This window comes from Liolophura sinensis, chromosome 10, assembly GCF_032854445.1.
Source record: "Liolophura sinensis isolate JHLJ2023 chromosome 10, CUHK_Ljap_v2, whole genome shotgun sequence".
NCBI classification, from domain to species: Eukaryota; Metazoa; Mollusca; class Polyplacophora; order Chitonida; family Chitonidae; genus Liolophura; species Liolophura sinensis.
In genome coordinates, this window is record NC_088304.1 from 8,506,357 (window position 1) to 8,650,535 (window position 144,179).

General features: G+C 40.4%; 2 protein-coding genes across 2 annotated transcripts; both read right to left on the minus strand.

Moving 5' to 3' along the window:
* Window positions 1-3,092: 3,092 nt before the first annotated feature.
* Window positions 3,093-30,522, minus strand: LOC135476692 (uncharacterized). Its single transcript, XM_064756804.1, has 13 exons — window positions 30,428-30,522; window positions 16,217-16,302; window positions 14,843-15,406; window positions 14,152-14,178; window positions 12,417-12,977; window positions 10,156-10,497; window positions 9,518-9,727; window positions 8,236-8,430; window positions 7,551-7,712; window positions 5,778-6,157; window positions 5,311-5,398; window positions 4,504-4,583; window positions 3,093-3,601 (listed from the first exon to the last, which is right to left on the minus strand). The coding sequence occupies exons 2-13, from the start codon at window positions 16,281-16,283 to the stop codon at window positions 3,575-3,577; spliced, it is 2,703 nt and encodes a 900-aa protein (XP_064612874.1). The 5' UTR covers window positions 16,284-16,302; window positions 30,428-30,522; the 3' UTR covers window positions 3,093-3,574.
* Window positions 30,523-32,444: 1,922 nt separating this feature from the next.
* On the minus strand, window positions 32,445-103,357 carry LOC135477221 (uncharacterized). The gene is made up of 10 exons (XM_064757384.1): window positions 102,960-103,357; window positions 92,440-92,580; window positions 91,328-91,389; window positions 79,777-84,036; window positions 47,031-47,931; window positions 44,768-44,901; window positions 43,122-43,199; window positions 38,469-41,461; window positions 38,116-38,268; window positions 32,445-37,537 (listed from the first exon to the last, which is right to left on the minus strand). Exons 4-10 carry the CDS (start codon window positions 83,939-83,941, stop codon window positions 37,481-37,483), a joined length of 8,481 nt encoding a protein of 2,826 aa, XP_064613454.1. The 5' UTR covers window positions 83,942-84,036; window positions 91,328-91,389; window positions 92,440-92,580; window positions 102,960-103,357; the 3' UTR covers window positions 32,445-37,480.
* Between the last annotated feature and the right edge of the window lie 40,822 nt (window positions 103,358-144,179).

Below are 144,179 nucleotides of genomic sequence, written 5' to 3' on the forward strand. Positions count from 1 at the left end.
TTATTTTTCGAGAATTATAAATATCACTATATTTACTGTTTTATTATCTCTGATTGTTCTTGGAAATACCACAACCATTTAATGAACTGAACCAGGTTGAAAATATGACCTGATATTCGTTGTTAATTTATTTATTTATTTGATTGATGTCTTACGCAGTACTCAAGAATATTTCAGTTATACGGCGGTGGCTAACATTACAGTGGGAGGAAACCCACGACCATCTGCAGGATGTTGCCAGACCTACCCACATAAGACCGGAGAGAATGCGAGCAATAGCGGGAGTTGAACTCACAGCACCTGCATTGATGAGAGGCTCAGTGGCCAATGCGCTGTGCTGGCGCGCTAATCACTTATTTGATTGGTGTTTTACGCCATAGTCAAGAATATTTAACTTATGCAACAGCAACCAACATTATGGTGAGAGGAAAGCGGGAGGAGTCTGGGGAAACCCTCGATCTGTAATAGGTTGCTGAAAGATCTTCCAATGTACTGCCGGAGAGGAAGCCAGCATGGGCTGGACTTGAACTCATTGCGGCCGCTGTGGTGAAAGGCTTTTGAGTCATTACGCCGTGATGGCGCGTTAACCACCTTCATTTCTTATGGTATCGGAGTAGTAATGCTATGCTATTTAAAGATACATGAAATTGTTGTTTTTATTTTTTAATATGCGGTTTAGGATCTGTAAATAACATATAACAATAAGAAAAAAATTCTTGAACTTCTTTTCGGAAGGAAAATGACCCACAAATGGGGCAAGTCAGGAAATAAAAGTAGCCTTTATGGTGATTAACGGGTTAATTCGGGTCTTGTGAGGTCTAAGATGATTCATGCATTTATTTATTTATTTATTTTTTTTATTTATTCATACATGTGTATATTCATGTGCTTATTTATCTGTTTTGATTGATCGATTAATTTTTCTGCTGTCTTTAGGAATTACAAGATTTAGGGTTATGTATACGGATGAACCTTTGTCTTGGTTGAATGCCTGGACGATCAAGGTCCGTAAACTTTCACGAGTTATCGAGGTAACCACACGCGAGCTGTGATTTTCTCTGTCCTGACAGCAGCCCACTGGTGTTTTGTTCACTTACTTAGCTCCGGGGGTCAGAGTATAACAGGGTTTTGTGAATTCCAATGAAGATCCGACTTGACTAAGGAGTATGACCTTTACGAAGTGTATGGAAACAATTTCCGCATGGACCAGACTTGCATCGTTTTACTCTGTACTGTTTGTGGAAGGACTAACGTCCATATTAACGGAGAGTTGGTACGTCACTGTACGCCAAACACCTCTCCGTCCGCAGGACGTTATTCATACCCGTTATTGCGAAGACAAACTAAGCCCGTGTGTGTTGTGTGAACGTCAACATGCGGACTTCACGCTGTTTTATGCATATGTTTATATGTGCGTGTTAAACTTAGCCACGACGTGACTGGTCGTTGTTTTGTTCTCACAATATACCAGCATATGCCGCGATCATAGAAAGCGTTCGCGAACTACACGTCTTTGATTTGCGAACCAAATGCTAAATCACTCGGTTTTACAAAGTGGCTGACAATGTCAAGACAACAGCAGGCTACGATCTGCATTCTAAATTCATTGAGTTAGTCTATGGTTCGGTCCTCACCACCTGAGTGAACTGTCTGGATCACCCAGCATAAAATAAAGTGAACGGTAAGTCAAGTCTTGCCGCGTGGCGCTCGTATCAGACAGCGTAGCTCAATAACATAACAGGATTGGGATGTAGCTCAGGTGCCCGACATAGCAACGGCGCACACTATAGGTGCCAGATCCATACCAGCCTTGCACTGGCAGGAGATTTGTACATCCACTCAAAAAATTAATCTATTAATTGTCACAGAAAGCCTGTTACATGCGAGTGATGCTGGAATGTATTCGGCTATTTGTAACAGATTATTCTGTTAAATATACCACATCGATTCTATTAATTCAACGTGAAATTTCGATTAGACTAACAATATTATGTTGAATATCACAGTAGTATGTTATAACAGAATACATTCCAGCATCACACAGACAAAAGCCTTTATGTTAAAATTAACATTTTTTGAGTGTGCCCCACTGTCTCTGTTAACAGATATGCTGTATATCTTTTAGTGAGAGTGTGCTTGGGGTTTAACGTGATACTTAACAATTTTTCAGTCATATGGCGACGGAGGAATCCTTAGGGATCGTGTAATGTGCCTCCTTGTTGCAGGACGGATTTCCACCACTCTTTTATCTAGTGCTGCTTCACTGAGGCGCCTAACACCGAAGGTAAGTAAGCTGCCCCACCCGAGCCATTACACTATCCCCCTCATGCTGAACGCCAAGCGAGGAAATTACAACTTCCTCTTTTAACGTCTCCACCCAGGATTGACTCCGGATCTGTCGTCTGCAGAAGCGGGCTGTATATGTTTTATATTGTAAAGTAAACCACACAGCGTTGACGAGGTGCATGATCTCCTACCGCCTGATTCCCCTTAGAGTGTACTGCTTCAAGCAATTTTTAACAAATGGATCTAATGAATTTAGGATAAACTGAGCTTTAACCACACAGTACATGTAGCTTGGTTTTCATTTCACACAGAAATACAATCGCATTTTGATGCGTCTGAGGCAGATTCCACCAAGCCATTTTAAGGTGAAGACAAAGTTTGTCAATTTATGGATCCTGAAGGAGATCAAATTGGTGGCTTGTATATACAGTAACTATTATAGCAGGAAAATTTATCACAAATGGTGCGTTTTTGGTCGTAGTATGACTGGAATGTTAACTCAAAAAATGATCTGTTAGATTTAGCAGAAAGTCTGTTGTCTGAGTGATGCTAGAATGCATTCTGTTATTGCAGCAGATTGTACTGTTATATTTAACACACATATTCTATTAATCGAACACAAATATTCTGCATGTATGAGACTTACAAGACATGCTGTTGAGTATGACACCGTATTATGATATAATAACCGAATAAATTTTAGCACCACTCAGATTTTCCTTTTAAAAATGACTGATCACTTTTTGGGTGAACGCGTCAAAGAAAACACATGTATAAATGAAGAACAGACGAGGAGAAGTGTTCAGCAAGCTCAACACGCCGAAATTTTATTGTATCAGAACCCGAGGTGAGAATTTCTCCACTCGGTATCCTTGAGACAGTTAGGCTGGCGAGTAGATATGGTGCATGACCCTATTACAGCATTAAATAAGTGTGGCAGATCTTAAGTACAAACTGTTTGTTATTGGCTTAAAGCGACTTTACCCGGTGTAACAGAACAAAAAAAAAAGTCCAACAAAAAAGCGTCGTACTGAATAAGCAAACAAAAACGAATGGCTTTGATATCGTCAGTGTCTTTCATTGAATATAAAATTAAAATGTTTTGTAGAGCAGTTTAAACAGCTGAACTTCGGTCAAACAGCTTGTATAGCCTCTGTTACGTCACTGGTTAGTCCAAGATGCTTATCTCCATGACAATGCCTTCATGTGTCTTGACGATTTCTGACGTCATCAATCCGCAGACATCACGTGGTCACCTGGACTACGTGTGCTCTCGACGCAGTAACGTTCATGGCTCGCAGAAATATACGTAGAACTGAAAATAAGCAAATTGTTCTGGTTAATTTTAACGTGTATCCAACTCACTCAAATATCCATTTGTAACATATGCCACTGAGCATGGTTAGTAACTGATTATCATTGTCATTTACTTTGCAGTTCGGGCAAAATGGTTTCTAACAGGATAAAATTGATCATTTATTAAAAATTATCTGTTTCTCGATAAACACGCTATTTCAAATTATAAATACTATGAGATGGTTAAAGAAACTACAACAGACGCCTTGGAAGAAACAATGCAATGTCATAAGGAAAGATTTGTTCCTTGCCTTGTTTGATGGGTTTGTAACGTGGCTTTCAATATTAGTTCGGTCTTTTCAAGACGATGTCTCCTTGTAGCTGACACTCAATGCCTCCATATAAGCATGCTTGAGCAGCACAATGGGAGCCCCTCGCCAATGTGGTCGCTGTGAGTTCAAGTCCAGATCTTTCTGGATTCCTCTGCGGTCTTCATCCAGCAACCTGCGGATGGTCATGGGCTCGGTTTTCTCCCACTATAAGTATGAGTGAAATATTCTTGTGTGTAGGTTGATGCACCAATCAACTAAATAAATAATAAATACATAAACAAATTGTAGCAGACATAAGTTTCTGGCACTGCCTTACTGGCATGATACTCACACTAGGGCGACCAATACTTGGCCAATTCCTTTAATGCTGAGCAAGCAAGCAGGGCAGTGCCAAATTTTTCGGGATCGAAACGTGTCTGATAGAAAGCCAGTGATGCCAACTGGAAAACTATGTCCGTCTGAGGTGAACTTCACACCTTCAGAAAACCAACCGGTTTAGTATAAACCCTACATCTGACAACAGTTTCAAACCACACAAAATTTTTATGTGCGTGTACACATATCATTTGGTGTTGCGTTTTTTTCTTACCTCGTCGATATAGCCAGTGAAATTCTGATAGCCTTGTCCGTGACCTATGATAAGAGGGCTATGCGTACGCCTGATTATACCTGAAAACAAAAAAGTATCATGCAATGTAAAACATAAAAAAGACCCCCGCGTTACCCACGTTTCCACCATTACTAAAAACTTTCTTTGGAATTAAGCCTATTTCTATATATCTTTAATTGGTTGTTTTACTCAGAAATCAAGAACATTTCACTTACACCCTGGTCAGTGCGAAAAACACGCCATGGCGTGGTAAATTTACAAGCACAGGCATTAATGTACTAGCTATCAATTGCCATGACGTGGTGCGTTTACAAGCACTGGCATTTGATAGAATGCTATCAGTTGCCATATAGTAGTGAGGTCACAAGCATTGGTATTAGATAAAACACTATCAGTTGCTATGACGTGGTGCGGTTACAAGCATTGGCATTAGATAGAATGCTATCAGTTGCCATGCCGTGGTGAGGTCACAAGCACTGGCATTAGATAAAACGCTATCATTGCCATGCCGTGGTGAGGTCACAAGCACTGGCATTAGATAAAACGCTATCATTGCCATGTCGTGGTGAGGTCACAAGCATTGGCATCAGGATAAAAAAATGTTGTCAAATGCTATGGCGTTCAGAGGCTACCAGCATCAGCATTATGGTACACACTTTCAAATACCATGACGTAGTGAGGTTACAAACATTGTTATTAGAGTAAGCACTGCCGACTGCATTGACTTTCTGAGCTTACAAGCATCGGCATTAAGGTATAAGCTGCCAGTTGCCATAGTGGACCTACCTGACAGATCCACGGACTGTGTCGACGTGGCGGAGGTGCCGCTCATTTCACGCCTGTCGTACACATACCTCACGTCCGTCCATCCGTCCTGAAAGGGAAACATTTGAATCACTGACTTGTTGATTGGTTAAATGAATGGTTTCTGAGCTGTGGATGTTTGCCATGGTTTACGAAAAGAGGGACATTCCGTGATTCATTTCAATAGGGGCATCACGTGGTTTACTACAAGAGGAACATCACGTGGTTCACTTAAAGAGGAACATCACGTAGTTCACTACAAGAGGAACATCACGTGGTTTACTCCAGGAGGGAGTTTCCTTTAGTGTGAAAGGTTCATTTTAAAAGAAGCATGGAGTGCTAGATAAACATAACGAGGAAAAGAGGAGCATTTCGTAGTTTACCCTAAGAAAGGCATTACGTCGTTGCCCCAAAGCGGAGCATGGCGTGGTCAAGAGGGACATACGTACCCTGTAACTGGTCTGTGTCGTCGCCTCACCCTTCTGCGTCTCCGTGTAATAACTGACGTCATTGGAACGGCGTTCCGAGGAGATTGCCAAGGACGGTTCATCACCGCAGTTGCCATTGGTTACCAGCGCCTCGGGTTGGCTGCCACTTGGCGATTGATCGGATTCTTTAAACCGGAAGCGGATTTCGACGTATGGCGGGAACTCGATGTTGTTGTAGCGGTAAATCCAGACAGCGTCTGAGCCATCGAATTCCCCGGCCCCTCCGCCGACAGCCCCAGAAACTTGAGCGATGACCGCCCCTGAGTTCCCAACTCCTCTGTCCCAACCTGAATGATCAGCGAAGTCTTCGTCCATCGGCAGGTAAACATCAGGTTCGCATCCTGTCGATTAAAACATATTAAAATAGAAATCTTCACGTAGTGTAGTTTAAACTTACGTTGAGTAATTAGCTACACTGTAGTTTGCTGTTTTGATACCTAGATGAATAAACCGGGAATGCGCGGGTGGACAAGCAGCATCCTCGAGGAATTGTCCCTTAACATTGCTTTAATCTTACTGTCCATTAAATACGACAACACAGCATTTTGATCAATTTTAGACCAGTACATGAGATCCAATAAACTGCAATTAACACATCTGCATTTTGGGGGTTTAATTCTTCTTAAGCCAACGTGCCAGAGGCTACCATTTAAGCCTTTGGATGAACAGTTCGAAAAAAAAAACCCCGAGAAATGGACAAGAGGGCCGTATTTCACCAGTTACGTTTGATCACTTGCCAAAAAAGTCATGGCTGCTTTTGTTTTGCTTGCAGTGTTGTAGCCTATAGTCTTGTATTGTCCAAGTTATCTCTTTAAAAAAAATTCGTCTCGTCCTTACATGTTAAATGTGATGACAACACAGCGTTTTGAGAATTCTATACCACTGACGTCCAATAAATTGCAGTTAACATTGTCCATTTTTTTTTACGTAATTCTGCTTAAACCATGGTGCCAGGGCTCGTGTAATTAGGACTATTTATGTATTTACATGAACAGTTAGAATAAAAGCCTGACTGCGGTAAATGGACAGGAGACCATATTTCACCTGTTATGTCTGACCATTTGCCAAATATCACCCAGTCGTGACTGCTCTTGTCTTACTCGCTATGCTGAAGCCTACTGTCTTGTATAATCCAGGTTATCTCCATATTCCCTCACAGTTATTTACTTTATTTTCTTGCTTGTTGTTTAACTCACGAATGTTTGACTTATACGATGGTGGTCACTTATGGGTAGAGGAAAACGACTTCATGTCCACCAAATTCTCGCTTCTCTATGTGAATTTTCTGGGAAATGATAGTTTCGCGTGATCACACCATGCAAATCTCGCTTTAAAATGTGATTTCGCCTTACACGAATTTCAACCTAAAAAGTTATGACGCGTATAACAGCAGACAATGATGGGGTTTTTGGCCGACTTTTTTAAGCGTGAACGTTCAGTATTATTCCGTTTTAAACCTATATTTAAGCAGCTCAAGAAACCGTGATTTCGGATTACACCAATATCACCCAGCAGAGAATGATGTTTTTTCTCTACCTTGAGAGACCGACTTCTTTAGGTGAGAAATGTTCCATATTATTCTGTGTGAAGCCATTGTGAAAGGGATACAGAATCGATGCTGATTGGCTGAACCCTGATCCCTTCAGATTTGGCTAAGCATAGCCTGGGCATTCAGCCAATCAGAATCGCATCCCTTCAAAGCAGCATAAGAATCGAATTTCGCCATGACCTTACCCGTAACAGGTCTCTGAGTGGGTAAACCTATCCTCTTGTGACAGCCACAGGTTGTCTGGACAAAGGCTAAGCCCGCCGCACACGGTTGTCTCGTCTTCACACCGTTTACATCGACCAAGAAAAACCTCTCGTCGGTGGAATCCGCCAAGAAGAGACAGTCTCCTAGAATCGATAACATATCGTTGGCTACCATTGGTTCAGTACAACTGTTCAGTGTTATTTTTGATTATTTCGATTCTACATCTATATAGTTCTTTTTTTAAATTGTTTACAGGATTATTGTTTAACGCCATACTCAAGAATGTTTCAATTATACGACGACCCGGTCAGTTTTAAGGGTTGAGTAAACCTGAGTGCCAGGGGTAAAGAACAAACCTTTGGCAAGTAAATGACGAACTAACGAGTCCAGGCGATTGAAAGCACTTTTTTCGGCCACGATCCACATTTAATACAGCGCTGTGTTTAGATGAGCAGCTGCATCTAAACAGACTTTCCAATATACCCGGATTGATCCGGGTTATATCGAAGAATATTCGGATTTGTTTTAAAGAGCCATATTAAATAATTTATAACTCAAAGAAATGATTCAACATTTTTCACGAACTGTTGGCCAACACCCAAAGACAAAAAAGAAACATCAGGATTTTCTATCCCACCGATCAATGCATGCAATTTTATCACTTACCTCCCGGATTACCGACACGGCAGAAAGCGCTAAGACAGTTGTTGTCTCTGACGCACTCTCCTCTGGCATCGTCAAAAGCAAAGTTTTCTGCACAGCACCTCTTGCCGAGCGTGTAACCGTTGCCACAAAGCCAGTAGACACCACAGTCGGTTGGGTCACCATAAGCCTTCAAACCAGTCTCCGTGCGGCATCGGTCTGTGCAAAACCAGATACAGAGAGGAATCCGGATGAAGTCATGTAAAATTCGCGCGACAATTTTTTTCCGTATCGATCCTGTCTATTTCACTGCTTTGTAGTTAGTTCTTTATCGCCCTACTTAAAGGCAAATAAAACAATAACGTGAAGTATATATCAATGAAATACCATTAAAGACTGTCCATAAAATATTTCGATTTATTTCGGTTTTTCAACCTAGAAAAATGCATTTGGAACTTTGGATTCTAAGGTGGCCTTTTTTTACCATATTTGGACCAGCAACGTCACAGTGTGTCTTTGCCACTTAAAACACATATACTGTTAGATTTCGCCATTCAAATTACATGTACATACAGATTTATGAATGCATTCACTGAATGCTCATTCAGACGAAACATTGGAAGTAAAATACTATGGATACGATACAATATATGATTTTCAATATTTTCTCGGCTGGAAAAAAATCTAAGACAGTAAATCGAACAGTGTTTATTGGCCGTTCATCAGGTTTTCTTTGACTTTAAATATTTTAAGTATTTACTTTATGGTCACACGCCAGAATTTTTCACCTGCACGATGGCGCTTAGTTTTATCGGTAAAAAGCGGGGGAAAACCACCGACCTTTAGCAAAGTTGTTACACACTTCCCCACGTGTGACGTCCAGAGATACACACGCTATACCGGTGGAAGAACCTTGGTACTCAACGAACGTAAGACTGCACAAACGGCATCGTTGACTGATTATTGCCACCATGCACACAATGAACCGTGAAAAGGTAAGTGTGAAAAATCAGTCGTGTTTTTTTTGGTTTTCCACAGCGCCTCGCAGGAGCCGGGCTAATTTCCAGATGTAAAGTCACAACCCCCTTTATTCAGACAGGACTCCACTAATGGCCAGTCTGAAGTACTGTAACACTAAGACCGGATGACATGTCTTAGTATATAATTTACGTATATGACTCATTCAGCCGACAGATGACTTACCTACGATCAGTAAGTTGGACAGGCTGAGTCACCACGAGATAAGCTCATTTGACTCATCTTGTGGACAGATGACCTATCTGAGTCACACTGACATTTTACTCACCTCCAGGACATTTAACCTGGTTAGGGTAACGACAGGTCAGGGTGTCTTCTTGGTCCCAGAACAAGCCTCGGGGACAGTCAAATACCACTGGCGCAAAGGCTCGGAACTTCCCGTTACCCAATGTCTGTATACTGCATCGAATGAACTTCTCACACGAGTCGGGGTGGCGAGCAAACCCGGCTCCGAACTTGATCCGACAGTCTTCGCAGCCTGAAACACATTCATGTTGTTTAAACCTTGAGCTCTTCAGTGTCTGGAGGTAATATGGGATAGCTTCCAACAGATTTCCGCAATCACCCAGCTGTCTGTGTCCACTCTCACATCTCACGAACAAGAGGCCTCTGTGTGGCTTTTCTGGAAACCCAATTCAGTGACGCAAAGGCTTTCCCCGGAATTCTGCTGCATCAATGGCTAATGGACAGCTCTAATTATCAGTTCATATTATGGTAACTCTAACAGAGATACAGCTTTGGTTTGTTTTTCTATCTGTCGAACCGGGTCTTTAAAAATCGCAAAAATTAAAATTTGCTGATCAAGAGTATGTAGGAAACAGACTTTACCGACTGAGAAACTTGTCTATCCTTTTAAGCGCAGAAAGAATCGTCACGATAAAAAGCTGACTGTAGAAACAGACTCACCTGGTGCAATAGGATCAACAGGTCCTATTCGCGTCGACGTAGTCGTTCTCGTTGACCACGTTGACGGGGTACGCGTTGTCGTTGTCCATGGTGTCGTGGTGCTCCTTGTCCGTGGAGTTGTTGTTGTCCACGTTATCGGAATACGCGTTCTCGTTGTCCACGGTATAGTAGTGATGTACCTTGGCGTTGTAGTGGTGCGCCTTGTGGTTGTCCATGTTATCGGAATACGCGTTGTCGTTGTCCGCGGTGTAGTGGTGCGCGTTGTCGTTGTCCACGTTATCGGAGTACGCGTTGTCGTTGTCCACCGTGTCGTGGTAGATGGTGTCCTTGGCGTGGTGGTTCCTTTTCATGAAATAAGAACCACGTTATTAGCTATAACATAAGGCTGCAATATAATCTCCAGATAATGTAAAGTACCCTTGTGTATCGGCCTTTCTATGTCAAACTAGAATCTGGATGTCTCAAATACCCACTTCCATTCCGCCAACATTTCCAAGAATAAATAAAAGTAAAAATAATAATCGGGCTGTCGTTATTATTAAGCATGTAGATGTTTAAATGATATAAAAGATCTGCACAAAGTTACAGGGAAATCGGTGAAATATATGTATTTTTGCAGGAGTTGTATGCAGAAAATCTGTGTACATGAAAATCACTTATGGCACTAAGTACCTGAACGGGAGAAATAATGAAAATAATTACCCGATCGTAATTCAACTTAAGAGTGCAAACATGTACACGACAGGGGATATATCATGGAAATAGGTGCAGTAATTTGGAAAGAGTTGCTTGGACAAAATTTGAATACATGGAAAAGCACTATTACGAAAAAACGTGTATAAAGACAGACGGACAGAAAGACAGAGGAACAGTGAAAAGTACCTTGTAGTACAGTGGATATACAGGCTACACTGTCCTTTCGGCTACTATACTCTGCGCTAAACAACAGTGCAGCTCGCATCATTGAAGCGAACAGGATCAAAACCGTATGGCTCGAATTTTTAAGTACATATCTGTTAATCTGTCAAATCTGTCAAGAGGGAATGCCCTCACTGCGAAAACGAGACCCTCTCTTCAAGAACAGAGTTTGTCAGAGCATAGTAATGCTTCTGAAACGAGGATTCTCAAGCATTTACGCTTTCCCTATTAGTTCACCATTTTGAATTTATTGTCTCTGCCTAGGGAAAATCTCAGCCAATCAAACGGCGGCAGTTCATCAATGGCTGGGTCTTATGAACAGGGGAGTCAAGGCAGGGGACTAGCTTGAGAAGGATCTCGTTCGCCTAATCGTAGACGAACAAAGATGCTTAGTCCAGGAGAACTTGGACTATATAAACACGGAAGTAGAATTCGAATGGACCAACATTGGGCGGACTTGGAATAGGCATTACATGCATTTCTGTCTTAGTTCGTGATAAGTCAATATAGATAGCACCAACTAGATTTGACCTCCGTGAGACAACAATGACAAACTGCCGTTTTCCACTGTTGATGAATTTGACCCTAGCTTAAGTTTTCATCGAGATCACGGCAGTTAGTCATATGGGTGGAGGAGACCACAGAGACCTTTGACACGCTACTAGCAAACTTTCCATCATGTCACGAACAGATATTTACATTGTGTTAATGGACGACAAGTGGTCATCAACAAACGTAAGAACCTGCTGATGTTCGTGGGTTTCCTCCGGGCTCTGCCCGATTTCCACCCACCATAATGCTGAAATATTCCATATAAAACACCTATCAAATAAATACATAAATAAATAAATAAATAAATAAATAACAAACGTTAGAGTACGCAAAACATCACATGAGCGAAACGTCAACCACAAATTGTTCCCAAGGCCCAACAAGCAATGGAATCGACAAATTACCTGTGCATGGCTGATTTTTAACCCGCATCTCGTATGTTACTGTATAAGAGTGAGAAAGTGAGTCCCTGGGGTTTGACGTCGTACGTAACAATTTTTCTTGTCATGTACCTCCTTGTTGCAGGACGGATTTCCATCGCTCTTTTATCTAGTGCTTGCTTCACTGAGACGCCTTACCGAAGGCAGGTGAGGTCTTAGGTGTGACTCCTAACTGACCCTGGATCTACCGCTCCCGAAGCGAGCGCTCCACCAACTGTGCTATAGGGGACGGTTATTGTATTAGAAAAGCAGACACTTTTAAACAGTAGACAACTGTTCGCTCACTTGTTTTCGTACTCCGCATACTGAATAATACACGTAAATCAACATAACTAGCAGGCCTATACTCACCGCAATCGAAAACTGCGCTGAGCTTCTCGGCATAGTTAATCATGGCAAAGTCGTCGAAAGTTTTCGGAGTGAAGACAAGATCTTCACTACTGGCTATCTTTTTCAGCTCGTCTGTGTCAATTTGTCCTTCACTTCCTATACCTATTGATACCAACTTGATGTTCTGATTACGGGCTTGTCTGGCAACGGCGACCGTCTCGTCATTGTCGATGGACACACCGTCAGTGATGAGCACAGCGATGCGGTTCTCATTAGGTCGACCGTACAAACGGAACATCTCCTCCATGACTTCGATGCCCCGAGCTATGTTCGAACCTTTGCTCGGCAATCGGAGGTTGTCGACGGAGTTCTTGAGACTGGCGGACGAAATGGTGTTACTCAAACGAATGTCAATGGTGGCATCGTTACTGAACATGACCAATCCCATGCCAGCCCGGCCGTCGCCCAGACTGAAGTGGTCGATCTGGTCTTTGACAAAGTCTTTCATGATCCTCTCCTCTGCTACGCTGATACTTTCGGACCCGTCGAAGATGAAGACAATGTTGCCGTTCAGTTGACAACCTGGAGGTATGTCAATACGGAAAGTTAAAAACAACAACAACAACAACAGAGGGTGTTTGGACTGTCGATGTTACGAGATCACATTCAGCGTGATCCACCATCGATGGTGCAAATCACTGCACTTTATATGCATACAATAATGGAAATTATCAACAAAAGATGTATTTTTTCGACTTACCTTGCTAATCGTCCAAATTTAATATTTCATAAAAATGTCCTCGTCATGTATAACATTTATTATTGTATATACCTGCATCATACACCTTACAGCGCATGCGTCGCTCTCTACCAGTAGCAGCCGTAGAGAGCGGCGCATGATCTGTACAGAGTATACTCCTACAGTTGAAGTGACAGCCCGGACGTAATCAGAAATGAATCACATTTCACAGCGTCAAGCCGCTCTAAAAAAGACATTTTTAAATGAAATTCCCACTAAGAAATGCAAGTTTTTCTTACGCAACCATACGTACCATAATGTCGTAAAAACAACACACTATTTAATGTGGACGTAAATTTATTACCCGCAAGAAATAACGGAAAAGAGCTTTCAATGAGATATACAGACGTGTTCCACCCACTGCTGTGTCATACCACAATGTGTTAGATATTTCATCACGCTCTCTACTTAATAATTGTAATTCCTTATTTAATATACGCCACCAAAACACATGGGAATGTTCTTGAAAATACAAAAGGACTGAAAATCTTATGTTCACTGTAAGCAGTTCGGCGTTAACCGAACCTATGTAACGGCCCAGAAAACACAAGCATGAAATATATGTCAGATAAAGGTCTATACAGTACCGTCCAGGAAAATAATTAAATTTGTTTTTTTAGAATATTTTTCGATCTAGTGAAATGCATTTTCAGCTTTGGATTCTGTTTTCGCCTTTTCTAATCATATTGGGACAAGTGACGTCACAGCAGGTTTTGGCACGTGACAGATTGTTAGATTTCATCACTCAAAGTGCATCTACAGTCACTAAACTGTGAATGCGTTCACCAAATGGACCCTGAAACAAACTATTTCAAGCCAAAAGTACAGCTGTGATGTCACTGATACACCCAGGGTCCCACCGTAGAATCCTATGTTTTAAACACCTGTTGCTTGGTAAGAAAAATTCGTCTCGGATTATAAAACTTTACATAATGGCTTGCAAAAGATGTTACTTACCCTGGTCGTTGCGTGGTGTTGTTGTGGCTGTAAGTGACAAACAAAAGAAAAGAATCGTGAAATTAACTTGGCATTTTGTGCGCAACTACTCCAGCTTATACTTTGTGTGGAAGAAAGGTTTCAGTTATACATTTACATGGATAAACACTGAGATTATGCTGCACAGACTAAGGTAATACTGCCCTGATTTTAGCCTATGTTGCATAGGTTTCATCTTACATTGTACAGGTTTCAGCTTATACTGTGTGTACAGTTTTCACCCAACCGTGCCCTGGTTTTTCAGTGAAGCTATTTAAGCCTTGATCGTCTTGATGACGTGTATTGTTAACTGGGACAAGCAGCTATATAAGTAACTCGGTTTGTCGGTCAGTCAGTTGGTCCAATTTTTGACATCCCATCTTATAGCATCGGCCATTGTCTTAACCTGGGAACTACATGCAAGATGACATCAACTTTTCGTGAAATGTTGCAGCTAATGTCTACTGGGAAATTGTCCTTTTCTATCTTCATCTATCAATGATTGTTGCCGGATTTAATCTAATTAGTTATTTTCATTGTTTCTGTTAAAACCGTCAATTGCAGGATTATGCTTTTTGTCGCATTGATTAATACGTCAGTATTAATTAGGATCACCAATACTGACGTGATCATCACATCGTTACCATGACAACCACCGTATTAAGGTACGTACTCATGATACAGATTTCGTGGTATGGAATCCTCAGCATGTCCAAAGCGGGGAAATTCTCCACTTTCTTCACAAATTCCGGCTTAGACGCAAGCGCTTTGAGTTCTGTATCGTCCGTTTCCGGTCCGACGCCGACGGCTACAATTGAAATGTTATTATCTTTCAAGGCCTTTGCCTCCAGGCGAGGCGGCGACTTGTTTCTGGTATCACCGTCAGTGATGAGAACAACGATCTTGGTGGCATCTGGACGTCCATGAGCTTTGTACAACTTCGCAGCCTCTCGCAATGCACTCGCTGTGTTAGTTCCAAGTCGGGGCTGTTTTAACTTCATAATGTCGTTTTCCAGCTGATCCACGTTAGTGTTGCTATTAAAGGGAATCACGTCAGAAACGTCGTCGCTGTAGACGATCACAGCCACGTTAGCGCCGTCATCAAAGACGTTCAATGCTTCCACTTCTCGCCTGACGTAATGTTGTGTTATGTTGAAGTCTGAGCGACGGATACTTTCCGAGCCGTCCAGGATGAAGATGACGTCAGCAAAGGGAGAGCATCCATGCTCACGAAGAACTGTCAACAAAATAGAAAGCAGATGACGTAAAATCACAATCATGATGCCACTTGAAACTAAATTTAAGGCACCGTATGCTCTCGAAAATAGGGGAAATTACCCGATTCCGGTAGTTTTAAGATTCGTCAAAGTTTAAACCTTAAACCCCACACAGTCATTTACGCCTAATATATTGCAATCAACATCTCTCCATTGTTTTTACGTAGTTCTACCTAAACCATGGTGCCAGGGGGCATATAATCTGCAACTATTTAAACATTTACATAACTGAGGTAAATTGACAAATGTGACCATTGCCAGCTATCACACTATCGTCGCTGCTCTGGTTCTACTCTCTATACTGTACGTCTATAATTACATAAATAATGAGGCCACAGTCCCTGAAAATGCCAGCACCTGTGTAGAAATATGAACGATTTCAGCTCATAGAGTAAAATCAGGACAGTGACGACTCTGACCCTGTGAAATGCAGCTTTCTTAGTTCTCTGGCGGTTTGTGCTAAGCGTCATTTTGAGAATTGGCCTTGCTATTTGACCTGGAATGTCCATTTTGGTTGATAGTTATTATATGAATATCTCTTTCGATCCGGATATTCCGAGTGTTCTTGTAGGTGATTAATACGTAGCAACTTGGAAACCCCTAACATCTTGGCGTAAGTTGAATTATGTCAAAAAAGGGCAGTTACTGGTTTAAAAATACTGAAAATGCCGTGCTGCCATCACATTTAGTAAAGAATCACAACAAAAGCAATGACAGTATATATGTATAAAAGGGGAAAAATAAATTTAAACTGGTGGAATGATACTCACGGTTTCGTGACAGAGAAACTGAGATAAATGTAAGGAAAACAAAGCCTTGTAACATGTTGGCAGCCATTGTCCCTGCGATAGGGGATCTGGAATGAAGATCAAAAATGAAGAATAATAGAAACAACTATATTGTTACACATAATCCGTCTAAAAAGCTACCTGTACATGTAAATATCAGAGAATAAAGTTTCATGTGATATAGTCTAGTTGTGATCTCGGAGTCTTGAGTAAAAATAGTATATTTAGACGACCAGAATGTCATGCAAGGTACTGAAAATACCCCACCCCCCATTCAATAAGCAGATAGCTGTTTCGAGTGGTGAGTCAGAACGCGTGTGCGTTACATGTCATAGGTGAGATAAATAATAGCATATGGTCATTGTTTATGACTATAGTACAACATTAAAGTCTTCGCCGACAGCCCAGAATTCAACTCTTCAAATGTATTTTTCTCATATTTCGACTTGAAACTGTGCTAGAACCCATGTAAAGTCTCAGATGTCACAACGAGTGGAATAAAACACACGGAGTTTGCTGAACTGTGTGTTACTGCCGAGGGTCATAATGCTTTAACACGGTCATGTGGATTTGTTTGTGACGCAGCGATGAAATCTCGATCATGCGCACTAGAAACAGTTATCCATCTTATTGTTGGGTGGGGGGTGGGGGGGGCTCCGTGGCTCAGTTGTTAGCGCGCTAGCGCAGCGTTATGACCCAGGAGTCTCTCACCAATGCGGTCGCTGTGAGTTCAAGTCCAGCTCATGCTGGCTTCCTCTCCAGCCGTACGTGAGAAGGTCTGGCACAACCTGCGGATGGTCGTGGGTTTCCCCCGGGCTGTGCCCGGTTTCCACCCACCATAATGCTGACCGCCGTGGTATAAGTGAAATATTCTTGAGTACGGCGTAAAACACCAATCAAATAAATAAATAAATAAATATTGTCATCTGACGCCATGGCCGATTTGAATTTTCTGGGATTTATTTATTTATTTGATTGATCAAGAATATTTCACTTATATGACGAAACAAGCATTATATGATGGGAGAAAACCAGGTAGAGCCCGGGGGAAACCCGTAATAATCCGTAGGTTGCTGACATACCTACCCACATACGACCGGAGAGGAAAACAGCATGAACTTTTTTGGGAGTATTTATGATTACGAATATGCTGATATGCTGTTGTAACTGTATTGTTTTGTAATTTGTCTTGCAGTAACAATGTATTTAGTGGGTTTTCATTCCTTTGCCCTGATATAGTGTGTGTGTGATCTCAGTTCGTTTCAAGGCACGTTTCCGTTTCATTACATGGTTACAGTAACATAGGAACATACCCCATTCCCAACCAAAAGAAGAATTATATGCAAAAATATTAACCATAAGAGCAAAAGAAAATTCCCTAAGTGGAATGGCTAATTGTAATGTTTGACGAAGCAATCCACTAAGATATTCTAGGCAAAATATGCTTCTCACAAAACAATTAAACACTGGCAATGTATTCTCAATATTTTATGAAACACACAAATATTGTGTTACACACCATGACAAAAGTGGACGCTACTTCATCGTTGTCACAGGTGCATCTAATTCCGCTTAAGGTTAGGAACATGTTAACATTCGTGCTCATTGCATTAACATAATACTTTTATGAACAGTTGCAATAAAAGCGCGATAAAGATATCTATATGTGTATTCCACCTGGAAATCATTCACACTGTACGAGTTCAAAATTTGAACTGGATATCATGCCTAGAATAATGTCTTTCATCCATCATTCAAAACTGTTGACCGTTTCTCTCTTGCACGTTACAAGCTGTACTTATAATGTATAGGTTATTTCTTACAAATTTTCCGGAAAATAGAGTTTTAGGTTGGTTTTGAAACGAGTCGTGTGATTACCAATTTGGAATGCTTTTATTGGTGTACGTGTGGTTTACGAATGCCGTTCCTCACGCTCAAATTCTGACTTTGCGTCTGTGAAAGTGATTTACGCTGATTCACCTTCCGGCAAACCTGTTTATTTACTACAAAGGCTATTTCCACAAACCTAAACTGCAAACACAATGGTGTCACACTTCGCACGACATCAGTACAAAATCACGTGTACGTAATCCTGCCTGTATCCCGCCTGGGTGGCCGAACGCCTCCATGCTTCGCGTCATTCGTCCAAGTTGACCTATCTGAAATCCATTGTGTTTGTTTTTTTTTTTTTTTTGTTTTTACCCCACTTTTTTGTCAAGGTTAAGAGTTTAATTAGATTGGCAAAAAGCTGTTAAATGCGTTATTTTGACGTAAGAAGCCGTCTGCGTTGTACCGCCACATGTCAGACGCGAGATCACGCGTCTCTCCACGAGAGTTGCTGTTATGGAGATTAGGCGCGTAATGAGTTGATGGTAAAGAGGGTTGATTGCTTCCATGCTATCGTTTGTTCAATTTAACGATAACACAGCATTTTGGGTAATTCCAGGCCGGCGAGGCCTACTGAATTGCTGTTAACATCACTGGATTTTTTCTACTTACGTCACGGTACTAGGGATGTATAAGTTGCTGCTGTTAAAACTTTGCAAGAATTTATATATTGTTTTACCGATTGATGGTATGAACTGTGACTTGGGTACTTGTCTTACTATAGTATAGGTGTACATTTCAGTTTGCTACTTAAACAAAGTTCTTCGCAATTCCTTTTTAATAACATTTATTATTCTCACAATTCAGAGAAAAATTCTCTTCGGGTGAAAATATTGATCATCTTGATGAAATATCATGCCGTATACCCACGCAACACGCTGGTGTAACTTATATTTATTTATTGATTTGGTTGGTGTTTTACGCCGTACTCAATACATACGACAAATATATAATATTTCACATATACCACGGCGAACAGAATTATGGTGTGAGGAAAACGGACACAGCCCTGGGAAAACCGACGATCATCCACAGGTTGCTGGCAGACCTTCACACGTACGGCCGGACAGGAAGCAAGCATGAGCTGGACTTCAACTCACAGCGACCGCATGGTGAGAGGCTTCTGGGTCATTACGCTGGTGTAACTTATAAATTGACGTGTATATTCTTGATTTCCAAACTTTAACAACAGTTGTTTACAGAAATATATTTTTTGTTAGGTTTCACTTTGCATAATTCCGTCCTAATTTCGTGCTTCACATACATCCTTAGCTCTTAAGTGGTTTGTGTTATCCGTCGTTTTGGGAATTGTCCTTGCGATTATTGACCTGGAACGTCCTTTCTGGTTGACGGCTAGCAAACGAACGTCTGTTTCGACGCACAGACTCACGAATACCATATTTGCACATATTTAGACCTTAATGTTAACGATTTCTTACCACGCCGGTTCACAAAAGCAATGATATCATTACTAGTTTTACTTAAATAACACGTTCCTGGATACATGTTGTGTGTGGACTTCACATATCTTGCTTTGTAACGTGTATTACATGTTGTTTATCGAGTCCTGATTTCAGTGTATTTCACAAATTATTAACTGAATATAAAATGTCTGTATACTCAATGTATCGCGTGTATTCATTTTAGCTGTAACTTCATTTATTTCTTTGATTGGTGTTTAACGCAGTACTCATGAATATTTCACTTGTTCGACGGCGGCCAGCATTGTTGTCGGAGGAAACCGAACAAAGCCTGAGGGAAACTTACGAATTTGCGCAGGTTGCTGTCAGATTAGCCATAACTTTACATCGTGTTAGTGCATGAATGACTCAGATTTGAACACTGCGAAGAAACATGAGAAGATGCGCTTTAAAATTCAGAAGAGAGCCTTTTGTGGTTGAATTACAAACTCTCATTTCAGCTGTAAGTGTTCATAATGTAGTATTGTGTATGTGTCATATGTGCTTTCATCTGTTCAGAAATTTGGTTTAAACAACAACATGAAACCATGCTGTACAGCACCTTGCTTATGTAACGACATAACTGGCTTTAAACTTACAATTAGAATAAGGTTGTCACAGTTATTCAAACTGACATTAACCAGTGGATAGCTCAGCCGTTAGTGCATCCGCTTCGGCAGCGGTAGATCCAAGATCAATCCTCGGTTGGGTCACACCTAAGACCTTAAAAGAGGCTTGGCGTTCAGCATTAAGTGAAGTGCAACGACTGGTTGACCCATATCAGTGTAATGGCTCGTGTGAGGCGGCTTACTTGCCCTCGGTAAGTCGTCTCAATGAAGCAGCACTAGATAAAAGTCTAGAGACCGCCCATGCATTCGTTAAACAATGTATTAACTTTGCATTAACACGACTATAATCCAGGCGTCGTAACAGTCATTCATATGTCAGTCGTCGATCATAATGAATGTTCCACGTATCTCCATATAAAACTCCATATTTCCCAAACAACTTTTAACAAAAAACACTAAAGAGGTAAGAAAGTAACGAAAAATATAGGAATGAAGATTCATATAAAGAGGTGCATGCAATCAACAGTTTGTATGCACTTACAAGTTATCAGGATCCAAAGCGTGCCCCAAGCTTGTTTTTAACTTATTGCTAATCAAAATTTGTTGTTCAGTTGAGCTTTGACAGGACCTGTTGGAATATCCAACATGGCGCTTTCATTTAATGTGATTTGTTCATATTTGAGCCCATATTATTCATATGTTATATAACACAAGCCTTACTAATATACTGTAGAGGATCTATTTGACTTACTATCGCTAAGACAGACTAGGCAGTGGTTCAAGGTATAAACTGCGATAAGGTGAAATGTGTCAACTGCGAAATGTGAAACTCTTCGTGTAATGATATAATACCAAACCTACAAATCTGTAGTATTTTGATGAAGTTTTTAATCAAATTAGCACACTGGTGATAATATTGGATACAATAAAATGAATGACTTCATAAATTCAATTTTTATGAAAATCAACGGAACATACAAAGGTGAGACATACTCAAAGCCATTTCAATAATATATACATATATTAAGCAAGTCCTGTATTTAGAGCTCTATGCTCACAATTGTATAGAAGACGCAGTATAGGCTTAGCTGTATAGCGACACGACTGTGGACGATGTATTGTTTATAATGGGCGAGTTAAGTTTACGCCGCCCCAACTTTTAAAGCTATATGGACATGAATACATGCATAAGAAACAAAACTCTTGTCCTGTATAAAATTACCGGTCTTATACAAAGCTGTAATCCTTCTGTCTACATAACTAAGTCTTGCGTACACATTTCTGGCTACAGTGTCAACCCTTTGTTTGCTCTCTCACCCATACCTTTATTTCAGCATGACAATTGTGGCAGCACTGTGAGACTCTGAGCTCACCGTTAGATTTGTCGCTCGTATGTAATATCAAATATAAAAAGTAGCGTTCAAATATTAGTCCTCAAACACGTTCTGAAAAACGGTGAAGCGGTATAAGGTTGATTATTGCGTTGAACTGTTTGTATTGGCATCAGGTGCTTATTTAATAGTCAAGTGAGTTAAGATGAGATGTAAAAGCCTTTCTTGCCTTTGTGATCCAAGGCTTCGTGTAGAGATACAATAAACACCTCTGACAGACGATAGAGATCGACATTAACTGTCCGCTGTACCTCAGTAGTAGGTTCAAGACCGGCGTCCGACTATTTGTACATTCATTGCGCTTTGCGACAGGATTCCGGAAGTACAAACATAAATGAAGATTTACAACATGTAGAGCAAACCATAACAGCGACGATATTGTGATTATTGGCAAATGGTTACACGTAACTGGTGAAATGCGGCCAATTGTCAGTTAAAACCTCAATTACGGTTTTATTCAATCTTATCACGTAAATGCTGAAACAGAAGGGAAGTAACAGTATCCCCTAGCACCATGGGTTATGCAGAATTAGGTGAAAGAAAATGCATTCTTCAAAACTGCAATTTATTTGAAGTCAGTGTACCGGAATTAAGCTAACTGTCCGTGACCGGTGTGATAGCAATCCACAAGTACATGTATAAGTGAATACGAGTCACACACACTCAAAAATGATTACTTGCTGCATGTACGTATTCCTCATGAGATTTCTTCTTGATCCCTGTTATTTTTCATGCAAAGCAATCTTGCATGATTGATTGCACGCGCTTGAACATTTTATGGCTTTTTGCTGCATGTATCTACCTGCATTATCTGTCTAATTACTGCATGTGAGTTGACATCCAGTTTTTTTTTAAACTACATGTATGTATTCGTCATGCGACCTCTTTTTATTTTGCATGTATTGTTTCACTCATGCCCTTATTGCACATCATTCAGTTGAATGGAGACGCCAATAACTTCAACCAACCAATATCTCTGTCATGATAATGCTGTTAGGCTTACATCTTTGCATTTAAGGCTTTGTTTTATAATTGATAGTAATTTCCACATTGGAACTCAGTTTTGCATATGCTGGCTATTATGAGTCACAATGGGACACTTTTCGTTGAAATTTATCCCAGAACATAATTTTCTTTACCCTAGAGAAAACGTCATCGTATCCACATATACATATCCAATGTTTAAAATGTGTTGAACCGATTCTGAATTTAACGTGTCCTTTTTCACGATATTGCTACAGTAGACAGCTTTAAAAACGCATTCAAAGTGATGGAAGCACACTGAGAACAGGCAAGTTTAAATATGAGAAAGATTTTCATAATCATCACTGGGACGGTAAAAGTATATACATCTAGCTGGTTTGACCCAGTGCAGTGAAGCTACGACGCTGAAGCGAACACTGGTTCAACTCCATCTCGTTCAAGCGAGAACTTCCTGATATGTGTACAGAAGTAAACATAAGTGAATGAAGTTCTTTTTCCTGAACGGTTACTTATTTTTTGCAAATGACACTGCAACCTCATAAGTAAACTACAGTTTCTACACCTATATACTGACCTTCAGTAAAAGTTTAGCAAATCATCCCATACCTGTTCAGCTACTGCATGCACGCACGCACTGAATTTTACTTTTTTTGCAGTTTGACTTTTGAAAAGAGGGGACAGTAGGCCAGTTTCTTGTTCAAGGAAGTGTACAGAAGGATGGAACGCTTTTGCAGTGGAACTTCATGACATTACAGCTGTCATTTGGAGGCCAGACTTCGAGGCTCGCGAACACCAACCACAAAGGCAACTGTAGTCTTTCATCATATGCCTGCTCTTTGCATAAAGCAGACATTCTCTCGGGTGGTTACCAAAAACAAAACACGACCTTTTAAAAGCAGGGCCAGTAAGTAACTTCCCATGGAGGACAAACATCTTATTGTACTGCCTTGCAAATGCAGCTCGGTCTGTTGTAGGGTACGATTTCGTGCAGCAGACCGTCTAGTTACAGAAAAAGGTTAATAAGCCCAATCGGCATTCCAGGGGTCTCACGAGTTCACGCAGATATTGGCGATGCAGGTGGGGGTTCTCGAAAACTACCGCAGCTAAAAGACATGATTTTACGTTCTGTGCCGTCGAGTCGACAGGTAGATGTGTATTCAATCTAGCAACTACCGTAAAATAACGACTTTTATCTGCGTTAGTTTGCGAGAGCCCCCCACCTGTCTCGCCGATATCTGCGTGAGCACGCGAGACCCCAGTTCTGGCACAAGGTCCATTTCTGGCAAAAAGATCATCACTAAATTGAAGAATATTTCTGACAAAAGAACCATTTCTAAAATGGACGATTTCTGACACAGGAACCATTTCTCACCAGGGAGAAATGTGGTTGTAACATATGGATTATACGTAAGCAGGGGCCATTTATGACATCGCCTTCAACTTCAGTTCAACTACATATCAGAAATCAAATCCAACCTGAAATCTTATATCATTGTCTAGATACAATAGAACATGGGTCAGTCGTTCTTCATAAAATTCCCATGTGATTAGCTGTTAGGACAATAATGACATGAAGTTCTCCTAGCCCCGGATTAATATCTTTAAATGTTACCATCAACCAACGTTTCAGCTCTTCCTTGCGAGAGATTTTCCATGAATTGAAACTTTTCTACTTGAAATAGTCGTTATAAAAGTGAAATTACATTTTAAATGTACAATAATATAAAAACAGTGGTAATTTCCCATAGCTAGTTTGGTTCATTAAAGGTTTGAACTTGCATGTTACTTTAGCATTGCGGTTTGTGCTGTATTCCACGAGCATTTAATAGGTCTTATATTAAAATTGCCTATCTTCCGAATATCACGTATTAGGGGCATCTGTGCGCCGCCAAGGTGGTTAGCGTGCCAGCGCGGTGCAATAGCACAGTCGCTATGAGTTCGTGCATCTCATGCTCTCTCCCTCTCCAGCCGTACGTGGGAAGGTCTGCCAGCAACCTGTGGATGGTCGTGGATTTCCACGGGGTCTGCCCGATTCCTCCCACCATAATAGTAGCCGGTGTCGTATAAGCGAAATATTTTCTAGTACGGCGTAAAAGACTAATCAAATAAATAAATAAATAAATAAATATCAAATATAATATTCCACCGCTCTCGCTGTTCGTCCAGAGAAGCGATTTTGTGACAATAAACATGTTATTGCTTTGTTTAGTTAAACACTTTATAGCCGCTGTGTTTCAGAGTACAAATCTGATAGAACAGCTTACCTCACACGGATAATGAACATTCACTACGAAGTGAGAAAAATTCCCCCTTTCTAAGTATTACCGGTAATGACTGCCTGTCACGTATTGTCGTATATATTGTGCCGAGGATCAAAGCCAAGTTTGTATTGGATAAGACGATCGTCCCAGGCCGAAATTGAAGTGATTTGAGGTAGTCACGAATTTTTGTGGTTAAAGATACTGGAAAACCGACTTAAGTTCTACTTTTCAACCAATGAAAATGTCACCTCCAAAGCCGGAATGTGTCACAGTTCTTGGAAGTGGTACGCAACCAAGAGCCTTAGTCAAAAATATGTCCGGTATTACGGATTGTTAAGCTAAACAAATGGTAATAAATACAGGAGATTCTGTGTCATGATTGACCTTGGTTAAGGGAGAAGGAATACTTAGTATTATCATGGTTATATAATCCACTAATTCTCAGATCAACTCTAATACTGTCCAAACAAAACCTTACTCCTAACGAACCCGCAAACAGCTGACCTGACTTAGGGAATGACATAATTTGCTGCATGAATTTACATATGTCTACCTGTTTGATAAAACAAAGCGTCACATCTGTTCATGGAAACACGCTCCAGGAATTAACCATTAGACTAGTGCAAATGCGTTAGTTATTTTTAAAACAATGTGTTTGTGTTGTGGTTTGGTGCCGGAATGGTACATTGCTACATGGCGTCACTAGTACAGCATGTCCGCATTCCACGAACCATCCAACAAACTCAGTCAAAAGAGTACAGACTGGCACAGAATGATCTACATTCACTCGTAGACAGCGCATACCATTTTGACCAACGAGACTTATTACTGAATGCGCGAACAACGCATGCTGTATAAGTTGACTTTTTTTGTTTAGTTTTGGGTGTACCACTTGACATTCGTGTTCCAATCGTTAAATGTATATATATTCGCATGAATATTTGCAAGCGTTATTAACAGTTAGAATAATACCCTGGCTGAGGTAAATTGACAAGAGGCGGTATTTCACTGGTTACGTTTGACCTTTTGCCAGCTATCACACTGTACTTGCAGCTCTGGTCTTACTATCTGTGCTGTACTATCTGTCATGTAATTATATTCTATTTGTACATAAAATCTAGACCACTAACGACTAATAACTTGCTTTTAACGTGACTCCAACTTTTTTTTACCTAATTCTGCTTAAGCCATGGTACTAGGGGGCGTGTAAATTGCTACCATTTTGGCATTTACATGAACAGTTAGAATAAAAGCCTGGCTGAGGTAAATTCACAAGAGGCCATATTTCACCATTTACAAGTGACCATTTGCCAGCTATCACACTGTTATGGCTGCTCTGGTCTTACTCTCTATGCTGAAGATCTTTAATTATATCATTCTGTTCGACTACACTATATTCCACCTCATTATCAATTTTAGTTATTTTAGTCAATTATCGCAAAATTTTGAAAATAACTACATGTAACTACATTCGCCTATAAACTATAGCAAAATCGATAATTACAAATATTCGTGAAATTGTTTAAATTGTTAAAATTAAACGAAAGGCTATCACATAGCTTCACTGAGCCACTGGAAAACATTCTGAGATCCAGGATCAATCCTGTGTCGAGTTGTGACTTCCTCGCTTGGCGTTCAGCATGAAGGGATAGTGGAACGAATGGTTGACCCGTATCAGTATAATTTCTCGGGCGGGGCCACTTACTTGCCTTCGGTAAGTCTTCTCTGTGAAGCAGCACTAGATAAAAGAGCGGTGGAAATCCGTCCTGCGACAAGGGGCACAATACATACACCATAAGGATTCCTTTGTCGTCATATGACTAAAAATTGTTGAGTACGACGTTAAACCCCAAGCACTCACTCGCTTACTCACTCAAATCCATAATACTAGTCTTTTTGAAAGACATGCTGCATACTTCGCATATACAAAGTCCATACTACATTGTCGACGAAAACTGTGATCAGTTAAATGACATTAACACTATTATATTGACTAAATATAGATTATATTCGTCTTTAATTACATAAGAAAACGTTTCTGTCAAATGCAGGCTGAGAATTCTGCATCCTGATGTTCCAGGAAGGTTTCTGGTCAGAGTTTCTTCAAAGGGTATTGCGACTTAATAACTTTAGTCCAGACTCATGTGTCATTCTCGTCCTTAGTAGGATAATACTTGCATTATTACTGAAGCCTGGCTTAGCGTTTAATACCCACGTCCAAAGCATAGAGAGTAAACTTTGAGCAGCGATGACAGTGTGATGCTTGGTAAATCATCAAGCGTAACCGGTCGAATACGGCCTACTGTCAATCTACCTCAGTTACGGTTTTATTCTAACTGTTCCTGCGAATACATAAAAAGTGCACATTTGAACAAATTAATAATATAAAAGGTTTCGTGACGAAGTTTTTGGAGTTTTTGCAACAAATGATGTTTTCATTAACAACTGAACACTATCTTGAGGAAGACCACGGCTGCGCGTTCATGTTCTGTTCGCCCTGTTTGTGGCCAATACTGACAGCAATCCTTTAATACCAATATTTGAGATACATGCAAACGATAAAAAATATTACTTGACATTTCCACAAGACATGTAGGTAATTTGTATAAACATGCGGGAAAAGGGAGGAGGAATGTGTGTTTGTTTGAGAGAACGCTTCCACGAAAATATAGGGTAAAATTTCTTGTATGTTTTGTCCGCTAGGCGTTGTTAGTTCTCGATTGAATGGATAAATAAATGCCTGGGAGTTAACGCCTCCAAATACACTTTCGTCTCGGCAAAACCACTATAAATTGAAAGCAAAACATGAACTTAGCGTGAATGGGAAGGCCACTCTGAGTACATCTAAAACGATCTTTACCTTTTTTATTTTTTAGATGTCATTGCTTTCCACCTTCCTCAAAAAGTCTTTAGGAAAATAAGGAAAAGTATTTCTGTCTACAGCTATAACTAGTCTTGTTCGTGATGCTTACCTTACGTTCATGTGTCTAACGGTTAATTAGGCAGAGCAAGTGTCCAGGCATACGTCCACATTCTTAACTGATCAAGGCCAACGACCCACTCAAAGTGGAAACCCCGAAAACCAATGAGTTTGACTTCAAGCCCCGTTTCAGTTTATGCTAAAAGATCTACTATGCTTGCGCATGCCATTCCATGAATTTGTGACTGACTGCATTGATGAGGGACAATATGGTCGACATTTTGTTCCACCCACTGTCAGTTGATAATGAGGGTGTAAAATGAGTGAATTCATCATGGCGGACATGAATAAAGGCAGGCATTTCTTTATCTATACAGGCAATGGTTTTATTAGAAGGGTAAGGGCGATAAAATGCCAACTTCGCCCAGCTTGCAATTAAACGACGATTTGAGGCTATTAGCATTTTATATTAAAAGTATTACCTATGGGCTATGTTAATTACTTTCCATTACTATTCACCTGTGTCAGCATGAATGTAATCTTGCTTAAAAGCTTGTTTACCAAGGATGGTCATTTTAATGGTAAACCATTATGCTTTCTGTTATCATTGACGTATGTGAACAGAGTAATGAGCAAACTCGGCTGCGAACTCATCTCCATTAATAAACATGACGGCGGATTATCCATCGAGTTGGTATGCGCACCAGTTTGACGATAAGGCGTGTCATTGTGAAGTTAGAGGTCAATTAGTAGTTTTTACAAGCAAAAGAAAAAGGTAAATTTTTTAAAGCCTAATTTTACTCAATTACTCACCCATTCACACATTACTTACAATTGATCATATATTTGTTGAATTCCTCCGGTAATTTTATGTTAATAGGTTATGTTTTTTCAAAAGTTGGGTTGACTGTAACTCTCATGATAAAGTACCTCTCAGTTGGCTGATAGGTTAATGGCCACAATATTGATTTCAACTTCCTTCAAGACGAATTTCCGGTACTTTCATAACTAATCCTCCTATAAGGCTGATCCAGGTTACCCATTCTAAGCTACACGAGTCATTTATGCATTTTTTTTGATGTTATGGTACTCAGTGCTAACGAATATTTGTGTTAGATGAGGTCGACCTGATTTTTGGGTGGCGAAAGCCGGACTAAGCCCAGATGAACCACCGCGCCTTTTCAGAAATCTCCTGACTGAGCCACAACATAAACGTGATTCGACCCCCGCGCCACAGTTCCATTGCTGACGACAATGGCCTGAACTGACGTCCAGATTCCTCGCCAATATGTTCTGATATAGAAAGAAAATGGAATTCGTTTTGTTTGTACTCTGTATAGACTTTACATTTCTTTCCTTTTTTCACTTTTGTCTTTTTTTTTCTTCTTTCCCTTCCTTTATAAAAAATTTCTTTCCACCTCTTACCATTATTTGTGTATGCTTGGTGGCTCTCAACTTCTTTACAGAACAACTTTCGGCTTCACTTCAGTACAACAATATATGCTCAGTGAAGCCTTAACGTAAGAACTGTCGGCTTCATTTCAGTGCAGTTATATACGTTCATTGCAGCCTTTACCGAACAACTTTCGGCTTCACTTCACTACATATGTACATATGTATAGCCAATTGCAGCCGAAACTTCCAGTTTATTTGTATAGTAAGACAGATGAGTGTGAACGCTGACCGCATCATTGGTGAAGGCCACTTATTAAAACCTATCAGAGGTGTCAAATTTTAAATTCGCATTTTTTATTTTTCTTAATATTTTTTCGCTTTGAAAACAAGACATAAATCCCAATTTAGCACCAAAAAAATCACAAACGACAAAGTGTTGGCGAAATTTCACGAAGTCACGTTGTTTAGGTTCAAATTATCATGCTCTGAAGTTTCGAATGACGACAGAGTAAGTTCTTGTGTGGCAGTACCATTCCACGGCTATACCGTCATGTATATAGAGTCAGAATACCTTTCTAGGTTAAATTCACCGGAGGCTGTGTGTTCAGGTTTCAATTTGTCAAAATGTCATACAGAGAAAACCAATGCTTTGCTCTGAGGGTTGAATATTTCAGGGCTTAGTGTTGTTTTTATGTTCAGTTTAAGATGCTGGCTTTGGGAATGCCCTGGCTTAACCTAGCATACTTGTGGCTACCTAGAAATACACATCAACATCACACGTACGGCTTTGTTTTTACAGGCTTACCGTCAACAATGGGGAGAAGAGGTTATGACTTCTTACACATCGTTTTTCGTTTAACTCTTGACATAAAAAGGCGTATGTAAGACATAATAGCGTCTGTTGGTGATACGGAGAAGTTCCGGGTAAATTTATGACCGAAAAGCAGATATTCTTTAACAAGTGTTACACGTATGTTCAAGAGTAAAGACAGAGATATGCATTTTTAAAATATAACTACAAAAATATGTACCACATATTCTTTACACTGAATACAAGCCAGTAAATCTTCCACAAATTTGAAGTGATTCTTGTCAATGCGCGTTTGTTAACGTATGTGGATCAATATCGGAAGGTTAACCATAAACTGAGCACCTAGCTAAAAACGGTGACTGTTGCGGAAAATGGTTTATTACCGAAACATATACGGAGAGTGAGTCGAAATTTCCAGATTCCCTGTTTAAATCCGCAATTAATCGTTACATATAGTCACATTCATCTATCTGTTTATCCACTAGAAAAATGAATACATTGTACAAGACACGTACCTCTTTCAACCGACAAGAGAGACTGAAATCTTCCTGTCTAGTCCAACCAGGTGTAATAACGGTCCGAGTCCAAATGTAAGACTGACACTTTTCCCCGAACACGGACTTTTGAGAAGCAGAAGTTCGCTCCAATTCGTAGTGCTGGGTGCTATAGCTGTCCACGTGCTACTTACGTATTCCGCTACACACACCTGTTTTTTTTTACATCACTTAACTCGATCGTGTTGAAGTCGTGGGGTAACGTCCATAGCAATACGGATAATCCAAACGGCAATTAAAAATTGCAAATAGTCCTTTTTTCATTAAACGAACTCACAATGAAGCCTGGAATGCGCTCGGCACAAAATAGGGTGCAGCATAAAGGGTTTATTAGGCGACGCTAGCTCCTGAATTAATTACAGGTAAGGTAAACAGAGAGCTCTTCCTCAAAACTGATTTACTATGTGTACCCACGAAGCCAACTGGTGACAGTCAGAGAGTATTTCACAAAGTATAGCCCAGGAAAAGCCGCTGACATTTTCTCCGACCAAACTTTACCCAGCCATTGGTGGAATAGTTTTGTATGAGCGAGGGCGGACTAGCCAACAAAACAATGGCTAAGGTCACGTGACTTCATTTGCTCTCACAGATTCTCACATCAGGTAGATGAGATTTAGTCGGTATTACTGGCTCCAAATTTGTCTATTTATAGTATCTAAACAAATACCCATCACCAGGCTTTATAAGCCTTTACTTATCTGGCTTAAATTTTAATTTTCGTTTTTACTTCTTATATTTATATATACTCTCCCATACAGAAATAAGCAGATGGCCCACGGTGGTGACGTCAGATGCCGAGATGAACGTCCACCTGTGTGAACAGATGTCATCCCTTAATGAGCATGTGTTGCTTACTTTGTTCTCAGCACTAAGAAGTTAGAGCAAAGACACAGGACTGGTTGGCCCGGTGTCTGTATAATGTGACTGGGTGGGTGTCATGTGTGGTGTCTTCGGCATGACATTTCAGTGACGCCAGCACTTTGGCGGCATGGACTCGCCCTGCCACAAGAAAACACAGTATATATGTAGCCTACACACGCCTAATGACTTCTCGTCGTCATGAATGAAAAATTGTTAAGTACGACGTAAATCCAAGAAGTAAAGACGAGCACCTTATACATTCAGCAACTGCGGTGGCTAACTCATTTATTTATTCGATTGGTGTTTTACGCCGTACTCAAGAATATTTCACTTATACAACGGCGAACAGCACTATGGTGGGAGGAAACCGGGCTTAGCCCAGGGGAAACCCACAACCATTCGAAAGTTGCAAACAGACCTTCCCACGTAGGCCGGAGAGGAAGCTAGCATGAGCTGTACTTGAACTCACAGCGACCGCATTGGTGTGAGGCTCCTGGGTCATTGCGCCGCGCTGTCGGCAACGGAGGCTCTCTGATGGCTCATAGCGTTTTCTTTTGGAGTTAACCTTCGGTTTAACCTTAAGTATTCTTAAGTACGGCGTGAAAGTCTTAAAAGAAGCCGTCATAGATTTCTCTTTTCACTTTCTTTTTAAAAGAAGATAGACCTGATCGAAGTTATAGATTGGAATGATAATAGGTACACTTCGTTCCATTACAAACAATAACGATGAATGTTTGATAACAGTGCTAACCATATTTTCACACGCTCGAAGTAAATGGATAAAAGAGTTTTCCTTATTTTGACTCGAAGAAGAAAAACAACTCTTCTGTTAACATTGACTACACAACATTCGGACATGTGAAAGAATCATTTCCTGATGGCATTGTCTCACCACTTTGGTGTTGTACACAAGGTTTTGATCTGAAAGGAATAGTTTTTGTAGTTATTGTCAGCAAGTTAATTCTCGCAAAATTATCACCTGGAATTCTCCTTGTGTCCGATGGCCGCTGTCGTTGTTGTAAGCGAAGTATTCTTAAGTACGGCGTGAAATCCCAATGGAATAAATAAATAAATGAATAAATAAATAAGATACGACCACAGACCCCGCATTTGTTACGTAACGTTTTAGTCTTTAATAAATCGACATTTAGTACAAAATATAGAAATACCAAAAATACTGATGGAATGTATTGTTATGCATAAACTTAGATAATAGTTTTCAGTCACGTGCGTCAACGAAATCTAATATACATATCAATACTACATCAGAAATGAACACGAAATAAACCAACAAATCATACACAGTTTCATGGCAACGATAAATAGTCAAATATGCGTGTCAAAAAGTTACCAAATTTACAGAAAATATATGTTTTTAAGAGATATACGTGTATATATGTATATATACACCATTATCAACCGATAAGTAAATGCATGATGTAGTGCATGATTTTGAGCATTGATTGATGTAATGTACATCTATAATGATGAGGTCGTGCCATCTTTTGCCTCTTTACAGAACCAAGACTGAAACCCTGTGTTGAACAATGAATGGTGTTGACGATTTTGATAGATTTGAATAAAAAACATCACAGAATAACTCCTAGTCCAGGCTGTACACTTATTGATACAAGTTATCCATCGATATCGTTCTTGTTTTTCACGTATAACGTTCCAAGCTGACAATGTGAAGCACTTGGAACACAGAAACGTTTCCAACCAATATTTCTTGCGCTGCATTTGAAGTTCACATGTAATTTAAGAGACTTCAATCTTGGACAAAAAGCAAAGGGAGATAACCATACAGAAAGTGGATCCAATTGTACGTGAAGCACAACCCTTCGGCTGTGAAGTTCTACATAACAACTTTTACAAGAGAGTCAAACGGAAAAATAAGAGCTGACAGCTAACATTTTGCCAAAAATTTCAGCCATTGTTGACACCATTAAATACAAAGTCAATGCAAGATGATACATTCCATAAAAATACAACATACAACATTATAGTGGATTTCTATTCGAAGAAGCCTTTAAAATGCTTTTCATTGGTATATGAACTTACGTTCACTGTTTTTCCCCCTGTAAAATGTCATGCACGAATCCTACTGAGTGAAAGCCACAAGAACGACTACTTGCAGACCTACTAAATAACAAAACTATGCAGCAGAGAAAAATGCTTACAACGTTGTGCTAGGTGCAAATATTACTCCAGATGTACCCAGTTTCCAAACTGATATCTTTTGTCTTACAACACAGAACAGACTCAAGCTTGTGAATGGAAAAATACAAGTAGACTAATATTAATGCACACAAAAATTAACGCACTGGATATTTCCATTCAATCTCGACGCTTTTCTGCACCAGAATACTTCAACGTGCACAATTACAGTTTTATATTAAAACTAACCAACACTTACACAAATGCATAGCTTAAAGCATATATATCCCAATCGTTTGAGAGTCTAACGCCGTCCTCAACGAGTATCTCTCTTACTGTCCACTGTACCTGGAGATGATTATGTTGTCAGAGCGGTAGAGGAAACCGGAGTACTGGAATAAACCACCAACCTCGGAGTCTTTCTTGTCATAGTATGAACCAGTTACACAGTACCAGGCTGTGTGAAATGTTGTGTCTTAGATACAACAGTGGATTAGTAATAATATGTGCATAGAGAATAGGAGATTATAGGAGGTGTCCGTCATGCATGACGAGGTGTCTCACAAATTTCTTGACGCCATGTATGATACTATGTAAGGCACCATGTATCATACATTATTTGACATCGAAGATAGCACTATATATGACACACAAGATGACAACAGGTAAGACACCATGTATCACACATTGTCTGAATTCCAGGATAACGCCATGCATGACACCTAAAATGACGCCCAAGATGACAACAGGAAAGACACCATGTATCACACAATGTCTGACTTCCTGGATAACATCCTGCATGACGCCCAAGATGACAACAGGTAAGACACCATGTATCACACATTGTCTGACATCCAGGATAACGCCCTGCATGACACCCAAGATGACAACAGGTAAGACACCACGTATCACACAAAGTCTGACATCCTGGATAACGCCATGCATGACACCCAAAATGACAGCACGTAAGACACCATATATTACACAGTGACATCTAGGACGACACCATATTTGACACCATGTATGACATCGTGTAAAACACCATATATGACGCCGTGTACGACAATCCAGGATGACACTATGTACAACAAGAATGACATCATGTCTTGGCACGTATGAAACCCCGGATGACACCATAAATGACACTTAGTATGACAGCCAGGGTGACACATGTATGACAACACATTTGATACCATGTATGACACCAATACACACGTTCACAAAACGCAGGAATTAGTAGTTTTCCTAGCTGCATGGCTGCACAGTGTACTGAAAATGAACAGGTCATCTAAACTGAGCAGTATAGTACATATGCATTTACTATAGTGGGTGAAGTAATGTGAGAGAAGCAAATATATGAGACTCACACTGTGACGCTGCATCTCTTCTCACCTTTTTATCGATAACAAATCGAAAATAACGATAGGACATGTAAAAGCACCACAGGACAAACATCACACAGTTCCATTTCAAGGTTCTGCGAAACGTTTCACTGGCCAGGAAGTATGTTAAAAAATTTAAAAAAATTAATCTCAGTTATGGCAGCCACTGATCCACCCCGAGACTTCGGCGAGGTTTTTCGTGATTTCGCGAGACAGAGCGACTTGTCTCCGGTTCAATGTTCTGGAATGTCTTAAACATTTCGCGTTTTCTAGAATAATCCAAACGCATGATTAAGACTTAGATTTAATATCAGCTCAAATCACAAAGTACTTAAGTAATGAATTTGGTAATTTACGTTAAGTAATATACACTCAGAGCAACAACGGTGGGACATATCCCTCGTATCACTGTACTGTATAGATACGGTATGAAAAACTCCAAAACATTCAGTGCTCTTTGACATACCATGCTAACATTGAAATCATGATGAAATATGTTCAAGCACAGTTAGATACACAGGCGCAGTTCCCGAATTCACAACAACTTTGACAAGAAATTTCCGGTTTTAACATTAGCATATAATTCGGTGGTGCGTCACACCATTTCCTGGGTAGCTGGATTGTTCAATACAGCTACATATCTCCACAGCTTCTGTGGACATGTAACGGTTAAAACGTCAGAAATCTAACGAAATCTATCTTGACAAATGAGATCGCGAGAAAGGAAGAAAAACCGCGAGAAAGGAAGAAAAACCGCTTGAAATTACCGGAATTCTCGAGGAAGACGTCTTGGCTGCCATAACTTTCTCTCCACTTTACATAAAAATACACTACTGCCACAACAAATCTCAGTATTAAGAAACACCAAGCAAATGCAAACTAATACGTAATAATACCGTCATACCTTCATCAAATTCTCGTTGACATCAAATTGTAACTACTGACAGATACTGCGATAAACACTCAATATATAGCTATTCATTTGAAACAAGAAAAACCACAAACTAAATGAAGACATGCGGCAAAGACAAAAGCAAAAGTTAAAAGAGAAAAAAAAAAACGAAAATGCCATGTGGCGTAATTAAAAGCAAACAACCAATAGATAATGAATTTCAAGGGAGCCGGAAATTATATTATTAGTAATATATTCAAGATTAAAGCTAAAAATCAAATGATATCATATCTTGAGAGTATAATATCATTAATAAACTAATAATATTAAAAACAGATCATGATTTTAAAGCAGCGAAGCCAGGGGCCTATATACACATCTCACAAATCTATGCATACCATTTTCTTTATCCTTCTATCAGTTTGTAACCAAACCTGCCAGATTGATTTTAACTGGCTTTCTTTTTTACCTATCTATCCTTCAGCCTTGGTGTTGGGGCACATGTAATTTGCTTCTGTTTATTATTTATATTAACAGTTACAATGGAACATTAACTGATGTAAATTGAGAAGAGGGCGTATTTCACGGGTTACATTTCCCAACCATCACACTGTAATCGCTGCTCTGGTTTTACTTTCTTTGCGGTAAGCCTATTATTATATCATATTCTAACTCATATTTGCATAAATAACCTTGACTCCATTGGAATACAGTCCTGGTCTCAGCTGTTCCAAAGTATTGGCTAATACTGGGATGTAGGCAAATTTCATAATTACGATTTTAGCAGCCACTACAGCTGATGAAAGTATAAAAGTATAACAGTAACAGACTTAGGCCTATATACCGTTATGCAATTATATTTGGGCCATGTACAAAATTAAAGACTTGGTTTAAAGTTAAATCTGGTATTAATTCTTCAAACAATTTTGAACAACCTCAAACTTGTTTTTATTTTAATTATTCGCCACCATCTTTATCCACTGAGCTGCATGTAGGAATAACGCGACTTGGGATCTATATGTGTAAATGGTCGCCTCTTTTCTATTAGGTTCCACACATTCATCAGAATTCTGCAACTCTAAGTTCTTCATTCTTCAACCAAATCCAGAAGAAACGCAGTATTTTGAGTATACATGGGAATATTGCAGAAAAAAAAATTACTAAAATACTCAACATAAATAAAGAAAACTCAACAAAACAAACAAAACAGGTTTAAATTGTAACAACAAGAATTGAAGCTCTTCTTTCACGCAGCACTTTCCGCCCGGAAACTACCTAGAGGAGAAACAAAGTCACATACAATTTAGCACAGCTTTGATCTCACACATTGTTTATGTTAGCCACTGGCTCGATTGCTCTGTAAAGGACATCGTATACCTTGTTCAACGTTCCAGTATCAGCGACATTTTCATCCACTTGTGCTTACGGTGGCTGCTACAAATATTTTGGGAATATGCTCACGTAGCAGTTATGGATAATGCGGAACACCAACAAATCTGTACGGTGATTATTCCGAAGGGCTTTCATATTCGTGTTATCAAATTAACACTAACCCCTTTAGCACTAAATTGTGTTCGATTCGCTGTTAGCCTCCGGAGACAAAATTACCTCCCTTGGATTGTTCGACTGCCCGGCACTTCTTGGGGATAGTTTTCAGTATGTGGGTTACGGTAAAGGAATGAATTCCTCTCTGTTATCAATAGACAGATGGGAGGTAACTCGCTATCGGGTGCTGGTGCGTGGTTTACAGTGTTGTCCGTGCTCAAGCCACCCTTTGATCTGTAACAAACGATAAAAAAGAATGTTTGCTCAGACAAACGGGAAAGTGATGTTTTTGTTGTGGATATAAATTGCACGTTGTAACCTTAAGGTGACTTTTATAGCCTTCATGCCTTTCCTTACACATAGGCTGTTAATATGATCTTTAATAGGATTCTGTCAGTGGATTATGTACCCGTGATACCGGGTCCCTTTGTATTGTTTTATGTTATTGTCTGTTAAATGCGATGACAACATAGTATTTTGAATAATTCTAAACCGTTGGCATCTAATAAATGTAATTGATATCACTGTCTCTGTTTACATAATTCTGCTTAAGCTATGGTTCTAGGGGTCGTGTGATTAGCGACTATTAAAATATTTGTATTCCCTGAGTTAAAATAGCAAAAGGCCGAATCCCACTATTGTCGCTGCTCTCGTTTTACCCTCATACTGTAGTCATGCATATTTTACCCAATTCTGCGTTTTGATAGTTTCAGCTAGAGATACAGTATACAATGATAGAAATAAACAATGAAATATTGAGGTATATATAAATGAGTAGAATACATATTACCATTATCATATCAGAAGTTTACCTGACATTCCCTCGAACAGTAGCGAATAGATTCACATCTTGAACAGATCATGTTCGCCTTCCTGTTGCATTCCGCACAGTTGAAATCAGTCGACCTTGACCCTTGCCTCTTTTGGCCACTCTCGCCACCCTTTGGTTGTGACGGCACACGCCCCTGCATGGATAGCAAAAAAAGATATCAGATAGGATAGCGCACGATACACACGTGTGACCACATATTGTTATGTAACACTGCAAATGAAGCACCTTCTTTACTGGAAAAGTCCAAGTAGGTAGAACTCTAGGCGAAGTGAAAAGAAGATAAATCCATGAATAACAAATCTTTTCGACTTGGTTCAATCTAAAACGACTTACGTGTGTCCTGTTGGTGAACTGTTGATTAGTTGGCTGTCGATCAGCAAATGGATGGGCAGCAATCTGATGGGCAGAGCTCTGTGGAACGTGACTTTGGTGCACAGAAGTGTGGTGTCCCACAGAGAGATGTGTCATGGCTTGATGCATCGGATTCTCTTGAAGATGACCGTGGTTCACGGGACTCTGTCGAACGCTTCCCTGTTTTGAGGGGCTGTGACTGACAAGTCGTGGATGTTGTTGTTGCGGGCTCTGATTTGTAGGTCGGCCGCTGGCCTGTGGCTGAGGACCTCCAGACGCTGTGTGGATCCCTGATAGGTCCTTAATGTGGTGACTTGGCAAATAACCAGGGGGTCTGTCATCTAGATTATTCCTGCGGGGTAGCTCCACAAACTTCCCTACGACTTCAACGTTGTTCGAGGAAGGCATCCTCATATAACCAGCAGATGAATTAGGAACGGCAAACTGCTGGATGGGAACATTATGGTTCGGGTATCTCTGTGGATGATAGGAACCTTCAGGGCGATACGCATTCGGAGGCCTCATTGAGGGATTGTGAGCATCTTGCACTTTGAAAAATGTCTGGCCCTGCCCGATACCTCTTGGGTCAGGCATTTTCTGCCGAGGTGGCATGAAATGAGACATCCGAGGCCGCATTGGTGGACTGACGAGGGCTTGGACCAGCTGAGGAGGGTGGTGCCCAGCTGATGATACGGGTACTCCTCCTCGACCAGCCATAACAACCTCGGCAGAGGGCGGATGCGCATAATGTACGGGAGTCCCACGAGGATGTGTCAAGAACTGGCTATGCCCTGGAGTGAGCTCTTTTTGCCCCGGCGCCACAAATTGTGGTTTGTCCGAGAAGGGGTTTGTAGTATTCACAGAGGTTTGGTTGCCAGGGGGCATTGGTTTAGCGGGTCTGACTTGGGCTGAGTACGGCGGCATCGTGTAGATCATATTGCCAGAGGGCTGAGGCTTCCCTTGTGATGTTGCAGGGTGCGGCTTGCTCATGTGAGGCGCCATTAACCCGCTAGTGGTGCTTTGTGGATAGCATGAAGCCCCATCAGGGCGTCTGATTAAATTACCTGGATGAGACGTAGGTTGCCAAGGAACCATATGAGGCTGCAGTGAGTCGTGGTCGTGAAGTTTAGATCGTCTCTGCTTCTCAATTGTTGCAGCAAGTTCTCGTTGAACATTTTGCTCCTTCTCAGATGCCATTGTTGTCCTGTGCTGTAGTATCTGGGAGTTTTGCTGGACAGAGGTTGGCAAACCATGAGACCTAATTGGGGCTGTTTGAGAAAACTTCTCGCTGGGATAAGTCCCGAAATGTAAGCCTGGTGGAAGTGGTACCCTTCTAACTATGTTCTCCGGAGATTTGCGCAAGTCTACATACTCAAGCATGGTTCTTGTTTTTTCCGAATATCCCGAAGCCGCCGGGTTAAGCTGTTCCGAGCAACTGTGCTTTGTCGGAGAGGCTACGGGAAGTTTCATGTGGACTGCGTCCGTCAGTCCTTGCGGCGGTGGTCCACTGCAATAAAACTGAGGAGGTCGATCTTGCAACGTCCCAGCAGGTCGACTTGAATTCGGCTCGTTTATCTGAGAACCATGGGGTGAACCATGTGTTTGCTGAATGGTGCCAGACTTGATGGGTACACTGCTTAGGCCCTTCTCCTGGCCGGATATGTGTGTTACGTGAGGTCTTTGTGAACGTGCCATTCGGTCGTCAGGTTGAGCTGTGATAATTACCCCTGCTATTTCAAAGGGCTTTTGCGAATGAGCTGGGTGAGCTTTCAAACTTTGATCCGATGCTTTCAAATACTCTGGCACTTCGTGCGTCGAGGATTGTACATAGGGACAAGTGGAAATAGCAGACTTTGATGCCTGAATGGATGGAATATCCATCATTGTCCACACGGAATCAACGGAGGGTTTGGAGTGAGCTTGTGGTGGGTTGACCTGACCCGAAACAAGCCTGCGCTTGGCGGATAAATCTATTCCTGTGCTTGTCCTATGCCTTTTGCCTGATGGTCTTAACATACTGCTTTCAGATCTGGTGTTTTTAACACTATCCGAAGACACAGACGAAAAGGGATCACCCGAACTGTGGCGTAGTCTGTTAGACTCTGGAGTCTGAGGCGAGCAAGGTATGTTATAGGTATTATTGTTGTTCCTGTTGGCAGAGCAGAATGGGATTTCCGAGTATTCTGCAGGTGATGACATGAGTTCTCTGACCTGGAACACTTCCGTCCAGTCGGGATCATGATCCTGCTCTTCTGGCTGAAGTGACACGTTTCTACATTGGGAATCCGTGTTCCGCGAAACCCCTAGACGTTGTCTCATGTAATAAACCAACTCTTCTTTCTTTTGTTTCCGGAGAGACAGAATCTTTTTCAGTTCTTTCTCTGTCTCTTCAGCTTTCTTTTCCAGCCCTTTGAACTCCTTGATAAGCACTTGCAGCTCTGTTGAGGGCGGTGAGGAAGGACTATGTTCCTGAAATGAGGGTTCCGCAATACAATCTATCTCACCACCGTTCAAACTGCTTCTCTTTAGATGTCCAAAGTCAGTATGCGTGCTACCGGGTCCACTCAAAGCTGCAACTGAGTCTGCGCTCGACGACCTCAAAATCCCGGAATCTCTCGAATTTTCAACACGTCTCTCAGCCCACTTCTCCCGCGTAACCACGCCAGGCTCCTTCTGGGATTCGTTTGACGCACACTGTTCCAAGGGCGGCCACTTAGACGAGGCAACAGACAGAGGAACTAGAGCTGGAACAGGTGGCACTGGTCCCCTCCCTTGGCTCGGGTGCCCCTCGTTCAATGCACCTTGTGAACTGGGAGCTTGTGGAGTCGACAACGTTTGAATCAGCTCAGCACTGCAACGCATAGCATGTTTCACAGAAGAGACGAACTCCTCCGGGCTTGAATTAACCCCTTGTTTTACAAGAGGGAGGACTTTTAGTACAGGTGGACCGTTTTTCATTGTCTCGGCAAGTGGCACTGCAAGATAATGAAATGCAGCCAGTTACGTTATGCTAAATAATGAATCAGACCAGCAGAAAAAAAGCGGAAAGTAATGATTCAGATCATCTGCTTGTAGCATTCCCTTATTTTAAAATTAAGGTAATGCATTGTCGTAAGATTTGATTTGATGGGTGTTTTACGCCGTACGCAAGAATATTTCACTTATACGACGGCGGCCAGCATGGTGGGAGGAAACCGGGCAGAGCCCGGGGGAAACCAACCATCTGCAGGTTGCTGGCAGACCTTCCCGCATAGGGCCGAAGAGAAAGCCAGCATGAGCTGGACTTGAACTCACAGCGACCGTATGGGTGAGAGACTCCTGGGTCATTACGCTGCGCTAGCGCGCTAACCAACAGAGTCACGGAGGTCCCGACTGTCATAAGAAGAAACAGAATTAGTGAACTGACAATGGCATGCCAGTTCTTAGTCTATATTTTTTGTTCATATATATACGCATTTTTAGGCTTTACATTGAAGGGAAACGTACTACGAACAACATTTCAGCTGAGAATTCAGTGAGTGTGTAGCCATAGCAGATTACTCACAAAACGCCTCACTTACAGCAGGGGCTGAATTCGAACTTGCGATCGCACTGGACTTTGTGGGCAGACAACAGCGGAATGAACCATGAAGTGAGAGTATGAGTGACAGCTCCCACGGGGGCTTTGTTTGCTTTCTTTGATTCTTGTTTAACACCATGCGAAAGTATTTTCCACTAGGAAGGTGGCGACCATTTTCATGGGTGAAGGAAACCAGAGAGCTCGGGGTAAACCATCACCCTTTGGCAAGCTGCGGGCAAACTTTTTCACAGAGATGCTTACGCCATATTAATTGAAGACAAGTTGCAATTAACGTACGTTAGACTTTCTTTTACACTCATAAACCGTGACGGGGCGTCTACGATATCACGCGAATCTAGTTATATGATACCGTTAAAGACGTACAGCATAGAGAGTAAGACCAGAGCAGCGACGACAATCTGATAGCTAGAAAATGGTCACAAGCTACCGGTGAAATACTGCCTCTTGTCATTTTACCCCTGTCAGGGTTTTATTCCAACTGTTCATGTGAGTGCATAAATGGTAGCAATTTACATGCCCCCTGGCATAATGGCTCAAGCAGAATTAGGTAAAAAAAAATGCAGTGATAGTAACTGCAATTCATTAGACGTCACTGGTTTAGGAATTACTCTGACTTATGTGTTGTCATCACATTTACATACAATCACAATGGCTTGAGTTAAATCTAATCTTAACCTGTGACATTATCCCTGAACTTACAAAGATTTGAACTTAAGACAGTTTGTCAGATACCAGGTGAGATGCACTGGTGTCTCCTGAGTTATGTCCCATTCCTTCCTCATCCTTCTCAAAACAACTCAAGAAGGAAACTAAGATATTTATTTATTTGAAAGGTGTTTAACAAGATGCCCATCTTTACATTTGTCACGCCAGTCAAATGTAGAGCCAACAGTAAGGCTGGAGTACACCACTGACATTTGACAAGTATCTAACAAACCTGCTGACTTAAAGCCGCAGTAGATACTTCGGGAGCTGGAATCGAACTCGGGACCCCACAAGTCAAGGACCTGACAAGAGGACTTCGTCAGTAAATACGTTTCAACAAATCATAATACCTGATGCTTCCGTATTCTGTGATTGTATCTCACTGGGTATGTTAACAGGAAAGTTCTTCTCTGGTTGCCAAGTGCGATCTGCACAGGAGCATGCAGAAATGAGAAAACGGGGATATATTAGTCTACGATAAGAGTATTATCGTTACATGAAATAGACCTTGTAATAATAAACCATTGTTCCTTTTTCAGTCATAAGTTAATGATGTAATACACTGATGAACAAAAAAAAAAACTACACATGTTTAAGTCCATTATTTAAGTATCATCATTAAGTGCCTTAGCGCATGCGAATGCTGACTGGAATTCTCACATTAAAATATAATAAGCAAATAAATGGAATTAATATTGCACAGGAAAAGGCCTGTGTGATAAGGAAACGTTATCATTTCATTTAGCACGAAACCTCAGTGAGAACATGACTTAAATTTCCAGTGTGGTAAGGTGATCCTCTGTTGAGAACAAATACCACATACTGTAAGTACCACATACTTACCAAAAGGTCTCACAGAAGGCGTTAATGTTCGAATATATACAATGTTCAACGCCGTTAGTAAAAACCTAATCTTGCGGCATCTTTCATAATAACATAGACGGAGAGTCAGCGCCATCTTGCGGACAAGAGTGTGCTCTACTTCAAGGTTTATCAGGCGTATCACCGCCAGATGGCCACGTGTTCGTGAACAAAACACTACAGTGTTTTACAGCTGCTTTCTCATTCTTTATTATCACACTTTACTCGCTGACTAATGGCCTTTACAACACCTTCCCGCCTTCTTTTCTCAGAAGGAATGCGGAATATCGATTGTTGAGATTCACTATCTCTTATACTAAACTGATGAGATAGGTGAGAACTTCTTTAGTATGACATTAAACCAAACGCCTTACAGCGCATTTGCCGCTCTCTGCGCTCGGATAACCAACACAAATTTGACCTTTAGAGCCTGTACTACTCACGTTTAGTCTTGTTTAGACTTAGCCCTCTCATTGATGTCCCCGCGCGGGGCTATTTAATCAGCATGCAGCAATAAAATTGTTTCAGGTACTGAATAGAATCATGTTGGGCATACTTTAGAAAAAGAGAATGGGTGTGTACACGGTATTGTTAGAAAGATAGGTTAAGACAGAGCTTTTCTTAGTTCAAGATTTGTGTACAAATTTTGCCAGTGGTGGCAGTGTGTAAAACGACGTACAGAGCGCTGTGAAGTGAAATGTATTAAACAATATCCAACGCAATCAACCAATCCAGCATTCAGTCAGTCAAACCGATTGACGAATCTTCTACAATAGCCCTTTCACAGATTTTCAAACTTTGCTTTTGATTTAATCAAACATAAACTTTTTCACAATGTTCTTATAGATTTGATTTATTTATTTACTTGATTGGTGTTTTACACAGTACTCAAGAATATTTCAAATATATAACGAATGTGAGCATTATGGTCGAAGGAAACCGGACAGAGCCCGGTAGAAACCCACGACCATCCGCAGGTTGTTGGCAGACCTTCCCACGTACGGCCGGAGAGGAAGCCAGCATGAGCTGGACTTGAACTTACAGAGAGCTAGAGGCTCCTGGGTCATTATGCTGCACTAGCGTGCTAACCAACTGAGCCACAGAGGCCCCCTTTTTATATAGACAAAATAATCACCTAGAGGCTTTACACATAGATTCAAAGGCACTTGTGGATCGTCGGTATTGGGTATCTGCGCGCTTAGGCTTCTAGACTCTCCCTCCCTGCATAGCGGTGTTGATGTGTCACTGATGGTTAAGGCGCAATCCGATCTGAAACAAAAGTGGAGATTTCTGAAAATCTATTGATGTCAACAATAACATCAAGGCCAATGACTGACAGGTGCTTAATGCAATACTCAAGAACTATTCACTTATGTAAGTTCTATGAGTGGAAGGAAATCGGAGTGCCCTCAAGTGACTCATGCACGCCATATTGGTGGTATGCAAATGGTCTTCAACTAACGTAAGACTTGTTGATCGCTGATTATTGCCAGTGCCACTTGCGAACAATGAGAGAGAAAAAAAACCCAGACTTTTACAGCTGTACGGAGGTGGCGATGACAAATGCCCAAGTTTGTTTGTTTATTTATTTATTTGATTGGTGTTTTACGCTGTACAAATATTTCGCTTATAGGCCTACGACTGCAGCCCGCATTATGGTGGGAGGAAACCGGGCAGAGGTACTTGGAAACACGCAGCCACACGCTGACAGACCTTTTCACGTACGACCTGTCTGAAACTAGTAAGAGCCGGAACTCAGAGTGACCACATAACCTCAGAGTTATTTCGCCGCGCTGGCACGCTAATAACTCGGCCATGGAGACCCCTGGAAAATATAGTTTGGTTTACTAAGTGCACTCGCCAGTAAGGACTGAACTGTAAGGGAAGTAACAAATGATTAGGTGCGGCTTAACACATCAAATAAATCAATAATAATAAAGAAATAAAATAAATAAAGATTTGACCATCTAACTTGGCCTGGGAGCAGGCTCAAATACAAGAGCTTCACTTATTCCATTGCCCTGAGGTGCTTGCATTAACAGGGGCAAATGATATTCACCACACATGCATAGTTTTATCCCTAATTTAGAGTGAGTGAGTGAGTGAGTGCATGGGTTTAACGTCGTACTTAACAATTTTTCAATCATATGACGACTAAGGAGTCCTTAGAGTGCATGTAATGTGCCTCATTGCTACAGGACAGATTTTCACCGCTATTTTATCTAGCACTGCTTCACTGAGATGCCTCATCAAAGGCAAGTAAGCTGCCTCGCTAGAGACTAAATTAAACTATGTGTCCGATTAATGACCATTAAATAATGTTCATCATTTAGAATAAGTAGCAAGACTACCAAAGAGCTTGTCTGTATGAGAAACACGAATGCAAAACTTCAGCACAACGCATAAAGATCTGAAATCGTGAATTTGGTAATTTACGTTAATTAATATGTTCACAGAGCATTAGCGATGAAACATCTCCCTTGTGCCATTCTGCTTTATATGGATGTAGTACTTGTTTAAGATGCCAACCTTAACATTTTGTTTTACAGTGATTCTAACACACAATACACCAAGTCAGGAATTCAGTAATTTACTGTATTTAATATGCACACACCGAATCTACGAATATGCTCTACATATGTGTAAAACGCTGAGCTCAATACATGCTTAAGATACCACCCCTAACATTTTATTTAACACTGCTTTCTGTATATCATTGAACGCTGACGTCGACGCTCTGGGTACGACATAAGCCACAAAGCAGTAAATGCATTGGAAACTTTGGATTCTATATGGTGGCCTCTCCTGGCCATATTGGGACCGATGACATCACATCGGGTTTATGCTATTTAACACAGATATAGGCTGCAGATACAGATATTTTCCTAAGTGGACCTTGAAACGAATTATTTCAAGCAAAAATTATGGATCTGATTTATTTATTTGATTGCTGTTTTACGCCGTACTCAAGAATATTTCACTTACACGACGGCGGCCAGCATTATGGTAGGAGGAAACCGGGCACAGCTCGGGGGAAACCCACGACCATCCGCAGGGTGCTGCAAGATCTTCCCAATTGCAAAGAAATATGGATGTGATGTAACTAATAACCTCTTGGTCAGTAGAGACCACCGTAGAATCTGGTGTTTTAAAATCATTTTTGTCAGCTGTAAAAACTCTACACAAATAAAGGGAAATATTTTCATGAACAATGTCTAACTATATACTTCATTTCTGTGTTTCCTTTGCCTTAAAACAAAACGGTCATTTGATGTCGCGCCAAATCTAGTATAACGCTAATCTAAAAATTGAACCACAAGCACACTAATCTTCTACCTTTGGAAATGATAATAATGAAAAAAAAAGAAACTTCAAAAAAAGAAGAAAGAGTTACTTACAGTAATATGCCCTTGTCGGTTTGCAATGATTCCATTTCAGAATGTGTTTCCAAATGCGGGTTGGAGTTGGAGAGCATATCAACATTATCACTTCCGTCCGTCTTTTGTAGAGGTGCGGACACAGTAGGGTCATTGGTTGCGTCAGAATTTTCGGTCCCTGACTGATGTTCCGGCGCCTCATCATCCACCCTCTCTGTCACGGAAACCGAGCCAACATCTATTAAAGCAGCTGGTGTTCCACGTTGGGAGCCGGCAGAGATTTCTCCGTTCTGTCCCGTCAAGCGACCATCGGCGTCACTATTGGCTGTTTCACGGCACATGTCTCCCGGTGGGTCGTTTTGTTTATCCAGCTTTGCGTGGTGGATAATGCTTTCTATTGTGGCCGTAAACGGCACTTTTTCGCGTGATTCGGATACAAATTCCTCGCCGTTGACCTCATCATCCCGACTCCTGCCATTTTGCTCAACTGACCTTGACCTTTGGTCATCAGTAAGATTTCGGTTAACCTCAGCAGTGGTCTCCGGTTGCTGGCTTCCGTCGGTGTCTGGCATATCCAGGGCATTGCAGTTGGTCTGACTAGCTGAGCCGATAGGCGTAAGTGGTGGTGGACAGTCGTCAGTTTGTCTTAGCGTCGACTTGGCGTCGGTCAGGGAACTCGGTGACGGGGGCTTTGAAGTCGTAGGCACAGGTGAAGGCGAGGAATTTGTGTCCGATGACGTCTTTTGTCCCGCGGTGATGTTCTTAATTTTATTTTCTAGCCAATTGTGCCGTGGAAATTCCCGGGCCAATCGCGAAATATTGCCGTCCAAGGGGTCTTCCATGGCCTTCTTTGGAGGCTGTGGTGTTTTGGTCTGGGTACGGCGGCGTTTCGGGGGTAAAATCGTCGGCAGATCATCCGTATCTGAGGAAGACAAAAAGAAAGATCGATTAATTTTATACCACAACAGACAAAGTGACTGACAAAATAGCCGACTCCAATGTCATCTAGCTAGAACACCAACGGGACAAGTCATAGACTTCTACAGACGACCAGTGGACTAAAGGGCATGGAAAACCGACAGATTCATTGATTGGCAAATTATTTAACTGACACACTGGATCATTGGTGAATCGACCCACAAGGTCACATTGTGATTAGGGACTGATTCATTGTATGACCCATTGCTTAACCCATGTGCTGATTAACGTGACCTATTGGAAGGACGCGTAAGGTTACAGTAATCAATTTTAGATCGGATTCCATGTCTTCGGCATGATACTTCATTGACGGCTGCACTTTGGCGGCATAGACTCGCCCTCTCACAAGAATACACAATATATGTACACATACTTGTAGTTATTGACTCCTCGTCGTCATATAACAGAAAAATTGTTAAGTTCGTCATTAAACCCCAATCATACATACATACACACGTAGGAAAGATCGTCAGAATCTTGCCAAATTTCTGTGGATTACTACGCGCACTCCGGTTTCCTCTTTCCATCGTATTAGTGAAAAACTGTTGCATAGGGTGTTAAACAACAACGGAAGGAATGAATAAATCAATAAATCAATCAATCAATCAATCAATCAATAAACCATGTGTAAAAATATGCAAAATCGTCTGTGGGGAACACATAATGCTCATGAAATAATTTCGAAAAATAAAAAAACACCTGAAATATAAGACAAACAACAAAAAAGAAATACATATCAACAAAAAAAATAATAAAACCATAAACAGTGGTGTTCTTTACAATCACGTTGATCTCAAATATAATAGACGCTTTGAAAACTGATACGAGGGTACACTACACAATACTGTGAAAATCAAGCCGACCTATACAAAAGAAATATAACAGTTTAGAGCCAGCTAGAACAACGTTTCCACATCAGCGTTGTGGTGGAGGAGAAAAGGATGTGACAAATGATACCTGACTGCCTGGGATGCGAAATACAAGTATGCGATGTCATTATTCGTCACAGTTTGACTCAAATGAAACCTGGAGTGGACGATACCACGACGAATTCCCGATAAAAACGTTCAACACTAATCCTCAACAGATAAAACACTACATGAGTTTAGTTAAGTTCTTTGCAAATGCAGGGAGGTTACTCCACTTCCGTGTTTGTCGCGGAAAGACACAATGCTGCCGCACAGCTGAAGATAAATCCCTTGGCCTGTTTTCTCTTCGAAAGGTCGGAGAACAATGTGCAGGCATGACAAAAGAAAGTGGTAATTTCCACTGCAAACCGAATAATCAGAGGCGCTGAAAAAAGAAAATAGTAACGTCGTCTCTAAGGATACTCGTGTGTAAGATGTTATCACCTAGCATTTTACAGCATATACACGTTTTGTGATTACGGTGTTTTCATCGCGCGCTAATCGGTCCTAACGTATGGATAGTGGTTTTTGTCCACGATTGAGTTCTTTGTTGCAGAGTGTGGCACAGGTGCAAAGTGTTGTTATCTGGGGGCTCCAGAAGGCACACAAGCAGAATGTTGCTATCTGAGGACACCAGAAGGCACATAGGTAACACAATATACGAGAGGTGCAGAGACAAATGATGGTATGAGAAGAATGCCTTTGAAATAGGAGACACAACAAAGAAACATGTTTTAAGAGCGCTGTATGGAGAATCAAAGTGTGACACAAGAACGTTATGCGAGGACAAACTGTGGTACCAGAACTTTACGCGAGAATAAAACTGTGACATGAGAACGTTGGCATCTGGAATGTTTTGTGTGGCACAAGAGCGGTATGCAAGCTGACACTGGCAAGAGAGCCTTATTCAAGGACAAACTGTGGCACGAGAACCTTATGCAAGAACAAACTGTGGCACGAGACCGTTGTGCAAGGACAAACTTTGGCACGAGTACGTTATGCAAGGACAAACTGTGGCACGATACATTATGCAAGGACAAACTGGTACGAGAACGTTATGCAAGGAGACAATGTGGCATGAGAACCTTATGCAAGGACAAACTGTGGCACAAGAACCTTATGTAAGAACAAACTGTAGCATGAGACCGTTGTGCAAGGACACACTGTGGCACGAGAACGTTATGCAAGGAAAATTGTGGCATGAGAACATTATACGAAGACAAACTTTGACGTTTTGGAATTTTTTTTATGATGAGAAACTGTATCAGAGCGATATGTGAAGACGCCATGTGACATATGAAATGTAATATAACCTTATGAGTTACCAGTTGCAAATTCCACCTGTACATAGCTTTAAAAAGCCAAGTTACCTTCTGTAAGCAATAAACGGTCTGCTTTCTTTAACACACTTTCCAATCGATACTGAACAGATAAATGGGTATGCAATTAAGCCGCAAACTTTCAAGTGAAAGGCAGAGATTGGCTAGTTTACCTTTACGTCTAGTCATTCTTGGCGTGTAGCATCAAATCAATGAAACTGTCTATAACTGAAAGTATCAACTGCTCTCTGAAAGCCCAGTAGACGAATATCACAGCTGCAGATTATAATAGCGTCTCGATAATGATAACCCCTGATGCAGACGACAGCATAAAGAGATTGTATGATAGTAGAGAGGAAGTGGGCAGGGGAGGGGAGGGCTGAACATGTTGACAGTGAGAGAAATGATGGATATAACCTTGCAACATAACAGATAGGAGCCATGAAATGGCCGATTCAGGATTCAAGGACAATGCTAAATGGCCTAAGCTGTTGCTTAGAGTAAAAAAGAGTAATTTTAAATGTAAACTATTGCTTTGGGTGCGGAAACTTTCATTTTTCTAGTGTTATAGTATCTTGAAAACACTCCTAAAAACACATTTCTAAAATCAATGGAAGTTTACTAAGGATTTAACAAAAATGAGTCATGGACTTAGACATGGACTAGACTTTATGTCATTTACTATATTTCCAACCAAATAATCACAATAATGGGAAGTTTTCACTTAATTTATTTATTTATTTGATTGGTGTTTTGCGACGTACTCAAGAATAGTTCACTTATACGGAGGCGGCAGGCATTATGGTGGGAGGAAACCGAGCGGAGCGCGGAAGAAACCCACGACTGTGCTAGAATTATATGTATGGGATACAACAGGTCTCTCACCAGACTTTACTCCCGCCATACGATTGTCATATCTAAAGATTACATCAAATCTTTATAAATATGGTGAATAAAGGTAATATAAATACAGAGTTTCCCGCGGCCGGAGAGTAAGCCAGCATGAGCTCAAGAATATTTCACTTATACGACGGCGGCCAGCATTATGGTGGGAATAAGCCGGGCAGATCAGGGGGAAACCCACAACCATTCTCAGGTTTGCTTGAAGACCTTCCCACGTAAGGCCGAAGAGGAAGCCATCATGAGCTGGGCTTTAACTCACAGCGACCGCACTGGTGAGAGGCTCCAGAGCTACTGCACCGCGTTGGCAAGCTAACTACCTCGGCCACGGAGGTCCCCAGTTTTCACTTCAGAATGTCCTTCCACATTCCACTTGTCATGTTCTTCACTGAGAACGTTAATATTTTGGTCTATGGAATGGATGCACATGTGTCATCTGTTCACATCTGTTAGCTTTTACTCCTGACATCGCCGGGGGGAGTTTTCCAATTGTGTCAGACACCTAGCGAAAAGATCCACACGGCGCTTGCTTTATACATCAAGGCTGAGGTTTATAAATGATACTCTGTCCCAAGGCATAATGTTTCGGTACAAAAGGTAAGCAATTTTAAACTCTCGTCCACAACAATACCAGACAACATATTCCCCATCAACTAGCTTTTAAGCCCCTGTATATATAAGTTCCAAAGGCTGCTAAAGCAATGGAATATATAGTTCTTGAACTGAAATACGCTGGTGACATCTGGAAGGGAAAACAATGATATCAGCATGCCGCTGATCTTTAAAGTGAGTTCCGCTTTTAAAAACTGACAATTATCGGCACAATGGAATGACTTTTTATAGAAAGTTTCGATTTCCCAGCGTATTTAGATTTCATGTGTGGTATTGTGGTATGGATGTAGTTATGTGTTTTTTGTCAGTCATATGACGACGAACAGTCATTAGGTGTGTGTACATAGACTGTGTCGCTTTGTGGCGGGGCGAGTCCACGCCGCCAAAGTGCTGCCACCAAAGTGCTGCTGCCACTGAGGTATCATGCCGAAGACACCAGGCATGACACTCCATCCAGTCACATTATACTGACATCGGGAAGACCAGTCCTGTTTCCTTGCTCTAACCTCTCGGTGGTGAGCGTCATGCGTGGCAGCAATAAATACCATTTTTAAAGATTTTGGCAAGACCATAGGCCAGTTTCATAAAGATGTCCTATATGTACGATAATCGCAAAATAATAAAATATCGCACGACAAATGTACGATAAAAAAATGTGTCGTACGCCGCTTTGTGTAACTGTGCCCAGGCATCTGCAGGCGAAGTGACACAGCTCTGTATACGAAGCTATTTTCGGGGGCCTCCATGGCTTAGTTGGTTAACGCGCTAGCGCAGCGTAATGACCCAGGAGCCTCTCACCAATGCGGTCGCTGTGAGTTAAAGCCCAGCTCATGATGGCTTCCTCTTCGACCTTACGTGGGAAGGTCTTCCCGCAAACCTGCGAATGGTTGTGGGTTTCCCCCGGGATCTGCCCGGCTTAATCCCACCATAATGCTGGCCGCCGTCGTATAAGTGAAATATTCTTGAGTACGGCGTAAAAAACCAATCAAATAAATAAAATAAATAAATCGAAGCTATTTTCCCTCTTCGAGAGAGTCATTAATATCGGTATATGTGATTCACCAAATGATCACTAGTAAATGGTTCATATGTATTACTGGTGAAGCTGGGTCGACATAAATCCATCGGAAAATGCCGATAGTATTCAATAATAACTTCAAATTGGCCATCGGCGAAACTCACTCAATAGATGGTCATACCTAAATACTGGCTTCAAAGATACCATCGGCGTGATTGTCCTGAAAATGTCAATATGCCCCCCCCCCCCCAAAAAAAAAATAAAAAACAAAACACAACAATACATTAAATCGGAAGAGTATGACGGAAATGTACCGGAAATTGCGGTAAGTCGAGAATAAAGACAGGCTTTGTTCCACGCAGCTTGATGCGTGATATTCCGCCAGAACTCAGCTGATGGATGCATAATGCCATTCACGCGTTCGAACAGAAAAAAAAGCATTCATAGCCTGGGTTTTTACTCAACAGAACCCATGCTTCGCGCAAAAATAAAAATGGTTAATCAATGGACATTAGAAAAGTAACTTGGATAGCGGTTATTTAAAATAACTATACCCTGAAGAGCTGTGTGGGGAACTGACTGTCAAATAGCACGACATAATTAACGAAAACCACGGCTGAATGAACCACTACTAACACCATCAGTTTAAACTAAATTCATTATGAATTAAACTATTGTATATTCCGACATTACTACATGTTGCTGATATGAACTACACACAGTCTAATGCATTTGACATTCTCAAAATAATGAGACTAGTAAATTATTAACATAGTGAGTTTGAAAGTGTCTGGGTGCGAAAGCGTCCTGGTCTCAGCCACTAACCTTTCTCCCTTTGAGCACTTAGTTGGACTAACAGCCAAATTCTCTCCCCAGGCACACCAAATCTGCCATTCCTATATCCTGGACATCATGTTTATCAATAAAGGACAAAAGGGTACAACTCTTTCCAGCGAATGGCAAAATGGCGGCCATGGACACTAGAGGCTGATCTGTCAGCAACCTTGACCCGAGGGGTTAAAAAGTTGAGTACATGTACGTCTGAATAAACGAAAAGATTGACTTACCCCAGCCGCAAAACTCTATTATATGGCATGGCCCATTGTGATGTAATATACTGTCACCTTAATAACTATTACATCTGATTAAATCAGAATTTATACTTGCAGGCATACAATGTATCATTTGCGATACTGCAATATTCTCATATATTAAGTTTCTGCAGATAAAATGAATAAATAAAAAGATAAATAGATAAATACATTAAACTAGATGGAGTTTACAAGGATATACACCTACCTCCATTGTGTTGCTGTGGGTAATATTAAGAAACACAACAACGCATACTGGGTAGAGCAGACCCGTTCACAAAGGAGCATAACACTCAAACTCAAGAAAAATTGAAACTAATCTCTGAATCGTAGGACAAATTGAAATAAAAAAAAATAGCAAATATTATCAAAGTCTGATCACGTTATCAACACCATGATAAAAAGGGCTGCAATTTGATAGGTTTGTGAAAAACATTTCTCACAATGTAAAGTATTAAAAACATAAAAATTTGATCCTGTCTAAAGTCTGAAAAATCCGGAATAATGGGAAAAATGAAGAAATTATGTTCAAAATTTAATCAAGTCATAGCCATGGAGCCGAAAACGTGTATCCACCAACATGACGCCGGATAAATTCATGGTGAAGAAAACCACCGCCCTCCGGAAGGATACTCACCAAAATTTCTGACTTAGAAGGAACAGTGGAAAGATTTTTCCGAACGCATTGGTCAAAGATTGATTTCTTCTAGCGAACACAACATTCTACTCAAAATACGACGGACAAATAAAGGCGCAAAGTCGCAATATCTGAATGATCCCACAAAAAGTCGAGGTCGTATGGCACGCAGGCTTCCCCTAAAGCGAATGATCCATTTTAAAATATAGGATGACAGACATGAAACTGACGTGTTCACCAATCGACCGACAAATAGACAAAACAACAGACTGACTTAATTAAAGAGATACAGAATCGACGATTGACAGTGGGAATCGGATTTCCTGGGTTAAACCATACTCCTTGCGGCGCATGCATCGCTCTCTACCTTTCGCTTTACATCACTGCCATCCTTGGACAAGCTTTAGAGTCTATGAGAGGCAGGTAGGCTTGTTTAGCCTTAGCCCTATCCCCATACCCCAGATAAAGAGACTGCATATGGGCAAAGTATTATTAGAGACAACGTTTGGGCTGGATTGTTAGTGTTCTCTGACATCACTATAGCCCCAGTGACCTCGGCGTTGGTCAAGATTTCTGTACAAAATTGGGTAGTGGTGGCAGTGACGTAAAGAGAAAGGTAGAGAGCGCCGCATGCGCTGTAAGGAATATGGCTTAAACCCTCCAGCTTTGGGAACGCTTGAAGAAATCTGTCATAGTCAAAATTCAGTTTAGTCTGGGCAACGTCTGGGCTTGCCTATCTCTCACATCAGCTAATCAGAATCGATTCGGCGTCCCTTTAAAGAACTGCCTATCAGAGCTTAAGTTCCAAGAGAATCAAATTTCACTTGACACTGATTACTCATTTGTAACGCTTTGGTTACAATACATGCGTGGAGAAACAATTAATCTGTTACTTTTAACAGTAAGTCTTTTGCCTGAGTGATGCTAGTATGTATTTTGTTATTATAACATAACATTGTGTCATATTCAACATAATATCCTGTTAGTCTAATAGAATCTATATGTTGATTTAATAGAATATGAGAGCTATATTTAATAGAATAGCCTGTTGCAATAACAGAATACGTTCTAGCATTACTCAGACAGCAGACTTTCTGTTAAAATTTACAGATTAACTTTTTGAGCGCAGTTTATGTGGAGAACTTGAAAAGAGTTCAAGCCTTATTGATATCCTAAATAGCAATCTGAAATTATGGTAATTTCGTTGACCCCTAATTCTAGACAGAGTAAGAACAACGGAAGCACGGAAATCATGAAAAATTATCTATAACATGTAAAACCTAAGCAGCGAAGACATTGCGATACATTGCATATGGTTACACGTTAACGGTGAAATACGGCCTCTTGTCAATTTAGCTCAGTCAGGGTTTTATCCCGACTGTCCATGTATATGCTTAAAACAGTAGCAACGTACACACCCCCAACCAGCGTAAGCAAACTTGGGGATGTATGTATGTTTGGAGTTTTACGTCGTGGTTGACAGTTACTCAATCATATGACGACGAGGGGTCATTAGATGTGTGTACATATACTGAGGCCAAAGTGCTGCCGCCACTGATGCATCATGCCAAAGACACCAGACATGACATCCCACCCAGTCACATTATACTGACACTGGATCTAAAATCCAGACGAAACAGACGAAGGGAACGTACTGACTGCACGTTTTACACCCACATCTCAATGGAGGCCAGCAAGCAGATCGGGAAGAGCGAATAGATGAAGATAATGAAAATGTCTTTACAGCTCAGAGAAAAGAATCTGATATCATGTTCCTATAAATAACCCTGACAGACCTAACCTGTGTGCCTCGAGCAGAAACGTTTATGAGACGCATATGTAGGCTTCGATCCTTGCCTGTCAACCACGGCTAACAAGGTGGCACACCTGTATATATATATATGTGTGTGTGTTGTCAATACAGCAGGTACCGTCGTATCATCTGGCCTCCTGGGTGTTCAACCAAACCATGCTCCTCTTGTTTTTTTCTGTTCATAATATCAAATGGCATGTCAGCTTCTCAATCAGCAAGGCCACGCGCTCTCAGTCAGTTTTATCAGGAATTATAAGATCACCTACCTTTGCTCGGACTGGCAGCAGATCTGCGCCATGACAGGGGTAGAGCTATATAACTTATCCCTGGTGAGAACTTCGCATGGGCAATGTACATATCTGCGTACTTATACAGTCGACGAAACCATCCGCGTCGGACAGGCTTCGTCTGCTGTCGGTTTTCAGCCTCGCTTGTTGCCGTTACACAAATGCATTTGTATACATAAAATATGCATGCTCAGAGAACGATGCACTGCACTGCATGCTCTATTGAGGACAGAAAACTAATTTACTTTGGAGAGTACACACACAAAAAAGATTGAATTTGAATCTCATTCAGGCTGTGGCGGATTTGGATTCTTTACAATTTATTTCTATTTGTAGATTTGTTTATAATCACGAGTTGTGACGGGAAAGTTAGAAAAAAAACACGCTGTTAGTCATGGGAACCATGCTCTGTAATGGAATTTACCGGTGATGGCCGACATGATACGATTGTCCCTGAAATTGCAAAAAAATACTGCATGACTAGAACACTAGAAGTCTCTCATTAATACGGTCGATGTCAGTCCGGCTGATGTTAGGTTCCTCTCCGGCCGTATGTGGAAGGTCTGTCAACAACCTACAGATAGTCGTGAATTCCTCCGCGCTCTGCCCTGTTTCCTCCCACCATAATACTGGCTGCCGTCGTATAGTTCTTGAATACGGCGTAAAACATCAATCAAAAAATTAAATAAATACTTCATCTCTATGCGTAAGGCGTGTGTCGATTGTCATATCTACGTTTGTTTTGACCAGTAATATTGCCCTAATTACACATCTTCCGTGTGATCACTCGAGTCCGCTGTTTCCTGTTTCAAATGTTCGGGTCGCACCCACTAAATTTTCCAAGAGCATTAACTTATAAAGACCCGACCCATTGATGATAACCTATTTAAATAATGGCTGTTCCAATAACTTTTCTAGACCTGACGTTTACATTGCTAGTGACAAACGCACTTGTTTGAGGATTTAAAACTTATTTTACACACGAATATTATCGACATTTAGAGGGCCTAAAACTAGAGGGTGGTATGTATTTAATTGTTGTTTAATGCCATGTAACGGTCAGTTTCATGAGTGGAGGATAGCAGAGAGCACAGGGGAAGTTTGGTGGAGGGTGGGGGGGGGAGGGGTAAAAAACCTAGCTTTAGCAACTTACTGACAAACTTTCGCACCATATAATAATTAAATGCTTTATAGCCTGCGAACTTTTCTCTTAGACAAAGGAATCTTCTTTGCTCCGCAATAGCGACAAAAAATATTCTAAAACTACGATCAGATATCTCATAAGAGACGTAAAGAACCTAATGTTGTGATTAGCGCACTGAATTTGTGCTTCAATGATCTTGGCTTTGTTCAAAATTTGAATACATGATTTGCCTGTAGACTTGTCTTAATATCTATTTATTTATTCGATTGGTGTTGTACATCGTACTCAAGAATATTTCACTTACGGAGGCAAGCATTATGGTAGGGGAACCGGGCAGAGCCCGAGGCAAACCCACCACCGTCCACAGGTTGAGTAGCAGTTATATAAAGCGAGTGCAGAGAGCGGCACATCCGCAGTAAGGAGTATGATGTAAAAATTTAAATCGCCAAAAGGTGGATCCCCGATAATTTTAACATTATGTTTATGATAGGTCCTTGGTTCCTTCAGTGTAATTAATAGTTGGTAAATTTATGTTTATCAATTTCCTTCCACAAAAGAACAGAAATTAATTCGTTTCAGTTACACATAAGGGACGATCCGAGACAACGCGGAAACGGGCGGAGTGGTCGGAAATGGTAGCTCTTCAGCAGTTCGAGATCGGAGCAACCATGGCGGCGTTTTGTCAAAGTGACGAGTGTTCAGCGGACAGGCAGCCCTGCAATGCACCTACTTGCTTCCGCCTGATATCCAACAACACTAGAAGGACTTAAGTGGAACGTAAAACCGTTTATGCTATTCAACAAGAGAAAATAACACCACGCACTGCAATGCAAACACTTCCCGGCTCTGTCCGTTTTATATAGCTCTCTGCAATGAAATTGTTGTAGTGTTCAAATTTAGCTGTTCACAACCCAACATCCACCACGAAGCAGTTCTGTTTCATATCCTTCGTTGTCTGTTCCCTATAAGGACTAAGAGCATACATCCATACATACATAAATTAGGTCACATGGCGACTCCTTTCCATGGAATGATTTGTGCCAAGGTAATACGATGAGTTTCAGGGATGGACTAAAAACTTAAGCGCAGGTATTATTTAAAACCGACGTGATAATTCGCCATTTTTTCATCTTCAAACGTTGAAAACAATTCTTTTCTAGTGATTTCAGCAGCACAATGGTCAAATCTACAATTATCGTTTCCTAAACAATTTTGTTTAGTGCGACTGAAGGTTATGCAGAATATCTTATAGACACTAGAAAAATATGAAATCTTGGCAAGAGCCTGAGCATGTGTTTTGACACCTGGAAAGCAATTCTTCACAACAGTTACCATCTGGCGCCATATGTTAGAAATTTTAAATTGAGACGCAGCATTTGTCCGGTAATGTGTTTTGATCTATTATTATAATGCAGAAAGTTTTCCGTAACAGTACGGATTATACAACATTTGCTTTCAAACACAACTTTAGCCAAAAACACCCCATTATCACAGAACACCAAATGGCGTCCTGCAAACATCATATTGTTATACATCATAATATCATCCAAATACTTTCATTTCCATTGATAAGCTCTATCAAGTAGAGTACTGTGGTAATTCCAACAAAAGATACAAGGTGACGCATGATTCAATATTTCAGTTTCATTTAAAGCATTTTCAATGGTTTAGTTTCACAGCCTAGTCGATATCCAGCTGTCTTTTATTTATTTATTTATTTGATTGGTGTTTTACGCCAAGAATATTTCACTTATACGACGGCGGCCAGCATTATGGTGGGTGGAAACCGGGCAGAGCCCGGAGGAAACTCACGACCATCCGCAGTTTGCTGACAGACCTTCCCATGTACTACCGGAGAAGCTGTCTTTTATACTTTACTGTGACCTGCTGAATGTGTAATTTATCACTCGTTTGTTTTATCTATTTATATTACATCTTTATGTCTATGTTGTGGCCCCACTGTATGTACTTAGTACAGTACAGTCTTAGTATAATATACCTGTTCATTCAACGTGTTGTTTCTGCTCTGTCCACTATAGCATATTTCATTTTACCCTCAAAACATTGTCTCCTATGTATATATGCCATCTTGCACAATTTCATTTATTCTTGAAAACGGTTTCAATAAAACCGACATATTGAATCATGCATCGCCTTGTATCTTTTGTTACAGTGACCACAATACTCTTGTATTTTTTGTTACAGTTACCACAATACTCTGTTACAGTTACCACAATACTCTTGTATCTTTTGTTACAGTTACCACAATACTCTTGTATCTTTTGTTACAGTTACCACAATACTCCGCATAATACGATCCACTTTCTAGACATCGGTCAGGCTCATTTAAACACAAAGGGCGGGGATCGTCGGTACTTCGATTTTTTTTTTGCCTCAACCCTACATCTGATTGATGTTACACTTGTGGCTATACATTGCTGGGGGGCCGAAAGTGTACTGTGGATTACTACTAACAATTTTTGTGGCTTAACAATCTGCCAGATCATATACTACTTGTTTCCTATGAATAAAGTTTGGCTGCACACAAATGACGCTTTTGTTATGATTAGTCTTTAACCCTTATTCACAACAAATCGTGAACAGTTTAACCTACCTTTCGCAAGACGTCGATATTCCTGAAGTTCTGTCAGATACTTAGGAATGTACCAGTCGCATTGCCCGAGAAAGTAGTCCGGCTGTGCCGACATGTTTTATGAGCCACGTGGCTGAAGTATCAATGCGAAGACTTATTCCACATTTTCTTCGTCCACGTTACCCAGAAAAGCCGGGTCCGGAGCTGCTTAAAGAAAAGTTCTATTAAGCTTGCAATGTACTCTGACCAAGGTTTTTGCGCGTCAAACCAAATAGAGCTGCTCATTCCGGATAATTCTTAAGGCGGCAAATTTTTACAGGGTGTCAAACACTGCATTTCCGCTTTCGCTTGTCTCCAGCTATCCAGGGAGAGAGCTGAAGTGGTCACTTCCTCAACAGAAGATCGGCTGTAATTTAGTGTTTACTTCACGATGGGAAACCGTTCAAAGCAATTAACAGAGCTCGTCATACCGGTTGACAAAAGCCATAAATACATATGTATGTGTCCAGAGCAAAGGTCGCTCACATTTTAGCGTCATCAGATTACAGCAGGAATAACTGTCCCACTGATTCACACGGACGGATGGTAATGATAATAGGAAGCTGGTAATGACAATACGTACTGCGTAATGAGACAAAGGGGACCTGGCAATGACAATGTCGATCTGATAATGATAACTGACCCCACTCCACATGTACAGAAGTCGAAGAATGAAAATTTTGCATAACCTATTTATGTTCAGAGCTTACACGCCGCACAGATGTTCATTATATCTATTCATTTGTTCGCACCTTTTTCACAAGTTTTTTACGTTGTTATTTCCTTTATTTATCTGTTAATTTGAATCAGCGTATAATGTTTACGTATCTTACAAATGGCATTATTAGTTGTTTTAAATCTATTTTTGACCAATTTAGATCATTGCCTAGAGCAATTCACTTAAATGATGGCGATTACGTCGCTATGGGATGAGAACGTTATCTCCCTAGGTCAAACTCCACAGACCTATACGGAAGGTGTGGGTTCAAACCCGGTCTTGGACATGGAATTTGTAGATTTTCACCTCTCATAGCTTGTGGAGCCTTGATGACGGTATGCAAGCGACGAAGCTAGTGTGGCCGTTTGCATAGTCTCACGTTTGTTGGCGACCACTTGTCTTCGCCAATAGGGTGTGCATATCTTTACGTCACATATGAAAATGTTCTTCAGTAACTTGCCAGTTGTCACTGGTTTATACAGACCACTCCGGTTTCTTCCACCCAAGAATCGCCCGCCATCGTATTAAGTGAAAAATGTATTCAAGAGTATGACATTAACATCTATCAAATTAATAAAGAAATCAATAAATAAAACAATATAGGAACTCCACGCAAGGATTATTTGTTTGTTTTCACAGCAGTTAAACGTGAATTTGGACACCCTACAATTTTCGTTACGATAACGTTTCACTGATGAGTAAACTGTCATTAAAAGCTTGTTGTGATGTCACCCTATTCAGAAGCTGTAATTCAGGAAAGCACCACTTGCATCTGAACAGCCCAGCCAGGCATATCTTGGTCATGTCGCCATATATGAAGAATCAGAACTAAAACATAGTCCCCGTGCTATATGCGCACTTCGTATCCACACTACTTCCCACTCTTGAACACAGAAATCGTTTATTATGTAACACTAATGCAACAGTTTAAGTGGGGAAAAGACTTCGTAACTGTACATCCGCCCATCGTACTTTCTTATCCAGGAATGTACAGTTACTCGGTCTCTCTCAACACCGGAAATATAGAGGTGGTACTAAATGAAATCCAAATGCCCAAATACTCCCACAAATGCTTGATTAATGGAACTAGCGCTACTGGCCCGCTCATAGTACAAATAAATACAATGCAATCGTGAACTAGTAAACCTTAAAGTTGAAGAAATAAGCAGTTTTCAGCGATGTAAGAATGTTATCAACAGTGTCAAGTTAGATGTGTAAACCATGACAACGTATATTTAACCATATTCATAATTTAATATACTCTGGTATTAAACAAGTAAGTATTCTATTACATATAAAAGACCACAGCATAGAGAGTAAAACTAGTTAAGCGACGATAGTGTGACAGTTGGCAAATCATCACACGTATCATGTGATATCCGGCCTCTTGTCAAACAGCCCCACTCCAAATATACTGTAGTTAAAGAATAGCATGCAAAGCATTTTGCTCATATACATGGACAAAAATTGTTTACGCTTAGAACTATCCTCTAGTATTCTATTAATTTGAGTGATTTTTTACTGGCAATTTTATAAAAACATTACAAATTTAATACGTTTAACTGCTGTGAGGTGGTGGTAGTGGTGGTGCAAACCTCAGGCTAAAAATTGAGAGAAACTCACAACCTGTATAGATGAATATTTTGTGTTGAAAATAAAATTTCAAGAAAAAACACTAAAATCACCCAGTTACATCCCCCATCGCCACCCTCCACCTCTCTCCCCCATGATCCGTGGACCTTGAATCTAAATGGAAAACATCTAAACATTCAAGTTGTTGTCTACAGGTAGAAAGGTTTTCCGGTAAATACATAAGTACAGTATTTACTTATTTATTTGATTGGTGTTTTGCGCTGTACTCAAGAATATTCGCTTATACAACGGCGGCTAGCATTATGGTGAAAGGAAACCGGGCAGAGCCCGGAAGAAACCCACGATCAATCGCAGGTCGCTGGCAGACCTTCCATCGTACATGTACAATCGAAGAGAAAGCCAGAATGAGCTGGTAGCTTTATTGAGAGGCTACTGGGTCATTGTGCTGCTCTAGTATGCTATTCGAACAGTAAAGCCAGGCGATCCCCAAGTCGGGGTCGCCGCATGACCCATGGGGAACAACTGTGGGGATGTCTGTCTAGGGTATAAACATATAAAGATTTGTCTCCCTTCATATAATCGTCGTCTACAGGAAAAGGAAACAATTCTTAATACTGTTCGGATGATGCAATAGTTCAGCTATCTCATTCGCTCTCTCGTACTTAACTTTTGGGGTTTGGAAGGAAACTGTAGTTGATGAAAATTGTCCCCGATTTTCTGAAGTAGTTTCCAGTTTCAGACTGTACAGCCGCAGTGTGTTTTTGCATCTCTATAAGGTTTTCTTCTATTTGGGTATAAAACCCGACTAGAGAATCGTTATTGTGAAGCACAGCACTGTTCGCACTCTTTAGCTGCATGATACAGAATGGTCGTATTTCCAGTGATTCGGCCAGGCCATGATTATCAAAAATGTGTGTTGCGGGTAAGGTGACCGAGTCGTTAATTTCGGGCCGACTCAGTTTTTTCCCTGAAATGTGAGAATTTCTTGATTTGGGAGACAAACACAGACGTATGCACTACTCAGATTTACCTAAATTTTGGGTGAATTTGGGCATTGCAATTTCATTTCTCCCAATTTATATGCTGTCCTAACAGTTTTCTTTGTGAATCATCACCAGTCGAACTTGTCAAAAACTTTGTATATTGAACATATTCAGAATTAGTTAAAAGTATCTCTATGTCCTGATTAAATATCATCAGATATATCTCGGCTAAGCGGCAAAGCGACGTTTTTAAGATCCTACATGAATACTGTACTATTAAATTCACTCAAATTATTTTTGCTGGGGTTGAAAATATTTTTAGGGTTTTGGTTTTGAAGGTCATAACAGCTTATTGTGCAAAATAGGGCGAAAACCTTATATCACGCGACCTACCCTATACAGTGCAGCGGGTACATCCGGCGTATTTGTTATTCCAGCACCTCGTGGTCTATAGTCGTGCTGTTTTAGCTGCCATCTTGGCGAAATTAACAAGTTTTGAGAGTTTTGGTGGTAGGACAAACATTTACAAGCAAATTTCATTTGATCACGGGGGTATGCGTGGCCGAGGCGGTTAGCACGCCAGCGCGGCGCGATGACCCAGGAGACCAATGCGGTCGCTATGAGTTCAAGTCCAGCTCATGCTGGCCTTCCCTCCGGCCGTACGTAGGAAGGTCTGTTAGCAGCCTGAGGATAGTCGTGGGTTTCCCCCTGGTTCTGCCCCTGCTTCCTCCCACCATAATGCTGGCCGCTGCCGTACATGTATAAGTGAAATATTAAGTATGGCGTAAAGTACCAATCGAATAAATAAATAAATAAATTCATTTGATTTCCGGGCCAAAAATAATAAAAGCTTTGTTTTAGCATGCTGCAGAAATATTAATCTGTTTGTCTGAATGGGGTTGAACACCGCTTTTAACATTAATGGGGTGATAACAAAGAAACAATTGCACTGGAATTAAGCAGTCATTGTAGACGTGGTCTGATCGATCTTATGCAGGATCGCCTGAATCAAATTTTAAATAACTGATCATATGACGTGACTGTTCCCGAGAACCCTGACGTGGAAAAACAAAATATTCGGTTGGGGGTGGGGGGGGGGGGGGGCTCCGAGGCCGAGGTGGTTACCATGCCAGCACGGCGCAAATGACGTGTCGATGTGAGTTCAAGTTCAGCTCACGCTGGCTTCCTCTCTGGCCCTACGTGGAAGTCTCTGCAAGCAATTGCGATTTCCTCCCACCATTGGCCGGCGTCGTATAAGTGAAATATTCTTGAGTATTCCAATTAAGTAAATAAATGAATAAATAAATTGAGTTATATGTTATATTTTCCCTTAGACAACATCCGAATTGCCCTACAGTCTATTATGGTCATGGGCCATAACTTAGTATTGTTCCCCATACGTATACATGATAACCGCATTATCACAGTTGGTTCATCACGTGAGTTTGTAACCCAGGGACAATTTTGTATTTGCATGAAGCAGACATAACACAGCAAACGCCGCTGACGATAAAAATGGATCACGGAAGACTTGTAGATCAGGTTTTGACAGCTTTTATTCGCGATAAAGAAGTGGTTGCTACGGGGGACGGAATTTCACCTTTCATAAACGCGGTTATGCGTCGGCGTTTTCTGGGTGTCTCAAACCGTCGTATGAATTGATCTTTTGTAAACTTGCGCAGTTTGAAAAGCTGTGCACCCTACCGAGGCTATACGTACAGGTTTGTAAATCACAGAAGCGTAGATAAATAACACACCTGTCACTGTAGTGTATGGAAATATTTCACAGGGATTCATTCTGTGATAATGGGAGCTTAAACCTCTAATGTTACAGCTTTTGACGGTCCCCAGTCCACGGGTCAGGGTGCAGGCGGTGTCATATTCCGGCTAACCTAATCTGTGTCGTTCTAAACACTTTATTCTGCGGCCTAGAATCAAGATTACGCAAGATTTAAGAGTAAAGTCAATACCAGACGAAATACATACATATGCATCTATAACGTATTCCGCATCAAGTCTAAAAAGCGCACCTTTTTATTTTTATGATGTTGCATAACCGAAATACCGAAGTAATCTAAATCACGCACACTGAGAAATGGAAATTGTCGCCATATTATCGATTAAAGCAATAAAACGTGGTCTATTTCTATACACCGAGAAGGCAGTTGTTTCTGGTGACGTCACTCCCTAAACCCTGATTTGCCTTTTGGCGTGAGTTACGAGTGACGAGACATGGGGTTTGCAGTTCCTCTAACACGGCGCATCCCATGGCCACGTAAGAATTCCAGATTAAAAGTTATCAAGAACATCGGAACAAAATGGTTGTTTCCGTTTAGGCATGCTTCTATCCCTCTTCAGAAATAATAATGGTTAAGTTGGTTTTTGTCTTTTTCTTAACAACTCAATACAAATATAGGGACCGTCTTACAACTAACAGAGTAAAGTGTGAAGACTTGTGTCAGTAAGTAAAGTGTCTACTGGAAGTGATTTCCTGTCTGTTCAAACATGTTGTGTAAACTTACACTCAGCAAATGCTCGAGCCTCAATCGTGAGAACATACGAGGAATACGGGTTCAATCCCCGCCTTAGGCAGACATGGGGAGTATATAAGCAGTCGACAGTACCGTTTGTGCAGTGGAGCGTTCGTTGTTGTATACACCCCACTCTCCGGTCTCCTCCAATCACACAACTGACCGCCATGGCATAAACGCTCAAAAGAATAATCTGTTAATTTTAAAAGAAAGTCTGTTGTGTGAGTGATGCTGGAATGTATTCTGTTCCGAATGTATTCCGTAAATTATAACACAATATTCTGTCATATTCAACAGAATATCTCTATACACAGATTAATTTTTTAAGTGTAAGTCATATTCAACAGAATACCCTGTTACCCTAATAGAATCTTTATGCTGAAATAATAGAAATGTGTTACATTTAACAGAACAATCTGCTGCAATAACAGAATACATTCTAGCATCATTCAGACAACACACTTTCTGTTAAAATTAACAGATTAACTTTTTAAGTGTAAATGAGAAAGTCTGGACTATGGCTTTAAACTGCTATTAATTAAAAGAATAAATACACCCTACAAAACTAAACACCCTGGGGTTCTTTTCACACAGGCACGAAAGATCCACATTTGCTTTAATCTTGAGCATAGCCAGCCAAATCGGACTACTAAAACCGGAGAAACAGTATTTCAGTAGTCCAAACACTAGTAAAGTTATCTAAGTTGGAAACACACCACACAGCTTCATAGATTTGAGATGCGATTTAATATCTATGTATGATTGGGCTTCTACGTCGTACTTATCAATTTTTCAGTCATATGACCACAGGACACCCCCGCATTATACTGACACAGGACCAACACGTTCTGTTTCTTTGCTCTGACAGGCATTACAGCAACAAGTTCATCTAGTTGGTATGGTATGACCTTGGTATGACCCTACCCGGCTTTTATTTCGGGTCTCCCAACTTCGAGGCGGACGCTCTAGCCACTAGGTCTAGGCGGTTGCTTGAGTTAAGCTGGGAACATAACAAAAGGCTTTCACAGTGACAGTGAGCGTGTGAGTGATTGGGGTTTAACGTCGTACTTAACAATTTTTTAGTCATATGACAACGAAGGAGTCATTAGGGTGCATGTACGTGTAACGCGCCTCTTTGTTGCTTTTAGCTAGTGGTGCTTCACTGAGACGTCTTACCGAAGGCAAGTAAGCCGCCCCGCCATTATACTGATACGGAGTCAACCAGTCGTTATACTATCCTCTTCATGCTGAAAGCTACCCGAAGTGGACGCTCTACCAACTGTGCTATCCGGGTCGGTACTTGACAGATTGAAGATGGCACCATATCGCAAGGTTTGGCAATGCTAGACAGTTTGGGCAGGGAGTATATATATTTATTTATTTGAATGATATTTTACGACATAGTCAAGAAAATTTCACTTATAGGACGGTAGTCGGCATTATGGTGGTGGACGCCAGGCAGAGCCCGGAGGAAACCCACGACCATCCGCAGGTTTGCTGGTAGACCCTCTCACGCGCAGTAAGGCTGGACTTGAACTCACAGGGACCGTGTTGGTGAGAGGTTCATTATGCTGCGTTAGCACGCCAATAGCTCGACCAATGAGGCCTAAGACGGGGATATACATATACATGCCCGTCAAAAATAAAAATAAATGAAGAGAATCACAACTTCAGACATGGCTTTCAGGACTCTGGCTTGCGTTTGCAGACATACGGATATCCTCAGAAAATCACACCTCACGAAAAAAAAATGGCGTCTATTTAGAACACAGCCTCTGTCGCTGGATAAATCAAGTCTAAGATGAAGGTTGGGAAACTAGAATAACATAGATGTTCGTCGTCATTCAAGCGGCATAGTAATCTTAACCACGCAGTCATTTGTTTAACGCTACACTGTCGTGTGGATTTCATACGCTATTCTTCCAGTGAGGATTGAGTTACATTCAAACCTGTCTTGCAGACTGAAGCGCAGATTAGGAGTGTAGCAGGCCAGAACTATTGAAGCCCTCTAAGGATATGTTGACAAGGTTTCGTTTATGCTGAAACAATGCTATTACTGATGAAAATTAACACTGGCTTTGAGAGTTTTTCTTTCTGCAAAAATGGATACAATGTGTCATTTCCCGTCCAGTATCCTCTCCCATGCCTAAGAAAACAACGATGGGAATTAGAACCATGTAGAGTGAGTTGAAAACAGGGAGGTTTCGAAAATCAGTCTCATTTTTAGAGAGTGTAACTATTATAACAAGTGTATTAATTGATTTAATTATTTGTTGAATAGGCGTTTAATTAATTTCTTTATTTGCATGTTACTTCGTTCAATGGCATTTAGAAGTTGAGATGGATAAAATAACACATATATGGTTCACAACCTGTATTTATTCAGTGAGCGACTTTTGGGTATATTTATCAAGGATAATGATTTTCACTAGCATATTAGCATAGGTCGCTCACTGAATAAAAAGTTGTGATAGAAATTGTGATCCATATATTTATTAAATTATTTGCTTGTTGATTAAAGCTGTGATAAAAACAAATTCACTAACTCCATGGCGATCAGTTTTATGGGCGGCAGGCGGGATAAACCACTGACCTTTGGCAAGTTATTGACACACTGTATTGGCGGAAGATAAGTGGTCATCAGCAAACGTATATCTGTGCAGACGGCCACACGATCCTCGTTGAACAATTATTGTGACGATACCCACAAAAGTAGTCACTTCTAATTTCAGTCCCAGCGACTGAAAGCCTCTAAACACAAAACCGCGGCTCGCTCCCTAACTGGTGTTTCAAGTGGTATTATAAAATATTTTGCATTTTGTGTTTGTGGTCGAATTTATGGTGCACGAAATCTAGGTGCCCGCATTATCACCAAGTGCATGTCGACCTACCTGTCAGAGGTCTAATACAGCAAATTATTTATTACTTATACACAAAAACAAGAACGCGAGATATTGTCCTTTTATTGGTTCTAGTTCGTAAGTTGCTCAAATTTTTGTAGTTCACACAAGTTCTGATATATACGAGGTTCCTTCGCCGCTTCCGTACAGTTCTCGCTCAGCAGCCAATGACGGCCTTCGCTGTATGCCACATAATATATAACGAGACATTCGAGAATCTTCGAACTGGCGACCCACATGGTAATTAAATCTACAGTATACGGAGACTTGCTCGAGTTCATGTTACATATCTGACTGGGAAGACGTACATATACAAACAAGGCCTAGCCAGATAACACAGATCCTCTGTTGTTCACTTCACTTGAGTAAACATGAATTTTATCGTCCAGAGTTACGACCTTCCAGATGGTGAAGTGTTTCTGCCTGGTCGTTACCTTATTATCCTTAACAAAAAATATCGTACCGCTGGCAGGTACGGACTATACAGTCGTAACCTTTCTATCTGTAACAAACAATATCGAAAGACTGACAGGTCCGGGCTATACACTCGTTACCGTCATATCCCTAACAAAAAATATCGTACCACTGGCAGGTACGGACTATACAGTCGTAACCTTCCTATCCGCAACAAACAATATCGTATGACTGACAGGTCCGCGCTATACAGCCGTTACCTTCATATCCCTGACAAACAATATCGTACGACTGACAGGTCCGGGCTATACAGTCATTACCTTCATATGCCTGACAAACAATATCGTACGACTGACAGGGTCTGGGCTATACAGTCGTTACCTTCATATCCCTGACAAACAATATCGAAAGACTGACAGGTCCGGGCTATACAGTCGTTACCTTCATATCCCTGACAAACAATATCGTACGTCTGACAGGTCCGGGCTATACAGTCGTTACCTTCATATCCCTGACAAACAATATCGTACGACTGACAGGTCCGGGCTATATTGCCGTTATCTTCATATCCCTGACAAACAATATCGTACGACTGACAGGTCAGCACAATACCATCTTTACCTTCATATCCCTGACAAAATATATCGCACGACTGACAGGTCCGGGCTATACAGTCGTTACCTTCATATCCCTGACAAACAATAACGTACGACTGACAGGTCAGGGCTATACTGCCGTTATCTTCATATCCCTGACAAACAATATCACACGACTGACAGGTCAGCACAATACCATCTTTACCTTCATATCCCTGACAAACAATATCGTACGACTGAAAGGTCCGGGCTATACTGCTGTTGTCTTCATATCCCGACAAACAATATCGTACGACTGACAGGTCAGGACTATACAGTCCTTACCTTCCTTGTTTGTTAGGGTTAGAAAGGTAACAACTGTATAGTGCGGACCTGTCAGTTGTACGATATTGTTTGTCATGTCACCAGGCGAACTTGGTCGATGTCTGGTCTTCGGAAGTCCAATATTGAGACAGCTAAACACATTATATCAGTCGTTCCTGTTTCATCTGCTGAGAACTTGCGAGTTATTGATTTAATATAACGGTCTTGATCGATTTCGAAAGATGATATGGCTAAAATATTTAATTTTCTCGTTGAAAAGTTAGTCCGGTTCCAAGGTGTACACAGACCTCGAGTTTAACCAACGCAAAATAAAAACACCTACCAAATATCAGGAGATAAACATCAAACTAAAGCTGGACTTGAACTCGCAACGCACTTTTCATAAAAGAGTGACCGCAAAGCGAAGAACTTAATCGCAAGAATTCGACTTTTTACGCCCACAACGGGCTTCGGTAAGAATTTTCAGTAGGCCTAATTCTAGACCAGTGAGGTCTAGTGAATTTATTCATTTATTTATTTGATTGTTCTTTTACGCCGTAGTGAAGAATCACTGCATTTTGGCTAGTTTTGATTAAGCGATGGATGTAAAGGTGTGTAGGTTTCGCCCGGTTTCCTCCTACAATAATGCCGTCGCATAAGTGAAATATTCTTGAGCACGGCGTATAACACCAATCAAATAAATAAGTAAAACGCTAGCTGAGATTTATTGACGGGAGTGCGGGTTTTATAGATACGTGTGACCATTTGCCAACTAACAAACTGTCACGGCTGCTTTTATTCCCCATGTTGTAGTGTTTTTGTATCAATGATGGATATTTCAATGCGGGTTATTTTAAAGAAGAAGGAAATTTAAATATCAAACAAATACCATTAAAAAGAGTATGCATTTCGTCGCAGGTGCATGCCATTAAAATCGTCGCAGGTGCATGCCATAAAAAATTTTAATATGTACCTCAAGTTGATAAATTATAAACAAAGTCAACGCCACAATCCGCTGTGGGCGACTCCATTTTGCCTAAGAACTAGTCCTGAAGTCTTCTGTGTGTGGGAGAATTGCCGTCGGAAACCGCCGAAGTGGAATTCGTACATTCCGGTAGAACTCCTATTCCCAGAAGGTAGCGAACACTGCAGTTCGTTTTCCGGTTGACGATCAGGAAACCGGGAAGTTGGACGTTGTTTCCGAGTTAACACGAACAAGCTGGCAGTTTTAACGACTCTCATTGGCTGAGACGCTACACACCTCCAGCATAAATTACAGGGTGTTAAAGATGGAGGACGCAATGGACTCAGCGATTTATGCCAGCTTTGCTGTGTTCAAGCTTTACGTGTATGGCGAGGAAAAATCGCAAAATTATCCAGCAGGCACCACCAGATAGAAAAAAGGTACTCTTTTCAGCCTATAGTGTCATTTTAAAAAGTTTTCTTCTCCTTTAACCGATAATCAATTACGTGATTTATTGAATTATCAACATCAAAGCAGTCCAAAAAATCTGATCTCAGACAACTACCCTAACACTTTATAACGTGGCAATAATAAATAGCTATTCAGGGAGAAACACATATCTTACCCATGTGCCATATTCTAACTAAACATACATAATATACATATACACGTAATGTCCAGGGAAATTACGTGTGCAGATAATATCAATGAAGATTACCTGTGCACGTAATATCCACATAGATGACCGTGCACGTAATATCCACATAGATGACCTGTAAACGTAGTTTACAATGTATAACATTACCTGTACTGGTAGCTTAAGCGTATATATCTACGCAGACAACCTGTATAGGTATAGCTAACAAGTTCCTGTACATGTAATGCCAAATTAACTCACCTGTGCAAGCAATGTCAACGCAGATAACCTGTTCAGGTAATGTCAACGTAGCTTACTTACACCTGTCCAGGTAATATCAACGTAGCTTACTAACACATGTACAGGTAGCATCAACGTAGCTTACTTACACGTGTACAGGTAACTTCAACGCAGCTTACTTACACGTGTACAAGTAACTTCAAAGTAGCCTACCTACACGTGTACAGGTAATATCAACGTAGCTTACCTGCATACCAATAGGACCTAGCCTATCCTCCAAGCACCCTGTGCAAAAACAAACACAGGGCCGATCACGGGTCAATGTAGGCCATGTGATTGTATAGCACTCTACAACATGTGTTATTGTATGTCGTCTCACCTGGTGGGTAATTATAGCCCAGACATTACTGGGTCAGTTCAGAGTTCGCTTTGGTACGAGATTATTGCCAATTCCTCTATCATTCGTGATACGCGTAACATGCCGCATCAGAAAAAGACTATGTTGTAATGGACACCACTGTTACACACTAATGGACACCATTAGCGAAGCGGACGCGGTACCAACTGTGCTATCGGGACCGGTGACCTTAATTTCCGGAGAGGAAGCCAACATGAGCTGGACTTGAACTCATTTCGTCCACACCACAGGTATATGGCGGCTATATTGCAGAAGTGGTATTGATATAACTATCCATTCATTACCACATGTAATTTACCACCCACATTTTTGGATCGGTCAGTGTGAAGTAGTTCACGCTAACTTAAATTCCTTATTTGTTGAACCATGACAGGTTGTAGAAGTTTTTTTTCTTTTTGCACAAAGCCACTGTTTCTTTTATCTGTGACGTCACAGTTTACCTAAATAGGTCATCACAGGTTATGCCTTAGCTATTCCCCCAGGCGTCTCGTTGAAACACGAGATTAGATTTGATTTAAGCCCATCGCCGACGATTCTGTATCAGTAAGCAGAAACTGACCTATTCCTCCTGTCATATTAATGCATATGTGGGTTGAATGAGAATTGCTAGTCGTACTTGCACGTGTGGTGGGAATGCGTTTTGCGCTTCCGCTCCACATGGGGACTCTTTTTTTTCTTTGCTGATGGCTTTGGTGTTTTGGTTCCAATAATTTTTCCTTGAACATCATCGAACAGAAATTGGCACAGACCGCTTATTTTATAATAATCGACCACTTTCGTCAGTATCAACTTTTAGTACCGGTACATACAGTTTCACGAATAAAAAAAAAACATTGAATTAGGCTATGGGTTGTACAGCAGGGAGGTCGCCAGTTTAAATCTTGCGTAATATCAGATGTAATTTCACTCCACTGATCACGGGCCCGTTAAATCACTTTCTTTCCAACTTGGCGGGTATTCAGTGCTCTGCAAATATTGCCAGACCTGTGAGTTTAATGACATGCAAACACAGCCCTCGCCAAATGTAAAATTCATCGCAAACACAGCTTTCATCAGTCGAGATGTATTTTACATTCGTTTTACTTTACAGTAACTCTAGTAATGTGAAAATTATTACCCATTCAATCCAGACGTACATGTAGATATATATAAAAATCATGTTCTCTGCAATGACCAAGGCGAACTTCGCACATAATGCGTGGTAAACAGTCCACATAACTTAAAATATATTTTGCAGCCAATGGTCTTCAACCTAGCCATGTCGCATGGGTTAATGTAATAATTAGTAAACATCTATTTTGACTTCCACTTATCAACCGTCAACTCGGTAATGATAGATATTCTAAATCGATTTCGAAACGATAGCCTTGAATATCATATAATATTTCGTATAAAATGAGATTGATAGTATCTGACAAGAATTATTCATACTAAGAAGGAATGTTTGATTGGGTGATTGAGTGGCTGATAGTAGTTAAACGTCAAATTAAAAAATGTTTTACTTATACGATAACGGTCAGTTCCTCGGGTGATGAAACCGAGTGCATTTCCAGGGCAAAATACCGATCTTTGTCAAGTTACTGGCTACTACGGGCCTATCGCTTTTCTCCAGCCATAAACTCGACAGACGTCGCATGTGAAGCATTCGGAATTTAAATTTGAATTTTGAATTTTTAGAAATAAAGAAATTTAATCCAAACTTCTAACGTTTCCAGGCGATTATCTGCAGGACCAGTTCAAGGAGTGTGAACTGAAGCCTCGTTAAAAATCTCTTATGTGAAGCAAAAAAAGAAGGGATGATTAGCTTAGTCTATCTTGGTAACCGGGGATATTCTTCAATATGCTATGTGACGATAGGGAACTTATAGGAGTGGTGCACCAAGAGAACATTATCTGATGAAAATTAAATCCATTAGAAATAAGATATATATTGTATTCGAAATGGTTTTTTTCCGACCTTCACCACTCACTCATACGACCACATGGAGTCCTTAGGAGTCTTCTTGTGGCAGGGCGAATCCATCCCGCCAAAGTGCTGCCACTACAGAAAAAGTATCATGCCGAAGATACCAGACACGACCCTAACACAGTGACATTATACTGACACTGGGCCAACCAGTCTTATTTTCTTGTTCTAACATCTGCGCAGAGCACCACGCGAGGCAACAACAACCCTTCCGTATGACCCGACCTAGCTTTGATCCGGACCTCGAGACGGACGCTCTAACGATTAGGTCATCGAAGCGATCAGGTTTACACATCTCATGACGTCACAAGTTATTCGGTCAGGTTACGGGCAAATGACCTATGATGTAAGAGTGTTCAATTTGTCATCCTATTTACATCAAAACGCAAACGTGATGTGGTTCAAGTCAGTGGTACTTTAAAGACGGACAACAAGGCCATCTTTAAAACAAAGACTGATGAAAACACATCTGTTCGGCAAATTACCACAGTGGAATTTGAAAACACTCCAAACTAATTGAATACAAAAACCCATGTAGCTAATAGAATCTACACAATAGACGTGTTTGCTACGTACATTCTCGCCTTTGTCTGAATCGCTTTGATTAGGCGAATATAGTTAATAATACAACACCGGATATAATTATCCCGCCCAGATTTGTCTGGGCTTACTTTTCATCCCTTTTATTATTGCATTCTTTTCTTCTATTTTCTTCCTTGTCCATCCCGCTAATAATACAATGAATCAACGCTTTAGCCTAGACGGAACCGGGTACTGAGAGCGTTGGGAAGAATTTCACAGCTTGTACCGGTGCCGTGTGTTTTTCAACTTACAGCCACAATGGATGCAATGATGAATGGATTCAGCTGTCCATAGTGTATCACCCATATATTGACAGCCTGTATACTTAGGTGATCACTGTACATTAGCTCAGTATTATGTCCCAGATTCAAGATTAATTTTCTACACATTTTATTTCCGATATTCAAGTGGTATTTGGAACACGGTAGTGAATAGATACCCAGGGCCCAATTTCACGAAGATGTACGTAAACGATAATCGCACATATAAAACAATGGCACGGTAATCGTGACGAATAATATATCGTACGACAAATGTACGATACAAAATGTCGTAGGGTGCTTTGTGAAACTGTGTCCTAATCTACAAACTAACCATGTTGGCTTAATATGTTGAAGAATACAAGAAATCCACGGGTAAACTTAGTTCAGCAATGCGTCTAAATTTATCTCATACACGTGTTTGTCCGTGACATAATACAGGAATCAACAGATTTGATGACGTCATTATTTGACAAACGTCAGGGTTAGGCAGAGTACTCGATTCATTCATTTGGATAGCATATACATTCTAGGACGTTGCATATACTCCAGTACTGTGATATATCTTAACTTTATGTAATGTGACTTACAGAATACATTAATTGTCATTACTACGTGAGGCCAACATTGACTGACCAGAAAAAGGGGAGCCTACAGATAATTGGTGTCATACTCCTTATAGCACATGCGCCACTCTTGACTCTCGTTCCACATCACTGCCACCACCAGACGAGTTTGACTTTTCGACCACCTGTGACATGAGTAGGCGTACATAGGTTTAGCCGCACCAACAATGTCTTTGTGCGAACCTCATCAACACACTTTCTCTAGGTGGAATCACGTTTGCATACATTAGATAAAGAGATGATTATGTATCAACTTTAACTAGAGAAAGTATTGAAACAGAGTTTGATCGATGCCTTGATCAAAAAGTATTGAAACAGAGTTTGATCGATGCCTTGATCATATTTAAACGTTTTCGATTCACACTGACTGGCTAATTAAAAATTGGTCAGTGTGAACAGAGTTTAATTCTGTTTAATTTGAACAGCGATAGATCCCATCAAAACAATACTCGTAAATGAAATTGAAAAAGTACATGAATTGCTATTATGAAGAGGCTAGCATTAATGTGTAATACATTCAAGGACATTCATATACCAAGCGTTAACCAAAGTGGACGTTCTTATCGATAATCACAAGGGTAATTCCGAAACAAACGTTCAGCACAAATCACCAGAAAACTAAGAACGTGTATTAAGTGAGAAATGAAGACGGATGCATGCAAAGAAGCAGTCAACAGTTTTCAGTGACGGAAGGAATGTTCTAGGCAAATGGATTATTTATTTGAGAGGTGTTTTATGCCGTACTCAAGAATTTCTATTTCACCAGCATTGTGATGGGAAGAAACCGGGCAGATATATATTTCATTTGCGGGTTGATTTCAACTGTTCATATATCTAAGGTATCGATCTAATGCAACACGATGAATATACAGCCTCTAACCCCGGGTTAAGTGCAATTAGACAATGTACAAGATTTGTCTGTACAACAGTGACATTAATTTTGGCAGATTCTCACATCTTCATTTAATTGAGCAAGTAATGTTCAGCAGAGTTCAGAGTTACTGAGCCACATTAACTCTTCAAAGCCCTGAATTTCCGTCATGAATGGCTATTAATGAGAGGCATAAAAGAAGCGTTAACGACAAAAACAACTACATGTAATTGGCATGTTAAAGGTCGTGGTTGATAGCACAGTGACTTTCTACCGCCTGTTCGTGTCGATACAAGCAGATCAGCATCGTTCACATCGCTGTTTATTGTTGTTTTCTAACGTGCTCTCAAGGAAGGAAACAGATCCGAATCGACATGTATTTGTTTCAAAACACACACTTATAAGGGACGACCAATGATTGCCTGAAAATCCCCTGGCGGAAGTACGCGGTCACAACACTTTCATATGTACGAAGCCTATACCGACGGTATCAATCTTACTGTCAGGAAGATAGATTCTATCTAATTTAATCAACTCGTACAGCCACACAGGTGTTGACCAAGATTTAAGGGCTATATAGCAAATGTAGGAAGGCTTCCTTGCCCTTTTAATGCAATTCATCATACTATGCATGCGCATATCCATATAAAAGCCGTCTAGACAGAATCAATAACGTTCTACAATTTTACATTAAAAATTACACCACCGCCTGCACAACTAACACATACTGCACCACAGAGGAAAGCAAGACACGTGTTGTCTTATACATTATTTCAACATGAAAGTTCATTCAAAAGAGGAATTAGACTATTTGGATTCTTCGTGCAAAATACTTCCGTCTTGCAGCACGGTCTCGTCAAAAAAAAAAGGCGTCGTGCAGTTTTTCGACCATTTCAATAGTATTGTTGTTTTCATACAGTTATGTTATTATTTTTTGTCTTTCTTTGTTTATTTTTAGCAGTACGAGAGCATCGTAATAATATTAAAAGAGCAATCTGCAGGTTGACTAGACAAGGTTTCAAGTCTGTATTGTATATTTGTTTTGACATACATGTTTTTTCTCTGTGGCTTGTGTACATCTGTATTTGCACCTAAACAAATTCTTCTACTGTGTGTATCGTTTATAGCCTGAGAATAGCACACCCTCTATATTCCAGACTTATCGCCAACGAACACGCCTGCTAATGAGAGTGCGCGAAATAGATAGAAGACATCAGTTAATTTAACTGGCTTTTAATATTCACAGGTGTGAGACAATAATAATGCGATGTTGTTCTTAGAACAAAAAGCAGGTAGGCCTATCAGCGTCATTATCCACAATTCTCAGGTTGTCCATAGTGTCAACGTCTAAACCCGTAATGATCGATAGTGTTTAGTACAATTCGGCTTTTGTTATATTGTTGTTAATAGTTTATTCATGGATATTGATGATGGATAGGCTGAGCCAACAGACTACCACAATCTAAACGTCAATATTAAAAGATTACAATATAGACATTACATTAAGAGCAGCAAGAACAAGGTGATACATGACAAATGGTCATACACGTCCTATACTGGTGCGAAATCGGCTGTCTGTCAGTTTATCTTATTTATAGTTTTATTCTAACTGTTTATATAAATGCTTAAAATTAGTACCTTACATGCCTCCCAGAACCAAAGTTTGTGGAGAATTAGGTGAAAACAAGTTTTGCGGTGAGTTCGACATTAAGACTCATACACCCATTAAGACTCATGGCATGGCATTCCAAGTCGATAACCATAAGGTTCCTTCCCCAAACGGCTTAAAATATCAGTTCTCACAAAAATAAAAAGTAAATAATGCATAAATAGCAAATAAAGCTGATAACATGTGAGGTCATTAGTTATCAAAGATGCAGGAGTCAAAAACAGTCAACATTCTAGGTATGACATCCGATTTAAAACTCGTAGTCCATGGACCAAAAAAAATGGTATCTCAGACGAGCTTTGATTATACTTTCTTTACAATGAGTTTATCTGTTTATATGATTGGGTGGGTTTAACCATAACCCGAAAATATCAATGTAGCGACAGGTATTCAGACTGTGTGAGATTGTTTGATGGCGGCGTAACTCATGAACCGCTGTAATATGTAGTGGACTAAAAAACATTCTCCTCGTACAATTTGAGACCAACGTGAAGGAGTCCGTTACCATTACAATTATCCTTCGAAACACCATTTTCACACAAAACTACGAACTACCAAGCTGTTATACATCTTTGAGAAATTAATTATGTGCATATAAATGAACTGAGGCAAACGAATGAATCCCACCTGGCTTTACAGAATAATGTGTTTAGATGTCCCGATACTCTTGTAAATGCGCGCGTTTGAGTCTCTCTGGTGATAATGTTTCCGCTGGCCTGGATCCTTTCAGTGGTCTAGGTATTTATTTATTCATTTGATCAGTGTTTTAGGCCGTACTCAAGAATATTTCACTTATACGACGGCGGCCAAAATTATGGTCGGAGGAAACCGGTCATGGCCCGGGGGAAACCCACGACCATCTGCAGTTTGATGTCATACCTCCCCACGTACAGCCAGAGTGGAAGTCAGCATGAGCTGGACATGAACCCACAGCAACCGGACTGGCGGGAGACTCCTGGGCCATTGTGCCGCGGAGGACCCCAATTCAGTGGTATAAATCAAAAGATTAAACAAATGTAATGCAAATGGATGATGCCTTTTTATCATTCTGAACTGGGTTTCTGACTCTTCAATCTACAATAGGAAGTAACTACATAACAAAATAAAGCCAACGCATATTTTGATAGTTGGTAAAGGGCAAGCATGTATCTACCTACCTTCACAGCCCAGTTTTTTCTTGTATTCCTCTAAACTACTGATAAGATGGTTCCGTCTCCCTTTCTTCTTGCGGCGACCATCAATTTTGCGCTGTCTGGATTGAATCGGTTTCTGTTTCAGGGTCATGTCTATGGCGACGGATGGATCCTCTTGCTGTGGAAGCTGGTTTGTTAATTCCAAGGTTTCGAGATTACTGTCAATAACCAACCTCCCCTCTTCCACGAATGTATCAGGAGTGTCAGTGTTATACAGATCCACTTTTGCAGTGGCCAGTAACGCATCTTTCAATTCTAGTGTTTCAGGAATGTGAGCAGCTAAACAATCTGTTTCATTTTCTCTCACGCCTCTTTTGTTACAGGCTTGCCTCCGATTTTGTTTTCGGCCTGTTAATTGTGCTCGACTAAGTTTACCTTCGGTCTTTGCGCGTAGACGCGTATAAAAATCTTTCACGACCACATTTGCTTTTGGTGTCCGCCGTCTGAACACTTGTGATTTTGTTGTGGTTGCATTATTCTTTGTTCTCCCCTGAACATTTCTGCGGCCTGTTTTTCTCTTGGCACCATTCCTTCGCCGTTTGTTTTTCCTGGCGCTGTTCACAGCTGATCTTGTGGATCTCTTGGCATTTCTTGCCTTCTTTGGCGGATCTTCTGTAACTGATTCTTCCTCTTCGGCAGGATCCCCTTCACCTGACGGATTACCGACATCTGGACCTTTTACCCGAAGATTCATTGGGTGAAGCGGCATTTTCTTTCCAAGAGTTTCACGCAGATTTGATATCAATAATTTTAACCTGTGTTTAGAGATTTCCCCTTCTTGTTGAAGCGAGTCAGGTCTGATCTCGCTCAATACTGGTGAAAACCTGTCTGTTTTTGAAGAGTTCTTCTCAATTAATGAATTTGGTGATGTTGATTGGGGTGCACCGTCTTGTATGGAACTCTGATTTTGCATAGCTAAGCCACTAAAGCCTGTACAGGCGTCTACGTTGGGCTCAGACGTTGTAGTTTGGCCAAAATCCGATTTCCCGTCATTGAGATCGGATGTCATCATAGAGCCGTCCGGCGGGCTTTCGTTGGTTTTCATCGACAAATCTAACAGTTCGGATTCAGTCTCTAGTATCTTTGTATCTCGTTTATTCATGTCGACTGTAGTGTTATCCGAAGACAATACTGTGTCCGTTTCAGTTCTTTGTTCCAAATCACTTCCATTTGTCTTTGGTAACAGAGGCCGCAGGACGTTTTCCCGCTTCATTTTTTTCCGAGGTTTTACCTTATGTGGAATTTTTTTACGAAGTTGTAGCGCACCTAAGACAAGAAATGCGGGTTGTGGTATTGCCGTGTGTGGGGTTGGGGCATTGCCGTGTCCATCAGGGGGCGTTATTGGCTGCGTTAGAGGCAGTGCAGATGGCTGTGTAACAACTAATGAGCTGGAAGAAAGTGATGCCTGGAGACTGTTGGGAGTGACTTGAGTTTTGTTTATACCGGGAGTAGTAAGGTTGCTAATGTTTCCATCACTTTGTTGAACACTCACTGCATTATTCACCGCATTAGTTATCAATGGCACACCTGAAAATTCCTGGTTTCGTTGTACTGGGATACCACTAACATCATCGTCTGACGCGGAGTTGAAAAGGTTTTGTTGGACGTCTTTACTTGCGGATTTTTCTTCCGCTCCGAATATTTTAACACCACTCTTCGCCAGACACAACAAACCTTCAGCAGCGTCTACAGCGCTCTGTTCACCCTCTGGATCCCTAATGCTGTCGGATGAATCCACGTGTAACTCCACAGCCTCTGCATTTGGCTTCATTTCGCCTGTTTTACCTTCAGAAACCAAGGTATTCACTTGGTCACAGGCTGTTTGGTCAATGATTACTGACTCGACAGAGTTATTGGGATCAGAAATGCTTTCCACAGAAGTACTGTTAGCAGGAAGGCTTGGATCTTCAGCGGCCGCTGGATTTTCAGACTTTTCGTCGATTGTGTCTACACTTTCAGTACCCGGAATAGATACATAAGAATTATTACAGCCACGTTCTTCCGGGTTTTCGTCATTAGTAGGATCACGGTTAGACGAATTCGAAGACATAGTATCATGATCAGCAGTATGGGTATCCTCGCCAGCTTTCAGGTGAAAGGTCGAAGCCGAGTTTGAAGATGGAATGGCGTCGGGCCCCGTGTTTGAATTTACACTATAATTACTTTGGTTTTCACGGATGGTGTCTTCAGCAGTGCAATCAGTGACGTTATCTTTACTTGACACACTAACTACACTAACGCCTGGTCCGTTCAAAACAACGACTTTTGGAACATAATCCACTAGAGCTTCGCACGCTTTGCATGCGTCCTCAAGGCTTACTGTAATGCTCTCGGGACGCCTTGGCGAACTCAGCTCATAATTTATCTTTTTTTCACTCGCTTGCTCCAAACTAGTATCAGGAGTAGTGAATTCTGCTTGGTTCTGTGAGTCTGAAGGCTGAATTGATGCCCGCTGTGTTTCCGAAGTAAGATCCGGAATGGGTAGGATGACATCTTTAACACTTTCGCATTCGGGTTCCAGCGAAGGGGGAGGTTCATCAGAAAAAAGTTTCAGCTTACATCCCGATTTATCACCGTCTGCATTTCCAGACTCACAGGGCAAATCTGCTGGAGAAAGTTTGGTCTCATTCTTAGCTTTATGGAGAGAAAACTTCTTCATAATATGACTGTTCCTCGAGGCCATAGCCTCTCTTAACCTTTCCTTTAATTTATTAATATCCACATGACCAACGTGTGTCTTCTTAACAGGGCCTTTTTCCGAGACACTTGTTCGAGGTTTAGTTGGTGTGAACACTTTGTCTTCTGCCCGCTCAGCCCCTGGGGTTGTGTGTAGCACCAGGGACATAGGCATGACCTTGGGGTCCACGGTAAGAGAATTGGACCCGGAGTCCTGTTCAGTAACACCACAGTTATTAGTTCCAGACCCATCCAGGTCGCGTGGCACTTCGTTTCTATGGGGAGAAAACGTGTGTTTAGTGAACATTTCTGAGTGAGCTTCCGTTCCTTCCTTAAAAACTGTATCTTTCTTTGGGACTCTTGATTTTGGGACTGATTGAGTAGTTGAAATCCCCATACTATTACTGCAGGGATTTAAAACGGAATATTTGAGCAACTGGTGGGCCGATAGTCTAGTCAACTTGACAACTGGGTGCTTAGAAAGCACAGACTGAATATTCTCAGGTACAGATTCTCCTAGCGAATTTGAAATTTTTTGAGCCGCCACAATTTCAGTTGTCACGGAAGAGTTCTGGTTATTTTCCATACCAATGTCATAACTGTTTTCCTTTCCGGTGTTTGCGGAAAGCGTTGGACTCTCTCTGGCTAATTCAACTTTGTCCCCGCCAGCATCAACCCTATTTTGCTTCCCGGGAAAGTCTTTAACGCAGTTCAAATCTGCCTCAGCTCTTGAGTCTTGAATTCTTGCAAGGTCCAACGAATCGGTTGTATCTTTCGTATTTGAGCAATTATTTGATTGTTTACAGTTTGAATCAACATTTCCCGAATTAGTCTGATAATGTTTTTCGGTATCATTTCCATTCGAATGGCGGGATGTGGGTAAACTGTCCAGAGAGGTTGGAGTACTGGAGGTACTTGACCCTATACAAGCATCCCGCGTTGATCCCGCTGTGATAGCGCCACCTACTCTGAGACTTTCCCAAGCTGTGTCATCTGCAGAGAAATCAATCACAGACAGGCGCTGCATATTTTGTGATTGGTATGGCATCGCGTGGCTTCTCTGAGGACCATACATCTGATGCCACTGATTCCCTCGCGAGCGTTCGCGCCCAGGCGACTTAGCCACACCCGCGGGGAGCGGCCTATGTTCACCATGCTTTCGTCGGTAGTAATCGTAATTATGTGAGTGTCGACCTGAGTAATTTCGACTGCTGGCGTGTTTATCCCGTCTCCAGTCTCCATCAGACAGATGATCGTACACATCTCTTGGATGATAAAGATGACCTCGCCGACGAATCGGTGGCCTTCTTGGGAATCGACTGGGCGGGTGCCCTCTGTACCAGTGTGGGAACGGACCGCCTCGGCCGATATGGCTCCCGCGAGACACGTAACGGGTGGAGTCCGGCACCATGGGGCGGTGTTCCCCTCCGACAGGTTGATAACGATTGGTCATTATCCTATGATGGACAGTGACAGGCCTCCGGTTGTACTTGAATCCACATTAGAGACACTTTCTCCAGGTGACGCAGCCATCTCGTTCGCCGTCACCTTCAAGCAAAAATGAATGCACTTTATCATATTTACTTTGACAAATGTGTGCAAACTTAACCGAATCAATGGAATATGTAACAGATCTTTGTTTCACAGACGACAGAGAGAATAATAAACATATCTCAGCTAATGCCACCGTAGGTACATTGCAAATTTATGTAATAAAATGTCTTCCATGAAACAACATGTAGCTTACGATACAGAGTACAAAAATTAGACTGAGTGAGTGCTTGGGGTTTAACGTCGTTCTTAACAATTTAATGACGACGAAAGAATCCTTAGAACGCATTAATGTACCTCCTTGTCGCAGGACGGATTTCCACCGGTATTTTATCTAGTGCTGCTTCAGTGAGACGACTTACAGAAGGCAAGTAAGCTGCCCCGCCCAAGCTATTATACTGATACGGGTCAACCAGTCGTTGCACTATCCCCTTCATGCCGAACGCCAAGCGAGGGAGTTACAACTTCCTCTTTTAAGACCTTAGGTGTGACTCGATCTAGGCTTTACCCTGAATCTACCGCTCCCGTAGTGGACGCTCTACCAACTGTGCTATCGGGGCCGGTCAAAAATTAGAAATATAAAACCATTCCATCAACCAGAGTATGTGTCAGTATATAATACATATTATCATGTTGGTGTATTGGCTCATGTGGTTGTCACACAGTTTCTGGTGAGACATGCAATCTAACCTTGACGCATTTGGTCACAACAACGCACTTGCCGTTTTGAAAAACTATAGGGGAAACCTATAATGAAATTTACGGGAGAGACTACATGTTCACCTTGACCTTTGTTATGATTCCATATATATGTATTGTCCAGGTTGTCTTTTCTATGCTGTGTAGCGTGTTGGTATGTCCACGTCTGGTTATGCTCTGAAACGCTCCGTGGTTTAACAATGTTATGCTATTTTACGGTGCTACATCTTGTGGGATTCTGTCATGTAGTTTCTAATACGAGTGGTTTTGTCACGTGGTTTCGAAACGAGTGGATATGCCACTATACGAGGAGCTTTTTATGTTATCATGATATGAATGATTTTGTCATATAGCTACGATACTAGTTTTGTCATGTAGTCACCATTTGGCATGTCGTTACGATACGTGTGGTTTTGTCACATGGCTACGGTACGTGGGATTTTGTCACATGGTTACGGTACGAGGGGTTTTGTCACATGGCTTCGATATGTGTGGTTTTGTCACGTGGCTACGGTACGTGGGGTTTTGTCACATAGCTACGGTACGTGGGGTTTTGCAACAAATCTTGCTGATCAAAGATAAGAGATGCTTATGACATAATTGAAATGCTCATCTGTCAACCGCTCTTACTGTACACAGATAAACCGAGAAAAACCGAGACAAAAACGTTAACCTAGAACAACGACGAAAATGTACATTATGTGTATACGGACACCCTTATCTGGCTACCTATATCCGCACACCCATTTCTGGTTACCCATATCCGCACACCCCTATCTGACTACCTATATCCAGACGACCTTATCTGACTATATATATATATATCCGGATACCCATATCTGGTTACTTATATCCACACATCCTTATCTGGCTTCCTATATCCGCACACCGCTATCTGGTTACCTATATCAGGACGCTCAAATCTGGCCACCTATATCCGTACACCCATATGTGCCTACCTCTATCTGAAATATACCTGAACAACTACTTCTGGACACCCCTATCTGGGCACGCTTACCCCGACAAGTATATATGGGCACGAATGTCTGAATGCTTGGACACTCGTATCTCATATGTTCATAAAGTTATTTATTTATTCATTTGATTGGTGTTTTACGCCGTACTCAAGAATATTTCACTTATACAACAGCGGCCAGCATTATGGTGGGAAGAAAACCGGGCAGAGCCCGTGGGAAACCCACGACCATCAGCAGATTGCTGGCAGACCTTCCCATGTGCGGCCGGAGAGGAAGCCAGCTGTTCATAAAATCAGATGCCAGTTCGCGGTTATCTGGTCACCCATGTCTAGCCTGTGATTTACAAACTGTCTGAAATTTGTCACGATAAAAACAGTTCACTCTGTTGAGCTAATTCGAGTGCTAGTCATCACAAGCCTCCACAGTAACAAACAGCCGCATGGAGAATACAGCAATAAAGAGACAAAACTGTCCAGTGAGATTAAAATTATAGAGTATTTAGCGACCAAACTTAATGTGTCCATATTTAATATAGTTCTGAATGAATGTCAATTTTCATAAACGGCTTTCGTTTCGCATTGGGTGCCTAAGCATTCGTGTTTCATGGCCGTTCCCCTTGGGTTGGGAGCCTGGATAGCGTGCAGTGTCGCGCACAGTGCCGTGAAGCCCGAGGGGCTTATGCTTGGGGCTTTACACAAGTGGCTGTATGTATACAATTGAGAACGATGCGAATCCGGGTCAGCCATTGTTCACTAAAGCTATAACCACGCTGAAGAATGCGTGACTTTGAACTCGCTGTTTTGATGGGAGTGGACCGATTCTCACCGTCTTACTAGGACACCTTATATTCGCGTCTCGGTGAATATACACTGAAATCAGATTTGGTCCTTTAGAAAACCTGTTTGGGGCATGCGACGTGGGGTGGGGGTTGGGGCGTCTGTCCTGGTTATCCTGCAAAAAGTGTTATTTTTTTTGTCTACTCAGGATATCCATGTGTGTGTGTGTGTGCAGCCTTTGTATATCGAGTGAAACTACAAGGTTAAATTGATCCAAACCCTGGACATTAAGCAGGATATTTCATCACCACGTTCCCTTTATTCAATATTCTTGTATAAACTTTAAAGTTCTTTTTACGGCCTGGGTATTATCTTACATGACCTGTGTTTGCACAGTCTCACACTCAACTGTCTCTCAGTCTGAGATTAGTACACGGCGTGGCAAAGCAAACGGACTTTGCTCACCTGCACAGTTTAGCGTTATCACACCTATCCTGTGAACAAAATGTTTTGTTTGAGGTGTAATCAGATTTTTAAAATTAAAATTGTCATACCGTTACATCTGCTATTCCCCGTCCATACAATCGGATTATACAAGTGCCGTCCACGGAAGCGTTTACATTTTTACTTACATGTGTCATACTCTATAATAATAAAACACATGTAGACCTATCCGCCAATTCGTCGAAAGTATATTTTCTTTACATAGCCGATGAAGTACTATTATTTTCGCAGTATAAGCGAATACATTCACATTCGCGGCGCGTCGTATTGCGTCGCGTCGCGGTGTGGTTCTGACCTCCTCAAGCATTAAGCCAAGTTGACACGCCGCATTGGAACTTGCCGCAGTGTGAACGTCTGAGATTGATGTAACACTTGGAGAGTCCGGCAAGGCGCACCTGGGCTTAAAATGATAAAATCTTATACACCTACTTTGTCACGTTAAATGACCTTACACACGTACTCGTCATATTACCACATGTCTGAATTATCCGCATATTCTGGGTCGAATTTACCGAAGCTGTTAAATGGTGATGAATCCAAAATCTATTAAAAATAATTCTCACACACTGAATCAGGAATTTCAATTTACAGACAGCAATAAGAGGTTTTCCTGTTATTTACACGCGAAAGTGCTATGTCCTTGATACAACACTTCATCACCTCTCTGTCCTGCCTTGTCTTTTCTATCTCGTTCTACTATTTTGTTTATATTGCATGTAGCATTTCAATGTTGATTCTTTCTTTATTTCTCTTTTTTCTATATCTTTTGTGTTAATCTACTGCCATTCTTTTCTCACATCTGTAGTAAAACGGTTAAACTGCATTTATTTAGGGAAAGGGACGAGTTAGTTTTCTAGAGCTTGTTCCCAATCTCATTGTGTATAACGCAATATAATATGTTCAATTTAATTCATTTGAATTTACTGAACACTGTCATTTTTGTACATATAAACTTGTGCATTGTTCATTGCGCCGAGCATGTGATCTCGTTGGTGGAGGGATAAGCGGCTGCTGTGAGGCATTAGAATACACGGACATACCAGGCTACCATACCAGTGTAACAAGGTGCAATATGTCGATACAACGTGTAAATACCGGCGCCCTGTGGTTCAAAGTGGTTTAAGATTTAATACCAGATTTAACTTTAAGCCAAGTCTCCATTTTTTGCGCTTAGCCTAAAAAATTGTGTAACATTACAATAAATATGAACTAAAACTGTCGCTGTTATACTTTGACTTTGGAGAACTGCATTGGCTGTAAAGTTTGGCTAAAAATTTAAATATAAAATATGACATAATACCATTATTAGCTAATACAGTTTCGAACAACTGTACCCTGTGGACTACCTTAAAATGCATCGATACTGTATACACAATACAATACCTTGCCACAACACTTTCAAACTTGCATACCAGGATACAAAGCTGGAATATCGTGCTACAACTGTTCAATACCCCGACGCTAGCCTGGCTACAAATGCTCAACACCCGGATACTAGCCTGGCTACAACTGTTCCATGCCCGGATACTACCTTGGCTACAACTGTTCAATACCTGGATACAAGCCAGGCTACAACTATTCAATACCCGGATACCAGCCTGGATACAACTGTTCAATACCTGGATACAAGCCAGCCTACAACTGTTCAATACCCGGATACCAGCCTGGCTACAACTGTTCAATACCTGGATACCAGCCTGGCTACAACTGTTCAATACCTGGATACAAGCCTGGCTACAACTATTCAACACCCAGATACCAGCCAGGCTACAACTGTTCAATACCTGGATACAAGCCTGGCTACAACTATTCAATACCCGGATATTAGCCTGGCTTCAACTGTTCAATACCTGGATACCAGCCTGGCTACAACTGTTCAATACCTGGATACCAGCCTGGCTACAACTGTTCAATACCCGGATACCAGCCTGGCTACAACTGTTCAATACCTGGATACCAGCCTGGCTACAACTATTCAATACCCGGATACCAGCCTGGCTACAACTGTTCAATACCTGGATACAAGCCTGGCTACAACTGTTCAATACCTGGATACAAGCCTGGCTACAACTGTTCAATACCTGGATACTAGCTTGGCTACAACTGTTCAATACCCGGATATTAGCCTGGCTACAACTGTTCAATACCTGGATACCGGCTTGGCTACAACTGTTCAATACCCGGATACCAGCCTGGCTACAACTGTTCAATACCCGGACACCAGCCTGGCTACAACTGTTCAATACCTGGATACAAGCCTGGCTACAACTGTTCAAAACCTGGATACTAGCTTAGCTACAACTGTTCAATACCTGGATACTGGCTTGGCTACAACTGTTCAATACCCGGATATTAGCCTGGCTGCAACTGTTCAATACCCGGATACCAGCTTGGCTACAACTGTTCAATACCAGGATACCAGCCTGGCTACAACTGTTCAATACCCGGATATTAGCCTGGCTACAACTGTTCAATACCTGGATACAAGCCAGGCTACAACTATTCAATACCTGGATATTAGCAAGGCTACAACTATTCAGTACCCGGACACTAGCCTGGCTACAAATGTTCAATACCCAGATATCAGGCTATACAATACCTTGCTACAACATTTTCGTGGATGAGGTTTATTTTTAGAGTAACAGCAGAGATTGGATCCTATTATCATGCAGCCGCCGTGGGATCAAATCCAGCTCATGCCGGCTCCTTCTCTGGTCGTACATGTACGTGGGAAGGTCTTGCAGCAACCTGCGGATAGTCTTCTTCGGGCCTCTGCCCGATTTCGTCTTCCTTCAATGCTGACCGCCGTCAACTAAGTTTCTTGAATACGGCGTCAATCAATCAATCAATCAATGCCCGAAAACTAGTCTATACAACGTAATACCTTGCTACAACACATTCATACCTGGATGGTAAACTAGAATACCTGAATACTAGCCTGCAATACTCTGCCGAGAACTTTTTCAACAGCCACTTACTAAGCTATACCATATGTTGCTACAGCACATTCATACTTGAGTGAACTTGCGTATCGTCGTGGGTTTCCCCCGTGCACTGCAAGGTTTCCTCCAACTATAAGACTGGCGCCGTCGTACTAGTGAAATATTCGGCGTAAAACACCAATAAAATAGATAAATACTTGAGTGGTAAGTTAGAATACTAGTTCCAAGATACTATAAGCTACAAACAGTCTTATCGTTAATACGGATTACACTTTCTGAATATAGCACATATCCTAGTGCTGAAATTTGGCTGAGACCACTGCGGGTTTCGAACCAGCGACCTCAGAGTCAGGCACCGAATCGCCAGCAATACATGTCAACCGTCTAGACCACTCGACCAACAGGCCTTTCACAAAAATGGCAGGTAGTTGACTGGTAGGCTTTACAGTGAACATTACCCCTCTGATAATCACATAGGTACAGATGTCATATATTCAGAAAATGTAATCCCTATTAACGATAATACTGTTACTTAATCCACTTCCTAAATGACATCTGTATCTATCTGATATAAGCTACAAAGCCTAGAAACATTTCACTATCCAGATACTGAGCTATGCGATGCCTTGCACAACACTTTAAGGCTGCAATATCTGTTGTCAATGGGACAAATCAAATCAGGAAATTAAACGGATTTTATGGATAAGGTGATCTTAGAGTAACAACAGAGATTCTCAATATCTTAGACTTTTTGTAGATATGATTTTAAATGCAACGTAACTTGAGGGATTAAGACATTTTGTGAAAAAGGTTTTCAATGTAATTTATTCTGAGGCTTTGTGGTAATTTTTCCTGTGCTTGTCTGCATGATAACATTAATATAGAATATATAGAATTATGAGGAAAGGAAACACGTATCGTATCAGCCCGTTACGTTATCGCATAGTCTGAATAAAAACCATATCTCAGAAAAAAAAACATTTACTCGCTTGTGAGCAAAAAATGAATGCATTCCAATATTTAATCTTTACAGAGGACTTTTCACGATGTAAATATTTATAGTATGACGATTTTTGTAGACTACAATACAGTATCAAAGTACGAATAAGGGTAAAAAGCATATTACACAGTGGGATATAGTTATCTATTGGCAAATGTGACAATAGCATTAGCCTAATACGCGCAGACAGTTTGGTCGATAAAACCCATCTTACGTTTCAATCTGCTGAATTCATTTAACTATTAGCTGGAAATAATGTAAAATGCAGGTTGGCACCTTATCCAATATGCTTATTTCAGAAATCTCTCCTTGATTTGTTTTCTCGTGAAAATAACATACAGATGAAGCAATGTAAACCATTTCCAGGCTCATTTATCTCTTTTATCTTACCTTTGTAATTTTCAATCTTGTTTGAAAGGCAGAGCTTTACAATTTCTACCTTAGCGTCCGCTCTGAAAAATACACAGACGTAATGAAGTAGTAATACATGGCAGAGGCACAGCGCACATGAAACCACGCAATGCAGTAAAGCATTTAAATCTTACATAAAGAAGGCAAACAATATACATCTAAAAATAAATCGTGCAATTTTGCATTTCAATTTCACCTCAATTACCAACACAATCAAGCTAGATAGTTTTCAGTAGTCAACAATATCAAGCAACACTTTCAAAAGACTTGATTGTGTAAACTTTTCAAAATTGTAAAGCCTTCTGGCACTTCTACGTTTTTGTATGAACTTACAAATATTAAGGTGTTCATCATGAGTTTAAAAAAAAGAAAGGTAAAAAAATTGCATTTAGCAACCGGTTTAATTATGCTCTCTCGTATTTGTACAATTCGCGATTTTTTTTCAATAATGTGTGGAATAAGAGACTCAATATTGTTCTCATGCCTAAGTCTGTGGAAGACTAAAGGCGTACGTGGGAACTTTGTTTATTATCAATCGCATCCCACCCATACCTGGTACCCCAGTTCTCTTAATAAATCATAATAATATACTCCTCGAAACAGACAATTGTGTAACGGCCATCGGGGGTCTCCATGACCTGGGAGTCGGTCTCCAATGCGGTCGTTGTGAGTTCAAGTCCAGATTAAGCTACCTTCCTCTCGGGTAGTGGGAAGGTCTGCCAGCAGCCAGCGGACGCTCGTGGGTTTCCCGGGGTTGTGCCCGATTTCTTCCCAACACAATACTGGCCGCAATCGTATAAATGAAAAATTCTTGAGTACGGCGTAAAACACTAATCAAATTAATAAATATAACAGCAATCAACAACAATGAATCTCCCAGGTCAGCAGAGGGCAAGGCCAATTTCTATAACACATTCACACGTTCAACGCAAACCACCAAAGAATAAATAAGTCTAAAAAGTCAGAATTTAGGACGGCATCATGTAGAGCAAAGCATTTACGTATGAATGGACTTGCGTCGCGTTTGAATCCAGAAGCAAACAATATTCCCTTTGTGATGTTTTAAGCGGAGGCTCTATGTATATACTAACGTGCAGCGAGACATAATAGCACCATCGATACGCAATTCTTTGTCTGGTCTGGAATCGCCGTAGTTGTATGTCTGTAGAACTATGCTTGTGGCGTACAGCTGTGTAAATCACTTGCAGGCTTTCCTTACAGCTGATTTAGCTCTGTGGAGAGAAAAATAAAATTAGAAAGTTAGATAATTTATTTATTTATTTATTTGTGGTTCAACGCAATACTCAAGAAGTTTCATTTATGCCACGGCGATGAGTCGGGTGGAAGAAACCAGAGTGACCGGAACTTTGCCAAGTACAGACCAACTTCTCTAGATATGCGCACCTTATTGGTTGAAGACAAGCGGCCTTAACGAATGTTTGACTGAGCGTCGTCGACCACTTATGTCACCAAGACTCCATACGCATTATGGGGGGATGAAATCTACAAATTCTATTGGTTTAATCCCCTACTTAGAAGGTAAGGTGATATGCTTATTTCAGAAAAATCTACTTGATGTGTTTTTTTCGTGAAAATGACACATAGAAGAAAACAATGCAACCATTTCCAGACAAACCCTGTTTTTATTTGTTTTGTTTTTTTATTTTTTTTTTATTTGACTTCGTGTTTTTATGGCTACATGTGGCTATACCTGTTCCCTATAGAGACTAAAAGGCCTAAGCCTCATCCAATCGATCACGGCCTGCTCCCGTAGACAATGAGACGTCTCTTTTTCACAAATGTAAATGTGAGAAGATCACATGTTTAAACTGGCACTTTATGTACAACCTGCGACAATTTGAGCGCCAAAATCTACAAATTGTCTGGTATAAAGCACAAACGCTTTCAAACAAAAGAACTTTTGAAGAAATTAACAAGAACCATGTTTCTACACAGCACAGAAACTCTCATTATCAATAATTTGCGGTAATTTCTTCCAGAATTTTGCCTGCACAGCGTGAAATATCTCCGCAAGCGCCATGAACCAAAAGCATGCAATATCTCCGCAAACGACTTGCGACAGAGCGTACAATAGCATGCCCCACAGCTTGTAATCTCTCCGCACGCATCCAGCGACACGGCTTGTAATCTCTCCGTACACGTAATGCGACACAGCTTGTAATCTCTCCGTACACGTAATGCGACACAGCTTGTAATCTCTCCGCACGTGTACTGCCTAAGTCTAATAGTTCCGGGAGCTCCTCAACGTTTTCAGACGTTTGTGCATGCTAATTCATATCCTTGTAGAGAAACAGAAAATTGGCATTCGAAGCTCATACCTTTTTGATATCAAATACAGAATTTCATTAAAAAATCCTTTGAAGCTGAATCTTAGCCTGCATGATATCTACATTCTAAACCCCCATCTGAAGGATCGCATTTTATCAGACAATAAAATATGCAGCAAATTCTGTTTTTTTTTCATCTGTCATTCATCGACAGATCCTTATGATTGTTTGTGTTTCAGCAAGTCTTTACCATTTTATTTGATATGGACTGTACAGCTGTTAAAAAGATTTGCGCTTTTAGAGGGTTTCAACCTCATTGCTGTCTTGTCACTACTCTGGACCGTCACTGTCCATGCACGTCCAATAGTGGAATATCAGAAAATGAGTAAAAGTGGAATATGTGTCACATATTCAGCAATGTTTGCTCTGTTGGAACGGCTCTGTCTGTGCACGAGTGACAGTGGAATATGTACAACATAGGCGGAAATGTTTGCTCTATTAGAACGACACAGTCTACGCACATAATAGTGGGATATTTATCACATAGGCGGCATGAAATGATTGCTCTATTAGAGTGGCACTGTTCATGCACGTGCAATAATGCAATATCAGAAAATGTTTGCTCTATTAGAACGCCACTGTCTATGCACGTAAAATAGTGGAATATCAGAAAGTGTTTGCTCTGTTAGAAAGGCATGAGTAACAGTGGAATATGTGTAACATAAGCGGCAATGTTTGCTCTATCAGAGAGGCAATATCTGTCGACGAGGAATAGTGGAGTATCAGAAAATGTTTGCTCTATTAGAACGCCACTGTCTATGCACGCAAAATAGTGGAATATCAGAAAGCGTTTGCTCTATTAGAACGACACTGTCTATGCACGAGGAATAGTGGAATATCAGAAAATGTTTACTCTATTAGAGCGGCACTGTCTATACACGAGAAATAGTGGACTATGTGTCACATAAGCGGCAATGTTTCTCTATTAGAACGACACTGTCTATGCACGAGGAATAGTGGACTATGTGTCACATAAGCGGCAATGTTTGCTCTATTAGAACGACACTGTCTATGTACGTAATAGTAGGATATCTGTCACATAGGCGGCAATGTTTGTTCTATTAGAACGGCATTGTCTATGCACGAGTAATAGTGGATATGTGTTACATATTCAGCAATGTTTGCTCGATTAGAGTGGCATTGTCTGTGTGTTTGTGGTAACCGGATACAAATGTATGGGCCATAGAATAGGAAATGTTTGCATAACTAGGATGACACAGTCCACGCATATTTAGCAGCGGAATATTAAGATATAATTCAAAAGGGCGCCTTAAGCATTCTGTTGAGCAATTCTGACAACAAAACGGCACAGTACTTTTGGTGATTTCAGAATGCGTCTTACTGAATAGGTAATATATCTACTTCTAGAGGGACGCAGTCCATGTACATGTATAGCAACACAATCTGCGTGCATATAAAAACACTCTATGCGCTTGTAGCGACGAAGTCTATGCGGTAACGTAAGTACTGCTAGAGAGTCACAGTCTATACACATATAGTGGTCTATGCACATTTAGCGACATAGTCTATGCATATGCAGCCGTAGAATCTATGTACATATTCACTGGTAGCGACAACATCTATGCAATAATGTACATGTAGCGGCACAGTCTATGCACATGTAGCGATACTGTCTATGAACATGTAATAGCAAAACCCATGCAACAGAGGATCTACATATGCACTGTCTATTCAATCTAGGCAATTGGGGGTAGCTATGTAGGAGCTGCTGCAACGCCCACTTTCTTTTACCGGCGGCGTATACATGTAATATATGACTTATACGTGTTACCATTTGTCAACCATCCCACTGTCATTACCTTTCTATTACTCTCCAGACTGATGAAACTCATCTCTCCATTTAATTGTAGCCTATCCACAGATCGTCACTGTTTGTTATGACGCCCTCGGTCATTCGAAGTGATTACAGCTGTGGTTGATAGTTTTAGATATCGTGTTTTAAAGTCGTGTACACTAGTGATTAAAAAAATGAGGGCTGTGACTTTGTATTGACAATTTCTGAACGTAATGCCTACAGGCTTACACAAGACATCCGTTGCACGCGCAATGCCTCTATCAGTATAATCGATACGGACAGGCGTTGATAGGGGCAAACAGTAGTAGCCCTCAGACAATTTTTGTATCAGGGTGGCAACACCTTTTGTTGAAAGACCTAGCAGTGTTTAACACGCCTCGTTCCCACTAAGCACATCCGCTTCTCTACTGATCTGTACTGACATTTGTATTTGAGAGCGTAATGACGTTTTTCTAGAGGCAGATTCCGTCTCATTTAAAGACGTTTAATGAAAATCTTATCAATACAAACAGCAGTAGAGTGTACAGAATCATGGAGGCCACGCAATAAGTTGATAGACAGCGCTCTGAAAAAGAACATAGGTACAACAGTATTGGACTAAGAAAACTGCAAGCCCACCCTTGCCATTTAGGCTTGAATTGTTTATAGAAAGGGAGAACAGGAAACCGCTTCATCCTGGTGAAATAGGTTACTCAATGTGAAATAGCTTTGTGTATGAGCAGTTGACCTTATTTTACTTGACTTCATTGCAGAGCTATCCCACTGAATGGCACGATGAAAATTTATGAGGCACCGTAGGACATAGCGCATGTGTGTTTATCGTGTCGCTGGAGTTTTGTTACAAGCGTTTGTATGGATGATATAGTGGCGCTGGAGTTTTGTGACAAGCGTTTGTATGGATGATATAGTGTCGCTGGAGTTTGGTTACAAACGTTTGTATGGATGATATAGTGTCGCTGGAGTTTTATTACCAACGTTTGTATGGATGATATAGTGTCGCTGGAGTTTTGTGACCAGCGTTTGTATGGATGATATAGTGTCGCTGGAGTTTTGATACAAACGTTTGTATGGGTGATATAGTGTCGCTGAAGTTTTGTTACAAACGTTTGTATGGATGATATAGTGTCGCTGGAGTTTTGTTACAAACGTTTGTATGGATGATATAGTGTCGCTGGAGTTTTGTTACCAACGTTTGTATGGGTGATATAGTGTCGCTGGAGTTTTGTTACAAGCGTTTGTATGGAAGATATAGTGTCGCTGGAGTTTTGTTACAAACGTTTGTATGGGTGATATAGTGTCGCTGGAGTTTTGTTACCAACGTTTGTATGGGTGATACAGTGTCGCTGGAGTTTTGTTACAAACGTTTGTATGGGTGATACAGTCTTGCTGGAGATTTGTTACAAGCGTTTGTATGGGTGATATAGTGTCGCTGAAGTTTTGTTACAAACGTTTGTATGGGTGATATAGTGTCGCTGGAGTTTTGTTACCAACGTTTGTATGGATGATATAGTGTCGCTGGAGTTTTGTGACAAGCGTTTTTATGGATGGTATAGTGTCGCTGGAGTTTTTATACAAACGTTTGTATGGGTGATATAGTGTCGCTGGAGTTTTGTTACAAATGTTTGTATGGGTGATACAGTGTCGCTGGAGTTTTGTTACAAGCGTTTGTATGGGTGATATAGTGTCGCTGGAGTTTTGTTACAAGCGTTTGTATGGGTGATACAGTGGCGCTGGAGTTTTGTTACAAACGTTTATATGGGTGATATAGTCTTGCTGGAGTTTTGTTACAAGCGTTTGTATGGGTGAAATAGTCTTGCTGGAGATTTGTTACAAGCGTTTGTATGGGTGATATAGTGTCGCTGGAGTTTTGTTACAAGCGTTTGTTTGGGTGATACAGTAACGCTGGAGTTTTGTTACCAACGTTTGTACAGATGATATAGTGTTGCTCTAGTTTTGTGACAAGCGTTTGTATGGGTGATATAGTGTCGCTGGAGTTTTGATACAAACGTTTCTATGGTTGATATAGTGTTCCTGGAGTTTTGTTACCAAGCGTTTGTATGGGTGATATAGTGTTGCTTAAGTTTTGTTACAAGCGTTTGTAAGGGTGATATAGTGTTGCTGGAGATTTGTTACAAGCGTTTGTATTGGTGATATAGTGTCGCTGGAGTTTTGATACAAACGCTTGTATGGTTGATATAATGTTCCTGGAGATTTGTTACAAGCGTTTGTATGGGTGATATAGTGTCGCTGGAGTTTTGTTACAAACGTTTGTATGTCTTATAAAGTGTTGCTGGAGTTTTGTTACAAGCGTTTGTAGGGATGATATAGTGGCGCTGTGGTTTTGTTACCAAGCGTTTGTATGGGTGATATAGTCTCGCTGGAGTTTTGTGACAAGCGTTTGTATTGGTGATATAGTGTCGCTGGAGTTTTGTTACAAGCGTTTGTAACGGTTATATGATCTCGCTGGAGTTTTGTGACCAGCATTTGTATTGGTGATATAGTGTCGCTGGAGTTTTGTTACAAACGTTTGTATGTCTTATAAAGTGTTGCTGGAGTTTTGTTACAAACGTTTGCATGTCTTATAAAGTGTTGCTGGAGTTTTGTTACAAGCGTTTGTAGGGATGATATAGTGGCGCTGTGGTTTTGTTACCAAGCGTTTGTATGGGTGATATAGTGTTGGTGGAGCTTTGTTACAAATGTTTGTATGGGTGATATAGTGTCGCTGGAGTTTTGTGACAAGTGTTTGTATGGGTGATATAGTCTTGCTGGAGTTTTGTTACAAGTGTTTGTATTGGTGATATAGTGTCGCTGTAGTTTTGTTACAAACGTTTATATGGGTGATATAGTGGCGCTGTAGTTTTGTTACAAGCGTTTGTACAGATGATATAGTGTTGCTCTATTTTGTAGCAATCGTTCGTTTGTATGGATAATGTAGTGTTGGTGTAGTATTGTTACAAACCTTTGTAAAGATGATATAGTGTTACTCTAGTTTTAATACAAGCGTTTGTATGGATGATATAGTGGCGGTGTAGTTTTGTTACAAGCGTTTGTATGGATGATATAGTGTTGCTCTAGTTTTGTTACAAGCGTTTGTATGGGTGATATAGTGTCGCTGGAGTTTTTATTTTAGTTACATAGTTAAGCCTGATTACAGCGATACAGTGACAGTGCGCTTTTGTTTGTTATATAGTGACGCTGCCGTTTGTGCTTGTTATATAGTGACGGTGCGGTTTTGTTTGTTATGTAGTGACACTGGCGTTTTCACTTGTTATATAGTGACGCTGGTGTGTTTGTTATACTGGTATAGTGACGCTGGTGTGCTTGTTACAGTGGTATAGTTACGCTCATGTGTTTGTTATAGTGGTATAGTTACGCTGGTGTGTTTGTTATAGTGGTATAGTTACGCTGGTGGGTTTGTTATACTGGTATAGTGACGCTGGTGTGTTTGTTATACTGGTATAGTGACGCTGGTGGGTTTGTTATAGTGGTATAGTTACGCTTGAGATTGTACTACAGCGGTATAATGACGCAGTTGTTTTGTTTCAATGAGATCTTTTATTTGTTTGTTAATTAACGCAATGTTGGAGAAGTTTCAACAATGTAACAACGCTGAAGTTTTTGATACCGTGATATAGTGGCGCTAATGTTTTGTTACAACCATATAATGACCTGGTGTTATCTGTTACAGCAAATTATTGACGCTGCTGTTTTTGTTGCAGTGACAGTCACGCGTAAGCTATTGAATCCACCAAGATAATGACACTTGTGTTTCGGTTGAGGATATATTCACGCTGGTATGTTTGTTAAAATTATAGATTAATACTGGAGTTTTGATCATGTCAATATTATGGCCCTGATGTTTTTATGTACCAGTACGACATAGTGACGTTTGTATTTTTGTTGCTTATATATATATGTAGTTTTGTTGGTGTGTTTGTTAGTGATGCATTGAGGATGGTGTTTTTTACAGTCGCATATGGTGATGCTGTAATCTATGGTACACTGACATAGTGACGTTTCCCTCGTACAGCCCACACAACGAATGAGAAGTTTTGTTATAGTGATATCGTGACTCTGGAGTTTTTGTTACAACGACATAGTGATGCTAGATTTTGTTTTCTTTATAATGAGTCTAATGTTTTTGTGACAGCAATATAATGTTCTAGATTTTTCTTTCTTACAGTGATAGGTTGAAGCTTGTGTCTTTGTTACAGAAATATAATGACAATGACCTTTTTGTTACAGTGATATAGTGACGCTAGTTCGTGTTGCAGTGAATGTATCATGGTGCTATGTTACAGATTATTTTGGTTGTATAATATCCGAGGTCAGTGAATGTATCATGGTGCTATGTTACATATTATTTTGGTTGTATAATATCCGAGGTCAGTGAATGTTTTATGGTGCTATAGTACAGGTTACTTTGGTTGTATAACACTAGAAATCACTGGCTGTATTATGGTGTTACAATACTGCTTATGCTGTACAAAATCAGGCACAGTTGTTGTACAAATCTGTTGTGGTACAGATTTTGTTTTTTTGTATAATATATATTTTGTACATATATCAGACGTCAGGTGTGATGATTTTGATCGATGTATAACCCAGAATGTTGTGTGAAGCTTTGACAGTTCCCACAGTTCGTACGAGAACGATATGGTTACAACTGAGTCGCCAGTTCTATGACTTTGATAAGGTTACAACTGAGTCACCAGTTCTATGACTCTGATATGGTTACAACTGAGTCGACAGTTCAATGACTTTGATATGGTTACAACTGAGTCGACAGTTCAATGACTTTGATATGGTTACAACTGAGTCGACAGTTCTATGACTTTGATATGGTTACAACTGATTGACAGTTCTATGACTTTGATGACTGACGTTTGACGATGACAAAAATCGTATGATTTTGATGATGATGACACTCTCATGTTGTCATGAAAGTCAATGGGTTTGCGATTTTGATGATAGAAGGATTTTATACATTCGATGTCAACGATAATCGTACGATTTTTATGACGATTTTGTTTGTTAATGTCAGCTGCGGTCGTGATTGGGCAGATGTGTGCGTGGGTTAAGATTATATCACGTTGATGCGCTCGTTTAGGGAGTGCTGAAGATTGTGTGAGTGCGCTGACTGAAATCACATGAACTTGCCACGGTTGTTTAGGGAGTGTTGAAGGTTGTATGAGTGCGCTGATTGAAATGACATGAACTTGCCACGGTTGTTTAGGGAGTGTTGAAGGTTGTATGAGTGCGCTGATTGAGATGACATGAACTTGCCACGGTTGTTTAGGGAGTGCTGAAGATAGTATGAGTGCGCTGATTGAGATGACATGAACTTGCCACGGTTGTTTAGGGAGTGCTGAAGATAGTATGAGTGCGCTGATTGAGATGACATGAACTTGCCACAGTTGTTTAGGGAGTGCTGAAGATAGTATGAGTGCGCTGATTGAGATGACATGAACTTGCCACGGTTGTTTAGGGAGTGCTGAAGATTGTATGAGTGCGCTGATTGAAATGACATGAACTTGCCACGGTTGTTTAGGGAGTGCTGAAGATAGTATGAGTGCGCTGATTGAAATGACATGAACTTGCCGCGGTTGTTTAGGGAAGGTTGAAGGTTGTATGAGTGCGCTGATTGAGATGACATGAACTTGCCGCGGTTGTTTAGGGAAGGTTGAAGGTTGTATGAGTGCGCTGATTGAAATGACATGAACTTGCCACGGTTGTTTGGGGAGTGCTAAAGGTTGTATGAGTGCGCATATTGAAATGACATGAACTTGCTATGGTTGTTTAGGGAGTGCTAGAGGTTGTATGAGTGCGAAGACTGAGATGACATTTAGAAGCTGATAATGTTGTTAGTATGAGGGTTAAAAGTTGTATGAGTGCGTTCAGCAATATTACATTATGAAGCTGATAATGTTGTTAGTATGAAGGTTAAAAGTTGTATGAGTGCGTTCAGCAATATTACATTATGAAGCTGATAATGTTGTTAGTATGAAGGTTAAAAGTTGTATGAGTGCGTTCAGCAATATTACATTATGAAGCTGATAATGTTGTTAGTATGAAGGTTAAAAGTTGTATGAGTGCGTTCAGCAATATTACATTATGAAGCTGATAATGTTGTTAGTATGAAGGTTAAAAGTTGTATGAGTGCGTTCAGCAATATTACATTATGAAGCTGATAATGTTGTTAATAAGACCGCTAAGTGTTGTATAAGTGCCATGATGGTTTTTGTAGCATCGCGATGGTAGTCTACATGTTGTAGTGTTGAATGGTTGCTGCTTTATCATGATGGTATCTGTAAGTAGCGCATCAGATAACAGTGACAACTACATTTCTGACGGCACGGTGATGCTGATATTTACAGTTAAGTTTACACAGAAATCCTAGAGCTGTACACAGTACTGTACACAGCACTTTACTTTTTCGCCCCGGAGTTAGGGCAATGCTGTTAAGCAACTTCTAGGAAAGCGCCATACTTGTGTTTATGTGAAGTTGAAGTCACGGAGTCATATCTGCGTATACCACACCAAAAACAAAAAAAAACCCCAAAAAACAAGCGCTTACAGCCAGCTATATCAGGAAGAATTTATCCACACGGGCTATTTATTTAGACAGGCGGCATTTAAGGCCTGGACTTACAGGAAATATATACCCTCGTTATCATTGCTAATTGCTTCACATCAACACACTCTGCAAATCGTACCATGACTGTATAAAGTACATATCGGCCTATATGCACGGGTATCGCCATATAATAAGTTGAAATGCGTTTAGACTATTACTACGGTCAAATTGGACCTTTTATCAATGTACATTCTCATAGATTTCATTAGACTCAACAGACTGTGGATTGCGTACTAAAAAGATGAGATCAAATTGTCGCTCGAACGAAAGATGACAGTTTAAAAATTAAGGAAATACAGCATACAGATCCAAACGCCTGAGGAAGTTAGCAAGCAAGATATGCAGAATGTGGGTATGTGGGCCACATAGATTTCGTTATAAACGTATTATCTTTCAGTACGAACTGTGTTAGGTGGCCGAACGAAGCTTTAGTGATAATAGGCCTGTAACTGCGAAGCGTATACTTAACCTGACATATCGTGTGGGAGCAACTGCATTTAAGTGGATCACAAATAGACTGGCAGTCACATGGCCATGAGGGTAATACAAAAACGACCTCAACAGTCGACGGCTTTGTCAGTATCCTAGATATTAAGAATTAATACGTCGACATTTATAACAATAGATTTTTATGCTAGAGGTATGGATCGATATTTGACACCACGTGCATGTCCACAAGCTATGAAAGGGCCAGCGGCATTTGTGGAGAAAGCCTGAGAGGCAGTTGTAAACCTGGACTGGAAGGCGTGGGCTAACACCACTACGTGGGGCAGAGATACGCACGACACTCACAGTAAGAAGCGAACTTACAGCGATACAGGGATATCGTCAGTCTAGTCGTCCGACGCTCCCCAAGCGCTGAGCGAATACTGCGATGACAGTCCACGTCCTGGATAGGTTAATACAAACGAGGGTCGTCTGGCTGACAACACTGCACTGGGAAGAATTCGACAGCAAAGCGTCCAAAGATGGGACGTAATCCCGATCTGTGCATGTGACCACCAGTGACTAGCGCATCGCGTGTAGCCTACAGCACAGACTTTAGCCTTCGCAGCGCAGCCTGGCCAAGCTAGAGTGACTCACGATTCAAACATGTGACGATTGGTTGAAACTCGGCTCGAGAAATGAACCAATCACAACGCGACAGATATACCTTAGGACGATCGCATACACCAACATGCCCTGACCGCGCATTATATTGCGTAGCTACGGATAGAAAAACACTTGTTCCCTTACTGTTGTGTTAGACTATTATCATTGCGTTACAGCGACACCTGGATGTCAGGGAGACTTTATTTATCTAGTCGTGTGATTCTACGCAGGCCTTCGCATTTATACATACAGTACTATGTACACCCGCTATTCATACAGAGCGATGACACTCGAATATTAACGGTTTAGAAGCAGAGATAGTGTATAGCTAAAGTATGTCGGTTTTTAGAATATAATTTATGTACAGTATATGTACTAACAAGGTAAAATGGCTTTGCACATTGAATGCGGTTATAGGGCCTACTGGTTTGTTGCGTTATCTGTAAAGGGCGTAATAACTGTCTATCTAGTTTGTTGCGTTATCTGTAAAGGGCGTAATGACTGTCTATCTAGTTTGTTGCATTATCTGTAAAGGGTGTAATGACTGTCTATCCGTTTCTATATTTTTACGTACCGGTATATTCTTTTCTCCGTCCGTTTGTGTGTACTTTTGTTCATCGGCTTGTTTGTCTGCCTGTTTCTCTGCTTGTAAGTTGTATCTCTTTATCTGTCTATTCGTTTTTATGCTTTCTTTCTGATTGAATGTGGTTCTTATATCAGTTATAAGTCCTGACTTATCTTTTCCAGTACCGATGTCTGTCATTTTTATGTGTTAATATGTGTCACTTTTATCTTTGTCTGTCTGTTTATTATCTTTACGTACGACGTTAAATCCCAAGCACTCACTCACTCTATTATCTTTCTCACACAGAAATCTTTTTCAAACTAACCATCTACTTTACTAATAAGGGATATTGTTAATAAACTAGGTTATTTACAAATAGTCAAACAGCTTTGTTTTCAAAGAGATCTATAGACCTGAAACAACGTTTGTCTGTTATCCGATTAACTTTAAAGTCAGTAATTGGATGCTGACTTACCGACTTACCGTACCCAATAAATCTGCTTTACTCACGAACCAACTGATTTTACCTACCGTATAAAGATTTTTCTATCATTCATACTCACAGATTTATACTCACCGATCAAGTGCATGCATGGTTTACAAACTCACTAAATGATTTACTCACCGATCAAATCATTTATTCATCGATCAAATGTTTTACTCGCCGACGAAGTGATTTACTCACCGACCGAATGGCCTACACACCGATCTGCTAGCTTACCGGCTTACTGTACCCAATAAATCTGCTTTACTCACGAACCAATTTATTTTATCTACCGGATAAAGACTTTTCTATCATTCATACTCACTGATTTATAATCACCGAGCAAGTGCACGCATAGTTTACAAACTCACTAAATGATTTACTCATGGATTAAATGATTTACCGTCAGACTAAATGATTTACTCACCGATCAAATGATTTATTCAACTACCAAATGATTTACTCACCGATCAAATGATTTATTCAACTACCAAATGATTTACTCGCCGACCAAATGATTAACTCACCGACTGAATGATTTACTCATCGACCAAATGATTTACTCACCGACCGAATGACCTACCCACCGACCTGCTCACTTACCGACTTACTGTACCCAATAAATCTGTTTTACTCACGAAACCAATTTATTTTACCTACCGGATAAAGATTTTTCTATCATTCATACTCACTGATTTATTCTCACCGATCAAGTGAATGCATGCTTTACAAACTCACCAAATGATTTGCACACTGATTAAATGATTTACCCACAAACAAAATGATTTACTCACCGACCAAATACTTAATAGCTGATCTTTTTAGTTATAAGTTTGACAACATAATTTAGCTTCGGATCAACAGATCTTCCCACGTTTTCCCCAATGCCCGACCGAATGATGTATCCTCGACGATGAAGTAATGTATTCGCTGATTCCTTGATTTACTCATGGTTGCCGAATGGTTTATTCTCTGCTGACCAATCCATATAACTACACACTTACTGAAGGACTGTGCTGGCTGTGAGAACCAACATATTAACCAACTTCTCGCGACGGGCAAATATTCGTCATTGTTTGCTGATTCATTCACCAGCAGCGATGTAACGTCATCGTGTTATTATCATTAAGTAACAACTGGTTTACCTGAATTACGGTTTAGTTCTGATTAAGACCGATCCCGGAGGCCTTCTTGGCTTAGCTGGTTAGCGCGCTAGGGCAGTGTAATGATCCAGGAGCCTCTCACCTATGGGGTCGCTGTGAACTCAAATCCAGTTTATGCTGGCTCTGCCCGGTTTCTTCTCACCATAATGCTGGCGGCCGTCGTATAAGTGAAATTTTCTTGAGTACGGCGAGAAACACCAATCAAATAACTAATTAAACAAATAAATATATAAGACCGATCCCATCGTAATCGTGGAAACCCTGGCTCAATCCAGAATGGAATCATCCATAAGAAGCGGGGAACCCTTCCAGCCTAAATTAACAGGTTAACAGGTTACCACTTCCAGTGCAATATCGTTTCGGCATAAGCTGAATTCACCTACGTACTACGTTTCCAGATTGCCTACGGGTCGTTATCACAAACACAGACTACACCCCAGCTTGGACCCGAATAACTATAGACGAGGAAGATTCCCCATTCGGGTCAGATTTGTATAGCCTATTGTTCATTCCTGTCTTTGCGATGTCAATTCGCAGACAAACGTAGCATACGCATACATTACAAGAGAACAACGGTCTATCCAACTTGGGGACGAGCAGCAAATAGGCGGGAAAATCTTACTGCATTCGCAGCCGTTGTACATGTAACGCTCAGGATTAGGAGACAAAGCCCAGGTATGGTCGGTCCGGTGTCGTGACGGAACAGTGTGCCATGCCATGTAGGCGTCGTTCGAAAAGCGCTTTAGTGAGTCAGAACCGTAAATATATTTAATGCATTTCATTTATCTCAAAACCGATTGTAAATCTCACAGAAATACACAGGATACAAAAACGGATACGTGCAGCGTGGCAGTGCTTCCAAAAAGCTGATCATGTGGCTAAGCACCACGGCCTGACAGAAATCAGATAACAGCTAATTCTTAACAGCGTTTCACTTCCGGACTAGGTTAGTCTGTCATAACAATGTATGGTGTACAAAACTTAGCAATCCTATATACCACTATGTGGTTTGTATGTAAATAAACACTGGAACAGGATTCATGTTTCAACAAGCATTAATCCGCACATGGAATTAAAAAACAAAATACAGAAAATGTGATAATTTAGGGTGACGTAATGAAGAATATTAGTTAAAGGAACTGAAAGTCAGCTTTGCAGACAACAGTCCTCCCTAATCACGCGCTCTGACGTCAGACTAAAGCTTTACGCCACGAGGTTTAACAGAATAAGGGCAGTCGTTCACACGAAGTCCTGACTGTTTTCCATCCGTAAACATGCTTTTTTAAGAAAAAACGCTAATGTTAAACTATCAGCATTTTCGGAGTGATTTATCATTTATGATGCTGAGCAGATCTCCGAAAGGTTTTAATTTGACCTAATATAGTGTTAAGTTACTATATTTTCAAGGTATTTTGTAAAGCGGTATATTTTTAACTTTAGCAAATGAAACTTGACATAGTAAATGTTTTCCCTCCTCCGCCACTGTCGAAATGCTGGATTAAAAATTGTTAAGAGTATATATAACATTTCATTTTTAAGAGAGTGACCATCAACTTCGTATAAATCACACATCGTTTAGTGACCGTGGGGTAAAGTCCCAACGGAAGAAAGAAATATTAAACTCCGAGTTTTATTCCTAGGCAAACATACTCACAAATATACATCCGCTACACGTAGAAATGACGGTCGAAGAATTCAGCTGTGGCTTGACATCTGCTTTTTTATCCACAGTTCGAATTTTCCTGCCTTTTACATCTGTCCTACGGTAATAAAAAAAAACGACGAGCACAGGGCTTAAATGATAGAATCTGTATAGACAATATAATGCAATATTCTTGGTATAAGTTTAGAATATTGTCTGCATTGTCTACTCGGAATTCCCAGTGGATTTCATTGAACCCTTACCGCGTCCTTATGATCCTTGTATGCTTGGGTCGGAAATGAATATGGAGATTACCGACTTGCTTCCGGTTCATTATTTCTACAGAATCCCGGAAGTGACCTTCAGGTTGCAAATGGCATAGCTACATGTAGTTGTCTTACTTAATGAATAGGCTTATTACTTAGTTAAAGCTTATTTATTTGGGCCTTACTAAAATGCTTAATTTTAAGACTACCGGTATATATATTTATATATCTATATATACATATGACTCCAGTTACAAGTTTATGAGTACAACGAGAATGACGCGTCTGAAGGCTGAGTGACTGGCTTATTTGTTAACGGGATCGCTGATAGAATAATGGATTAATTTGTTGACTTAGTAACCCTAAGGCTTAGTGACTCACTAACAGTATGGTGCTAACTAACTGGCTGGCAGATTCACGAACTGAAAAGCTGACTGATTCGCAAACTGAATAGCCGACAGATTCACGAAATGAATAGCTGACCGATTCACTAACTGAACAGCTGACAGATTCACTAACTGGATAGCTGAATGATTGACTAACTGAATAGCTGAGTGATTCACTGACTGAATAGCTGAATGATTGACTAACTGAATAGGTGACGGATTCACTAACTGAATAGCTGACCGATCCACTAACTGAATAGCTGAATGATTCACTAACTGAATAGCTGAATGATTCACTAACTGAATAGCTGACTTATTCACTGACTGAATAGCTGAATGATTCACTAACTGAATAGCTAAATGATTCACTAACTATATAGCTCACGGTTTCAATAACTAATTGACTGAGAGATTTACTAAGTGGATAGCTGACTGATCAATCAACTGAATGGCTAGCAGATTCACAAGCTGAATGGCTGTTGGATTAACTAACTGGGTGACTGGCGGATTCACCAACTGAATGGCGGTTTGTTAACTGAATAGTTGAATGATTCACACACTGGGTTGCTGACAGATTCACTAACTAACTGGCTAACTGATTCACTAACTAACTGGCTAACTGATTCACTAACAAAATGACCGACTTAATAAAATACACAAAAAACCCATGTTGGACCTGTTTGTTTACTGAAGTCTTGACATGCATGACTGAACACCAATCCGTTTCAATTTCTTTACGAATATATACGATATAATTAAAGACATACATCATATAGAGTAAACCCAGAGCAGCGACGACAGTGTGATAGCTGACAAATGATCACACGTAACCGGTGAAATACGGTCTCTTTGTCAATTTACCTCAGTATAAATAGTAGCAATTTACAATTCCTCCTTGCACCATGTCAATCAGAATTAGGTAAAAAAAATATGCAGTGATCTTAATTGGAACTTATGAGACGTCACTGGTCTAGAATTACACAAAATGCTTCGTTGTCATCACATTTAACATGCCAATATTTAATTCCATCATACATAGAAATTAAACTTCTGGGATCTTCCATAACACCCAGACGCGGAAGTTAAACAGACGAGGTCAGTTGTACTGTCACGTGATCATGCATATGGCATATTTAAGCTTTGTGTCTAATCCATGCAGCAAGTCTGGGAAGCGGCGGTTAAGGCTATGACATTGCCCGAGGGCAAAGACGCCGTAGAGTAAGGTAATTTACCATAACAAGTTGTCAAGCATATAACGTATATATATTCTCACTGTGTTGTCAGTTATTTTAAATTATAGCCTGCGGACGAAAAGTTTAATAAAGGAGTTTATATTTGACATGGTTATAATGAATAGAGTGAATTATTGTGAAAGTGCACAGCTTACAGGAAATAACCTTCATCTCTCAGCACAATATAGAAGTGATTACATACAGTATAGAAGATTACAGCATGGGGAGTAAGACCAGGGCAGCGACGAAAGTGTGATATTTGGCAAATATAGTCACAGGTAACTGGTGAAATCCAGCCTCTTCCCACCTTACCTTAGTTAGGGCTGTATTTTAACTGTTCACGTATACTACTAAAAGGTACCATCTTGTATATGACATGCACGAACTCTCGTATTCCTGCATAACCAGGATTCTGCTGGTGGGCTATGCACCCCCAAAATCTGGTAGCTTTACACTGTTTTAATGTGAGGGTACGTCAAATGTGATGACAACATAGCATATTGAGTAATTCTAGACCAGTGACGTCTACTAAATTAAGATTAACAAAACGGTATTTTTTCTACATCATTCTACTTAATTCATGGTGCTAGAGGGTGTGTAATTTGCTACTATTTATGCATTTACACATAAACAGTTAGAATGAAATCGTAACTGAGGTAAATTGACAAGAGGCCGTATTTCACTGGATACCTATGACCATTTTCCAGCTATCACACTGTCGTCGCTGCTCGGATTTTCCTCTCTATCTCCTACGTCTTAATTATGTTATATATAGTAAACCACTGCCTCCATAGAATGAAAACATGTTGATTTAAAGCCACAGTTGAACATCTAAAGGTGAATTCTGATTGCTCAAAGGTCTGATATTGACAAGAAAGAGGTTTAACCTTTGAAGGCAGCAAGGACCCGCGAATGATTATTATGGCGCGATGCATTAATTTTGCACTTGTCACTATAACAGTAGTTACAAATCTGGAAACCGGCCCTTGGTATTCACATTTGGTTGTGACATTGTTAACCATATTTACATTCCCTACATCATCATCACCAAACTAAAGTCATGTTCGTTTTCATCGTCCGAAAGGAAACCATACTAAACCTCGAAACAACTGGGAAAATGAGGGTAAATGTATGTATTCAAACATTCTCCTGTGACTCAACAACCCAGTATAACTTTCATTGATTAAGTCGTGCGATCACGCGAAAAAAAATCTGGGCTATTGTTTCTTGAAGAAATTATAAAATTGACTTACTTTCTCTACTTTCAGCTCGACAAGGACATCTGTGTAAGAGAACTTTTCTTACATTTGTTGTGAAGTTGTACAGTTTTCAAATTAAACACAATATGGTTAATGGATTGAACAGATTTCTTGTGTAGTATGTGTTTGTATAGATCACACTTTTACGGTATGCGTCCACGAGACCGCAGGCCACGTGCTCAGTTATTGGAAGCAACGTTCAGGAGAACTGCTTTACAAACAAGGTGAAACGTATCTATCATGACGACAAATATTGTAGAGGCACGTTGCCAAAATAATTATACTTTTGACGTAAAGTTACACCGTCTGAACAAAACGCCTCTAGGGGTCAACCGCTAAACAATACATCCATGTTCCCCAAACCAGTTTCATTGATATAATTAGCATCACAATCTCAATCTCTTAGCCTATATATATATATATATATATATATATATATATATATATATATATATATATATATATATATATATATATACTATATATATATATAGCTGTTTTTAACAGAAGATAGTTAAATGGATGTGAAAGTTATTTATTTATTTGATTGGTGTTTCTACACCGTACTCAAGAATATTTCAGTTATACGACGGCTGCCAGCATTATGGTGGAGGAAACCGGGCACAACCCGGGGCAAACCCACGACCATCCGCAAGTTGCTGGCAGACCTTCCCACGTACAGCCGGAGGAGGAAGCCAGCATGAGCTGGATTTGAACTCACAGCGACAGGGATGTGGAACTAGTCAACAATTTCCAGTGATGTTGGAGAGATATGCGTATGTAATAAACAATGTGTCAAATCCAGTAAGTAGTCCCACAACACTCTTGTGTTTTAAACACTGAGAGCAAAAAATCTTTTTATGTGATACACAATATTTTGCTATAAAGTAAGAAAAAGTACAAATGTTAACTTGTTTTGTTTTTATTGTAACTGTTAACCACACGTGTGATATTAAAACTGTACAGAGTATATACTGGCCCTAACTCAGTGTTAAGGGAAAGTAGATCTATACCTATACAAAGCACAGCACCAAGCTATGATTTTGCTGTGTTTAAAACAACTGTTAGCGTCATGTGTAACACACGTCATTTCTTGTGCGTCAGAGAAAACTTTCGGGTGAGGTCATTGACACTGCATGTGATAATAAGAAAGAAAACGCTGAGAATAGAAGACCATAAAGGGGCATTACAACTAGATAATCGCAATACAATTAAAGACGTACAGTACTGAGGGTAAAACCAGACAGTGTGATTGCGGTGATGTTACTTGCAATTTATTAGACGTCACTGGTCCCAAGATACTCAAGACCAATTCCAAAGCAACGCAAAAAAAACCCCAAAGAAATATGTAAGAAAAAAACATATCTATAAGCAATAAATAAAACTGGTAACATGTGAGAGAAAATGATTCAGGAAATACATTAAATACTTAGGAATGGCATTCAATTCAAATTTCAATCTGGAATTCGCAATAAGTTCCAGATCGATTAAAAATATAGGTATCTCAGTAGGGCTTTGAATGTGACTGTTCATAAAATCATGATGATGATGTTATAACCCTGGATAATTATATCATCTATACCACCGGGTTAAGCCAAATTTAACATAGCTATGATACAGACCACAGGAGATCCTGAAGGTTATGCCCAATTTGGCCAACAAGAGTGTTATGCTCAAGGTACAATTTAAAAAAAAAACTGAAGTGAAGGCGTCTGATGAAGTGTACTTGAAAAACAATTTTTTGAATCAATAACTTATGACATATAGATTGAAATCATGACATTTTACCCAGAATCAAACAAATGCTACTAGGCGATATATGAATACACCATACCCAAGACTTGCTGGTATAATATATCGAACTACGGATAATTTGCAATTTCAAAATTAAAATGATCTCTTCTTCATACAGATGGTCTGAGAGGTGACCGTGTTCACGCTTGTACAGATGTAGTGTGGTAAAAGACTTACAGCATGCAGAATAAAACCAGAGAAGCAACGACAGTTAGATTTTTGACAAATCTATAATCTAGGCAATTGAATGAAAATGGTATCCAAATGGTGAACCATGTTAGTTTATAATATGTCGATAATCAAAATATGAAACATTGCCCCACAGATTCTTGCCATTCTTATGCAATATAAACCTATATTCGTACGTGGAATGAAAGAAAAACTACAACATTCCCTGGTTTTAAGCCTAATGTATTGTTGACCGATCCAGTATTGATCCGCCTTAGGTCAGACGGAAGTTCTTTGTCGATACCAGCCCATGAAATGTCAACACAGCCCATGACCATCATTCCTGTCTAACAACAGGCAAGTAAGGAACTATTTACAGGATAAACTGTAACTGCTTCAGTCAGTGATATCTTAAGGATTCAACGGTTTCCAGGGTTTAAAATGATTAATTCTTTCAAACTCGTGTTGATAAGCAACATTCTGCACGTCCAATTACAAAGAAATGAAAATCTATGTCGCGGTCTATATAATCACGAACGCCATGTGGTGAATAATTTGTGATTCATCAAAAAGCTCCTAATCCGTAATGCACAGTAAACCCTATAATTATGATAAACATACACCTATACAACCCCATAATTTGTGATATCTATACAGCCCATAATTTCTGATGCATATAAAACCCAATAATTACTGATGCACACGTATATTACACCCTATAGTTCACAATGCATTCATCGGCCCGTGATGCAGTAACAATTTTCTAATCCCTGATGCATACACAGTCACAGAGTGGTTGGCCAGTACTGAGGGATATACATTGCAACTGCGGCACAGAATCTAACAGAAACATCTGTGGGACATAATATCTAAGGAATCAATGCTCATATCTGAATGTTTTGCTGACATATAATATTATCCCAGTGATTCTGTCCAAACATTTCCCGTGAAGTAATAGACATGGTGTAATCATTTTTCAAATAACTCATTTGGTTAATGTAAACTCCTTCAAATATGGCTATTGGCTAAATGTGTGTGTAGACAGTTAATCACTTACTGACATGAATGAGTTCAACAGTATTACAGCAGGTTTATCGGTTGATTGGGCATATGGGTAAAGCCAGATGTGGAAACACCGATGCAAATAGGGCCAAGTACACATGACATGGTAAAAACGTAAATAAAAAGAAACTATGCCATACCGAGAGTCGTGCCCGAGAAAGGAAGGAAATAATGCATAGCAATGTTCAGCAGAATCACAGTGGGTTATATGATATTTTTACTTTAGCCAGAGTGAAGTACGTATCACAATGACGTCAGAATACGTCATATCTGGCACTGTGAAAGTATTTCTTGGGAGCATGACGATTTATGCCGGAAGTCAATGAGCTTAATCTAAACAAATATAATAAAAGAATTAGAGAGTAAAACCAGAGCCAAGACGAGAGTGTGAGAATTATCAAATGGTTAGGTAACAGGAGAAACGCGACTACTCCAACAGGGCATTTCACTTTTCGGCCATGCTGGAGCAGTGTGGAAAAAAGTTCTTCTCCAGAACCGCTGATCCGATTGCAATGAAAATTGATATGCATGTAGCAGACTACTGGAGGTATAAGGATTGAAAATTTTATGCAAATCGGTCGAGGAATGTAGAAGCTCGCTGTTGGTCGTTTTAGTCATGCGATGACCTGTGGATGAATTTTGAAAATAACAGGATAGCAGTTAGTTTGGCCTGCTTAATACAACTGTGGTTTTGGTTTTTCCCTACGATGTATAGTTTTTCTTTAAATTGCAATTATAGCTCATTTCAGTATCCTTTTTCAAACGTCACGTGATCGGACACCGTAATAGCTATGAAGCTGAAAATTGGTCAGTAGATAGATCAACCACAGATCTTCATTTCTGACTGATGTAGGACAGCACAGCTACAACTGATAGGTTTACCACTGAAATGCGTTTCAAAATTTGCTATTTCTATTCATAGTCCGCTTGTAAAATTGCAATATCTCCAAAAGCGGTAAAGGTAGAACAAAAACGAACTTGGCATTTCTAATAGCCAACATATGAAGTTACTTTTCACGTTTTATACTGTTTAGCAAGTAACGTGATTTAGCCGCCATTTTGAATTTTATTGATCAGCTTAAACCATCTTTTCCGTAAATCGGCTAATGATCTTAGGATGAAATTTCACTTGCAAGTTTTAGGTGAATCGTCGATCCTATATTGTACAAAAACTCTTTGTTTGGTATGACAGTTGTGCTGTAAGTGCTTTAACTGACCAGTGAAATGAGATTAAAAGTATGTCAAGTTTAAAAACTGCTCAAAATAATTACACTGTCTAGTACCGTTTGACGTTCGGATTACAAATCTGTAAGAATTATTTATGTACTTGGTATAGTTTTCGGTTATGACCAAAAACATAAAAAATATGAAGTATAACGTAAAACCCCAGCATACGTACACACAAACGTTGACAAGACCTCCCACTTAAATAACACGGAAGCTTCGTGCTAGACTGCATGTAACTCCTTCACTGTAGAGCGCTGGCTACAGGGCGTGTATTTTAATTCTAATTTTAAGAGCAATATTTTTTTTCTTTTCAGTGTCTTTCAGCATCGTCCCAATGACCATCAATCCTAGCAGCCACCGGTTCAAATCCAGGTGACTCCAGCCAATCTTTGTTTCCTTGTTTTCTTCAATTACCATAAAATTATTAGGCACCAAACTACCAGTCCTAGCAGCCTGAGGTTCATATCCAATCTACTTCTCATCATTCTTACCAAATTCATTTAGGATTTAGATGTGGACACTATGGTTCGTTTGTGGAAGATTGTGATTCTGGGTATTGCTGAAATAGTTTTGTTCTCGTTGAAAATACGAGATGTGGTTTTCACAAGGTACATGCAATTCACTCGTTCGGAAAGTTTATTGCCTAATATGGATTACGTGTAGTTTTTGGCTCGTATTAGACAAACGTGGGGTCTTTCAGAAGAACATATACCTAACAGATTTAGCGGCTGTTTTGAAGTTTTATTGATAAAAATCTTCTCCAAAACGGCTGAACCAATCGAATAAGCTTTTCGTTAACAGTTTTAGGTGGATCCCCCAGCCCAGGTAGTGAAATGCTAACGAACTTGACTAATGAACTTGACTCAAAAGCAGGTCAGTTTTTAAAGCTGCTGTAAAATCATTAAAGAAACACACGCTCTGGTGCACTTTGATGTCACGACACCAAATCTGCAAGAATTATATTTGTACTTTGTGTTGTTTTTATCTTATGACCAATAAACCAACAAAAATTTGACAAAACCGCCCTGTGTAAATAACACGGGAGCTCCATGCTGGACTACATGAAACCACTGACTGCAGTTTACAGTGGGAACGGGCATCAGTTCTGCAACAATGTGTTCTTTCTGTCTTTTGTCCTCGGTCAGCAGCTGAACATCAAAGCCCACTAATCTCTATGCTAGTCTTCAGTACTTGGCCAATGATGGCTGGCAGTCTAGGCTTCAGTTCCAGTACATTCCTTTCCAATTTTTTTTCGTGCCTTTTGACTGGTTAAATCACGTCTATAACTTGACTGTAGGCTGTTTTCTTCGTCACGTGTCTCAAATTTATAGGCAAATTGTTTATGTAATTAAAAATATTGACTATTACAAGAAGACTACAGCACTTAAATTAAAACCATAGCAGGAACAGTTTGACAGCTAGCAAATTGTCCCACGTAGCCGGACAAATCCCGTCTCCTGTCAGTTCATGTGCGACAGGGGCATTTATTTAACTGTTCATGTAAATGATTAAATATCAATAACCATTGTTCACTTGGGAAGAATATGCCCTGCTGTTGGACATCCCCTATTTGTTTACACTGCAAGTAAAAGTCCTCACAGGGGAACTGAACAAACATATGTACTAATGTAGACGATTTCAATTTACGTCATAAGACATTATTAGTGAAAGGTCTAAGTGAAATCTTTACTGTCAAGCGCCTCTATTCACGTCTTCAGTCATGAATAAACTACTTATAAACTATATCGTTTACTAAGATCTGTGGCGCTCTGATTTGTAAGTATTATGTATCTAATTCCGTTTAACCCGGAACTAGTGGATATATAAGCAGATGGTAGTTTTAGCATAACCGCTATGGTTACATGAACAGCTGTAATAAAAGCGTCACTGAGATACTTTTGCACTTTTTCTTACCTTATGTCAGGATGCTATGTATAATACAAATATGGACCTTCCGCTTAACCAGGTTAAGCCATAATCATTCATTCATTCCGCTTAACCAGGGTCTAGGGGATGGTATATTCATCGTGTTGAATTAGATCGCCACGTTGGATATACGAACAGTTGTAATCAAGGCGCAATTGAGATACATATTTTGTTATCGACAATTGATATTCTAGCATGGTGCACTATTTGAATACTAATTTCACTCAGTCGTCTGGAATATACCTTGTGTCTTTTTTATATCATTGAAAACTGCTTCTCTTTGCATCATTCCCTCCTATTTCGTACTTTATATACTTTGTTAGTTCTTTGGTGGTTTGTGTTATACGTCTTTTGGGAATTAACCTTGCGATTATCGGTCGTGAACGTCATTATTGCTTCATATGCGTATCTCTATTTCGACGCATAGACTCATAACAGAGCATACACGTATAAACCATTTTAAGAGTCAAGGTGAAGTAGAGGCCGTCTTGCTCTGAAGAAAAACTCTTGTCAACAACATGCGATTGACCAAGGTGAACAACACATTTAACACCTTCCACATATTCGATCATGCAGGTAAAGCACTGATTACCATGCAATAGCCATTGTACTGCATACCACGTGTCTATGGGAACAGCAAAATTACCGTTTGGAATGTGAATCAACGGTTCACTTTTCAGTTTACAATATTTTTAGTTTCAATAACGTGTGACACACTTGAATTAAACCATGATTTTTTGTCAAAGTGAGAACTTGGGGTATTTGTGTAAAACATAAAATATAAATTTTTGACTCTGTTAATATTCTGCAATACTGAGAATTCCCTCCTGAAAATGCAAATGCTTTCGGAAATCTAACATATTTGTGAAGTCTGTTTGACATAAGTGTTAGCTGGTCATTTTGGGGTAACCAGCTAAGAAAATAAAACTTTCCTTAATTTCCCTAAATATATATGCATTTGTATGGCTTTCCTCACAAATTAATAATGAAGGCTACACCGCAACGAAACTCTGACAAATCCTGATCATCATTAGTCCATTAAAGGCTGGACTTAGTAGGAATCAAGTCGTATAAACTTTTTAATGGAGATAATAAATAAATGTTGTTTACTTTAAAGGATTTATGGCATACGTCCGATAGCAGGCTGAGTGGAAGTAGTTGTAAGAGGCCATAAAAGTACACTTTCTGTAGTGATTTAGAATGATTAGCCAGGACATGAACATACAAGGTCGATAATCTGCGAAAGGTAACTATATCTGGCCTATTCTAAAACAATAGCAAACATTCGTTCGGATTTGCGCTGATTATTGTTTTGCCAAAACCTACCGGTATAAAGTATGAAAGCTACGGTGTAATGGATATATAAATTGCTACTTTTTATGCATTTGCGTGAACAGTTAAAGTAACACCCCTACTGTGGTAAATTGTTAAGAGGCTGTATTTCACCTGTTATGTGTGACCATTTGCCAGCTATTACACTGTCGTCGCTGCTCTGGTATTACTCTTTACGTCTTTACTCTTTTACGTCTTTATTTACATTAACAAATTGCCACGTACACTGTCGCCTCTTCTCTGCATGGTCTTTCTCGCTGAGGTGTATTCGTTTATCTTGGCACAAGATCAGGCATCCAGTGCGTAAAGCATAACAACTTAAGTGGATAACTCACTCCATGTTTTGTTAAACCCTGGTGGGTTTTCAGTGTGTTATCGACAGGTTCACCATAAGTAGGGTTGCTCGTCTTATACATTTATAAAAATAATAGTTTATTAGATGTGACGACACCAAAGCATTTTGTAAGATCAGTGATGTGTGATAAATTTATTTTAACATCGCTGCGTTTTTACCTAATTCATAGACTATACCGGAGATTTTGGGCAAAAATACGAGCTTTATTACCGATTTGGAACGGTAACACTTGAACAAACAAGGTCGATTTGGGCTATTCCAAAATAATAGGAAAGATTCGTTCGGATTGGCGTTGATTGATGTTTGGCCAAAAATCTTCAGCAGTTATGCTTTAGCCATGGTGTAATGGACATATAAATTGCTACTATTTAAGCGTTTGCGTAAAAAATAAGAAACTGGAACTGCATGTAGTTTTACGGCACCTACGTTTTTCTGCGTTTACTTAACAACAAATTTGTTTTCTGAACATGACAATGTAACAGTTGTTAGTCAGAAACCGACATTCGTGTACCAGCATTAAACTAAAATGAACTTTCCGGGTCAATAATCGCAAGCCGGACCAAATACCAAAACGACATTTAATACAAACCACCAAAGAATGAAGAAAGTACATATACTACGAAAGTAGGACGCAATCATAAAAAGAGAAGCAGTCAGCCGTTTCAGTGAGGATGGAAAGAGGCAAGGTATTCTCTAGGCGACTGATTGAAATCAGTATCCAAATCGTGTAGTATGCTAGTATACAAGTTGGTCTAATGATCCATACAGCCACATAACGGCTACCTGCTTGACATCATTGCTGAGTTTGTGAAAGTATATTTCTTTCACCCACTCTCATATAACAAGAGATACAACAGTATCACGCTAACCATTATTATCTTAGAGCTTGTCATATTTAATGAATACAAAGCAGCAAGTGACAACTGAGTTATATAAGTAAGCTATTATGTGAATTAGTACATTACGCACCGCACAAAAATCAAGAGAACTGTTATGATATATGTTCTTATGGGCTGAAAGTTAGACCCTATGTAGATCTTGACTGCCATTGTTTCATGAACTGCGCTGTAGCCGTTTTTGCTGCACACGTGTAAACAAAAAATCGGGAAATAAAAATGAAAGCTGCTTAATTGCCCACAGCGATACCGGGGAAAAGTTTAAAAGCCCGACTGCAACAGCTGTTAATAGCTTTATATATAAACATAAGCGTCAAGTCCGACATTCAGAAAGTGTACAAAATGTTCATTTCACATAAAGAATATTCAAATATTTGCTATCAGGACGTTTAAATATATACACGTAGGTGTTTCATGCGTAGACATGGCGTCAGTTGGCCAAGAAGTAAGGCTCCTGTGAAACGCATTTCTTATGCATTGAAGCGTGAAAGGGTAAATAGCCCGTTTACAGGCTGAAATCTGCCGTCATGTACACCTTCTATTTAAACATTGTAGCTGTTTAAATCGATGTAACGTGCCCATACATATACCAAGTATTTTATTATGTCAAGTAGCAAAATGGTTACATGTGAGTAAAAGGAAGAGCAGTGGTTAGTCAAGCTGCCAACGAGTTTTCAGCCATGACAACAATGGTTTGCGGTCACGTGGCCTTAAAAATGAAAAAAACACCACATTTTGAGCTATTAATTCCAATTTATAGGAACCTATACATAATAAACTGTAAGCAGAATCGCTCGTCAGCAAGCCACACAATATCTAATTGTATATTTGTAACATTAACATTTTTAATCATCAAAGCAAGAATAATAAGCTTCCAGTTTTCAGCTTGGGAGCCTAAGAGAAGCCCAACGCAGGAAAACGGACTGGTGGCCAGATTTCGGCGGATTTCACCGGTTACGAATGATCATTTGTCAACTAAAGCAATCTCGCCGCTGCTATGGTTTTACTTTCTACACTGTATGATAAAATTAAGACGTTTAGCATATAGAGAAAACCCAGAGCAGCGACGACAGCCTAATAGCTGACAATTGGTCACACGTAACCGGTGAAATACAGCCTCTCGTCAGTTTATGTCAATTTGGGTTTTATTCTAACTGTTTATGTAAATTAGATACATAGTAGCAAATTACAAACCTGTTAGCACCATGGCTTAATAAGAATTAGGTACACCAAATGCAGTCTTGTTAATTGCAATTTATGAGATGTCACGTGTCGAGGATTACTCAGAATTCTGTGTTATCATCATCACTTTTAACATCCCATTTAACAGGTAGTCTTTCGGAAAGTACTTTAGTATTTACAGTTCATCTCCGCCCATGGCAGTACGGCATACTAAACCTTTGCAGTCTATATACTTGTTTTAAACGATGTATTGTTCTGGGTGGGATATTCCGGGGTCGACAGCCTTCTCACAAATCACGTAAGGAAAACGAATGTGGCCATTCGCGTGCCAAGCGTTTAAATACGTCCATCAGCCAGACACGATATCGGCACTGTATCGTGGTGCCCAAATTTAATTGGTACTAACGTGTGTATAGATTTAGAGGAAGTAAATTAAGATATGAACCTTTCTACAATGGTGGCCTAATGATTAGAGCGTCCGCCTCCAAGTCGGGAGACCCGAGATCAAATCCGGGTCTGATCATGCCAAAGAAAATGGTACTTGTTGCTGTCTCGCTTGGCGTTCAGCACTGAGAGGTTAGAGCGAGGGAACAAGATTGGTTGACCCTGTGTTAATATGGTGTGAATGGGTGAGGTGTCATGCCTGGTGTCATCGGCGTGATTCAATCTGTGGCTTCACTTGGGGGGCATGAACTCAGCCAGCTTACAGAAAACACGGAATATGGACACACACCTGATGTCTCCTCATCGTTATACCACTGAAAAATTGTTAAGTATACGACGTCAAACCGTAAGCATAAACGCATTCCTAGTCAATCTATGTAAGCTGTAATATTCGGATTCTTGTCTATCAAACTATATCTTTACATTTCATTAACTTTATCTTGGTCTTCTCTTAAAGAACGGCATATTCTATACTTGCTTATGAAACATTATTGAATATCAAGCGCTTGGATGGAAATAGTACGTAATACATTCATGTAGGTGTTCGCGTTTAACAGTAAGAAAATGTTACTGCTATTGCCTTATACTTAAAACAACATATATTAATGGGTTATTTTTTATGTTATAGTTGGCCTAATTGTGATAGTCATAAACAGTCTTTTCAAAAGATCGCCACGATATGGCTGAAATATTGCCGATGTGGCGTTAAGCCATAATCATTCATTCTTTTCAAAGGATGGCGTTTGATGTTCTTGTGTGCGGCTAGGGATTAAGAGGACCTTGTTTCCTTATCTGTAATCAAAATGTGTCAAAACTACACTTGCAGTGCAAACTTTTGGGGGAATATTTTGGCTTTTTATCATTAATAGCTGCAAGCTCTGTCAATGATCACGAAAGGTTTTTAAGTCATGAATACACTGTAAATTGTGTATGTGGACGTCTCCTTTGATATTACTGTGAACTCTAGTAATGGATGCAACATGTGTTTATGAAGACATTACTTAGCCTATTAACTATGCGAAAACGCGCCAGTCATTGATCTGATGGTGGCAGAATCCTTGGTGTTGCTAACAGATACATATGCGTAGAGCGCTCTTCAAGCGGCTGTGGTGGAGCATGGCCCTTACAGCGCATGTGCCGCTCTCTACACCCGCATTACATCACATACATATGAAGAATTGGGATTAACATCTACCCAGTTACATTAGAGGATTAAAAATAAATATTAAGTGAGCAGTGTTTTTTGAAACCTATCCACATGTACTTTTCAAACACTATAATCAGGTGAAAAAAGCAATGCTTATCGTTAAGGGTTTTTAACAGTTTTATGGGTTGAGAATACAATAGTGTTCGAGGTAAAGCAAGCCACGAACCTTTGGTAAGTTTCTGATGAACTTTCTCGAGTGTACAGTGACGTACAGACTTGTAAGCCATGTTGGAGAAAGACAAGTGGTTTTCTGACACGATCGTCATCATTCATTATGCAGGGCTGGGAATTTAATCCTCTCACAGTTAATAGAGTGCTCCTGGCTGTAGTTTTAGCTCAGGTAAATGATATGTACACCTTAGCGGATATGTAATTTTCTCATTTCCTGTGTCCCTGCGTGTATTTTATGATTAACTGTAATTCGTAATGCGTTACTTCCTTCTGGCGCATAATCCAGGTATGTTATTAATTTCGTTTTGCAAAGCAGCCGAAAGTTTTTTGCACTACTCCGTAAACGGGTATAACTTTTCAGGGGATGCAGCCTGGCGCCGTTTTTCAAAAACAGTTCATCAGATGACAAGAAACACGTGGAAGGTAAATGTGTCCTTGTATAATATTAATATTTAAATTCAAAACTACCACAGAGGACACGCCAACACTGACAGTACGAGAATCTCGAACATCGCCTCTCCTGTAGTCCTGTAGGCTGGGATTTAACCAAAACATTGTTTTTTCACGCAATCAGGACATTTCTTTGGTACTCTGTCACCACTACAACCACCACCACCGTACGAGAACCCGGACATCGCCCCTCCTGTAGTCCTGTAGGCCGGGGTATAACCAAAACATTGTTTTTTCACGCAATCAGAACATTTCTTTGGTACTCTGTCACCACTACAACCACCACCACCGTACGAGAACCCGGACATCGCCTCTCCTGTAGTCCTGTAGGCTGGGATTTAACCAAAACATTGTTTTTTCACGCAATCAGAACATTTCTTTGGTACTCTGTCACCACTACAACCACCACCACCGTACGAGAACCCGGACATCGCCTCTCCTGTAGTCTTGTAGGCCGGGGTATAACCAAAACATTGTTTTTTCACGCAATCAGAACATTTCTTTGGTACTCTGTCACCACTACCACCACCACCACCACCGTACGAGAACCCGGACATCGCCTCTTAGTCCTGTAGGCTGGGGTATAACCAAAACATTGTTTTTTCACGCAATCAGAACACTTCTTTGCTACTATGTCACCACTACAACCACCACCACCGTACGAGAACCCGGACATCGCCTCTCCTGTAGTCCTGTAGGCTGGGATTTAACCAAAACATTGTTTTTTCACGCAATCAGAACATTTCTTTGGTACTCTGTCACCACTACAACCACCACCACCGTACGAGAACCCGGACATCGCCCCTCCTGTAGTCCTGTAGGCCGGGGTATAACCAAAACATTGTTTTTTCACGCAATCAGAACATTTCTTTGGTACTCTGTCACCACTACCACCACCACCACCGTACGAGAACCCGGACATCGCCTCTCCTGTAGTCCTGTAGGCTGGGATTTAACCAAAACATTGTTTTTTCACGCAATCAGAACATTTCTTTGGTACTCTGTCACCACTACCACCACCACCAACTGCCCCCGCTTGCCCCCTCCCACTCATACACCACTGTAATAAATGAACTGTGCTAAAGTTTAGCTCTGTTATTTTTCAACAGCTTCATTGTTTTTCATTGTTTCTTTGACAACGATGTTAGAATCTACGAAAAATCCAATTTTGCGCTGCAATCCAATAAATCAAAAGTTACTATTCACACATAAACCTTGTCATGTTTCATAATATTGTCAAAGCAGTCCTGTTTGAAGTGTTGAAGTTCAATCGTTGTGCCACAAGAAATTGTTCTATGGGACTTGGTGAAGTTTTAAATTTATTTAGTCCTTTACGCAAGTCAAGAATATTTCACTTATTCGATGATCCTTAAAACTGTAAGCTGTAGCTTATTTCACCGTAGTCGATGTTGTTGACATCTCTGTCTGTTAAGTCCGTTAAGGCTGCAATATGTTCTCGCAACCATATGCATGAATAAGTGCATATGCATGAATAATCATTCATTCTAATTATCACCAGGGGGCTCCGTGAACTGGTGGTTAGCTTTCTAGTGCAGGACGTCGACATAGGACCCTCTCACCAATGCGGTCGCCGTGAGCTCGATGAGAGACACATTTATGGATGAAGAAAAGTGGATTGCCCGGCGTAAGCTACGGACCATTGGCAAGGTAGGCATAGATAAACAGATATGCACATCATATGGAAGACAAGTTGTCTCCAGCGAATGTTAAAATGCACCAGTGGCGACGTGTGTCGTCGACGACTTAAGCACTGATCTTCAAAAGACACGTTGTAATGGATACGTTATAACGGCGGGTCAAATATATGGATGTATTTGTCATAATGGTGGGACATTTATAATGGTGGATATGTTGTAGAAGTCACTAGATTAGGATCATTAAAACTTATTCAAATCTTAATATTAAATATTGTGTTTGCTAAACGTGCATAGGTTCTTAATGTCCAGTTGTTATATTCCAAATACTCTGAACGTGGAAGTCCATTCAGAAAACAGCTGTGTCAAGGATATCACACACTGATATCATGAAAGGGAGAAGCTAGAGTCAGATATCAAAGATTTGTGAAGGACGTAGGTTCTGATTGTATAGCAAATATCACATTACACACGCCTTAACTGTAACTGGAGAAGAGTTATTGACCTGAAAGCCGATGACAAGGAGAAAACAGACATTAGGTACACAGCGTAATGGAGTTCACCATAAGGCGGCGGACACAGTGGTTGCGCCGTCACATATGACCCGGGTTGAGCACGAGTCAGTGTTACTAGGCAGCCCCAACATGCATCATTGAAAACTTATCGTCCAGACATATGTCACTATAATATACGAACTGGACATAACCTTGATGTTGTTGTATATTAAATCTGATAACAACACAGCATTTTGAGGTATTCTAGGCCAGTGACGTCTAATAAATTGCAATTAACATCACTGCATTAGTTTTACCTAATTCTGCTTAAGCCATGATGCTAGGGAATGTGTAATTTGCTACTATTTATGCATTTACATGAACAGTTAGAATAAAACCCTGACTGGGTTAAATTGACAAGAGGCCGTATATCACCGATTACGTGTGACCATTTGCCAGCTATCACACTGTCGTCGCTGCCCTAGATTTACTCTCTGTGCTGTTCGCCTTTTAAAGTGTTGCAAAACGGACCTCAAGCTAGAGGCCTGTTTTTGTAATCTTTGAGTATACCAGCCATCAACCGGAGTACACTTTTCAATGATAATTGAAAGACGCAAGGGATGTTTTATGCGTTCTATTGAATTAATTGTATACCATTCATCAACGTAGTGCATAACGGGTGTGTAAACTCGCCTCCATTGAAACTTTGTCAAGTTGGTTTGTGTCAGTGTGTTTTCCTTATACCTCTTCAATTCATCCCGAAGACCAACAAACCATGACGCTTACCGACGCCTTGCGTGATGTCCCGCATTATACACACCCGCATTATATACGTGGGTAGAAGCAATCAGGCTTAGTTCTTCACAGACGGAAAATTTATCTATGACTTATTTTTTCATTGTTGTTTAACCCTATGCTCCGGAATTTTTCACCTCCACAGTCCACCTCCATAGTTTCACCTCCACAGCGGAATGCCCGGAGTAAACTACTGACCTTTGGGCAGTGACTGACCAACTTTCCCACGAGGCCTGGATCAACGTAGATATGTGAACAATTCCTTTGTGCACATGAGGATTTCTTGTGCATATGAGGATTTCTTGTGCATATGAGGATTTCTTGCACGTGTGTGCAAATAAAAACATACATAAGATTTCCACATATGTGCAACAAATACGAAATCTTCAGACATGTGTGCAAATATTTGTACATATGTGGAAAAAATCGCACATATGTACAGTTCTTTTAAGCATGTATATCATTAGAGAATAAATACCGAAAGAGCTTGGAATAACATCGAGTTTGATATAGATAAAGTTGTGTACATAAAGTCCAAGCATTTAGCGCACGTGTTCACTGTCAAAGTTCTCCATAGTCGATGTTACTGACATCTCTGTTTGTTAGGTAATTAACGCTAATTGGCACTTTTTTCTCCTGGCTGCAATATGTTCTCGCCACGATATGCATGAATAGTGCTTATGCATGAATCATTCATTCATTCACTCTAATCAATACGAGGGAGAAACGGTGCACCGGTGGTTAGCTTGCTAGGGCTGGCGAATGACCCAGAAGCCTCTCACCAATGCGGTCGCTGTAAGTTGAAGTCCACCTCATGCTGGCTTCTTCTCCCGTCGTACATGGGAAAATCTGTCAGCAAAAGGTTTCTCCTTGTTTCCTCCCACCACAATGTTGACTGCTGTTGTACACGTGAAATATTCTCGACTACAGCATAAAACAGAAATCAAATAAATGAAGAAATCTCCCCGTGGAGTCTCACTTCATTGCCACCATCATGGCACATCCAGTAAGGGTTTTAGTACCATAACGGAAAACGTACTTTGACATTGTATCAGATGGACATCTTTCTATATGAAGATAGGCGACTCTAACAACCATATTTATAAGCATAAGTCGAATTAGTGAATACAAACATTTCATTTTCAGTCTGGCAGAATGACGGATACAAAAAGTTATTATGACAGTATCTCCTATCATAGCAGTACTAAAATAAAGGTACATGTAGCCTAAATGTTGATCTCCTATAATGGTGGATCCGCTATACTGGTGGATCATTATTAATGGTGGATCTGCTATACTGGTGGATCATTATTAATGGTGGATGTGCTATACTGGTGGATCATTATTAATGTGGACCTGATATTCTGGTGGATCATTATTAATGGTGGATCTGCTATACTGGTGGATCATTATTAATGGTGGATCTGCTATACTGGTGGATCATTATTAATGTGGACCTGGTATTCTGGTAGATCATTATTAATGGTGGATCTGCTATACTGGTGGATCATTATTAATGGTGGATCTGCTATACTGGCGGATCATTATTAGTGGTGTATCTGCTGTAAGAATTGATCTGTTATGATTGTAGTTCTGTCATAAGGATGAATCTATTGCAATGGTGGAACTGTTATAATGGTGGATCTGCTTTAATGCTGGATCTGCTTTAATGCTGGATAAAATATTAGGCCTGATAATCTGCTGAATATATATAATAGTAGATCTGTTACATTTGTGGAGCTTTGGTCATTGTTTAACTGTTATAATGGTGGATCTGTGTTAACGGCGGATATGTTAAAATAGTGGATCTCTTTATGTCATTGTCGATCATATACGATGGATCTATAATATTGGTAGACCTTGTTAGGTCCATGACAACGATGGAAAAACACGTGCCCATGTCAGATGCACGTCCTTCACAACAATGGACAAACACGTGCCCATGTCAGATTCAGGTCCCTCACATAACTGGACAAACGCGCACCATATCAGATTCACGTTCCTAACAACACTGGACAAACACACGCCTATGTCATATTCAGGTACCTGACAACGTGGGACAAACATGCGTCCATGTCAGATTCAGGTACCTGGCATCATTGGATGAACCCGCTCCCACGTCGGATTCAGGTACCTGACAGCATTGGGCAAACACGCGCCCATGTCAGATTCAGGTATCTGACAACACTGGACACACACGCCCTCATGTCAGAAGCATGTACCTGACAACGTTGGATAAACACGCGCCTATGTCAGAATCATGTACTTGACAACGTTGGATAAACAACCACTCATGTCAGAATCATATACCTGACAACGTTGGATAAACACGCGCCCATGTCAGATTCAGGTATCCGACAACACTGGACAAGTACGCGCCCATGTCAAATTCAGGTACCTGACAGCACTGGACAAACACGCGCCCAAGCCACATTGAGATCCTTGACATTTCTAGACAAACATACCAAATTCAGGTTTCTTACAATACTGGATAATCATGCGACCATGCCAGATTCAGGTATCAGACAATACTGGACAAACACGCGCCCCTGTCAGACTCAGGTACTTGACAACGTTGGACAAACACGTGGCCATGTCAGTTTTGCGTACCTGACAGCACTGGACAAACACGCCTCCAAGCCATATTGGGATCCCTGACAATTCTAGACAAACATGTCAGATTCATGTACCTGACAATACTGGATAAACACCAGTCCATGTGGGATTCACGTCCCTGACAAAGTTAAAAGATGCGCCTATCACACCACTGGAAAAACACGTGCCTCTGTCAGACTTAAGTCCCTGTCAATACTAGAGAAAAACGCCCCCAAGCCAGATTCCGATCCCAGAGACCCTTGAGCCAACCCTCGCCCAAGCCACATTAAGGTCCCTGGCAATTCTAGACAAACATGCCAGTTTCAGGTACCTGACAATAATGGACAAACACGCCAGATTCAGGTACCTGACAATAATGGACAAACACGCCAGATTCAGGTACCTGACAATAATGGACAAACACGCCAGATTCAGGCTGCTAACAATACTGGACAAATACGCGCACAAGCCACATTCAGGTCCCTGACAAAACTAGACTGCTCCTTTGTCCATGAGCCCGTCCTAATTTCGTACTTTATTCTGTACTTTCTTAGCTCTTTGGTAGTTTGTGTGAAACGTCGTTTGGCAATTGGCCTTGGAACGTCCATCTTGACTGACAGCTTGTATACGAATGTCTGTTTCGTCGTATAGTTTAAGTTTGACAAAGTTACATGAAGACAAACACGTGCTCTGTCCCGATTAAGGTCTCTTAAAAAGATTTAAACTAATCTTCTAACGTGAGAAAACCTAGATTTATTGTTTTTAATTGCTTATGGGCAGTCGTGTACTTTCACAAAACTTCGTAGATGTAGTTTCTTTCTCCTTTCTCGTGAATCAACTCGTCTTACGGCAGGTTAACCCAGACAACGCAATTTACGAAATATGTAAGGCGCAAATGGATCAGCGAAGTTTTTTCAACGGCAAACAGCTATTAGTCTCAAAAGAAGTCAAAAAAAAAAAATACCGGGTATCAACCGAGGCGAACATGAAAGTAGTTTTACAATGTGCACCAAATCTATTAAATGCTCCTCCCGAAATCGCTATCACTCAAATTCATGGTCGAGCAGACGATACGGATGTTCAAGGGAATCTCCAGGGATATAAAATGTAATTTTAAGATTGTACTCATTGTGTACATATTGTGAATTACTTTATCCTTGCTTCTGTAACGATTTACTGTGTGGGGGGTGCACAATAATTTTTACGTTGATAGGAATGATACTGGGATTCAGAAAAATCTCCTCCATGATGGAGGTAATTGTATAAAGGATTTTAGACAATGTATTCACTTTATCTGTATTTATGCCATGAATGACTTGGTAATATTTCATAATTAAAGTCTTTTTGGGGCTAATACTCCTCCCTGGGAGATTAGCGAACGCTAGAGTTAATGAGTAACGGTGGTGACGTTACCGTGATACCTTGTATCTATCACTGCACTTCACTGTGCGCAGGCTTCTCCTCTCAGAAGGGCCTCTAATATCATTAGCCCTATGATACAGGAGCCCACGAGCACAGGGGGCCTTGAAGACTGCAGTCCGGTAGAACGAGTCCTATGAGACAGGGATCCAAAAGCACTTGGGGCCGTGAGGGTAGTCCTTGAAAACAGGGGTTCGAAAGAACAGATGTCCAACATGACAGAAGCCTTTAATCAAGCATGGGTTAATATTTGAGGCTTGATCTTCCGCAGGTGTATGAATAAATCAACTTTAGCTACCTTCCTTTTGTCGGATCTAAAAAGATTATTAATTTTTTTTGTTAACAAGAGAGACCCATGTGTAGTCAGAAACTGCTACGCATGCTCGAATCAAAATGCGCCCCACGATCAAGAAGAGGAAGAGCACGTCCTCACCTGGAGCTACTCGTGGCAGCTCTAAAAATTACGTGTTTCACAGATCGGATTCACAGGAGAAAGGGCTCTAAGTATGACCAGAAGGAGCACGCGGTAAGTATGCATGCGCGTGGTTGTATGCGTGCGTATGTGTGCGTGGATGTGTGCGTAGGTGCGTGCGTGTGTGTGTATGTATGTAAGGATGGATGGATGTTCGCTTGGGTTTTTACGTCGTTCTTAACAATTTGCATATGATGACGAGGACTCATTAGGTGTGAGAATGCATATTGTGTCCTCTTGCGGCAGGGCGAGTGCATTTCGCCGATGTGCTATAGCCACTGAAATATCATCCCGGAGACAGAAGATATAACACCCTGTCTAGACACATTATATAGACACCAGGCCAACCGGTCTTGTTTCCTTGCTTTAACCTCTGTGTGCTGAGTGTTTGTTTACGACCTTGGGTTGATCCCACATCAGGAAAGACTGATCAGTCACGGAGACGCCGAACTGGTCATTTTCGGCGAATAACTACGGCTCGTAGACAGTTCCTCACAGCCTGATCTGAAATCCTCCGCAATCGAGGTATTGCTGTAGCTGTAGAGGTAATCTTGGTGAGTCTGTCAGGTAAGTGACGAACCCTTAGCAACCTGTCCTGAGCTGCAATTGTGACCCGGCCCTGGGTAGGTCACGTGTTGACCCACGTGTCTGATAACGCTTCCATAGTCTTTTAACGGTGCTTGGCGACACGTGGGAAAATCTGGCTACGGTCAAAGCCGAGTCACGTGCCTGCAATCGGCCAGTGGCGTTGCTACGTTGAGCTTCTATCATTCGTGGCATGTTTTCACGTTTCGTATGCTGTACAATTGTGATGACAGATAAAGGAAAACCCATCGTTTTTATAGCCCAATAGTTTTGGTTGAATTCGGATTTCATTTTGATGCCTTTGTGCAAACGTGGTTGCTTTTCTGGGCTTCAGCCTCTGATTCTTTATTTTTGGTCCGTACTTTCTTCTGTCCGCACAAAATCACTCCCAAGGTATACAAACATGAGAAATCCTTCTGTCCGCACAAAATCACTCCCAAGGTATACAAACATGAGAAATCCTTCTGTCCGCACAAAATCACTCCCAAGGTATACAAACATGAGAAATTCTTCTGTCCGCACAAAATCACTCCCAAGGTATACAAACATGAGAAATTCTTCTGTCTGCACAAAATCACTCCCAAGGTATACAAACATGAGAAATTCTTCTGTCCGCACAAAATCACTCCCAAGGTATACAAACATGAGAAATTCTTCTGTCTGCACAAAATCACTCCCAAGGTATACAAACATGAGACATTCTTCTGTCCGCACAAAATCACTCCCAATGTATACAAACATGAGAAATTCTTCTGTCCGCACAAAATCACTCCCAAGGTATACAATCATGAGAAATTCATATTCGGCATTTATTTGAAATGGAATCAGAAAAACTCCAATTTCCGATTTTTCTACTTTTAATTTACGTTTCTTGTTCTGCATAGTATATTTGCTATTGAATAGACCAAACTTTAAAATTTCTATTTTTGCAACGTGGAGCGGCTTCATTTTGGAGCCACATCATTTTTGCCAGTACAAATTACTGCTGTATCGCGCGTACACTGTCCTAAGAAGACTCCAGTATCTCCCGTTAAACTAAAACATTTCGTTAACATTGCTAAAACAGCCAGTACACCCCGGTAATGGAACCAGTACACTCCTGTACCTCTCTTGGTACAGGCTATTCTTACCTAGGACCGTCAATCCAGTAGGAAGGACCTTACCGACTTGATAGTTTGAAAGTAGGAAGCAGGCACCTATTTTCGAAATGTAACCAACACTGACTCAATACTCAATATGCGGCTGACGACGCTCATGGGATAGTTTGTGCAATCTGACGTTCGATGAAGGCCATTAGTGTTGCGCCAATATGTTGTGCATACATGTACGTCACATGTGGGGAACTCGTCAGTATTGTAACAAAGGCTGATGGCTTACCAAGGGCACTCCGGTTTCCTCCAACTATACAAACTATAGCATGGCATTACATAACAATCAAATAAAGTTGCACACAAAAGTGACGTCACGTAACTACTGATGCCATTGTAGGTTAAATATGTTGACAACACAGCATTTTAGTAGTTCTAGATCAATGATGTCTAACAAATTGTAATGAACATCACTGCATTTTTTTCTTAATTCAGCTTACGCCATGGTGCTAGAGGGCAACTAATTTGCTACTTTTTATGCATTTACCTAAACAGTTAGAATAAAACCTCGACAGGTAAATTGATAACAAGCCCTATTATAACATTGTCGACGTCGATGCTTTGGTTTTACTTTCTGGGCTGTACTTCCTTAATTATATTTTGTTTATGTAACAATTAAAGGTCATTACACTTCCAGGTTAGCAACTAAAATAGAAAACTGTAAGATTGGTCTATTGGACAATAATATGTTTGACACTGACGTTGCGGTGATAAATCTATCACTTTCCTTATCTAAAAGGATATTAGACGGCAGAAATATAACTGCTACATACACATACAAACTTCGAAACAAGGACAATGTTCGAGTTTTTAAAACTCGCATTCAGTTATTTTCCTCCTCATTCTTCCCCAAAACTGTCAAAAATTGGAACATTTTACGGTCTCATATCCGCAATACCTCAGTTGGGAGAATAAAGCAATTTCTGTTTTTCAAGAAAAATAAAGAGGTCACTCAACTGTACAACATGTTCGATTCCTACCACTCTGTTATTTAATGCCGAATGAGAATGGGACTTAGCGCTCTGAATGCCGATCTTTTAAGTACAATTTAAGCAATGTTCGCGCGTGTCCGAATTGTAATCATTTATGTGAAAATGTACTTCATTATTTCTTTGAATGCCACAAATATGCCACACAAAGAAAGCATATGCTCGAACAAATTACATCAACAATATCTCCAGGCGTAAACTACACAATATTTATTCCTTCATGTTCAAAATGTATTTGTAATATAGTATTATTTGGATCCGATGAACTAAAACCTGATGAAAACAAAATTGTCTTAAAAAGTGTGCATAAATTTATTGCAGAATCAAAGAGATTTTAAATCGATGGGTAGCATTGAAATTTCTTCTTATATTAAATGATTATGGTAAATATTATTTCAGTAAGTAGTCATTATATCCTCGCATTATAGCCTCATTTTATTACATATGATGTGATTCATTCTTTTGTAGTGTAAATACTTTTGTTGTTGCATATATTATATAAATAAGTGTATAGTTTATTCGGTCTGTTATCTATCTGTATCATTTCTTTTATTTATGTTTGTAACCAATTCCTTGTTTTGTCCTGTACATATGTTATATGTTGTCGAGGAGACCCCCCGAGTGGCCATTGGGCTGTGCGGAATCCTCGTTAAACAAATAAAGCTTTACGTTACATTGCCTTCCACAGAGTGAAGGTTAAACACCAGGACCTACCTAAATGATTGTTTTTCAAATAAATTTTGTATGAATAATTATCTCAAAAATGAACCAGTTAAAGAGAACCACCACAACTTCAGTATCAAATATACTAGTTTCCAGTTGACGAGTTTTACAGGTTTCTATTTAATATTTTATGTAATTACACTCAAACCATGGTAATTTGGTGAGTGCTCAATGTTGCACTTATAGTAAGGCCATTAAAGGTCAGACTACACGAGTAAAATGTCAAAAGGTCATATATATCTGCGCATTACGAAATGTCAGTTATCGCATTCCTTTCCCTCTTGTGTATTTACGTACTTCATGTTATTGCTTTGTCTGAAGCATTATCTTCGCTATCAGTAGGTTTGTAAATGACGTCAGCTTGGGAAATATGATAAGTAATTTACTTTATCATCAGTACCTAAACTCAGTATCTTTATACGATACCGTATCGGATGTAAGTCTAGAGGCAGTATGTAATTCTACTAATGATTACTGTGCTCTCCATCCAAACAAAGGGAGCAAAAGTTACTATACGAATGATGTCTTTAAGCCTTTGTTCCCAACGCGCGTTTAAAAACGTTTTATACATGTGCACTGCGACAGAAGCCTCTGATCGTCATTGAATTGTATGGCCTTAGATCAGAGAAGAGAATTTCACTATTATTAGCTAATTATCTTTTTAGTGAAGTAAAGCCCCAGGGCGTGGAAAATGCCTTTTTTCACACACGATTGCCTCAGAGCACAACTTTTGATCCTGAACAGCCCACAACTTACGACTACATAATTTCTATTTGGCCATTTATACAGATGGTTGTCTCCATTGCGGTTTTTTGCGATCGGGGAGGGGACAGAGGATCAGTGTATTGGTAGTGGTGAACGTCACATGAAAATCTTTGAAAGCCCCTTGTCTCTCAATACGGAACACGACTGGCGTTGCAAAGCAATAAAAATGTTTTATTGTGTTTTCGTATACGAAATACCTTCATGTGTCGTTCTTTAAAAAAAAGCCTTACATGTGTGTATATTACGCGCAATAAGGTCTCTTTTGATGGACATGGTACTTAACAAGAAGTCTATTACCGGTCAAGTCAGGTTATGATGTTAGTTCCAGTACCACGATCTTCTTAATACATAACAAAGCTCTCTTTAACCCTCCTCAAAAATGTACCACATTCTTGAATCATTACACCAAATATGTATTTCTAACAAATCTACCATGCACTATGTATTTTGCCATCGGGACTAATAAGGGCATAAAAACTAGAGCATTCATTTTAGCGTGATGTAGACGTGTGGAATACATATAAATACAAGCACCCTAACCCAATGACAGACTTTGTGCTTTCAACCAATTAAAGCGAGACTACCAACCAGTGGTCCATAATACTTGCACCTACTACCGAAACACGCACGTCACAATTAAACGTCATCGGGATATTCCACTTGGTGTAAAATATAGAGGTCACATAGGCAGTTATTGACAGTTATCTCTGCCTTACTCTCTGATACATTTGTTTAACGGAGGGATTCGTCAATTTTGTGGAGCAAAATGAAGAATAGTGAAGAGAACAAAACCACATAAAACCTATTTGATTGGTTGTCTGTGTTTTGTTTCCTTCATCTCTCTAAGTATAATACAAATGATTTCGCCCAAGATTACCCTCCAGCGGTCAAGGAATGATCCATGTTAAACATGGGTGAAGTAGGTGTTGTCAAGATTGTTTTTTGTAGCCTGTAAAACGTGGAGAATGTTAGAACTGTTACAACAGAAAGAAACGATTTTGCGACCTTGGACAGAAATAGTGTTCGTCAACAGTGCAATGTGAACATATATATGACATGCTCCTGTGAGATTTCATGATGACAGTGTTGTATAAAAGAAAATAGAAGAGGAAACAGAGAAAAAATCTACCAGGATATAAAACTTTTCAGTGACACGGTTGTTATGTACAACGTGTCTGACGAGATCTTTCAGAGTCCTATGCAGTATATGCTAACAGACTAATAGGATAAATGGGCCACACGTATAGACTCTTGCACAGTATATACTAACAAGCTAAAAGGGGCACTAGCCTACCAATGGTTTACTTGTGGGTTGATCTTGGCGTGGCTACAAATTTCTTGTCTCTGTGGAATACTTATGGCATCCGCGTGTAATGTTTGAGGCGGGCTTGTGGAATGTTCGATTCGTGCTTGTGAAACTCTTATGGCATCAGTTTGTAATGCTTGGGACGTGCTTGTGGAATGCTCGTGGTGTGCTTGTGAAACTCTTATTGCATCTGTGTTCAATGTTTGAGGCGACCCGGTGTAATGGTAGCGGCAAGTCTGTAGAATGTTCGTGGCCTGCATGTGGAATTCTTGTGTGTGCTTGTGGAATTCTTGTGTGTGCATGTGGAATTCTTGTGTGTGCTTGTGGAATTCTTGTGTGTGCTTGTGGAATTTTTGTGTGTGCTTGTGGAATTCTTGTGTGTGCTTGTGGAATTCTTGTGTGTGCTTGTGGAATTCTTGTAGCATGTCTGTGGAATGTGCTGAAGAAGTGCTCCAGTTGGTTGGTTACTGTGTCCACGGACCTCACCCTTGTCTATTCCCTCGGCAGACGGAGAAAGGTTAAGCTGGTTATAATCTACAGGTTAATGCTCCAGTATCGTATGCCCGGTGGATGTTTTATATTCCCACTGGTTCATGCATGTAAACATACGTCTTATCACTCACCTTCAACGTCGTGCCTATAATAATGCTACTTCCTTTCCTGCTGCAAGTCGAGAAGAGACGAAGAAGAAATCAGCAATGCGTTTTATCTTCCTTTCCGGTACACCTACACTTCACGAAAGTAACAAACATAGTCAGCTCTTGAATGACAGCTGTTAACGAAGGCTTAAAATATGAACCGCCACGTGGTGACCTTATAAACGTATATCATGTCAGTCCATTCTTCGATGGCACCGCTCCAAATGTTGGTAATGCGATACTATATTCCCCAGCCAATATTTAGAAGTAGGTCGTTGCTATTCACATGCGGCGTCAATGATTCATTACTTGCTGAACTTGGTTGACGTATTGCCAACATATATAGCGTAGAGCCAATAGGGTTAGGGTGACAAAGCCTGACAGATAGTGTGGAACCACTTAGGTAGTTGTAATGAAACATACTGCAATAGTTAACAGACATTGTCTAGTTGCAAACATATCAGATGGCACAGTCTTTTAGGCATGCAGAAAAGAAAAACGGCACATACGTGTAGCGCTTATAAGTGCTAAGCACAAGACATTGAGTCAATCTTATAATGCCAAGAATATGTCGCTGACGACTATGAAATACAAAATTCGATTGTTGTCTAACGCCATATTGTATGTGGGAAGGTCTTGCAGCAACCTGTCGATGGTTGTGGGTTTGCCCCGGGCTCTGCCAGGTTTATTCCATCATAATGCTGGCTGCCGTCGTATAAGTGAAATATTCTTGAGTACGCCGTAAAACACCAATCAAATAAATAAATAAATAACGCCATACTCATGGACTTCTCAAGTGTACGATGGCGGTGGGAACATAGTAAGAAAATATGTGCTGATATGATGAGTGCAGATTTAATAAATGTGGGAAATATTTGTCGCTGCCCGTGTATCACAAGGTAAAATCGTAATAAGTTATATTCAGCGAGTAATTCTAATGTATTAATGGTTGAAACTAATTCTAAGTGGGGAATTTCTTGGTGTTGTAGTTGTTCGACGCCATTTACTCCTTAATTTCTCCCTTATACGCTGGCGACCACTAAACTGTGAATAGAGGAAACCGAAGGTACCAGCGCAAACCTCGGAAGTCTGGCAAGTCACACATATATTATAGTGAAATCTCCCTGGTATGATATGTCATTTTGGTCGGAATGAGTGCTTGGGGTTTAACGTCGTACTTAACAATTTTTCAGTCATATGACGACGAAGGAATCCTTAGAGAGCATGTAATGTGCCTTCTTGATGCAGGGCGGATTTTCCATCGCTTTTATCTAGTGCTACTTCACTGAGAAGGCAAGTAAGCCGCCCCGCCCAAGCCATTGTACTGATACGGGTCGATTAAACGTTGCACTATCCCATTTATGCTGAACGCCAAGCGAGGAAGTTACAATTTCCTCTTTTAAGGTCTTAGATGTGATTCGACCATGGATTGACCCTGGACCTACCGCTCCCTAAGCGGACGCTCTACCATCTGTGCTATCGAGGCCGGCCATATTGGTGGAAAGACAAATGGTCTAGCATGTAAGACTACACGAGTGTTTTAAAAGGTATGGCTCTCGGCCTTTGGTATACAGTCCAGAGGACACGGTATTTACATACACACACACGCACGCACGCACACACGCAAACACAAACACACATACATACACACACACGCACGCACGCACACACGCAAACACACATAAACAAACACACATACACACACAGTTAAGTACGATGTAAAACTCAAACATACACGCACACAGGCATACAATTGTTCTGAGGTGTGAGACGTGTCAAGACGTTATTACTTATAAATTGCGATTTTAAGTGCGGATCAACATGCATGCGCAGAACAGCCATGCGCAGAAGTACATATGGCTATATTGGTCGTTTAAAGTGCAGAGAATTTACTGAATTGCGATGGCCTACGGAGGATTACAATGTATTAAGATAGAGAGACGTGTCGTTGTTTATCTACTCTATGAGCCCTGATGTGCCTTACACACTCGAATCTGCAAGAATCGGGCTATAGTGACTGGAGGAAATGAGAGTGCCCGGGGTAAGATAACGACCTTTTGCAGACAAATTGTACGGGCGATCTGACATAACATAAAAATAGAACTGATTTCCTTCGGCTTCGGTTCTAAGATATACGGTACATCATTTTGTGATAATGAACTTTGCGCATTTGGCCATATAAGCTCACGTTATCGTGCGATATCAGGTCAATTTAAGAAAATGTCTTTCAAGTCCGGATTTCAACAGTATTCATCACAAATACCAGCGATATTGCATGTATGCACGCATGGGGTTTTAAATCGAACTGAACAATTTTTAGTCATATGACGTGTGTGTATGTATACTATGTCTTTTGTGGGCAGGGCGAGTCTAAGCCGCCAAGTTTCCTGTTTCTTTGCCCTAACCCCTCAGTGATGATCGCAAAGCGAGGCAAGTACCATTTTGATACCGTTGGTATCACCCGGGTCTTGAGGGTTATTATAAGTATGGTATAAAGAACAGCCGTCCCCATCCTCTGCTCGGCTTCATCCCACCATATTGCTGGTCGTTGGCGTGTAAGCGAAGTATTTTAGTGTGGCGTAAAAAACCAAATAAATAAAGTAATAAATTTTATATTCTTACGTGTCCGAGATAATGTTCCAGTAGGTGACAGCATCTCATCAAAACGGACTACAGTCTTGAGCACGATGTATCAGGACTAACCGTCCTGGTTGAAGCAGAATAAGACCGCTCCACACCAAAATTCTGTAATTCTAAAAGCCTCAATAATTTATTTATTTGCTTTTTATTTATTTGATTGGTCTTTTAAGAATATTTAACAATCAACATTACGGTTGGTGGGAAAGCAGAACCAGGGGAAAACCGCGACCACCCGCGTGTTGCTGCCAGATCTTCCCACGTATGACTAGAAAGGAGGCTAACAAGAGCTGGACATGAACTCACAACAACCGCATTGGTGAGGCTTCTGAGTGCTTTTTCACTGAGGTATGATGCAAACAAAATGAAAGAACTTCTAACGCGATAAACAAAACTAATCAACACGCGTACGAAAAAATGTTGACATGCATATGCCAGGCAATAGAATAGAATAGAATTTGTCGTGAATTTATTGGCCCTTTTTCTGTAGAGTCACGAAGGAACACTGTTTACGGCTCGTTTCTAGATCAGTTCTGAAGTCTCAGCTGTTTGAACTACGCTTAAGTAACTTGGGTCACGGTTCACAACGCAGTCAAGTTAATTTTAAGTGCTTGCCTACATTTATTTCCAAGCTAAAGATACTATACGGTTACACTAGAGTCGAACTGCCGGAATAAAAAAGGTGGGAGGAAACCGGGCAGAGCCCTGAGTAAACCCACGACCATCCGCAGGTTGCTGAAAGACCTTCCCACTTACGGCCGGAGAGGAAGCCAGCATGAGCTGGACTCACAGCGACCACATTGGTAACAGGCTTCTGGGTCATGCTGAACTAGCGTGCTAACCAACTGAGCCACGGAGGCCGCAACCGCATTTAGCGTGGATAGTTTCTTTTACTCGCCAATATTCAAGCTGTATCTGTAATATGTTTTACAATGTAGAGCTTGGTTATGATATTAAATGCGTCATTACAAAAATACTCTTTAATAATAATAATAATAATAATCACAATAATCATAATAATAATAATACATGTAACAATGTTACAAAAAAATTGTTAGAAATTCAAACAAAAACGGATATCCCGTTCACACACAGATGTACTAGATATGCATTCTGTTTGTGGGAGATTCTAAGGTCAACTCTATAAATGACTTCAGAATTACGTAACAAGCAGGAGAAAGACTAATTAAGTGTGTGCTCACTGGGAATAGAAATATTTTTTTTAACGCAGTTGTTTTTTCATAGAGAAAAACGCACAACGTTATTCTTTGCGATAGCACATATTTGTCGTGTGTCATCTAATGTAATTTCAGGTTTTTTCGGCTTTCGGCTTAAAATTACAATAACAGACATAACTTTTTTTAACATGATGTCATTTCAATTAGCTTTCGTAATTAGCTTTCAGGGTGTGATCACGTACTGAGAATTGCCATACCTGTTTACCCAACTCCCTAAATGGATTAAAACAAAATCACTTGAGCAGTAATTTTAGCTTAAACCTGTATGCTTTTAACACATTATATATTGTAAGAAGAAAATGTAACTAAGACGAAGACGAAAAGATCTCAGTCTGAGACAAAAAGTTGTGAAAGTTGCTATGGGTTAAATTCTATAATGTTCAATAGGTTATTTTAATATATGTTTTTACAAGTGGAATGTAACATATAATATATAAATACTGTAGTATAGAGTAAAACATGGGTAGCGACAACTCAGAAATAGGTGCAACCTGGTGTGGTCTCTTGTCAAATTACGCCAGTTCGAGTTTCTAATTGTTCAAGTAAATGCTTAATTAGTAGCAAATTACACGCTCACTCGCACCCTGGCTTAACACATCATCAAGTAAAAAAAGTGTATACATTTATATTATTTTTTGCATGGAATTAAGCAGTACTTGCAAGAAAAAAAAGTCCCAAAAAATATTTAAATTCCGTTCACCATTCACGATATATCGTTTTCGACCGGAATGAATGGAATTTAATTTTGGTTATTTTCAGTTTAAATTAATACATATACAACTGTATATCTAACCGCTATAAACATGTAAACATTTTTTAATTTGGCATATATTAAGAGAGAGTATAGTGCTAGTGAGCATAGAGTGTCGAAATATTTACATTTTTTTTAACTTTCACATACAGATATCACGTTATGACAAAAATCACAATGAACCGTTATGCATCATCTGCTATATTAACGTCAGAGGCAACAAAGTCTTCTTCAGTTCCACTACATACAAGGATTAGTATTTATGGGACGTTTCGATGATCTTTGAGTTGCATGAATTGTCGTTAATAACATCTATGTGAAATTCGGGGAAACCGTATATCAACAGTGGTATAGTTATTCCGATTGTGCCCTCTGTAGGCCGACCTATACCTGTTCTCATACGAATACGACTATATGCAGAAACTATTAAGGAGTAATCCTGACCAGGCCCGATCTTTCTCATTCACTTAACGGTATATTGATGATCTCCTGGCTTTAAACAGTTGATATATAACAAAGGCTATGAAAGATATTTATAAACCTTCGCTGGATTTAAAGGCAACCACAGACTCTCGAGATAGTACATCTTTTGTGAACCTTTATTTGTACAAAGACCAAAACGGTTTCCTCTTTACGACATGACTTTTCGTCATGAGGGATAGTTTCAGTTTTGACATTGTAAATTATCCTTACTTGGACAGCAATGTACCGAACGGTCCTGCATATGGCATGTATATATCTAGTCCGTTATATCCTGCGTGCTAATTTGAAACTTTTTAAGCATTTACACTAACAGTTAGAATAAAACCTTGACTGAGGTAAAAGTGACAAGAGGCCGTATTTCACCTGTTACGTGTGACCATTTGCCAGCTATTACACTGTTGTCGCTGCTCTGGTTTTTCTGTCTATGTTGTACGTCTTAACTATATTGTGTGACGATTGTGCTATTACAGCAAAAACTAGTGTGTCAAGGTTATCCCATCAAACGCCTTCACTCCAAGTTTCTTAAGTCCTACAATGAGTATAATGTTTTTGTAAGTAAAGATGGACAGAACGTCTGCTTACCGCTGAACCCGGGACTAGGGCCTGTATATTCATCATGTTGAATGAGATCGCCACGTTGGATGCATGAACAGTTACAATCAAATCGCTGATGAGATACAAATGATATGCTAGCATGGTACACCATTTGAATACTGATTTCACTCAGCCGCCTGGAACATACCTTGCGTCTTTCCAACCTCACTGCAAGCGGTTGACCGTTTCTCTTTGCATGTTTCCGTCGTATTTTCGTACTTTCTTAGTTCTTTGGTAGTTTGTGTTATACATCGTTTTGGGCATTGACCTGGAATCTCCTTATTGGTTGATGACTGCTATACGAATGTATGTTTTCGAAGCATAGATTTAATCTGGATATTGATTCAACCTTAAAGTGCATTTTGTATTATCATATTCAAGTTTTCATCCTCTAGTGTTGACTTTAGTTTTGCCTATTTGTGCGACAATGATACTGGTATTCAGATTTGGCAAGGAGTTTGGACCTGCAGGGCACCATTTCATTTGTACAAAAATGAGGCTGCTATTCAGATTCGGCAAGGAGACTGGATTTATAGAGTGCCATTTTATTTGTACGAAAATCAAACTGGTATTAAGATTCAGCAAGGAGTTTGGAGAAAGGCCGGCTGTGTGATAAAAAGCGATAATCTAGCACTTTATTTTGCAATGCCCCGAAGTATCTAGTCAACATGACCTCATGTTCTTCGGCGTAAGACGAAGTCGGCAGACTTGGGATCAAACGGGGATCGGATGATTTCGAAGATTTAATATATGCAGTTGTTGTTGAGTAGCTTGGTACTCAACAGTGAGAGATTAGAGCAAGGAAACAGGACTGGTTGGCCCGGTGTCAGTATAATGTGACTGGGCGGGGTGTCATGTCTAGTGTCTTCGACATGATACTTCAGTGGCGGCTGTTACGACTCAAACTGCCTGTATTATAAAGAGATGGCTTGTTCGAAATACACGACAGTTTAGCCGCACAAAAAAGTAACGAAAGCCAGCAGATTTTATTTTACAAAAATTTATTAGGTTTAACAAGAACAGATAACAAGACTTTTACAAATACTAAAGTACTTAAGTTTAACAAGAAAGGATAGCAGTATCTATACAAATACTAAAGTACTTAAGCTTAACAAGAAAGGATAGCAGTATCTATACAAATACTAAAGTACTTACATGTACAGCGGTGTCAAGTCCAAACGGACGCATATATTGCACAATATATACCACACAGGCATAAATGCTCAGAGGCAAATTCACAAGAGAAAAAATCCACAGTATAACTGAGTGTATGACGAAATATACACAAAATTCCACAGACAGGGTCCCTGTACTAATAAGCACTGTGTACACAAGAGCACAATTTAAATATACAAGCTCAAAGGGAACAAGTGCTCGGTGGAGATATGATATAACAAAGCCAGAGGCGATAAAGACACCAAAATTCAGCACAAAAGGCCTACACACAGCGAAAGCATCCAAAACTCTCAATAACTCTCCTTTCTCTCCGTTTGACCTGCTTTCATAGGTCTTATATAGCCTGGTGGAATTGTCTAGAATAAGAAAATTCCTGAGCACTTGATGTAAACAAACAGGCCCCGAACTGAGCGTATTCTGGAACATTCTAAGGTAGAGGCAGACAGCAGGCCCTGAACTTCAGCGTATGTAAACAGTGGCAAGCTAAATTTAGAAGCTGACGGCAGTCGTGCACATAACACGGCAGCACACTGAAGGCATGGAATCGCCCAGCCAAGAGAAGACAGAGTATATGTACACACACCTAATGACTCCTCGTCATCACATGATCGAAAAATTGTTAAGCACGACGTTAAAGGAAAACTGTCAAGAATTTCTATATTTTGTGCCTCAGTATTGTTTTAAAAGTTCATATTGATAGTATTTGGGCCTCTTTAACCATACACGGCTTGTGTGTAGTTGTTTTGCGGCAGCCGGCGAAAAAGTCTGCTTGGCTGAATATGCATATTGTGAATTTCAAAGCGAGGCTGCCGAATCCGTGACGTCACAGTAAGAAGGCGCTGAATTCTTGAATATTGTGATAAAAGAGGATTTTTCTCAGTTAATTCTTTTAACAATAACAAATGTTGAAAACTGAAAGGCTGAAAGTAAATACTGTGTATATAATATATAGGCCTATTGTATTTAGCCGACCCCAATTACCAGTAAATAATGTTATTTCTAATTTCTAAGAACTCTGCAGCTTGGCTGGCAAGCTATATGTATTTTTAGCATGGTGCTTTAGTCTTCGGCAGAATAACTGCAGCTGGGGATGTTAAATTTTTAAGAGTTAGTCACAACTTGGTATATAAAATCCTTTTTATAGAGAAACAATAGTTCTCAGGCTCGCTGGGTGAAGCCCGTTCACTTCCACCTATTACCTTACTGCTGTCATATAAGGGGAATACTTTTTAATGCGGTTCAACATGAATTAATAAGTTTTAGT

What these genes read in the sequence shown, in the direction of transcription:
- LOC135476692 (XM_064756804.1), bottom strand. Translation starts at nt 16,283, where the DNA reads ATGGCTGCCAACATGTTACAAGGCTTTGTTTTCCTTACATTTATCTCA. An exon ending in AGTTTCTCTGTCACGAAACC is followed by an intron (nt 15,407 to 16,216) that starts GTGAGTATCATT and finishes TTTTGTTGACAG; the next exon opens with TTCTTCGTGAGCATGGATGC. An exon ending in TGTTGATCCTATTGCACCAG is followed by an intron (nt 9,728 to 10,155) that starts GTGAGTCTGTTT and finishes AATGTGTTTCAG; the next exon opens with GCTGCGAAGACTGTCGGATC.
- LOC135477221 (XM_064757384.1), bottom strand. Translation starts at nt 83,941, where the DNA reads ATGACCAATCGTTATCAACCTGTCGGAGGGGAACACCGCCCCATGGTG. An exon ending in TCTATGTGTAAAGCCTCTAG is followed by an intron (nt 43,200 to 44,767) that starts GTGATTATTTTG and finishes GCTCCTGTGCAG; the next exon opens with ATCGCACTTGGCAACCAGAG. An exon ending in AGTTCACCAACAGGACACAC is followed by an intron (nt 38,269 to 38,468) that starts GTAAGTCGTTTT and finishes CTATCCATGCAG; the next exon opens with GGGCGTGTGCCGTCACAACC.